Source organism: Phocoena phocoena, chromosome 4 (genome assembly GCF_963924675.1).
Source record: "Phocoena phocoena chromosome 4, mPhoPho1.1, whole genome shotgun sequence".
NCBI classification, from domain to species: Eukaryota; Metazoa; Chordata; class Mammalia; order Artiodactyla; family Phocoenidae; genus Phocoena; species Phocoena phocoena.
Window position 1 is genome coordinate 32,091,835 of NC_089222.1, and position 144,179 is coordinate 32,236,013.

Consider the following 144,179-nt stretch of genomic DNA (forward strand, 5'->3'; position numbering starts at 1 on the left):
ACAGAATATGCTACAGCTCACAGATTCAAGTGAAAAGAAAAACAGGCCCAGGAGATGACAGGAACCAGAGTAGTTTGGGGTCTAGAATGCTCCTCAGGGTTCTTCTACCAGAATTAACTGGCTTCAATAGTTTTTGTCTTGGGACATGGTCACAGCTCTGGCTGGGAAAGCTTTGCGAATCTTTTTTTTTTTTTTTGGCGGTACGCGGGCGTCTCACTCTTGCGGTCTCTCCCGTTGCGGAGCGCAGGCTCAGCGGCCGTGGCTCACGGGCCCAGCCGCTCCGCGGCATGTGGGATCTTCCCGGACCGGGGCACGAACTCGTGTCCCCTGCATCGGCACAACTACTGAGCCTGCGTGCTACAACCACTGCGCCACCAGGGAATCCCTGGGCATCTTAATTGACAGTCCCAACAAGATTGTGTGCAATGGGTTCCGGCCAGTCCTCCAAAGAGAAACTGAAGTGCCATTACCAGATGAGGGGGAGTCAATGCTGGGGAGCCTTCCTACAATATGCACCTTATTAATATTATGAAGAAGCCCCCACAAGGTAACTTGCTGCTCAAATTTTATACAGCGTTCTTTATTTCTTTCTTACTTTCGATCTTGAAATGGATACATTCGGTTCAAATATTTTTCCATACAGCCTATGTTCTCTAGATACTGTTTTTAAGTTCAATTCTAGATGATTATATTAATTTACTTTGTATCAAATGCTTTTAATTGAGGCATCAAAACTATTATGTGTTTACTACATATGGATGTTCTTTCATAATTTTATCTACCACGTGCACTTAAATTATCCCCAAATACATATGTTTACATTCTGTCTCTTTCTAGTACCATATTACTAGTTATCTCCATCATAAGTTTACTTGACTATCTGGTCAAAAGTTGAAATTTAACACATTGACAAATTATCTTCTTTTACCACTTGCCAAATTTTCCATTACCATTCACTGCAATCAAAGTTCAAGTAACTTCCATGTTCATAGTAATTTGCTGGGTTCTCTGGAGATTTGAAGACAGATAAGACCTGAGTCTATACCCTAAGAGACCTCAAGTCAAGTACACTAAACTTGGCTTCATAGTCCGGGGAAACTTAAATACATCGGTGCCCAGGCCTCATCCTAGACCAATTAAATCAGAAGAACACCTGAGCTAGAGACATGATTATTGCTTCTTCACTGTCTTAACTCAGGCTGTTATAATAAAATACCATAGACTGTGTGGCTTGAACAAGAGACATTTATTTTGCACAGGTCTGAGGGCTGGGCAGTGCAATATCAAGGTGCTGGCCAGCTTGGTTCTTGGTGAGGGCCCTCTTCCTGGCTAGAAGACGGCTGCCAATGCAGGGGACACAGGTTTGAGCCCTGGTCAGGGAAGATCCCACATGCTGCGGAGCAACTAAGCCCGTGAGCCACAACTACTGAGCCTGCGCTCTAGAGTCTGTGAGCCACAACTACTGAGCCCTCGTGCTACAACTACTGAAGCCCACGCACCTAGAGCCCGTGCTCTGCAACAAGAGAAGCCACTGCAGTGAGAAGCCTGTGCACCGCAACGAAGAGCAGCCTCCGCTGGCCGCAAGTAGGGAAAGCCTGAACGCAGCAACGAAGACCCAACGCAGTCAAAAATAAACAAATAAAATAAATTTATTTTAAAAAATAATAATACCAGCTCACATGTCACAGACTCATTGGTCCTACATGCAAATCCATTTAATGCCTGTCACCCCTGCCCCACTTCCAAGTATGTCTGGGAGGCTCCAGGGGATGTCTGATTTATATTCAGTAAATGATTCACTCTTATCAGGTGTTGCCACTGCCCCTAATTGCACCATACTTCTTTCTGATAACTGCTACATCTGCACTGCTGCATACCCCACCCTCTGCTGGCACCTGAGGTTGCTCCACTGGGCCCTGGGGTCTCTTTCAACATCTGGGCATATTTAGCATATCATAAGCCTGATATGCTAGAGCTTCATCATGCCATAGCTTGTGTCCCTGGATAAGATGGAGAATGTCTCTCTTCCCTTTACATTATATTCTTTTGGGGGAGAGTTGTTAAAAGTTGTGCTTCTGGGGTTCCAATGTTGTGCTGCATTTTTAGGCTTTTAGACTTGTCACTTTTTTTGAATTGAGTTGGGCTGGGATGGGGATACAATCTGAGCAACAGTCCTTATGCTGGATTTGGAATCATCTTTCCCCCAAAGACCTGTGCTCTGTCGCTGCCTGGGCTCTTGTTGTTTGGTTCCTTCTCATAAAATGCATTGTTTCCCAGAAGGATTCATTCCATGTCCCCCCACCCTAACCCACATACACATGTGTCTACCTGCCAGCCACACCACACATGTCTGAGCCCCAGCAGTGGAAACCTTCTAGGCTTAATGAGATTTTCCACTTGTCTACTTTTGCACATCTTATTGTTCCCAGTTGAAATATTTTCTTACCCTATAGTGATCTTCTTTAAGAAGTCGTTCCTCAAGAACCCAGCAAGTCTAGTTATTCCTTGTGCCCTGCCTTTGTGCTATGTCAAAGTGGTTTATAATGATTGTTCTGCATTAACTACTCCCTGTTGTATCTGAGTTCCTACCTTTAGACACTTCTTACTTCAATCACTATGCACACAGTTACATCAGTCTTCCTAAGACAGTGCTTTGATAATGCTGCCAATCTTCAATAGCTCCCATTTTCTATAGGAAAAAAATTTTAACTGCTCAGCCTGGCATTCAAGGACTTCCACGATCTGCCCCACCTACATTCCCAATCTGGTTTCCCATTCATCCCCTAGTGGAACCCCCCTCTAGCACAGCAGTCCTGCAACGACCCCTCTCCTGGCTTTTGCTTACGTTCTCTTTTCTTCTTCACTGTTTAAAATCTTAACCATCCATGACATGCACACATTCAAACATTATTTGCTCTGTGTCAGTCAGTAATTAATAAATAAAAACAATATAGGTAAAGCCCTTAATAGCACCTTGTATATAGTAGGCACTCGATAGATAGTAGCTGATATTATTTGTTCTCATTTTATTCTCATCGTTATTTCAAGAAGTCCATGGTCACCTGGACTACAAGGAAGAATGACAGTCCTTAACCTTGCCAGTCTCAGCTAAAAGCAGAAGAGTCTGACATAGTAATAACCGATTAGAGTGTTATATAATGACTAGGTAGGAGGTCAGTGCTGAGTGCCTCAGGGGCATAGTGCAGGAAGGGCTGAAGATAGACTTCACTGAACAAACAGTGAATTGGCCTTGAAGAGTAAGTAGAAAGGTTTATATTTTTCTTTATAAAAGTTTTGCACATTTCATTTTAGATTTATTCTAGGAAGTATTGGTAAAGGATACTTTTTTTTAAAATACATTTTTAAATCGTTGGTGAAAGATAATTATTGATTTTTGTAAAATGAGCTTATATCCAGCAACCTTGCTGTACTCAGAGTTTGTCAGTAGATGAGCATATACTGAGGCTCAAGGTCTAGTGGAAGTCTACTCGTCCACGATCTTGGACCTAGTTGGTTCTAACCAGTTTATGTCATGTCCTCGACAGCTATGTCATTCTTTTAAAGGTTGTGCCCTGCCCCCTTCCTATCTCACTAAGATATATAAGACTTGTTTTAGTCACTTTGAGTTGAAATCAAATATTGTGAAATGTTTTCAGACTTTCGCTGCATCCTTAAATTAGGAAACAATTTTTGATCATGTGCTTCATTCAAACTATTGGATATGAGAAACCATGGGCATACACATTTATTGAGAACTTCCTATTCAACTATTTCTTGAATTCATACCTGATGTATTTCATAACTGCAATACCTGGGCTAAATAATCCAAAATGATTGATGTTTATTCACTCTGAGGCTTTATTTAAAAAATATGACCAAATTTTCCATTGGCACTCCCAATACTCTTCCCAAATCATCCAAAGCCCAGATGCTATAATAATCTTCCTAACACCCTCTTACTGAGACTCCCCTTGATTCCCTGTAGTGTGTGTTCCCTTTGCTGTGATGAATAATACATGAAACTTTTTCAATTCCTGGTGTAATCTTGACCTTAAAGGCTTTGTTTGGTGGCATCTAAAAGACATATCAACCAATGGCAAAGGATTACTTTTTATTTTGGTCCTGATTTTGAAATGGAACTGTGGGGCCCCTGTGGGGCTCTCCTGGGGACAAATCCTTTCTGTGTCTCTGGTTTCTTGTTTGTAGCAAATAGGCTTCATTCAGACTCCTTGACCTTCCCTGAGTTCCAAAGGGCAGATTCAAACAGTTGCTAATCAGGGAAGGGACAGAAACAAGGGAGGAGCAGTCAAGAAACAATAGTGCAGCCCTGGTAATATACATAACAATATCTTTGAGTTCTTCTGCAGGAACTAAGGCCCCTACCCTGGTGGAGGATGGTAACTTCAAGCTGAGCACCTCACCACCAACCAACCAGAAGAAAGCTACACACCCTGCATCCCTCACGCCAAATTTTGCCTATAAAGACTTTTATAGGCAAAACCACCAGGGGTTTCGGGGTTTTAGAGCACAAGCCACCCATCCTCCTTGTATTGGCGCCTTTACAGTAAATGCTGCATTTTCCTTCACTACAGTCCGGTGTCAGTAAATTGGTTTACTGCCCACAGGTGAGCAGACCCAAGTGTGGTTCCGTAACAATTTGAACAAATTAACAATAAAAATAAATAAATATTCTTTAAGATAGGAGAAATTTGAACACTGGATATTTTGGTATTAAGCAATAATTTATTTTTCAAGGTGGGATAATGGTATTGTGGTCAGTTTTCTTCTCCCCAAAGAAAAGTTATGTTTTAGAGATACATGCTTAAAAATCCATAGATGAAGTGATATGTCTGGTATTTGCTTCCTTGGGGGAGAAGTGGTTAGAGCTGTACTATAGACAATTAAGATTGCCAAAATACCAGTAATTGTTAAAGGTCGTTAATGAGTTAGGTAATTATTCTGTTCTTGTATACGTCGAAGTTTTCCAAAGGTCTTTATAAAAAAGACTCCTTTAGGAGAGCGCAATATTCCAAGTTCAAAGAAAAGGTCATAGCATGCACCCAGAAAGAGTGAAGCATTCCGGTTTGGAAGGCGGGGGCTTTCTCTTTTATCTCCCACACCTGAATCAAGGCTGTTAAACAGGTGTTCCTAAGTGTCTCAGGGAGATAAAAGTCTGAACTACATGAAATTGTATGTAGAACCCAGGTGTGCCAGAAGCTTTAATTAGCAGGCTCCTCTACTATCCCATCAGCTGCTGTTTGTTCTCTACCTATCTCACTCCATCCCAAGAGTCTCCGCGCACATCCAAGATGGTGGGTCAGGACCGTGAAACAGGTCAGCTCTCCCTCCCAGAGCGCGCGCAGGGGCCGGGATACGCAGGCGCATTCCAGCTTCCCTCACGACCTTGGCGGATCGCGCCTGCGCGGTGGGGAGCAGCTCGCGGCTCCGGCTCTACCTTGGGCCGGCTGCAGTCTGAGTCTGAGGACGGCCGAAGTGGTTTGCTCGTTTAAGATGAGGTTTCTGCTACTTCTCCTGGTGGCGGCGTCAGCGGTGGTCCGGAGCGATGCCTCGGCCAACCTGGGTGGCGTGCCTGGCAAGAGATTAAAGATGCAGTACGCCACGGGGCCGCTGCTCAAGTTCCAGATTTGGTGAGTATGTGCGCCGGCGCCCCGCCGCCCCTTCGCTCGGCGCCTCTCACTATGCGAGGCCGCGGCTTTGCGGCCTAGAGAGCTGAACCTTCCCTGTCCCGGAAGAACGGTGCCAGCAGCCTTCCGCTGCCTACCTTCTCCGGGGCTCTTCCCGGGGATGGCCAGGCCGCCTTCTTTGCCTCCAGACACAACCGCTCACTTCTTTTTTGGTTCCTATAATGGAGGGCATGGGGAAGGAGGGCACGAGAAGGTTAAATACTGAAAGGCGAAGACGCGGGGACACTTGTCAGTACGGAGGGCGGGTCGGCGGCGTCACGCCATGGCCACCCGGCTGCCTGCGGAGGTGGGCATGAGTCGGCGCAGGGTCGGCGAAGGCGCTCCAGCGTTTGTTTCCCGATTAACTTCCTCTCGGCTTTCGCGGGGTACGCCAGGCGGCCTCGCTGCCCCGCTAGGCGAAGGTCACCTCGGGTCGTTGAAGGAGACCCGCGAGGGACAGACGCCTTTTTCTCCAGGATCCGCCGGGGTGACTGTTGGGTGAGAGCGTAGGGATTCTGACAGCTGATAAGCTTGGACGGGGAGGCTGAGTCTCCGTTTGCAATTTCTAAAGTGTTTTTGTAAAGGAGCACGTTGCTCTTCTGACAACCTTTCGCTCCCAGACAACTGCATCTTCTCCCCCACTCCCCTTACTCCCATGAGTTCTGCCTTTTAAATCTCTTGGGCATTCAGAGAAATAGAAAAAACAACCCTTTTCCCCCCACACCCGGCATTTTTCGACAATGTTCTGTAAGTGATTTTGTGGTTACCTAGTTAAATATTAGAAGCAGAGCAGTAATGCATGTGATAAGGTAAGTGGTGTTGGGGACGGTTTGAAAGGCTCAGATTAAAAACAAACAAAATTGTAAAGTTGTGGAAATTAGAATCCCGTATCTCAAAAGGTGACGTTATTTCAGAATAGGATGGTTGGATTAGTAAGTCTTCAGAGTCCTGATACTTTGGAACATTGGTGTTGCCCATAATGCATTTAAAATCAGGTTTTTCAAACTTCATGTATTAATATAAGTGTACTAAAGTTTAGATTTTCTACTTATCCAACTAGTTTTTTTGCTTTATCTTTAAAGACTAAGCAAATCTTTAATATTAAATCAATTTAAGTGCTGTTTAAAGAGAGTCAGAAAATAAGATGGTAAGTCTTTATTTTTGGAGTGAAAACTAAAAACCTTGCAACTTCCTTCTGATTAAAAAAAGCTCTCTGTAGTGTTTGCTATGTGCTTGGCATATATCATCATATCATCTTTCGTATATGATACTGTAAGGGGGAGTTATGGCTTGATTATTCTGACTTTTTTCTCCATATTTATTTTTTTCCATTAGAAAGTGGCAGTCATCTTACTAACTTATAAATATTGTTAAGGATTAAGTGTGATACTTTTGGATTTAAGTAGTTAAAAAAAAGACTGTATTTTCCAAGTTATGTAATTTTTCTATTTTGTATGTCTTGGTTTCACTTGGGCTTTTCCAAAATACTCTTCTTTTACAGTTGCTTGTATTGGAATACTTGTCACAATAATTTAACAAATGTACCTTATAAAGTTTTGAAAATGTGTAAACAAATGTAGGGGGAAGGGCATTTAGTCCTTCAAATTAAACTTTAAAAAAAGTCTAAGTACTTAAGTTAAACTTTTGATACTTAATTTTTGTTTCCTTTTTTTTCTTTAAGTAGAGAATTACAAAAGTCTGTTAAGTATTTTCTTTTGCAGTCAGCCTGAGCACATTACATACAAAAATCCTTCCCTTTTTTTTTTTAATCTGTAGATGGGAAATAACTATTAATATGCCCTATGCCATACCCATTACAGGTAAATTTAGCTTGTTTGTTACTTTTTCCCCCAGAGATTAATGTGTGTATAGGAAAGTGAATATTTGGTTTCTGATTTTGGTAGAGTTTCTTGGGCATTTATTTGCAAGTTTGTTTGGGAAAGGAGAGGAAGCGAAGACAATTGAGGGTAAATATGTGAAAATTCTTTTAATTCCATTTGAAATCGGAGTGCTATAAAATGCAACTTTTCATTAATTACCAATGTTAACAAAGGAGAAAACAATTTTTACCTTTCTTTCCATTGCTTTTGTCCCTTATTATTTTATATTTATTATGAGTACTCTTTCTTTAACTTTAGCTCAATATATCATCTGTTAATTGTGGCACTTTTTAATTGCTAATAGAAAAAAATAACCCAACACATAAATGGAGTTGAAGGGAGAGAGATCAAGCATGCAAAATAGCTTAAAACAAACTTTCCTATTTTGTGTTGATGTATTTTCTCAGTAAATCCTCGTTCAGTACCTGCTTGTGCCAAGGGCTAAAGGTACCTTGGTGAACAAGACAAATGTGGCTCCTCTGGAAGCCTACAGAGAAGCACAGACTTACTTTATGTACCTGAGTGTTTGGTTTATTACATCCGTTGATTGAGCAATTGAATTAGATAAGTTAGATGACATTGATTGCATATTTGGGGAAAAAATTTGTACTGCTTATTTGGACGTTTAAGTATTAAACATAAAAAAGGAAGTTCTCTAATCAGAGCTTAAAATAAAGTTCCCTCGTCACATTTTCCTTTCTTGTGATTTTTTTTGTGTAAATGTATTCTGACAGGTACTGTTTGGCATGTTTGTATGCATGCTTTTTTCCTCCCATACATGTGAATTAACGTGTCATCAGATTTACAGCATTTTATCAGTTGTTGGAGTTTCAAGAGATTACTATCTACAGCTGTTTATGGTTAACACTTATTTGAACATTTGACAGTTGATTTACTAAGAATAGTAGGTTAAAGTTAATATATCAAAACATAAGCAGAATACAGCAGAATTTTCCAGTTTTTGTTAATTTAAGAATCCGCTGCTATAATTTTAGGACAACCAACTTCTAAATGGAGTTTTAAGAGGTAAATGAAGCAACTACTAGAAGAACAGATTTTAATTGAAATTTATACCAACTTAGCGTTTGCTTTCATGGTATGGAGGCAAGAAAATAAAGGCCTAAGTCTGATTTGGGTGTTGATACTGATCAAGATTAGTAAAATGCTGAATTGAAGAAATCTGAGAAATGGGGAGTTATAGAGATCATGTTAGTTACTTAGACAACATTTGTATATTTAACAAATATTTGTGCACCGACTGTGTGAAGGTGCTTTGCTTGGTGCTGAGAATTCTGTTCAGTGCTCTCATAGATGTTAAAGGCAAGAGTAGAAGGCGGTCGTTAATCCATGGACAACACATTAAATTACAGTTGTGTTAATTGCTGTAGGAAAGTAATATGATATGAAAGAGACCTAGTCACAGGGTCAGGGAAGGTTTCCATGAGAAAATGAACTTTGAACTGAGGCTTGAAGGATAAAATGTGTTTAGAGAGCACTGTTGGGCAATGGAAATAGCACGTTCAGTGACCTTACAGTAGGAGAGAACATAATTTCTTTTTTTTTTGCTATTATATCAATTGTACTTTTTTTCCTGAATTTTATTTTTTTATACAGCAGGTTCTTATTAGTTATCCATTTTATACATATTAGTGTATACACGTCAATCCCAATCTCCCAATTCATCACACCACCACCCCCACCCCCTGGCCACTTTCCCCCGTTGGTGTCCATACGTTTGTTCTCTTCATCTGTGTTTCTATTTCTGCCCTGCACACTGGTTCACCTGTACTATTTTTCTGGGTTCCACATATATGCATTAATATACGATATTTGTTTTTCTCTTTCTAACTGACTTCACTCTGTATGACAGTCTCTAGATCCATCCATGTCTCTACAAATGACCCAATTTCATTCCCTTTTATGGCTGAGTAATATTCCATTGTATTTATGTACCACATCTTCTTTATTTATTCATCTGTCGATGGGCATTTAGGTTGCTTCCATGACCTGGCTATTGTAAATAGTGCTGCAGTGAACATTGGGGTGCATGTGTCTTTTTGAATTATGGTTTTCTCTGGGTATATGCCCAGTAGTGGGATTGCTGGGTCATATGGTAACTCTATTTTTAGTTTTTAAGGAACCTCCATACTGTTCTCCATAGTGGCTGTATCAATTTACATTCCCACCAACAGTGCAAGAGGGTTCCCTTTTCTCCACACCCTCTCCAGCATTTGTTGTTTGTAAATTTTCTGATGATGCCCATTCTAACTGGTGTGAGGTGATACCGCATTGTAGTTTTGATTTGCATTTCTTTAATAATTAGTGATGTTGAGCAGCTTTTCATGTGCTTCTTGGCCATCTGTATGTCTTCTTTGGAGACATGTCTATTTAGGTCTTCTGCCCATTTTTGGATTGGGTTGTTTGTTTTTTTAATATTGAACTGCATCAGCTGTTTATGTATTTTGGAGATTAATCCTTTGTCCGTTGATTTGTTTGCAAATATTTTCTCCCATTCTGAGGGTTGTCTTTTCGTCTTGTTTGTAGTTTCCTTTGCTTGGCAAAAGCTTTTGTTTCATTAGGTCCCATTTGTTTATTTTTGTTTTTATTTCCATTACTCTAGGAGGTGGATCAAAAAAGATCTTGCTGTGATTTATGTTGAAGGGTGTTCTTCCTAGGTTTTCCTCTAAGAGGTTTATAGTGTCCAGTCTTACATTTAGGTCTCTAATCCATTTTGAGTTTATTTTTGTGTGTGGTGTTAGGGAGTGTTCTAACTTCATTCTTTCACATGTAGCTGTCCAGTTTTCCCAGCACCAATTATTGAAGAGACTGTCTTTTCTCCACTGTATATCCTTACCTCCTTTGTCATAGATTAGTTGACCATGTGGGTTTATCTCTGGGCTTTCTATCCTGTTCCATTGATCTATATTTCTGTTTTTGTGCCAGTACCATATTGTCTTGATTACTGTACCTTTGTAGTATAGTCTGAAGTCAGGGAGCCCGATTCCTACAGCTCCGTTTTTTTCCCTCATGACTGCTTTGGCTATTCGGGGTCTTTTGTGTCTCCGTACAAATTTTAAGACTTTTTGTTCTAGTTCTGTAAAAAATGCCGTTGGTAATTTGATAGGGATTGCATTGAATCTGTAGGTTGCTTTGGGTAGTATAGTCATTTTCACAATATTGATTCTTCCAATCCAAGAAGGGAACATAATTTCTTGAGGCCAAGGCTGCTGACCTTAAAGACCAAAGAGAAGGTAGCACAGACCCTGGAAGGTCTGGATGGCTATGTTACAGAAAAACCAGTAAGTATCATTGTGGAAAAGACATTGCAAGGAACACAAAAATAGATGTGGGGAGACCAGTTTAGGGGACTCTTGGAGTTGCCCAGGCAAGAGACAATGGAGCTTGAAATAGAAGGGTGGTGGTAGGAGTAAAGGGACAGGTTTAAGAGATTTTTTTGCAGATAAATTTAGCAGTTCTTGGTGATTACATTATTTGAGGGGCCGGAGAGGTGGCATGCAATGAGAGGTGTCACAGGTGACTCCTGAGTTCTGGAGCGATGCTGTGCCATTCACTGTAGTGATAAAAAAAGAAGACAATTTTTATGGGTTTTTTTGCAGGGTGGTGGAGGGGACTGAAGGGGATGAATCCTGAATTTTAAAAAAATTTGCATAGGTTACAATGTTGTGTTAATTTCAAGTGTACAGCAAAGCGATTGTTATAGATATACTATATATATAAATATATATAGTATATATTTTTACTTACAGATATATGTAAGTATATATAGTATATATATATTTTTTCAGATTCGTTTCCATTATAGGTTATTACAAGATGTTAAGTGTAGTTTCCTGTGCTATATAGTAGGTCCCTATTGTTTACCTGTTTTATATATAGTAGTGTGTATATGTTAATCCTAAACTCTTAATTTATTCCCCCCACTCCTATCCTGTTTGGTAACCGTAAGTTTGTTTTGCTTTGTTGCTGAGTTTTTAAAACTAAAAACACAGTAGCCAGGGGAAAATCCTACAAAGAAATTTTCATCTCCCCAAAATAGTCACAGTAACTGAAACTAAAAATTTAAATAACAGTTATTATATTTTTCCAAACCTACAGTATGATAGGTTGTAAGATACACCATTATTCTGTATACCACTCAGAAGGAAAAAACTGTGGCCATTTAAACTGTGACACACTAATGGTTATAAGATAAATCTTGGTTTTTAAAAAGAGGCTAAATAGGAAGAATGTACTACTTAGAAACAGTGAAGTAAAGGAGTAATAAGAAGTTGATTCAGATTGTAGAGTAGTACAGAGTGCTCTAGAGAACAAATAAAATGGTGGCTGCTGCACCCGCCACTATGTTAGATTTTTAAAGTTACATAGAATTTAGTCACCAGTTTTGTTTGTTTTTTGCGGTACGCGGCCTCTCACTGTTGTGGCCTCTGCCGCTGCGGAGCACAGGCTCAGCGGCCATGGCTCACGGGCCCAGCCGCTCCACGGCATGGCATGTGGGATCTTCCCGGACCGGGACACGAACCTGTGTCCCCTGCATCGGCAGGCGGACTCTCAACCACTGCGCCACCAGGGAAGCCCTGTTTTTTTTTTTTTTTTTTTTACAATTTTAAGCAATAAACAGCTCAGGAGCTAACTGAATGCCGTGCACAAAATAGTTGTTTCTTCTTAATAATGAATGAAGTACCTTAGTTCAAAGCTTTTAGATGTAAGTAAAATATGAATGGTTTAAGGTTTTATCTTCTCTTACAGAAAATGGGAACATTGTTTCCTTACAGTTTGCCATTAAGGTAAGTGGTAGAGACCAAATTTAATATATTATTTGGAAATCTCATAAATAACCTCGTAGATTTTGAATGGTATAGGTACTGGGAAGGTGAGCATTTACTGGACTAGCAGTTTGGAGGCCTAGTTCTTAACTCGATCTGCCTTTTATCTTCTGAATGACTTCGGGGAAATATTTAATCTCTAGCTCTCAACTTGTTCATCTGTAAAATAAGGGTGTTGGTTGCATTCCAGTTACCTCTAATATTCTATTATTAGGTACTGTAAAGAAGCTTGAAGGAAAAAAGTAAAAGCATGCATATATGTTTCATTTCCATCTTTGTCACTTAAGAGTATAGTTGGAGTCCTCTGGTTCATTTGATTTTTGTCACCATCCCTGCTTTTCAAAAAGGAAAACCATGTTTTCACATACTTTATCTTGATTGGGGTGTAGCTTGGGAGTGATAAGGAAGAAATCTTGGTCACAGATTTTAGCACGAAGTGCTCATAATTAAGCCCTTGTTTTGTTTTGTTTGTTTTAATTTTTATTGGAGGATAGTTGATTTACAGTGTTGTGTTATCAAGCCCTTGTTTTTTTTTGTTTTTTTGTTTTATTTTTGTGGTACGCGGGTCTCCTGTTGCGGCTCCGGACGCGCAGGCTCAGCGGCCATGGGTCCCCATCCGCTCCGTGGCATGTGTGATCTTCCCGGACCAGGCACGGACGCAGGCGGACTCTCAACTACTGCACCACCAGGGAAGCCCAGGCCCTTGTTTTTAATGTCCCCTTTTTCATGCCACTTGTTTTCCTGTTTTGTCCAATTTTTAGGAAGATACGAATTTGTTTTTCACAGTAGCATTTGAAGACCAGTTGTCTGGTGGGAGAGACAGACATGTAAACAATATTAACAGTAAACCACTCTGTTCTGAGTGTTCTAAAAGAAGTCTTAAAAACCCAGAGAGAAGGATTACTTATTCAGGGAGAGTTGGAAGGCTTTGCAGAGGAGGAAATGAAATTTTGCAAGGGTATGGGGAACTCCACCAGGAGATACAGAGAATGAGCTTTACTAGCTAAAAGAAGAACACATGCAAATGAAGCCTGACTCAGCATAGAGGGAGAGGAGGAGACAGGAAATGAGGAGAGCTGGAGTCAGCTAATCAGTTAAAAAACACCTAGCACAGTGTACCTGCTACTGCCATTTATCAAGTGCTCATTATCGTAACTTATTATTTGTATTGTCTTTAATGTTGTAATAAGACCTGCAGTAAATAAACCTTTGAAAGCTTTACTTATTGACTTTCAGCTTAAAAAAGTGAAAATAGCTCTCTGGCTGTTGTTGCCGAAAGCTCAGCTTCTCTGTACACTGGTGCGGAATCGAATCTCGGAGACAAAGTTTTGGGTGAAGTAGAAAAGGATAGCTTTATTGCTTTGCCAGGCAAAGGGGAACACAGCGGGCTCCTGCCTTGAAAAGCTATGTGTCCCAACCCAGGAGGATTTGAGGAGTCTTACAGCAATAATTCAAGGGTGGGGTCGCGGACAAGGTTAGGGTGTGTGCAGGGTCTCTTAATCTTGATGAGCTTCTCTGGTCCCTTTAATCTTCCCTCAGGTGGTTTCTTGGCTGCTCCTCCCTTGATTAGCAACTGTTCATGGAGGCTGGAGTCTTGCCTATAAGAAATGGGGGACAAAAAGGCTTCCATGCCCTGGAGCCCCACAGGATCCTTCTCAGTTTCACTGTGAAAATAACATGTTAACTGTAAAAATAATTTTTAAAAAAGTATATGGAAGAAAGTGAAATATCCTTGTAATAACCTTTAATAACATTTTGAATAACCTCCTTCAAGCCGACTCTTCGCGCAGAAACATAATGCTATATAATTTTATATTAGTGAGATTATAGTTGTATGCTTTTTTTGAAATTTGCCTTCCCCTCATCACTTATCTTTTCATATCGGCAGATACTGTTCTGTATCAACAGGCACAGTACTCCCGAAGATGGGTATTCTTTAATTTATTTAAGCCACTGAATCTGTTTGTTTAATATTTATGTTTGTAAGGCCAACTGGCCCGAGGCAGGGGAACACAATCAGATTCACAGGTTGCATCAGACTGAATTCTCCGGACCACCCAGTTCCAGAAACTGCCCTGGAGACATTCCGGACCACCCAGTTCCAGGAACTGACCTGGGGACTTTGCACCCGGCCCAGCCTTCCCGCCTTTCGATGGGCGGGACTAACGGTCCCCCAGGATACCCGAAAAGACCACCAAATAAGGAATACCCTGCGCCCTCCCAGATTCACCACACCCCTTTCCCTTCTTCCCCTATAAAATCTTGCCCAACCCTCGCCCGGGTACGACTTCTCTGGCCCCTTTCTCTCGGACCAGTGAACCTCGCCCGGGAGCGCTCCCTAATAAAGCTCACTTGAAGCTTTCCTCTGTTTCGCGGTGCCGTTTGTTAAGATCCGACCTTACAATGTTGGTCCTAATTTTTCATAAAATTACTTTGTTAAGATGACTGTCCTCAGATATCATGTGTGCTTGTCCAATTATTTCCATAAACTAAATCCATAGAAGTAAAATATTATTACGTTAATGGGTATCACATTTAAAATTTTGACATAATTAAACTAGTTAATATTCCTACCAGAAGATCTTAAAGTGGGTTGGGTTTTTAAAATTCTTTAGTTTATTGCACTGTAATTAGAGAATGTGACATTTGCTGTTATGTTTTATTTCACGGACATACTGAGGCCTTAGGCTCAGGAGACAGCCTCTCAACTCTGAGGGACTATTCTGAAGAAGGGAGGAGCCAGAATATATAGGAGTTTAAAAAAAAAAACCTCCAGGTTATCGGAACATCAAAAGATTACTGTTAATTAAAGAAAACCAGACATCTCAAGTTAGTGAATTTAGTGCTTTTCTGTGTATGGGAAGATGCAAGAGTTTTCCCATCCTGAATCTCCTCAGGGTGCACAGCTGGGGGTGTCTGCAGTGGCTTGATGGTTGCAGCATCCTTTGTTTACTGATAGTTGGTGACATTCTTCATCCACCTACTTATTAGGCTTTCTTTGTGACCTAACATAGATGGTCAACTGTTGTAAATATTCTGTGGTCTCTCAAGCTGTTTTCTATAGGAAAAAACTGATGTATCTGTGGATTCCATTTATTGATGATACTATTCAGATTTTCTGTACTTTTTATTATTCATCTTCTAACACTGATTTAGTTTTCCACCCATCAATTTTCTTCTTCAGGGCCTTAAAATATTTTTTTAAATTCTGCTTTTGGTTTTGAGGTTTCTTACAGTCCTTCCTTACCTCTTTTATCCTTTTCTGCTTCTTGCAGAATATTTTTGGGTGTCGGTTCTTGTTTTGAATCTTTTGTTCGATGTTTTTGCTCTTTCAATTTGTGACACTTTTTCCATAGTCCCTCAGGTGTTTTGTTTTGTTTTTTCGTTCCTGTTTCTCAAGCAAGACAAGGGAAACAGCTTCGGATATTATCAATTGGTGAACTGTATCTTCTCCATTAGACTGTTACAGCTTACTCTCTCTTCTTCATTAGAATGTTGCCAGCATCAGAAAGGCATAGATTTTTGTCTGTTTTGCTTGCTGCCGTATATCTTTAGAGCCTAAAACAGTACCTGTCATCAGGCAATATTTATTGAAAAAGTGAGTACAATCTCGTGGGAGTACACTGTATTTGGTTCTGACATAACCTGTCTTCTCCCTCCTCACTTCCCTTTAAAAATTCTTAACTGGAGTATAGATCAGTGTTTTCTGATACTGTTCCTTTCAGGTGGATTTCTACTTGGTTGACCTCTGGTTTGGTAGCTTTTAGGCATAGAATGTGATACATGTAAAACGTCAGTTTTGAACATACTCTTCACTCAGTAACCTTCTCGACCTGGCCTCCATCTCTGCTGATGGGGCTAAACTTCCAGAATTCATTGTGTTATTGTCAGTCATCTTCCTGCTGCTCTTATTGGCCAACACACCCTTACTGCTTATTCTGTTGGTGGTTTTCTTTCTTAGATCCCTGGGTTTTTTAATCGAGTTTATTCTCATGTCTGAAGTCAGTCTACAACCAACAGGTAAAAGTATAAGACAAACAGGAAAGCAGTAAAGCAAACAAGAGACATATCCAGTTTTGCCATTGAATTAGCATAGAACACAATATATTTTTTTTATCAGTCTATCTAACAAATGATAAAAATACACCGAGCATGAATTTTATGGTGTGTGAATTATATCTCAATTTTAAAAAATGTATTGAAAAGAATAAAAGTGTTGTAGGAAGGGGGACCCCTTCCTGAGAGTGGGCTCTTGTCTAACACTTGGAAATGAATTGTCCGAGGAGACACACATGCTGACAAAGCAAGAGACTTTATTTGGAAGCGGCGCCTGGGCATAGAGCAGGAGGGTAAGGGAATCCAGGAGGACTGCTCTGCCACGTGACTCGCAGTCTCGGGTTTTATGGTAATGGGTTAGTTTCTGGGTTGTCTCTGGCCAGTCATTCAGACTCAGGGTCCTTCCTGGTGGCGCGTGCAACTGCTCAGCCAAGATGGATTCCAGCGAGGAGGATTCTGGGAGGTGGACATGTGGCATCTCCTCTCTCTTTTTTTTTTTTTTTGCGGTACGCGGGCCTCTCACTGCCGCGGCCTCTCCTGTTGCGGAGCACAGGCTCCGGATGCGCAGGCTCAGCGGCCATGGCTCACGGGCCCAGCCGCTCCGCGGCACGTGGGATCTTCCCGGTCCGGGGCACGAACCCGCGTCCCCTGCATCGGCAGGCGGACTCTCCACCACTGAGCCACCAGGGAAGCCCCTCCTCTCTCTTTTTGACCTTTCCCGAATTCTTCCCTTTGGTGGTGGCTTGTTAGTTCGTGTTCCTGACAAGGATCTCCTGTCATAAAATAACTCATGCACATTGTTACTGTCTTTGCCTGGCCAGGGCGGGCGGTTTCAGTCAGTGTTTCCTCTAACAGAAGCATCAAATTATGTATGAAATATTTTAAGATGAGACAAAAATTCCTGCAAAATGCGGGTAAGTCACCATTTACTGAATGCTTTTATCAAGTCACTTTTACTGAGTGGCTGCCATACCTTATAAATCTGTTGATGAGAAATGCTTTCCAGAGTAAAGAGATAAAATTCCTTCCCCACAAAGAGCTGAGGAACTTACACAATTTATAAATTCTTTTTTTTTTTTTTTTTTTTCTTCAGTACGTGGGCCTCTCCCGTTGTGGAGCACAGGCTCCGGACGCGCAGGCTCAGTGGCCATGGCTCACGGGCCCAGCCGCTCCGCGGCATGTGGGATCTTTCCGGACCGGGGCACGAACCCGTGTCCCCTGCATCGGCAGGCGGACTGTCAACCACTGCGCCATCAGGGAAGCCCACAATTTATAAATTCTTTGTGGAATAGTCTGCAGCAAAATTTTCCTGAAATGTTATGCCAAAGGTATAGGAAAACTAGAAACTAGTGATCTCAAGAATAAGACACAAAGAAGGAAGAGAATAAAAACAGATCATTAATTGAATTTTAGGTTTATCAAATCTTTGGAAAAAACTCTAAGGAAGCCTGAAATTTTTTTTTTTTTTTAATTTTGGCCGTACCACATGGTATGTGGAATCTTAGTTCCCTGACCAGGGATCGAACCGAGCTCCCTGCAGTGGTAACGCAGAGTCTTAACCACTGGAGCGGCAGGGAAGTCCCAGGAAGCCTGGAATCTTAGAAGCCATGTTAGGCATATTTTGTATTCGTATGCGTTTTTACTGTGGTGGCCACTGTGGTGCTCCTAGAGTGAGGCAGCTGGAAGGGAAATCACTTGATTTCATATAATACAGTTCTTAAACCTGATAAGCTCATACCTGTTTAGTGCTGTAAACGCTAGGGTCTGTGATACAGAGTGAAGTAAGTCAGAAGGAGAAAAACAAATATCGTATGCTAATGCATTTATATGAAACTTTAAAAAGCGGTACAGATGAACCTATTTGCAGGGCAGGAATAGAGACAGATGTAGAGAACAAATGTGTGGACAAGGGGGAGGGGGAGAATGAAGTGGGAGATTGGGATTGACATATATACACTACCATGTGTAAAACAGTGCCAACCTGCTGTATAAGCGCAGGGAGCTCAGCTTGGTGCTCTGTGATGACCTAGAGGGGTAGAATGGCAGGTGGGGTGGGGCAGGAGGGAGGTCCAAGAGGGAGGGGACATATGTATACATATAGCTGATTCACTTCCTTGTACAGCAGAAACTAACACAACATTGTAAAACAACTACACCGCAATTAACACAAAACAAAACAAAACAAAAGGCTGAGCAAGTTCTGATGTACATTTTGATCTTCATTCAAAGGACTTCATTCAAAGTCCTTTTTTTTTTATTGAAGTGTAGTATAGTTGATTTAGTGTTTCAGGTGTACAGCAAGGTGATTCAGTTAGTTTTTCAGATTCCTTTCCATTATAGGTTATTACAAGATATTGAATATAGTTCCCTGTGCTATACAGTAGGTCCTTGTCTTTTATCTATTTTATATATAGTAGTGGGTATTTGTTAATCCCAAGTTCCTAATTTATCCCTCCCCCACCCCTGCGGTAACCATAAGTTTGTTTTCTATGTCTGTGGGTCTATTTCTGTTTTGTACATAAGTTCATTTGTATCTTTTTTAGATTCCACATATAAGTGATATATGCTATTTGTCTTTGTCTGGCTCATTCACTTAGTATGATAATCTCTGGGTCCATCCATGTTGCTGCAAATGGAATTATTTCATTCTTTTTTATGGCTGAGTAATATTCCACTGTATATATGTACCACATCTTCTTTTTTTTTTGCGGTACGTGGGCCTCTCACTGCTGTGGCCTCTCCCGTTGCGGAGCACAGGCTCCGGACGCGCAGGCTCAGCGGCCATGGCTCACGGGCCCAGCCGCTCCGCGGCATGTGGGATCCTCCCGGACCGGGGCACGAACCCGCGTCCCCTGCATCGGCAGGCGGACTCCCAACCACTGCGCCACCAGGGAAGCCCCACATCTTCTTTATCCATTCATCTGTTGATGAACGTTTACGTTGCTTCCATGCCTTGGCTGTTGTAAATAGTGCTGCTGTGAACATTGTGTGAGCACTCTTGTTTGTAATTTTTTAAAAAAAGCATTTATAAGGTTAGTCTGTTCACTCCTGAATATCTTGTTTCTTGTATGGTTTATAGAGCCCCTTGTTCAGATTTCATTGCTTAAAACACTTAGAGCAGGTAATGCACCAGACAAATGTCTATTAGTGCTTCTACTAAACAGAGCAAGGAGAAGTAAAGATTACCTCTAAAAACCCAGTGTTCATTGCATTGGTCAATGCTGTTGACAATTAGAAAGCATCGTAAAAATACCTTCCTGATTTTCTGCATACACCATGGGAGAAATATTAGTTGACATTCTTAGAATGCAAGTAGAGAAACCAGTTTTGAACTGCTTTAAACAACATATTTGGAAATCTGTTTAAAACTACTAAAAGAATAGTATAGAATCCAAAGGCAGGAATGCATCAGTGCCTGAAGATGGCCTGAAATAGAAAACTGAAAGGTCTGAGAGGATTTCATACACTCTTGCTCTGGCTCACATCTGTATTCTTCTCAGTAAAATATATTTCGTTTTTCTTTTTCTCTTTGAAGATTGATTTATCTCCTCAGTCTTTTTTTTTACTATTTAAAAACTATTTATTTATTTATTTATGGCTGTGCTGGGTCTTCATTGCTGCACATGGGCTCTCTCTAGTTGCAGCACGCAGAGGGCTATCCTTCATTTAGGTTTGTGGGCTTCTCATTGCAGTGGCTTCTCCTGTGGCACCCGGGCTGTAGAGCACGTGGGCTCAGTAGTTGCGACTCGTGGGCTCAGTAGTTGTACATGGGCTTAGTTGCTCTGCGGCATGTAGGATCTTCCCGGCCCAGGGATAGAACCTGTGTCCCCTGCATTGGCAGGCGGGTTCTCCAGCACTGTGCCACCAGGGAAGTCCTCCTCAGTACTTTTGAAAGATTACCACTCTCCTCTACCCTACAACAGCTCTGATTAAATGTTTACCTGTCTGGAGATAGTTACTTTTTAAAATTCCAGTTCTTCATTTTTAGGGAGGAAACTCAAGCCTTCATGACAGGTTTACATTTCTGGAACATTAGATATTGGCAAGGGGTTGGGTGTTATTGTATAAACAGGATCCAATCCTATGTGTGGGTGGGAGGATAATTGGAGGGGAGGTTATTGTAAATAAAAGGGGAAGGTGAGTTCAAGAGATGCGAAAAATAGAAATCACAAGTATTTACTTCATAACAGTAAATATCTGAGATTTTGCCCCATTTTCCTTTAATTAGGAGATAGGAGAGGTTGGGGTTTGTGACAGACTCAAGTTGATATAAGTAGGCATTTGACTACAATTAGGGGCAGATATTAGTATAGAAAAGGAAAAGTGGGATGGTTGGCACCATGGATTAGGAGACTGAAACTTGATGGACTTAAAAAAGCACAGAATCTATTTGAAATAACATGGACAAATTGCTTAAATTTTCTTTCTGTTCATTACAGAAAGATGATCTAATTTGTATGCAAGTTCTTTCTTTTAGAAAATTAATCTTAGAAAAGTATTGTGTAAAATATTTTAAATTAAACAACTGCAAAAGTTGACTCCATATAGTAAGATATTTTTGTATTGCAAGAAGGAGATTTGCAAGGTGATTAGGACTTAAATTAAGATTTCTTTTCACAGTTTAATTTACTTAAGGGCCTTTGGTCCAGGGGCGGAAGAAATAGGCAGCAGCTACAACATATTTTTAGCATGTTTACATATTTATTCGTTGAAGGTATACTATGAGTTATATAGTTTTACTCACTGACCCAGAAAGAGTGAAAAGTTGAAAGAACTGGGTGTGGTGGTAGAGGTGGAATGATTACTGGCTCCTTACCATGTGTGCCTTTAATTTAACATTTTGCCCACCTTGATAAACAGTAGGTATGTTTTATTTTGGAAAACATCTGTCAGCAGTAGAGATGGCTATTTCAAAACAATTTGAACATTTGGGGAAAATTATTACATAGGGAAAAAGTTACTTGTTTTTTCTTCACAAGTCTCAAAGCAAATATAGGGAGGAAAGTTTACTAATGCATAAGTAAACTTGCCTAAAAATAGGTTGTGTCAGTCTTGTAAACTACTTCATTTTTCAGAAATAAGAAATGTACAGTTTGTTTTGAGGTATAACACATTAGTTTCAGGTGTACAATGTAGTGACTTGATATTTGTATATATTGCAAAACGATCACCATGATAAGTCCAGTTAACGTCCATCACCATACAGTTACATTAATTTTTTTCTTGTGATGAGAACTTTCAAGATCTGCTCTCCTAGCTACTTTCAAATATGAAATACAGTATTATTAATTACAGTCACCATGCTGTACATTATATATCCCCACGACTTTATCATTTTATAACTGGAAATTTGAAGAAAGTTAAAAGGTTTAAAGTCCTTTTTATTTTTATTTATTTATTTTTTTTGCGGTACGCGGGCCTCTCACTGTTGTGGCCTCTCCCGTTGCGGAGCACAGGCTCTGGACGCGCAGGCTCAGCGGCCATGGCTCACGGGCCCAGCCGCTCCGTGGCATGTGGGATCTTCCCGGACTGGGGCACGAACCCGTGTCCCCTGCATCGGCAGGCAGACTCTCAACCACTGCGCCACCAGGGAAGCCCCTAAAGTCCTTTTTATATTTCAAGATTATGGATTGATTCTGTTTGAAATTTGATACAAAGATTTGTGACTTAACTGAGGAGTTGAGACCTGAAGAATCAAGGATAGAGTTAGGCTTCTGAGCATAATAGCCAGAAAACTGGGTGACTAGGAGGACTCTGACCTAAAGTGTGGCCTGCATATAGACATACTTTCCTTTACGAAGGGTTGGAAGTCCCAGAGCAAATATGAGGACTGTTGGGGTCCACAGGCTTAGTTCACCCAGAGGGAGAATCTATATCTTCATCATGGAAGAACCTCAAGAGATATCTGCTATTTTATGGGTACTTGATTGTGGCTTTGTGGACACAGGGAAGGTTAGCTCTTACATTATCTAACTTTTATTGAGGTTTAATGGAAAGGGCCTAGGATCTCAAATCACAAAGTCTGTGTTCTGGTCTCAGCCCTGACTAAGGGCAGGGACCATATCTGAAGTCACTTGATCTCTCTGGGTTTCAATTTTTTCCCCTTCATCTATAAAAAAGGAAATTTCAACTCAAGGAAATTTCAACTCAAGTAAGTCTCCAGCTCTCAATTAATGCATTAAAAGTTATCTACTATCATTTTAGATCATCAACTCCATTGTAAACACCGATGCAAACTTAGGCATTGAAATCAGGTGGCATTTCTTGGTTTCAAGGTAGTTAGGCATATAAGTGCTTTACATTTTTTTTGGTAGTATCTTCAAAACAAAAGCAACATTAAAATTTTCTTATATAGAAAGCAGTTGTGAATCTGACAACAGTAATAATAAAATATTGGATAAGGTGAATGTTTAGGAAAGATAAGGTGTCTGGAGATTAAGTTCTTTTAAGTATTTAGTTAATAGAGACTTGTCTCCCTTTGCAAAAATTTCATACTTTTTAGGGACTTAATCTTGTGTGAAATTTTCATTCTAAATGTAAAAGAAGTATTACTTGTAAAGAAAGAGTGGTGAATTTCTCTCTTTTTTTTTGAAAAGTGAGTTTTCTTACATTGAGATCTACTAATATTTGGACTGGTTCTCCCTATCAGATATAAACTTGTTGCTGATCCCTTGAGTTGGTCGTGGTGGTGGTCGATATTTTTTTCCTTGATGATTGTGGTATTTTTTTCCTTGATGATCGTATCATTGACAAAGTTGGCATCTCGGGTTTCACCCTGCTATCTCTTACTGATTCTGCTCCCTCCTACCAAGTGGTACCTTCATTGCTTTATACTGTGTTTTTAATGATAGACATTGTAACAGGTATGAGATGATAATTCATTGTGGTTTTGATTCGCATTTCACTGTTGATTAGGGATGTTGAGCACCTTTTCATCTACCTGTTGGCCATTTGTATGTCATCTTTGTGAAAATGTCTATTCAGCTTTCCTTGCCCTTTTTTTTTTTTTTTTTTTTGGATGCACCCAACTTGCAGGACCTTAGTTCCCCAACTGGGGATTGAACCTAGGCCCCTGCAGTTGAAAGCACTGAGTCCTAACCATTGCACCGCCAGGGAATTCCCCCCTTTTCCCTTTTTTTTTTTTTTTTTTTTGCGGTACGCGGGCCTCTCACTGTTGTGGCCTCTCCCGTTGCAGAGCACAGGCTCTGGACGTGCAGGCTCAGCGGCCATGGCTCACGGGCCCAGCCGCTCCGTGGCCTGTGGGATCTTCCCGGACCAGGGCACGAACCCGTGTCCCCTGCATCGGCAGGCGGACTCTCAACCACTGCGCCACCAGGGAAGCCCCGCCCTTTCCCATTTTTTAATTAGGTTATTAATTTTTTGGCTATTGAGTTGTATGAGTTTCTTATATGTTTTAGATAGTAACCCCTTATCAGAGGTTATATTTGCAAGTATTTTCTCCCATTGTGTAGGTTGCCCTTCATTTCATTTTGTTGATGGTTTCCTTTGATGTGCAGAAGCTTTTTAGTTTGTCATAGTCCCACTTGTTTAGTTTTTGCTTTTGATGCCTTTGCTTTTGGTGTCAAGGCCAAAAAAAAATCATTGTCAGGACCAGTGTCAAGGAGCTTACTCCCTATGTTTTCTTCTAGGAGTTTTATGGTTTCAGGTCTTCTGTTCAACTGTTTAAACTGTTTTGGGTTGATTTTTGTGTGTGGTGTAAGATAGTGGTCCAGTTTCATTCTTTGCATGTCCACTTTTCCCAATACCATTTATTTATTTTTTTTTTTGTTTGTTTTTTTTTTTTTTGCGGTGCGCGGGCCTGTCACTGCTGTGGCCTCTCCCGTTGCGGGGCACAGGCTCCGGACGCGCAGGCTCAGCGGCCATGGCTCATGGGCCCAGCCGCTCCGCGGCATGTGGGATCTTCTCGGACCGGGGCACGAACCCGTGTCCCCTGCATCGGCAGGCGGACTCTCAACCACTGTGCCACCAGGGAAGCCCCCCAATACCATTTATTAAAGAGACTCTCCTTTTCCCATTGTATATTCTTGGCTTCTTTGTTAAAAATTAATTGACCATGTATGTGTGGGTTTATTTCTGGTTTCTGTCTAATTGATCTGTGTTTCTGTCTTTATGCAACTACCATACATACTGTTTTGATTACTGTAACTTTGTAATATAGTTTGAAATAAGGAAGCATGGTGCCTCCAGCTTTGTTCTTCTTTCTCAAGATTGCTTTGGCTCTTTGGGGTCTTTTCTGGTTTTATACACATTTTAGGTTGTTTGTTCTATTTCTGTGAATAATGTCATTGCAATTTTGATATGGATTGCATTGAATCTGTAAATTGCTTTGGGTAGTATAGACATTTTAAAAATATAAATTCTTCTGATTCACGAACATGAGATATGTTTTCATTTATTTGTGTCTTCAGTTTCTTTCATCAATGTCTTACTAAAGTTTTCAGTGTACTTTTTTCCCCCTGTATATTCATTCTGGTGGCATATCTCCCTTTTCTTGCTGGGGCAACAAATATATATCCGTAGCCTAGTTTTTCAGAGATTTTAATGAAGGTGATGGGATGCTGTTGACTTAATTTCTGGAGTAATGACATAGATTACTGTCATATTGCTGAAAAGTATCTTCCCAATCTTTGTTTTCCTTTGCAAAATAGAATCAAATCTTAGAGTCAGAAAGGATCTAAGAATTTTTTTTTTCTAAGAATTTTTCAAGTTTCTTTTATTGTGATTGAGCAGGCATGTTTGCCTAGTCAAGGGTAGAGTGGGAATAAGAAACAGGGTGTCATGTCTCGTGCCTTGGTATTTTTTTAAGCTTCCTGTGCCCAAATTTTGAAAGTCCCTATTTCAGATAAATAAGAGTTGTTTTCATTTCAGTGTTTATACAGTTGTTGATAACAACAACAACAGAAAAAAAGGCAAAATGATTTGAGAGCTCAGAATATGGTGGATTCTCTGAATAGGTATTTGTTCCTCTCCAATAGTAACCCAGATCTATAAAGTTTAATGTTCTAATAGAAGGATTTACTTGAAGGGAAGATAACTTAAATATGTGAAATCTATGAGAAAAGTTCATGTATCCAGCATCAATCATTATTAGTTTGTGACTGTTCTTGAGAAACATTTTTAATCTGGGTAATAATTTTTAGGCTTTGTATAACTACAAAATAAATCTAGTCATATTCTAAACGACCTAATTGGAAGCACTTTCATTTTTCTGCAGTGTTTCCTGAGGTTATAGGCGGGTGTTTGAGGAGTACATGCGGGTTATTAGCCAGCGGTACCCGGACATCCGCATTGAAGGAGAGAATTACCTCCCTCAACCAATATATAGGTAAGTAAATTTCTGTAGTTTATAAACGAGTTTTTTAAGTGAATTCTTTCACATTTGTAAATAAACTTTTGTGAATTGGTTCAATTAACTTTCCTTGGTTATTATAATTTCTTAGTTGGAAAACTGTTCTTAGAACAGTTTTATAAATGGCAAGTTTATTTGATCCAAATATGGAAGAATTTTTCTGTAACAAGGAATAGAGGAAGATCATTTCAGAGATGGCAACCCTTCTAAAGATGTGTTTTCTTATGTAATTTTTATTGTGGCCGTAGATCAAGAACTCCTACAATTTTTTTTTTTTTTTGCAGTATGTGGGCCTCTCACTGTTGTGGCCTCTCCCGTTGTGGAGCACAGGCTCCGGACGCGCAGGCTCAATGGCCATGGCTCACGGGCCCAGCCGCTCCGCGGCATGTGGGATCTTCCCAGACCGGGGCACGAACCCGTGTCCCCTGCATCGGCAGGCAGACTCTCAACCACTGCGCCACCAGGGAAGCCCAAGAACTCCTACATTTTTATAGAAAGTCAGTGGTACAAAATTCTGTACTGTCAAAATAGTATTTTTAAAGGCCAGTGCTCTATAGTTTTATAAATTAATTTTTGATTGATTCAAAAGATGTTAAACATTTTTGTTTTAAAACTGCACAATAAAATTTAGTTACTAGTTTTTTCCTAGTGTAATTGGCAATTTTTAGATTTGGTGTTTAGAAAATGTCTATACACATAGACTTGAGTTAAAGAAATTTTGAAGTAGATGAGAAATTGCAGCTTCTGATGAATTTCCTTCTTTTCTTTTAATAGACACATAGCATCTTTCCTGTCAGTCTTCAAGCTAGTGTTAATAGGCTTAATAATTGTTGGCAAGGATCCTTTTGCTTTCTTTGGCATGCAAGCGCCTAGCATCTGGCAGTGGGGCCAAGAAAACAAGGTATGTAATGTAATAGCTTTGGTAGCTGTAGGTTCTTAGTTGTCAGTGAGATATTTTAATGGATTCTTCTTCTTCTTTCTTTCTTTCTTTTTTTTTTTTTAAGTACTTTTTGCTATTTCAACTTAAACCACTTTTTATTTCTGGGCAAAGCACTTAACCTCCTTTAGCCTTAGTCTCCATATTTATACATTAAGAATGATTAGGTCTTACCTTTTTATTATTTGAAGGACAGAGAGGTGTTACTTTAGTAGAACCTGGGCACAAAATAATTTAATACCTGATTTTGATTTTGATTATATAAGTTGGGCCAAATCATACAGCAAAACATAATATATACATAATGTAGGCCTTTTATACCAACTAATATGGGTATTAATAGGTTTATTCATGTTAAAAATGGGATTTCCACCAATTTATTCTCATCAAAATTCTCTGTTTTTATTATTCGTTGACTTTTCTGTTCATGGGTAACCTAAAGCAGATTACCTGAAACAATCAATATAAATATACATAAGAATCTTGTGCTGTTTATTTTATTCTTTGGTAGGGTCTTGCTGCATCATATACTCCTTCCAGATCTCTCATCTGTTTTACTTAAAACCATCTTTTCTGGAGGGTGTACCTTTCTGCTGTGAGAAATGGGAATAATTTCTCTCTTGAATGAGATTACTTAGGTTTCCTTCTAATAAGTATTCTCTTTTGGAGTCCTCTGGTCTTATCCTTTAGTTCTAGGCTGAGACTACCTTTAGCCCACTCCGAACATAGCTGTACTTCTTTTTCTTAGGGAATCACTTATTTCCAGTCACAGGCAAGGCTTCTTAACATAAACATCCTCAGATGCTACCTCTAATTCAGATGTGTCTCTACTCTGTTATTAACAAAATATTGATTTACATAGGATTAAGAATTAGAAATGAAGTACTTACTGATAATGTTTTGTGCTATATTTGTTCATTTTGTTGATTCTAAATTGTCTTTAGTGCATTTTACTTCTTTAGGCTTATAACATTGTCAATCTACTGTGGAAGAGGATACTTGAAGGCTGTAGCTTTCGTGACACTTAACTTGTGTATTGTTCTCATGAAAGCAGACTTTGTGCCCAAATGCTAGGATAACTTCTGTGAAATCAAAGCCCACCTAGCTCAAGTGGGGTTAGGGGAAATCTCCTTCTCATCTGCTATAGGCATTTTGATTTATTTTTCTGAAACTGCTGGCTGTGAATTGACATCCTCACTACATCCTGCTTTTAGGTGATTTTGTTAAATTGAAACTTTTCTGTTCAACAGGAGCCTCTGATCTTTTAGGACAGTATAGATTTGCCTTCAAAAGGTGAATGAATGTAACTTAATATGCTAGTGCTTTCTAACCAACTTTTTTTTAGTTTGACTTAAAATGATTTGTTTGGAACATGGACAGGTTGTGTTGAAAACAGGGAGTTGCTGACTAGTTGCATCACTAGTCTCTTGTGAGTTCATACATTATATTATAAAAATTCTAAAATGAACCCTTCTTATGCTGGTACTCTTTTGTTTAACTTATTAAGGCTATTATGCGATTTCTAGAAATTTTGTCTTTACATTAGGAATAACGTAATTTCTTCAGAATGTATAGAGCTGTGAATTAATGTCGCAATTTTCTGTGTACACTATCTGAATATATGGAGTAGCAGTAATAATTTGTATAGAAACTTAAAGTAGATTTAAAAAGAGCAATTACCAAATAAAAATGAGACTATTTAAAAGCTTACTTAATTTGTGATGTTGTTTTGATTTGAAAATGAGTTTACCTATTGTACTTAATTGTATTTTCTTTTAGGTCTATGCATGTATGATGGTCTTTTTCTTGAGCAACATGATTGAGAACCAGTGTATGTCAACAGGTGCATTTGAGATAACTTTGAATGGTAGGTTCTGAATAGTTTGCATTCTGTGATAAATGTTAAATGATTTATAATAAGCATCAGGCTTTTCCATTTTTCATAATATGCTAAATTATCTCTTTACATGGTCCTCACCTACTCCCATGGCTTTAGAATAACATCTATATGATGACCCTTAAATGTATAGCTCTGGAGAGCTCTAGACCTCTCTTCTAGGTGTTACAGCCAGGAATCCTGAACATTACCTACTCCCAAACTGTTGATTACCTCAGCTTCCTGCAATTCTTTTATACTCCAGTTTGCTCCTTCCCTGACATTTCTCACTTACTTAAGGGCACCATTATCATTCTACCCAGGTGCCCATGTCAGAAACCTAGGATAACATCCTAGGTTTCTCCCTTACTCTCCATATCTAATGGATTACCAGTTTTTCTCAATTCTACTTTTTACAGTTTTCAAAAATCTTCTATTTATCTTCCTTGCTAACCACCCTAATCCAAGCCACAATTATCTTGCTATCCTCTAACATATTCTCTAAACCAGGGGTTGGCAAATATGGCCTATGAGCTAACAGTGGCTTTACAATTTTAAAATTTCTTTATATTTTATTTTATTCAAGTATAGTTTATTTATAATATCATGTAGGTTTCAGGTATACAGCACAGTGATTCAGATTCTTTTCAGGTTCTTTTCCCTTATAGGTTATTACATAATATTGAGTATAGTTCCCTGTGCTGTATATAGTAGGTCCTTGTTGGTTATTTATTTTATAGAAAGCAGTATGTATATGTTAATCTCAGCCTCCTAATTTATTCTTCTTCCCACCCCCCTTTCCCCTCTGGTAACCATAAGTTTGTTTTCTGTGTCTGTGAGTCTCTTTCTGTTTCGGAAATAAGTTCATTTGTGTCTTTATTTTTTAAGATTCCACATATAAGCGATATCATATGATATTTGTCTTTCTCTGTCTGGCTTACTTCACTTAGTACGATAATCTCTAGGTACATCCATCTTGCTTGGTGGCTCTTACTTTTTTTTTTGGCCAAGCCACGCAGCTTTCTTGATCTTAGTTCCCCGACCAGGGATTGAACCTGGGCTCCAGCAGTGAAAGCACCAAGTCCTAACCACTGGACCGCCAGGGAATTCCCTCTTATATTTTTTAATGGCTAAAAAAATTAAAAATACTTTGTGATGTGGAAATTATATGACATTCAGACTTCAGTATTCATACCTAGAGTTTTGAGTTTCATCATGGAAAAATTTGTGGAAATATATCTCCCTGGTTTTATAAGTACCTATATGGTATCCTTGATTTTGCCTCTTGGTATGTAAAGCCTAAAATATATACTATCTGGCTTCTTACAGAAAAATTTGCTGACACCTGCTCCAACACTTGAGTCATTTAAAAGAAAATTTTTTTAATGCACATTTCATCTTGTTGCTTCACTCACTCAAGTTTGTTAAATGGCCTTATTTTGTTCTCAAGATAAAGACCAGAACATTTAACATGGACAAAAGGCCCTGAATGATGTAGCCTAGGCATGGGCAAACCATAGCCCTGTGGACCATGTCCTCTGCTACCTGCTTGGTAAATAAAGTTTTATTGGAACACATCCGTGCCCATTCAGTTATCTGCTTTCAGGCTACAATGAATGTTAAGTAGCTAGGACAGACTATACATCTTCTTGAGCTGAAAATGCTTACTTTATAGTTTCTTGATCCCTGATCTAATCCCTGCCAACCTTTCCAGCCTCCCTTGTACCACTCTTCTATATTTCAGCTTTCACGTTTAATAATATCTCCCAATTTTAATAATCTCTCTCTTTTAATGATAGTAAGTACAAAGGCTCCTTCCCAGCCTCTCATATATCCCTCTTATAGCATCTTCTAGTTTTGATTTTTAGTATACAAATGTGATTTTGTAGCTATTTATATAGTTCTTTTTATATTTCCCCTACTAGAATGTAAACTCCATGAAAGCAAGAAGCTGAATTCTATCTCCAGCTGTGTGCTTAGACAATACATGTTTATAGAATGAATGTCTATTATAGAATCATCTTTAATGTGGAAGGGGTGGTACCATTTATTTTTATAGATGTACCTGTGTGGTCTAAGCTGGAATCTGGTCACCTTCCATCCATGCAACAGCTTGTTCAAATTCTTGACAATGAAATGAAGCTCAATGTGCATATGGATTCAATCCCACACCATCGATCATAGCCCCACCTATCAGCACTGAAAACTCTTCTGTAAGTAGTTTAAAAATACAGTAACTATGTATAGGTATCAGTTAATTGTCATGAATCAGCAAGATATTTCATATACTAGCATAATAGATATAGATATATATAATAATAGATATTGCATATATTGTCAGTTGAGTTTCCAACTTAAGGTTTAACAGATGGTTGTCTTCTTCATTAAAATTTATAAATGACCAAGAGAGTTTGGATCTGCTAAAATAAAGTAAGGTTGTACTATTAATTTTATGTTTAAGGCTTAGTAATTGGGCCTGTAACATCTTTTTTTTGACTTGTGAACTTCTAATGGCCACAATTCATATACTGTACATATATTGTACATATATACCCGCCCCATACCTTCAAATAACTAGTTCCTAAAACTATGCAAATTCTTTTCACATGCTCAAGATAGAAAATTTATAAGCAAATGTGGGTGAACATAGAGAGGTGAAAGTTAGTTAATTTTGTTTAACAGAGATGTTCTCAGTTCTTTTCTGATCAATGAGTGGATTTTACAAGAGTGAATTTTGAAACAAAATATTTTTTCTGTGTGTCTTTCAGACATTAAGGGAGTTTTGCAAGAGCAGCGTGACTGACATTATGAAGGCCTGTACTGAAGACAGCAAGCTGTTAGTACAGACCAGATGCTTTCTTGGCAGGCTCGTTGTACCTCTTGGAAAACCTCAATGCAAGGCAGTTTTTCAGTGCTGGCACATTTTGGAATTCTGCACATTCGTGGAGTGCAATAATACTGTATAGTTTTTTTTTTCTTCCCCAAGTCCGCTCGGTTAATAGTTTTTTAAAAAAATGCAGACATTACTACTTGCACTTCTTTTTTCTCGGTCATATTTGAAAAAGTAGAAAATTGAGTTGCAATTTGATTTTTTTTTCAAAGATGTCTGTTAAGTCTGTTGTGATTTTATATGAATTTTCCTTTTTTATAGTTTAAAATTGATCCTTTTGGGACTAGAGCTGTAGTTCCCAAATACTTTATAAGAGTTTATCAGACATCTCTAATTTGGTCATGTCCAATTTATATAGTTTTCAAAATACTGTGGATTGTGAACAGCACATTATATAAGATTATGGGGGGAAATCCTATATCCAGAGTACTCTACCAATTTGTGTATGTGTGTGTGTGCGTGTGTGATTACCAGAGAACTACTAAAAGACCAACCACTTTTTAAATCCTGTTAATGTAGTTCAAGTGTCCTGCCTTGACCAATTTAATGAGTTGATTAACTGGGCCTTTATACTTAACTCAATAAAAAACTAAGCAGATGTAAGTTAAATAAAAAGCTTGAGTTTATTGCCCAGCGTACCTATTAACATTATATTTAACAGTTGTCTGCAAAGTTTTGTTTTTGACTCACAGAGAATTTCCTATGGGACACACTTTAGATTCACACACAAATAATAGGTCATTTACCATTTTTAGGATAATTGAAACTTGCCTCACTAAAGAAAGGTTAGTTGAAGCTCTTTACGACATTAATATTAGGTAAATGGAGATCACTTGTCTAATAATTTAACTTGTCTAACATCATATCAGAATTTTATTATATTTGAGGGACAAAATTGAAAGGTTTTTTATTCAGTGAATTTAACATCTTTCCAGAGTTCTAAAAGGTAGTTTTTTTTTTTAAAGCTTAAATTGATAAAGACTATAAGAGTAATTTAGCAGAAATAGGACCATAATATAGAAAAATAGTCATATAGCAACAGTCATAACATACTTCATCTTCCCTGTAGGAATAAAAGTGGTAGGTCTAGATTTGTTAGTGGAAGTAAAGGGATTTATGGAAAAGTAATGAGATAATTCAATATTGAGTCCACCAAACACTTAGCACAATCTTATACTTCATTTGTCAGTGAATATTTGTTGAAATGCATGTCTGGTAATTATCATGATTGTGACAGCCTCAAGGTGGAACATACTGTAGTCTCTAGCTGAAAAGAAGTTAGCCTAATAATTCACTGCAGAAAATTGATTAAATGCCTTATCCTTTTAATTAAGGCTGCAGAACTGTTAACCTAAGATGGTACAGTAGCAAGAGTCTATACAATTTAAGCTAGAGGTTACTTAGAGATTGTTATTCAGGTGTAATAACATTTTGTTATCTTTGACTAGGGCTTAAAACTTTGTTAACTTGATTTGTACCAGCCCAAACTTCCTTCTGCAAGTTGAACACACTGCTGAGTGTGTGTAGGGTCTTTCTTCAGTGACAGACATTTCACCAGTGACAGTTAACCTTTTGACATTTAGACCTTCCAAACTTGTCTTGGATATTCCCATGTATCTGACAGGCCAACCATGAAGAATTTAAGATTTAATTCTAATTTTTTCCATGTTTGCCTTGGGTGAATAACTTATCCTTTGGAGAATAGCTTTAAGTGGCTAGGTCATTGATAAAACTCAACTGTTTTGTTCACACCCATTTCAATATTATTTTATGTTTGGCCATATTTAAATCTAAGATTTAATGTAGTCTAGTGAAAAAAATAGTGGGAAGTGTGAATGTAAAAAAGAAAAACATGAAAAAACGGAAAGTTAGAAAGCTATTTAGAATGTGGCTTTATTATATTCCTAACATTTCAAAATTTATTACATAGTTGCTTACAAATTGGTGTGGTTGTGTAGTTTATAAATGTTTATGTACTCTGTTAATTGCAAGACCATAGAACATGACAGCAGGTTGGCTACTGTTATTGGGGTTTTTACCATAGTTGCTATTGTGGAAGAGATTACATGTTAGATTAATTTAAAAATGTTGGCAAAACATGGCTTTATACCTCAGCATCAAAATGTGCAAGACACATATGCTTTCAGAATATAAATGCGTTATTAACTTAACGGCACTAAGATCAATGGCGGCAGTTGATCACCCTTTACCACTATCAGAACGTAACAGGATGCTAATGATGATTCTTACTTTGAATGTCATTAGCTGGGGACCTTGATTGGCTGGCATTTTATTGTCATGATTTTAACTAATTTAGATGAAAAAGAAATAGCCTACAGAATTTTAAAGCATGATTTAATACTTCATACTAAGACTTTAAAAAATCTTTTTTGAGAGAAACAGGAATTGTAGAGTCTGGGGGCTTTAAAGCATTGTGAAAATAAACTTTTATTAAGCTGATATGAAAGGAACCCCTCCTTTCTGGAACTGAATCTGTGCTAGAGCACTTTATATGATAACTGTATTTAGGAAATTTTATGTTGTAAAAATTGTTGTCATCAAGTAATGTTTTCTAATGGTTTCTTAACCCAACCAGTGCTACACCCCCCCTCCCCCTCCCAGTCTGGCACTCCCAGTATTACCACTCTGGGACCTTAAACTACTTCTTGAGCCTTATGGTCCAGTTTCGTGTGCTTCATTGTTACCTAAAATTTCAACAGTTCTGTGGTGTGTTCTGTGCTGGGGTGGAGCAAAGAGGAGCAGTTTACATTATTGATCTTCTTTACCCCCAACCTCCAGAATCCCTGAGAAAAGTCATACTAGCATCCCAAAATCTGGATAGAAATAAGATGAGGACTTCTCTTGACTGATATAGACAGTTTAACAATCTCAGAAGAGAAAGCAAAAGTTCAGGTATTTTTCTTAAATCCAGCTGAGCCTTTTCCCTCACAGTCCCAGGCTCCTTTTCCTTAGGCTTAAAAAAGCAAATAGAAGCAGACCCAGATCTGAACTATATCTTGAAGAAAAATTGAAATTGGCCTCATGTACAGTGGGAAGAGTGTTAAGTCACCCATTCTTTGTCAAGCCTTGTAGAATGTCTTCTGTTGCCTTTGTTAAGCATGAGCAAAATAAAAAGAAACAACATGATATCTAGGCAAACGTGTAACAGTAGTGGTTTTAAAAGTTTGGTGTGCCTAAGAATCATTAGGATAAATTACTGGATCCCATCCCTAGAGATTCTGATTCATTTGGTCTGAGAGGGGTCCATATAATTTGCACTTTAGCTCAGCTTCCAGATAATGCTGATGCTGTCAGTTTGAGGTCCACACTGAGGAGCACTGCACCATCACAGGTCAGAGTGCAAAAGACCCAGGACACTCTGGAAGGAAACACAGGTCGTGGAACAGAAGAAAATTTTGCATATTTGCTTCACATTTATGGAATGACTTAAAAACAAGAAATTCAGTAAAATGAGAACCCAAAAGAAGAAACAGAATGAGATGAGAGGGAGATTGTTTACAAGAAAACAAATTGAGGACTTAATTGTCCCAATTAATCTGTTGTATCAGTGCAACATATTTGTTATCCTTTGTTGGGTTAGTATGTTAAAACTTTTGGAGTGGGTATTTTAAAAGGAAATGTTAAATCTTTGAGTATAAAATAACTGATTTGAATTGCCAGGTTTTCTCAAAGTGGGCAACATGCCTGCATTAATCTTTATAATGACAACTGATCTTGATTTTCACGTCAAACAAATTATTTAAATTTTTACTGTTCTCAGTAGGGAAAATGCATACTTTTAGTTTTATTTTAGTAACCATAATAGAATTCTTTATATCACTGGGGAAATCCAATCTGAACTTAATTAAGCCCCCCAAAAGTAAAGGATTTACTTTCACTTAACTGAAAAATCCAAGGTACAGTTGGCCTCATTCCTCCATGAGCCTCCACCATAATTGGGGAGAGGATTGTGGGGGGCTGGGGAGGATGGGAGATGAATGAGAACATTGATAAAGTCCTAGAAAGCACTTTGGTGTAACTTGGGGTTACGTTCGTATCTTTGGATTCTGTTTCTCACTTGATATCAATGAATAATTTTTTGTCATGTTAGTTCTTCCTTTTCTCTAATTATTGACTTTACTCCCTCCACCCAACCTCCTTCCTATTCAGGATCATAACTGTTTAAGACAAGTTTATGGCTTTGTGGTTATAAGCTGCTGAGACCAAGTGCTTAGCTCTCTGGGAATTATCAGGAGCCAGCACTGGGTCGCTTGGCTGGGTTAGTAAAGTGTTAGAACCTGGCAGACAGGTTGCTACCAGTACTCCCTGGGGCCACGGCTATACTCATGACTTTGTGTACTAGCAACTTTTAATAGAAAAAACAATTACTGTTCTTGTTTATTCTTGAGTTGCTAAGAGCAGGTCTGTTTGCAGGGAAGTGTACTGATGACATTTCCTTCTAAATATATATTTTTTAATGTATTAGAAAATGCGGTTGCATTTCATCTTTTAATAGTCCATAGGCTCTCATGATGAGACTATTTTAAAGGTATTAAAGTATATAATGTATTTAAACAATAGGTAAAGTTAATCAGTGTGATTCTGCTAGTAAAATTCTATATTATTCAGAGCCATGGAAATTTGGTGTTACAAAAGATTTTGAGATTTTCAGAATTCTAAAGAAAAGACTAGGAGTTAAGTATCTTGCCCTGATTTCTATAGCTTGTGGCAATGCTAAAATGAAAGGAAAACAAAACCCTGTACTGTTGGTGGGGCTTGGGGAAGGAGTAAAAAAGCAAAGGGAGCTTCATCAGAAATTACTCCTGGTGGGAAGAGAAGAGACCAGTAACAAAGCAAACTTAAAAATTTAATCTCTGTTTCACTTCACAACTGTTTATTTACTTTTACTTTAGCTATGGTGTGGAATTTTTCACTTCAACTAAACTGAAAATAAAAGGCAACACAGTGCAGGGTACCCCAGAAGAAGAGAAGGCAAGTTCCACTAAAGTAGGGCTTCTCAACGTTTTTGCTGAAACACAGGTCTGCCTGGGACTACGGCTTGATGTGATCCTTTGCAAAATACAATTTTGCCAAATACTTATTTTAAAATTCATGCAAGAAATTCGCTCCAAATTGTTCATGTTGCTTTTAACATAAAAATTTTGTTTTATTGTTTTAATAACTCCCTAAATCTTCAAGCAAAATTCATATTCCAGGAAACCGTTTCTCCTGAGACTGTGTAATCCCTGCTCCATTGCTTATTTTTCTTGGTGTTGGTGTGTGAGTGTGTGTGTTTGTACACACCATCTTAGGAAACATGGAGTAATCTACATTATAGTCATTTTCTTTAAATGTACATAAAGTTTATATATAATCTGCACTAAAGCTTTGCACTTAGGACTTATTACAATAACTGAAGAGGATGTGTTCCAGGAAATTTGTATCCAGAAGATGCATGTGGGAAGATAATGTGAGAAGCATAACTGTGAGTTTTAAAGTGTTAAATAGAGTTACAATACCAAAAAACTAAATACTGTCTAGAGTAAAGTAATGACAGACATGCTGATAACATAAGCCTCTGGAAGTCCTGAGGCAGGCTAAAATGGTGGTTTTATAAATGTTGCCTCTGAATGAGTGGATGGATGGATGAATGAATGGATTTGGTTAAGGCAGTGGTTTGCAGCTGGGGGTTTTACCCTCTAGTGGACACTGGTGATGAGACTTTTTTTAAGCCTCTGTTTTATTTACTTTATTATTATTTTTTAAACATCTTTATTGGCGTATAATTGCTTTACAATGGTGGGTTAGTTTCTGCTGTATAACAAAGTGATTCAGCTATACGTATACATACATCCCCATATCCCCTCCCTCTTGTGTCTCCCCTCCCACCTTCCCTATCCCACCCTTCTAGGTGGTCGCAAAGCACCGAGCTGATCACCCTGTGCTATGCAGCTGCTTCCCACTAGCTAGCTGTTTTACATTTGGTAGTGTATATATGTCAGTGTTACTCTGTCACTTCGTCCCGGTTTACCCTTCTTACTCCCCGTGTCCTCAAGCCCATTCTCTACGTGGTGATGAGACATTTTTGACTGTTACTCTTGGGAGCGTAGGGTGTGTTGCTCCTGGCATGTAGCTGGTAGAGCCAGAGATCTTGTGAAACATCCCACAGTGTCCAAGACAGCTTGCTACAACAAAGGGTAATCTGGTCCAAAATGTTAGTAGGGCAGCTGTTGAGAACTCTCGGTTAGGAGAGTTGGAGGAGGGTGGTGGGAAAGGAGAAGAAAGAGACTGAGAGACAGAGACCAGTGGACCAACACATCATGCAGAGAGGGTCCTGGAATGGAGACTGGGAACCATACATAGCCTTTAGCTGGGACCTGGAGGGGAAGGAGGGTGGAAAAACTGATCAGCCTCCAGAGGCGGGGGAGAGGGCGGCTCTTTTCTAGCCAGGCTTGAAAGGATTTGCTATTAAGGAGGCCTGATGTGGTTTCAAAGGGTCTCCTTTGCCCCCCCTGAGTAGTTTTTCCATATTTAAATTTCAAATTACTTCAACAGAGGAAGGCTTTCATTCCAGTAATGAAATAAAAAGCTAAATTGAAGGTGACATATTTTTATGGGAAAGAACCGTCAAATGTAACAGGCCAACAAAGAGAAATGGCTCTTATTAAATCCTGTTTTTGATTAGGGAAAGGAGAGAAGAACTTTGAGGGCTTGAGGTTGGTAGTGGGTCAGAGCAGAGCACAGAAGGATACATAAAGAAGAGACTTCACAGTGTTTCCTAGGGAAGTTCCTATTTTCTTGGAACTTGTGTGGGAAAGTGAAGCTACATGATCAGAAGCAACTTTGAAATAAATAACTTAAAAAAAGTGGCATTGGTGTAGGAATATTTTTTCCCCTTGAGACATTTGTATTAATGAGTTGGATGGTAAAAGAAGATTAACATTCCAGACTGGTAGAGTCCAGCAGTGGCTTCCAACGATTAAAATAACCTATGTTTAAATTCTCCAGGCTTCCACCTATCCTTAGGCTGACTGAGGGGGGAAAAATAGCTTTGGAGTCTGTACCGAGGGACAGGCAGATCCACAACTTGAAAGTCAGTCGTGTTCTTGGAATATTCCAACTTCAGAATAATGTTTCCATTTAGCTTCTTACAAGCATGTTTATATATATATATATATATATATATATATATATATTTATTTATGGCTGCATTGGGTCTTCGTTGCTGTGTGTGGGCTTTCTCCAGTTGTGGTGAGTGGGGGCTACTCTTCCTTGCGATGCGTGGGCTTCTCATTGCAGTGGCTTCTCGTGGCAGAGCACAGGCTCAGGGGTGCGGGCTTCAGTAGTTGTGGCACATGGGCTCCAGCAGTTGTGTCTCTCGGGCTCTAGAGTGCAGGCTCAGTTGTTGCGGTGCACGGGCTTAGTTGCTCTGCGGCATGTGGGATCTTCCCGGACCGGGGCTCGAACCCGTGTGCCCTGCATTGGCAGGTGATTCTTAACCACTGCGCCACCAGGGAAGCCCTGCATGTTTTGAGGGGTTTCTTTGTGCCAGGTAATGTGGAGGATAACAGTCGTGAAGACGTCTAATACAGTTGCTGCATTCAAGCTTATAGTTTAGTTAAACACAGCACAACATAATAAGACCTCGTAAAAGAAGCCTAACAAAGCGGGCTACAGAAGCAGAGGGTGGGGCAGTGGCTCTAAGCCCTTAAATATAGAATTTTTGGTATATGGGGGAGGGGGGTTGGGAAGGCACAGAGGAACAAAGAGCATTTTAGAGATGGAAAAGAGCACAGAGGCACAGGGTCTTTGTGATAATTCCTATAAGGGAAGGACCATCGAGGAGAAGTGTCTGGGAGGGAGTGGGTGAAAGAGGGGTGGGTGATGTGGTGGGAAATAGGCTGGAAAGGTAGGTTGGGGAAAGATGATTGAGGGCACTGAGAGCTGAGGAATTGGGCTGCATTCTATGGATGATAGCCAAGGAAGGTTTTTGTGCAGATGAGTAGTAGGATCAGATCTGGGTTTTGAGGTGATTTGGCTGTAGAGAGGATATGGAGGGCTGGAGTGGAGGGGAGGCAGAGGCTGTAACAAAAATATTATTCTGGCATCCTCGCGCGCGCACACACACACACTGATTTATTCAATTAAAAATCTCGCGCGCGCACACACACACACTGATTCATTCAATTAAAAATCAGTGTCAGCTTCTGTGGTCATGGTCCCTTTATATTCAGGAGTTTTCTTTTACTTTAAGGTTTGGGTTCATGATAAAATTTACATTCCCTTAGAATTACCCTCCTTAAATCTAAAGTCTCATGTTTACAATTTACCTTTTAACCCTTGGGTACCATTTAAATATCTCTTTGTATCTATTTTCTGCTTGTTGACTAAGGAGCCTCCCTTTTTGTCCTGAGAGCATGAAATTCACTGTAATTAAAGTGTCTAGTGGATTAGTGTGATTATTGTGGGGTTTTTTTAAACATCTTTATTGGAGTATAATTGCTTTACAATGGTGTGTTCCTTTTGGTTTTATTTTACTTTATTTTTTTTTAACATCTTTATTGGGGTATAATTGCTTTACAATGGTGTGTTAGTTTCTGCTTTATAACAAAGTGAATCAGTTATGCATACACATATGTTCCCATATCACTTCCCTCTTGCGTCTCCCTCCCTCCCACCCTCCCTATCCCACCCCTCTAGATGGTCACAAACCACCTAGCTGATCTCCCTGTGCTATGTGGCTGCTTCCCACTAGCTATCTGTTTTACGTTCGGTAGTGTATATATGTCCATGCCACTCTCTCACTTTGTCACAGCTTACCCTACCCCCCCCCCCCATATCCTCAAGTCCATGCTCTAGTAGCTCTGTCTTTATTCCCGTATTAGCCCTAGGTCCTTCATGACCTTTTTTTTCTTTTTATTCTTAGATTCCATATATATGTGTTAGCATACGGTATTTGTTTTTCTCCTTCTGACTTACTTCACTCTGTATGACAGACTCTAGGTCTATCCACCTCACTACAAATAAATCAATTTCGTTTCTTTTTATGGCTGAGTAATATTCCATTGTATATATGTGCCACATCTTCTTTATCCATTCATCTGTTGATGGACACTTAGGTTGCTTCTATGTCCTGGCTATTGTAAATAGAGCTGCAGTGAACATTTTGGTACATGATTCTTTTTTTTTTTTTTTTTTTTTTTTTTTTTTTTTTTTTTTACGGTAAGCAGGCCTCTCACTGTTGTGGCCTCTCCCGTTGCGGAGCACAGGCTCCGGACGCGCAGGCTCAGCGGCCATAGCTCATGGGCACAGCCGCTCCGCGGCATGTGGGATCTTCCCGGACGGGGGCACGAACCCGTGGCCCCTGCATCGGCAGGCGGACTCTCAACCACTGCGCCACCAGGGAAGCCCGACATGACTCTTTTTGAATTATGGTTTTCTCTGGGTATATGCCCAGTAGTGGGATTGCTGGGTCGTATGTTAGTTCTATTTGTAGTTTTTTAAGGAACCTCCATACTGTTCTCCATAGTGGCTGTATCAATTTATATTCCCACCAACAGTGCAAGAGTGTTCCCTTTTCCCCACACCCTCTCCAGCATTTATTGTTTGTAGATTTTTTGATGATGGCCATTCTGACTGGTGTGAGATGATATCTCATTGTACTTTTGATTTGCATTTTTCTAATGATTAATGATGTTGAGCATTCGTTCATGTGTTTCTTGGCAATCTGTTTATCTTCTTTGGAAAAACGTCTCTCTAGGTCTTCTGTCCATTTTTGGATTGGGTTGTTTGTTTTTTTGTTATTGAGCTGCTTGTAAAGTTTGGAGATTAATCCTTTGTCAGTTGCTTCATTTGCAAATATTTTCTCCCATTCTGAGGGTTGTCTTTTGGTCTTGTTTATGGTTTCCTTTGCTGTGCAAAAGCTTTGAAGTTTCATTAGGTCCCATTTCTTTATTTTTGGCTTTATTTCCATTTCCCTAGGAGGAGGGTCAAAAAGGATCTTGCTGTGATTTATGTCATAGAGTGTTCTGCCTATGTTTTCCTCTAAGAGTTTTATAGTGTCTGGCCTTACATTTAGGTCTTTAATCCATTTTGAATTTCTTTTTCTGTATGGTGTTAGGGGGTGTTCTAATTTCATACTTTTACATGTACCTGTCTAGTTTTCCCAGCACCACTTATTGAAGAGGCTGTCTTTTCTCCATTGTATATTCTTGCCTCCTTTATGAAAGATAAGGTGACCATATGTGTGTGGGTTTATCTCTGAGCTTTCTGTCCTGTTCCATTGATCTATATTTCTGTTTTTGTGCCAGTACCATACTGTCTTGATTACTGTAGCTTTGTAGTATAGTCTGAAGTCAGGGAGCCTGATTCCTCCAGCTCCATTTTTTTGTTCTCAAGATTGCTTTGGCTGTTTGGGGTCTTTTGTGTTTCCATACAAATTGTGAAATTTTTGGTTCTAGTTCTGTGGAAAATGCCAGTGGTAGTTTGATAGGGATTGCATTGAATCTGTAGATTGCTTTGGGTAGTAGAGTCATTTTCACAATGTTGATTCTTCCAATCCAAGAACATGATATATCTCTCCATCTATTTGTATCATCTTTAATTTCTTTCATCAGTGTCTTATAATTTTCTGCATACAGGTCTTTTGTCTCCTTAGGTAGGTTTATTCATAGATATTTTATTCTTTTTGTTGCAGTGGTAAATGGGAGTGTTTTCTTAATTTCACTTTAAGATTTTTCATCATCAGTATATAAGAATGCCAGAGATTTCTGTGCATTAATTTTATATCCTTTACCAAATTCATTGATTAGCTCTAGTAGTTTTCTGGTAGCATTTTTAGGATTCTCTATGTGTAGTATCATGTCATCTGCAAACAGTGACAGCTTTTGTTCTTTTCTGATTTGGGTTCCTTTTTTTTCTTTTTCTTCCCTGATTGCTGTGGCTAGAACTTCCAAAACTATGTTGAATAAGAGTGGTGAGGGTGGGCAACCTTGTCTTGTTCCTGATCTTAGTAGAAATGGTTTCAGTTTTTCACCATTGAGGACGATGTTGGCTGTGGGTTTGTCATATGTGGCCATTATTATGTTGATGAAAGTTCCCTCTGTGCCTACTTTCTGCAGGGTTTTTATCATAAATGGGTGGTGAATTTTGTCAAGCTTTCTCTGCATCTATTGAGATGATCATACGGTTTTTCTCCTTCAATTTGTTAATATGGTGTATCATGTTGATTGATTTGCGTATATTGAAGAATCCTTGCATTCCTGGAATAAACCCCACTTGATCATGGTGTATGACCCGTTTAATGTGCTGCTGGATTCTGTTTGCTAGTATTTTGTTGAGGAGTTTTGCATCTATGTTCATCATAGCTGGCCTGTAGTTTTCTTTCTTTGTGACATCTTTGTCTGGTTTTGGTATCAGGGTGATGGTGGCCTTGTAGAATGAGTTTGGGAGTGTTCCTCCCTCTGCTGTATTTTGGAAGAGTTTGAGAATGATAGGTGTTAGCTCTTCTCTAAATGTTTGATAGAATTCGCCTGTGAAGCCATCTGGTCCTGGGCTTTTGTTTGTTGGAAGATTTTTAATCACAGTTTCAATTTCAGTGCTTGTGATTGGTCTGTTCATATTTTCTATTTTTTCCTGGTTCAGTCTCAGCAGGTTGTGCATTTCTAAGAATTTGTCCATTTCTTCCAGGTTGTCCATTTTATTGCCATAGAGTTGCTTGTAGTAATCTCTCATGATCTTTTGTATTTCTGCAGTGTCAGTTGTTACTTCTCCTTTTTCATTTCTAATTCTGTTGATTTGAGTCTTCCTTTTTTTCTTGATGACTTTGGCTAATGGTTTATCAATTTTGTTTATCTTCTCAAAGAACCAGCTTTTAGTTTTATTGATCTTTGCTATTGTTTCCTTTTCATTTATTTCTGATCTGATCTTTATGATTTCTTTCCCTCTGCTAAATTTGGGGTTTTTTTGTTCTTTCTCTAATTGCTTTAGGTGCAAGGTTAAGTTGTTTATTTGAGATGTTTCCTGTTTCTTAAGGTAGGATTGTATTGCTATAAACCTCTGTCTTAGAACTGCTTTTGCTGCATCCCATAGGTTTCGGGTCATCGTGTCTCCATTGTCATTTGTTTCTAGGTATTTTTTGATTTCTTCTTTGATTTCTTCAGTGATCACTTCGTTACTAAGTAGTGTATTGTTTAGCCTCCATGTGTTTGTATTTCTCACAGATCTTTTTCTGTAATTGATATCTAGTCTCATAGTGTTGTGGTCGGAAAAGATACTTCATACGATTTCAGTTTTCTTAAATTTACCAAGTCTAGATTTGTGACCCAAGATATGGTCTATCCTGGAGAGTGTTCCATGAGCACTTGAGAAAAATGTGTATTCTGTTGTTTTTGGATGGAATGTCCTATAAATATCAATTAAGTCTATCTTGTTTAATGTATCATTTAAAGCTTGTGTTTCCTTATTGATTTTCATTTTAGATGATATGTCCATGGGTGAAAGTGGGGTGTTAAAGTCCCCTACTATGATTGTGTTACTGTCGATTTCCCCTTTTATGGCTGTTAGTATTTGCCTTATGTATTGAGGTGCTCCTATGTTGGATGCATAAATATTTACAATTGTTATATCTTCTTCTTGGATAAATCCTTTGATCATTATGCAGTGTCCTTCTTTGTCTCTTGTAATAGTCTTTATTTTAAAGTCTATTTTGTCTGATATGAGAATTGCTACTCCAGCTTTCTTTTGATGTCCATTTGCATGGAATATCTTTTTCCGTCCCCTCACTTTCAGTCTGTATGTGCCCCTAGGTCTGACATGGGTCTCTTGTAGACAGCATATATACGGGTCTTGTTTTTTTTTTTTGTTTTTTTGTGTTTTTTTTTGCGATACGCGGGCCTCTCACTGTTCTGGCCTCTCCCGTTGAGGAGCACAGGCTCCGGAGGCGCCGGCTCACTGGCCATGGCTCACGGGCCCAGCCGCCCCACGGCATGTTGGGATCTTCCCAGACTGGAGCACGAACCCGTGTCCCCTGCATTGGCAGGCGGACTCTCAACCACTGGGTCACCAGGGAAGCCCCAGGTCTTGTTTTTGTATCCATTCAGCCAGTCTGTGTCTTTTGGTAGGAGCATTTAATCCATTTACATTTAAGGTAGTAATCGATATGTATGTTCCTTTTACCATTTTCTTAATTGTTTTGGGTTTGTTATTGTAGGTCTTTTCCTTCTCTTGTATTTCTTGCCTAGAGAAGTTCCTCTAGCATTTGTTGTAAAGCTGGTTTGGTGGTGCTGAACTCTCTCAGCTTTTGCTTGTCTGTAAAGGTTTATATTTCTCCATCAAATCTGAATGAGATCTTTGCTGGGTAGAGTAATCTTCGTGGTAGATTTTTCTCCTTCATCGCTTTAAATATGTCCTGCCACTCCCTTCTGGCTTGCAGAGTTTCTGCTGGAAAATCAGCTGTTAACCTTATGGGGATTCCCTTGTGTGTTATTTGTTGTTTTTCCCTTGCTGCTTTTAATATGTTTTCTTTGTATTTAATTTTTGATAGTTTGATTAATACATGTCTTGGCATGTTTCTCCTTGGATTTATCCTGTATGGGACTCCCTGTGCTTCCTGGACTTGATTAACTATTTCCTTTCCCATATTAGGGAAGTTTCAACTATAATCTTTTCAAATATTTTCTCAGTCCCTTTCTTTTTCTTTTCTTCTTCTGGGACCCCTATAATTCGAATGTTGGTGCATTTAATGTTGTCCCAGAGGTCTCTGAGACTGTCCTCAGTTCTTTTCATTCTTTCTTCTTTATTCTGCTCTGCAGTAGTTATTTCCACTATTTTATCTTCCAGGTCACTTATCCGTTCTTTTGCCTCAGTTATTCTGCTATTGATCCCTTCTAGAGTATTTTTAATTTCATTTATTGTGTTGTTCATCATTGTTTGTTTCCTCTTTAGTTCTTCTAGGTCCTTGTTAAATGTTTCTTGCATTTTGTCTATGCTATTTCCAAGATTTTGGATCATCTTTACTATCATTATTCTGAATTCTTTTTCAGGTAGACTGCCTGTTTCCTCTTCATTTGTTAGGTCTGGTGGGTTTTTATCTTGCTCCTTCATCTGCTGTGTGTTTTTCTGTCTTTTCATTTTGCTTATCTTAGTGTGTTTGGTGTCTCCTTTTTGCAGGCTGCAGGTTCGTAGTTCCCATTGTTTTTGGTGTCTGTCCCCAGTGGCTAAGGTTGGCTCGGTGGGTTGTGTAGGTTTCCTGGTGGAGGGGACTAGTGCCTGTGTTGTGGATGAGGCTGGATCTTGTCTTTCTGGTGGGCAGGTCCATGACTGGTGGTGTGTTTTGGGGTGTCTGTAGCCTTGTTATGATTTTAGGCAGCCTCTCTGCTAATGGATGGGGCTGTGTTCCTGTCTTGCTAGTTCTTTGGCATAGGGTGTCCAGCACTGTAGCTTGGTGGTCGTTGAGTGAAGCTGGGTCTTGGCGTTGAGATGGAGATCTCTGGGAGGTTTTTGCCGTTTGATATTACGTGGAGCTCGGAGGTCTCTTGTGGACCAGTGTCCTGAAATTGGCTTTCCCACCTCAGAGGCATAGCAGTGATTCCTGGCTGGAGCACCAAGAGCCTGTCCTCCACACGGCTCAGAATAAAAGGGAGATAAAATAGGAAAAGAAAGAACGAGGGTAAAATAAAATTAAGTAAGATAAAATAAAATAATTACAATAAAAAGAAATAATTATTAAGAAAAAAAATTTTTTTAAGTAAAAGAAAAAAAACCCGGAGGGTTAGAACCCTAGGACAAATGGTGAAAGCAAAGCTATACAGACAAAATCTCATGGAGAAGCATACACATACACACTCACAAAAAGAGGAAAAGGGGAAAAAATAATATATCTTGCTCCCAACGTCCACCTCCTCAATTTGGGATGATTCATTGTCTGTTCAGGTATTCTGCAGATGGAGGTACATCAAGTTGATTGTGGAGATTTAATCCACTGCTCCTGAGGCTGCTGGGAGAAATTTCCCTTTCTCTTCTTTGTTCTCACAGCTCCCAGGGGCTCAGCTTTGGATTTGGCCCCGCCTCTGCGTGTAGGTAGCCTGAGGGCGTCTGTTCGTCGCTCAGACAGGACGGGGTTAAAGGAGCCGCTGATTTGGTGGCTCTGGCTCACTCACACCGGCGGGGAGGGAGGGGTACGGAGTGCGGGGCGAGCCTGCGGCGAGAGAGGCCAGCATGACGTTGCACCAGCTTGAGGCGCGCCGTTTGTTCTCCCGGAGAAGTTGTCCCTAGGTCACGGGACCCTGGCAGTGATGGGCTGCACCAGGCTCCCGGGAGCAGAGGTGTGGATAGTGAGCTGTGCTCGCACACAGGCTTCTTGGTGGTGGCAGCAGCAGCCTTATCGTCTCATGCCCATCTCTGGGGGAAGAGTCTCAAACTCTCTTCTGAATGAGGAGCTCTGGGGCTGGAACCCAGTCATCTATGTTTTCACATGTCCTCCTGGGGTTTCTGATGCACACTAGACAAAGTTTGAGAACCAGTGATCTGCTAGTGTTGCAGGGCCTCCTGAAGAGGCAGGGGTTGGCTGTGCCTCACAGTGAGGACAAGGACACTGGTAGCAGTTCTGGGAAGTACTCCTTGGCACGAGCCCTCCCGGAGTCTGCCGTTAGCCGCACCAAGGAGCCTGTAGCGTCCAGTGCTGGGTCGCCTCAGGCCAAACAACCCTATTGTGTTTTTTTGAGAATCCATCTTTGCCCTTTGTGATCCAGTCCAGGACATAATCTTGGCTTCAGTCTCCAGGGGAAGTACTCTGTATGTCCTGTGAGTATTGATTTCAGGAAGGACACAGGTAGATATTTCTGTAGGGGATTAATTTTTCTTACTGTAAGGAAAGCTGTATGATGGATATTAAACTGATTATTTTCTTGGACTGAATGAGAACTCCATGTTACTACAAATATGAGTAGGACCTAAAAGTCTTGTCTTGCTGAAATCTTGGTTAGCCTATACTGAGCTGCCAGATATATATAGGATCCCCACTCCCTCAGCAGTCATGATGGCATAATACACTTGTTTTTCTCTGGAGAATAGTGGGCACTGACTGAAGATTTCTCAAGGGTCACTCATGATGGGGTTGTACCTCTCCATCTTGAAATTTCTGAAAATCATTGAGTTAAAAGATAAACATGTTGCAAGGGCATTCGTGCTTCTGGCCATGATGGAGTAACTGAGACCTAACTAACCTTCCTGAATAGATAACTAGAAGTAGATGACATTTGTGAAACAGCTACTTTCAGAAATTGGACACCAGGCAGTGCAGGACTCTGATCCCCAAGAGAAAGGAAAATAGCAATGAACCAACAACCACCACTTTCAGGCTTTCGCTTGGGAGGCTATCTTAGCTCAGGCTGCCATAACCAAATCCCACAGACTGGGTGGCTTGAGCAACAGGAATTTATGTTCTCACAGTTCTGGAGACGAGAAAGAAATAAACAAGGTGCTATCAGGGTTGGTGTCTGGTGAGGCTTGTAGGTAGCTGTCTTCTCACTATGTCCTCAAGACATAGTGGAGAGAGAGATCTGTTGTCTATTATAAGGACACCAAGCCTATAGGATTGGGGCTCTACGTTTATGAGTTTGTTTAACTTTACCTCTCTGAAAGCCCTATCTCTGATGTATAGTCACAGTGAGCGTTAGGGCTTCAACATATGAATTTTGGGGGAAGACAATTCAGTTCATAACAAAGGCACTTTCCAGGCTAAGATGCAGAGAAGGGGGATCCCCATCAAAGCACAGTCCTGTTACTAAGTTGAGGCAGATTGGAATTCATGGAGGGGGCTAGAATTTGTAGGGCAGACAGCCATAGAAGAAGGAGCTATGCAAAGAAACGGCCACAAGGGCTTCCCTGGTGGCGCAGTGGTTGAGAGTCCGCCTGCCGATGCAGGGGACACGGGTTCGTGCCCCGGTCTGGGAAGATCCCACATGCTGCGGAGCGGCTGGGCCCGTGAGCCATGGCTGCTGAGCCTGCGCGTCTGGAGCCTGTGCTCCGCAATGGGGGAGGCCACAGCAGTGAGAGGCCCGCGTACCACCAAAAAAAAAAAAAAAAAAAAAGAAACGGCCACAAAAGTCTGCATAGGAGTTTCATTGAGTGTATTGCTGAAACTTCATAAGGCTGGGCAAAGAATGGGGAGTTGGCAAGCTGAACAATTACCTGAGCTCAAAAAGGCTGGGAAACATTCATGTTCTGAGCTGCTAGAATGGAGAGTTGTACATTTAGGGCATTCAGTAGAGACCTCAGAAGGGTCACATCTTGGCAGTAGGGCTAAACTGCCCAGAGTAAAGATTATCTTAAACTCACACTCATGAATTTAATAACAAGCCTTGAAAGGTTCAGCATGATCCAAAAGTAACCAAGCTGCCTCACTGAACAGTCTTACACCTTTTGAAGGAATTCACAAAATTCATCACTCCCCAATGCAGAATTTGCGGTGTTAATCCATTAAAAATTTACTGTACATAGAGAGAAGCTGGAAAATGTGAACCATAGTCAGCAGAAAAACCAATAAATAGAAAGCACCCAGAAATGACTAACGATAAGATTAGCAAAGATTTTAAAATAGGTTTTATACATATGCTCAGATATTTAAAGAGAAACATGAATACAATGATAAGAGGAATTGGAGATACAGAAATGGAACCAAATGGAACTTCTAGCAATGAAACCATACAATATCTTATATGAATAATTCCCTGGAGGGGCTTAAAAGAAGATTAGACACTGATGAAAAAGATCAACGAACTTGAAGACATAGCAAAAGAAAGTAAACTGAAGAAAGAGAAAAATCCAAAGTGGCTACACCAGTTTACATTCTCACCAACAGTGTTCCAATTTATCTACATCTTCACCAACACTTGTTATTTTATCTGACTTTTTGATTATAGCCATCCTAGTGTCTGAAGTGGTATTTCATTGTGGTTTTATCTGAAATTTTGATAACTAATGATGTTGAGCATATTTTCATGTGCTTATTGGCCATTGTATATCTTACTTGAAGAAATGTCTATTCACATCTTTTGCCCATTTTTAATTGGGTTGTTACTCATTAAGTTATAAGAGTTGTTTATATATTCTGCATGCTAGACTTCTATCAGATATATGATTTGCAGGTTTTCTTTTTTTCGTGGGTTGTCTTTTTTACTTAACGGTGTCCTTCGAAGCACAAAAATTTTTAATATTGGTGAAGTTCAATTTATCTTTTTTTGTTGTTACTTTTGCTTTTGGCATCATATCTGAAAAATCATTGCCTACTTCAAGGTCATCAAGATTTATGCCTATTTCTTTTTGTAAGAGTTCTATAGTTTTAGTTCTTACAGTTGGTTCTTTGATCCATTTTGCATTATTTTTGTATAGGGTTTAAGGACGGTTCCAAGTTCAGTTTTTGCATGTGGAATACGTTTGCTGAAAAGCCTATTGTTCCTCATTGAATTGTGTTGTCACCTTGTCAAAATCCATTGATCATTCTCAATTCTATTCCATTGTCTAGCCTTATACCATTAGGGCACTATCTTGATTACTGTAGCTTTATAGTATGTTTTGAAATAGGGTTTGAGGAGTCTTCCAACTTTGTTCTTCCTTTTCAAGATCATTTGGGCTATTCTGGGTCCCTTGGCATTTCCATATGAGCTTTAGGATCAACTTGTCAGTTTCTGCAAAGAAACTAGCAAGGATTCTGATAGAGATTGTTAATCTGTAGATTATGTTAAATCAGTTTGAAGAGTATTGTCATCTTAACAATATCAAGTCTTCTGATCTGAGAATGTGGGTGTCATTCCATTTATTTAGGTCTTTAACTTTTTTCAACGTTTTTGTAGTTTTCAGTGTACAGGTCTTGAATTCTTTTGTTAAAATTGTACCCAGATATTTTATTGATGGTATCATAAATGGAATTGTTTTCTTAATTTCATTCTTAGAATGTTCATTGCCAGTGTGTAGAAATACAATTTATTTTTGTACATTAATCCTGTATTCTGTAGCTTTGCTGAACTCGTTTATTGGTTCTAATATTTGCGTGTGTGTGTGGATTACTTAGGGTTTTCTATGTATAAAATCATTCCATCTGCAAATAGAGATAGTTTTACTTCTTTTCTTTCAGATCTGGATGCCTTTTATTTCTTTCTCTTGTCCTGATGAGAACCTCTTGTACAGTGATTAGCAGGAGTGGCCAGAGCAGACATCTTGCATGTTCTTGATTTTGGTGGAAAGCATCCAGTCTTTCACCATTAAGTATGATGTTACTTAAAGCTGTGAAGTTTTCATAGATGTCCTTTATCAGGGTGAGGAAGTTACCTGCTTTTTCTGCATTTATTTAATCATGTCTTTCCCTCCCCCCTTATTCTACACTATTGTCTATTATATTAATTGATTTCCAGATGTTAAACCAACCTCATATTCCTGGGATAAATTTCATGTGGCCATGGTGTGGTGTATAATCTTATTTATATGTTACTAGATTTGGTTTGCTAGTATTTATTGAGAGTTTTTGCATCAATATTCATAAGCAATATAGATCTTTAGTTTCTTTTCTTGTGCTATCTTTGATTTGGTATCACGGTAATACTGGCCTCATAGAATGTGTTGGGAGGTGTCTGCTCCTCTTCTGTTTTTCAGAACAATTTGTGAAGAATTTATATCATTTCTGGATGTTTGGTAAAATTCACTAGTGAAGCCATCTGGGCCTCAGGTTTTCTTTGTGGAAATTTAAAAATTACTAATTTTATATCTTATAGGCCAAGTCATATTTTCCATTTCTTCTTATATCAGTTTCAGTATTTTGTGTATTCCTGGGAATTTGTGCATTTCATTTATCTATTTTGTTAGTATAGTCCATAGTATTTGCTTATAATCCTTTTCATATCTGTAAGTTTCGTGTCTCCTCTTTTGTTCCTGTTTTAGATAATTTGAGTCTTTTCTCTTTTTTCCCTTGGCCGGTCTAAAGGCTTGTCAATTTTGTTGATATTTTCAAGGAAACAACTTTTGGTTTATTGATTTTTTTTTCTGTTGTTTTTCTATCTGCTGAAAACCAATAATAAAGAGAAAAACCTTATAAAGCAGCAGGAGGAAAACAAGACACATTGCTTATAGAGGAAGAGGAAGAGGAAGCCCTCCATACAGAAGATAAGGACACTACACTTAAAATGGATGCATTGAATTTCTTGTAAAAATTTGGTTTTAAAAAAAAAAAAAAGCACGTTTCCTTTGAGTCTGAATACTGTCAGTTTGATCTCTGCATGAGACAGTATGCTTTACAGGGAAGAACCCTTTCCCTGTCCCCGAATTCCCAGACAATACCATGTCCCAGAGTTCTTCATGGTGGAGGTGATGGTTTTTCCTTCCAGTACAAAAGGAAAAAACAACAATAAAAAAGCAGGCCCTGCTGAGTGTAGGCAGGAGTCTGCGCTGATTATGATGCTTTTAGGGAATTTTTTTCTCCCTTCTTTTAACCCTAATCCAGTCATTATCAGCCTCAGCTGCACTGTAGAATCAGCTGGGGAGCTTTAAAAAACTACTGGAGCCCATCTCCATCCTAGACCAACTTAAATTTAGAATCAGATGGTGGAGCCAGCCACCTGAGGTGTGTGTATGTCTGTGTGTGTATAAATATAAAATATAGGTATATATAAATATAAAATATGTGTATATATAAATAATATATGTATATTTTATATGTATGTATATATATGTATGTTGTGGTTTTTCCACTTACGTGAAAATTTTTAAATATATACTGAAATGGTGAGAATAGTGATCTTTAAACTGGGGATATGAGGACACCCAGGGGTGAAGGATTCCCCAGGGGATCAGCTTTAGCTGAATATCCAGGGTAGAATTGACACCCCAAATATGCTTTGTCCAGTTTCCCCACCATATGAGGTGCAAAATGGAGATGGTTCTTGGTCACGAAACAGATACTATTACACATAAACGCACAAACACTGTTGGGAGGAAAAATTTTCTTTTGTCACCTTAGGTCCTAGTGGTTGGGGCCTGTGTATTAATTGACAGCCGCCAGTTTGAAGATCACTGTCAAGGGGTTTGCAATTCTTTGCTTTAAATCAAATTTTAAAAGGGTGAGTCATAAATTTCCACTAAAATTTTACTTTCAATTAAAATTTGTCATGTTTTGATCAATTATGTGCTACTAGTAATGGTAATGTTAACTCAATCAAAATGATTTTTTGAGCACTTACAGCCTTAAGATCATAAGAAGTGAAGTTAAAAATTTTTTTTTAAGTTTAAAATTTTTTAAAATAAAATAAAATACTTTTGTAGTCAAATACTTTTGTAGTCAAGAAGTATGAGCAGATGATCAGTAGTAGATCTTCAAACATAAAAATATATCACAGTCCAATAGACTTCTTTGAAGGAAGTAGGGTGAAAGTGTAAGTTCAAAAAGAAAAAAAAAAGAATGATGTTAAGAAGAGTTAGTTCAGGGACTTCCCTGGTGGTGCAGTGGTTAAGAATTCGCCTGCCAGTGCAGGGGACACGGGTTTGAGCCCTGGTCCAGGAAGATTCCACATGCTGCGGAGCAACTAAGCCCAAGCGCCACAACTACTGAGCCTGCGCTCTAGAGCCCCCCGAGCCACAACTACCGAGCCCACGTGCCACAACTACTGAAGCCCATGCGCCTAGAGCCTGTGCTGTGCAACAAGAGAGGCCACCTCAGTGAGAAGCCCGTGCATCGCAATGAAGAGTAGCCTCTGCTTGCCGCAACTAGAGAAAGCCTACGCACAGCAACGAAGACCCAATGCAGCCAAAAATAAAATAAAAAATTTTTTAAAATCACATATTTTTAATGGATAATGATGGGTATCATATTGCTATGGTATTTAGATTCCACTGGGTTCATTTCAGAAAGTAATGTTTTATTTCAAAATGTTAAGATTTATAATACATTGGAAATTAGATTCTTTGCAATTGCTTAAACTTGTGATGAATCATTATAGATGTCAACTGAAAAATGTACAAGGGAGAACATGCATTAAAAATTTTTTTTTAAGGGCTTGAGAAGGGAAAAGTGAAGATCACTGCTCTAGATGGATTGCTTCGTTTCCTTCTGGAGGGCCAAGGACCATTCACTAGAAGGTAATTTATTTTAAACCTTTTCTTTGTAGTTTAATGAAGCAGAAGTTGATTCATACTTCACAACTTCATCTGTATTAGGACTGATAACTAATAAACTCTGCAAAAAAAAAGTGTGCTTATGGAAATTATGTGGATGTGTTTTGTATGTGCACGGCATTTTCTATCCATTCTCTGTCCGTGAAAGACAAATATGTCTGTATAGTACAAAGTTACTTTTGCTGTTGTCAGTACTTATCAATATAGCTTATGTCATAGCAATAATTAAATCATTCACTGTGATATCAGCCTCCAGTTCCTGTTAATTTTTAGTCTATGTGACCTATGTCTATAATCTATTTTTTAAAATTAATTTTATTTATTATCAGACCTCTCGGCAGTGAAAGCGTGGAGTTGCAACCACTGGACCTCCAGGGAATTCCCTGGTATGACCTTTATTAGCAGGAATAGCTAACAATGAAACTCACTTTGGTGTATATTGCTCACACACTATTAGAACTGCACAGAGGCCCATACACTGGATGTGCTCTTACGTCTCAGTTCTCCAAGGCTTTGCTGATATGCTTTGCTGCCAGCTTTACCTGAAGCAGAAAGTTTTCATTTCTTATCAGTTACATTGAAGTGCATATATGTATCTTCTCAAAGATGATCATTTTATCTGTTCAAAATGGTACACATAAAATGTAAAATATGCATGAACAAAATAAAAAAGTGAAAATCCTGAGATCAGGAATAAATGGAGACAAGGATTTGTAGTCCTACTTTAAGCTTTAAGTATATCAATAATTCTTTTGAAATTTACATCTGGAAAAACCTACACATTTAGAGTGTTTTCTTCTCCCTCAATTTATGCAATATTACTATATGACAACTTTATGGCTAGAAGAGTTTAATTTTTTTTCTTTTATTGAAATATAGTTGATTTACAATATTGTGTTAATTGCAGGTGTATTGTGTTAGTTTTCAGGTGTATGGCTAGAAGAGTTTAATTTTTATTTCATTGAAGTATAGTTGATTTACAATATTGTGTTAAGTTTCAGGTACAAAGTGATTCGGTTATACATATCTATATATTTAAGTGTATACTTTTTAAAAATTCTTTTCCATTATAGGTTATTACAAGATACTGAATATAGTTCCTTGTGCTATACAGTAAATCCTTGTTTATTTTTTATATGGTAGTGTGTTTCTGTTAATCCCTCCATCCCCTTTCCCTTTGGTAATCATAAGTTTATTTTCTATGTCTGTGAGTTTGTTTCTGTTTTGTAAATAAGTTCATTTGTACTATTTTTTAGATTCCACATATAAGTGATACCATATGACATTTGTCTTTCTCTGTCTGACTTACTTTACTTAATATGATAATCTCTAGGTCCATACACATTGCTGCAAATGGCATTATTTCATTCTTTTTTATGGATGAGTAATATTCTATTGTATATATGTACCACATCCTCTATCCATTCACCTGTTGATGGACATTTAGGTTGCTTGCATGTCTTGGGCTATTGTAAATAGTGCTGCTGTGAACACTGAGGTGCATTTATCTTTTCAAGTTAGAGTTTTCGTCTTTTAGTTTCATTGGTAGCTATTCCATGCAGATACATGCCCAGGAGTGGGATTGTTGGATCATATGTAACTCTATTTTTAGTTTTTTAAAGAACTTCCATACTGTCCTCCATAGTGGCTACACCAATTTGCATTCCCACCAACAGTGTAAGAGGGTTCCCTTTTCGCCACACCCTCTTCAGCAGCATTTATTATTTGTGGACTTACTATTTGTGACCCGTGTGAGGTGACACCTCGTTGTAGTTTTGATTTGCATTTCTCTAATGATTAATGATGTTGAGCATTCTTTCATGTGTTTGTTGGCAATGTATATCTTCTTTGGAGAAATGTCTCTTTAGGTCTTCTGCCCATTTTTTGATTGGGTTGTTTGTTTTTTTGATATTGAACTGCATGAGCTGTTTGTATATTTTGGAAATTAAGCACTTGTTAGGCACATCATTTGCAAATATTTTCTCCCAGTCAGTAGGTTGTCTTTTTGTTTTGTTTATGGTTTCCTAGACGAGATTAATTTTTTTGAAGAGGTTTTTATTGTGAAAAATGAGAAAAAAAAAACACCGCATGAATTAACAGAATAGATTATTCAAAACCAAGATTACCTGAAACAGAGAATTGGAAAAATGGACAGTGATAAATAAAATCTGTGGCATATCCCAAATGCACTTTTGGTATACATAGATGCTCAAAATAAAATTTATCATTATTGTTATTTTTAACAACTCAGTCCCTTCAGTAAATACAGTTGCCTTGAAATATGACCGTAAAAGATAGCTAGAAGTAGATATAAACATTTTCATTTTTAATACATTTTAAAGAAGCAGCATAAATTGCTTTATTACACATAAATTATTTTAAATAATTAAATAACATTTTATTATTAAACATGAAGCAAAATTGTTGAAAGATGTTGTCTCATTATCCTGCCAATCTCCAGTTAATCAAGGCCTTATTCAGTATCCACTAGGGCTCAGCACACCCAAAAATAGTGTTTAATGATGTACAAAAACAGATCCAGTTAAGGCTTTGTTGTGATTGTTACATGTTACACTGTTATATGCTATTTTTCAGAGCTATGTTGAAACATACTAGCTCAATTAATATTTCTGTCTCACTTTATAGAAAATAAAATTTCACTTATCAGTGAAAAGGAAGAGGCAAAAGGCAAAAATAAGAAAGAGAAAGAGACATTTAGCATTGATCAAGACGTAAGCCTCGGAACCTCTTTTTCAGAAAGCAGTGGAGATTAGCAAGAATGGAAATGAAAAAATAAGAAAATTGAATTCTCAGTGTTGACACAGTTCCTAAAAAGTAAGATAATTAAAAGCAGCTTTTAAAAAAAAATTTATTTTATTTTTGGCTGCACTGGGTCTTCATTGCTGTGCACGGGCTTTCTCTGGTTGGGGCGAGCGTGGGCCACTCTTCACCATGGTGCACGGGCCTCTCATTGCGGTGGCCTCTCCTGTTGTGGAGCATGGGCTGCAGGCGCACAGGCTTCAATAGTTCTGGCACGTGGGCTTAGTTGCTCCGCGGCAGGTGGGATCCTCCCGGACCAGGGCTCCAACCCGTGTCCCCTGCATTGGCAGGCGGACTCCCAACCACTGCACCACCAGGGAAGCCCAAAGGCAGCTTAAAAAAATTTTTTTTTCTATTTTAATTTTTAAATTTTGGTTGCACCTGATCTTAGTTGCAGCAGGTGGGCTCCTTAGTTGTGGCTCTCTGGCTCCTTTAGTTGGTGGCACGTGCTCCTTAGTTGCGGCCTGTGGGCCCCTTAGTTGTGGCCTGCATGTGGAATCTAGTTCCTGACCAGGGATCGAACCCGTGTCCCCTGCATTGGAAGGCAGATTCTTAACCCTGTGCCACTAGACAAGTCCCCTAAAGGCAGCTTTAAAAAAATTTTTTTTTAAATTGAAGTATAGTTGATTCACAATGTTGTGTTAGTTTCTGGTGTATAGCAAAGTGAATCGATTATACATACATATTTTCTTTTTCATATTTTCCATTATGGTTTATTACAGGATATTGAATATAGTTCCCTGTGCTATACAGTGGGGCCCTGTTGTTTATCTGTTTTGTACATAGTAGTTTGTATCTACTAATTCCAAACTCCTAATTCATCCCTCCCCCACCCGCTTCCCCCTTTGGTAACTGTAAATTTGTTAAAGGCAGCTTTAAACAAAAGTGGTGAATGGATTAATACCAAGACCAGCCCCTAGTCTCCCAGTAGCTCACCTGCTTCGTGCTGCCCAGCACTCAGCCCTCCCTGGGACACAGCATCCTTCCACTCTTCCTGTCCCTTCCTTCTCCTCCCCATGCTTCCTCAGCGGGCTTTTAGTAGGAAAACAGTATGATTTAGTACCTCACGCTAACTGATCAATCACCGGTGGATAGGCTTAATCTCTCTTGCTACACCTTAGCACCAAATGCGTTATTCACTATAAGGAATGGCCCCTCCAACCACATTCCTCCCTCTCCCAAAGAACAGGGAACTGAGAAGTCAGAGAAGTTCAGGAGAGGGCAGGGTTGGGCGGTCCAGTCTTTAGGGTTCTCCACATCCGATTCTCAACTCTGCTTTCTGCTCTGAAGCATCTTCATCACTGAGCAGAGGATGCTGTGCTGGGCCATCATTGCAGATCCAGCAACATCTCTCCTCCCTCCCCTCAGAAGGGGAGATACATACTTTTCCATAACCCTTTGCCGGCGGGAACCATTATGTTTCCCCAGCGGGAGGCAGCTGCCTGAGGTGCGGGAGGCGGGAGAGGAGCAGCAGCCGTCCTTCACCTCTGGCAGGAGGGTGGACTTGGGGAGGGGCTAGCTGTTAGTCTTGCACCGGCCGGGATGTGAGGCTGCAGCTCTTCCTTGGTGCTGTTGGCTTCTTGGCTTCCTGAGATTCCCTCATTTCCCCAGCGACCTAAGGGCAGTTCCTTGACCTTCACTTTCCCAGCCTTTAGGAAGGGGAAGGTTGTGGAAGCACCTGCTCCCTCCCTGCTTTCGGTTTTCCTGATGGAACTCTGGCTGATAGGGGCACTTTGGCTGACTTGCTTGTTCTCTGCTGTTCTCAGAGTGAGTTGTTAGTTTTCCCACCAAGAATGCAAACCAGTGATGACTCTGGATGTGCTCTAAATTTGTAATAAAGCACATTCCTTGGTATTTCCTAGTCGTTTTATACACTTTTTGAAATCTCCGACACCCCCTCCCGGAGAAACTCAAGAAAACAAAGGAAAGCACCATCACTGTCGTTAAATCTTTTCATTTATCAAAGCTGCTATTGTTGTTATTGTATCTTGCTTCATACCAGAGTTGTGACAAAGGGCAATTAGTTTTAGAGAAAGTGAAGAAAGGTAGGAAGGTTGCTTTAATTTTTCCCAAACCTGGCTGGAGGGGAAATTCACACATCCTTCCAGTTTATGAAACAGGCGTCGGATCTTTATTAAACTGGCCAGCAGAAGAAGGTCGTCCCCGTTCAGGTGTCGGAGTGCTGGAATCTCTTCAGGGTTTGGTAGCTTTTCAGGAAAGAGAGAAGGGAAGCTCAGAGTCCAGGGTGGAAATGGTGACTGCTGAAGCAGGAGGTGGGAGGAGGCGAGAGGCGACGCTAATCTGGGGCTGGATTCCCTCTTGAGTCTAATTATCTATAAATAGGGGCAGTGGTGTTAATTCTAGTCCGAACAGGAATGAGTTGAGATGCTCTGGAGATTTGAGAGACTACAGCAGGCCAGACCACATAGAAATCGGATACTTTCTTTCAAATGCTTACAATGTATTCAAGTCATTTACCGGCATCTGCTGGGGGAAGCACAGAGATGCTGCAGGCACCCCGTCCCTGGGACACGCCCAGTGCGGAGAGCGTGGTGGGTGCGGGCCTAGAGGCTGGGAAGGCCCTGAACTGGGCTTTCCAGAAGGAGCCGGGATGACTAAGGCACCTTTCCTTCTAAAGCGCGCCCCAATATCCAGGAGGCCCTTCCACACGACCCTCCTTGCCCTCCACCCTCCCCACTTCCTTACGGCCTTGAGTGATTCAGGCTGATGCTGTCTCCTCGCAGCTGCGGGAAGGTCGTCTGTTAGGGCAGCCTCGCCTGAGGTGTTTCCCAGCTGCGGCTTCTGAGGCAGCGCAGGAGGGCTGCATAGCCTCGGCGGGGTGGGGCGGGGCGGGGCTAAATGCAAGCCCACCTATTACCTCCTGCAAAGCTGAGTGACCTCTTACCTGCCAGAGACGTGAGAACTCGCAGCATCTTCCTGCATTTTTATCCCTCCCCTCTTTGGAAGGGAGGAAGGAGGGAGGGAGGGGGGAAGGAGGATGAGATGCCTGAGTAATGAGGATGGATCTCCATTTTTAGTTTTCCTTCAATCCCAAATCCCATAAAATGGCAGAAAACATTTTCAGAGAGTAAATCAATAGGAAATAGGAAAATTTTTTTTATCAGCAGGAATAATCTTAAGGAATTCCTGAAAATCAAGAAGCAGCTGGGACCACATCCGTAGAGAGATAAATGACCAGATGGAACCACTAATCCCAAACACATTCTGAGGTCAAAGTCAACAGCAATGGGAGGAGGAGAGGCCTTGAGGTAAATATTGCCATGGTGCCCTGGCCTCCCCTTTGTGTTGAGCCGCGGTGCCCACAGGCTGAGGCTGGAAGCCTGGCGCTGGAGCTCGCCTTCCACCCCTCAGCAGCACATGCCACTCCTCCACAGTTAGCAGAAGGACACTTCGGTAAGGAGAACATGCAGGAAAACAGGGCTTCTCAATGAGAGGCACCAGATTTACCTGTCAGAGATGCTAATATTCAGGGAAACAGACCTTAGAATATATATGTGTGTGTGTGTGTGTGTGTGTGTGTGTGTCTGTGTGTGTGTATACAGTTAATATTTTCTGAGGGATTTGGGAGAATTGTCAAGGAAAATAACTAGAGGATTTGGAACTTAGTTCTATGCATATAGAAAAAAAGATACGTTAATTTTAGAATAACCATTAAAATATAACGTATTAAAAGATCAAGTCTGTTAGGTTGAGGAGAGCAACAAAAGTTAGATGTGTTTGCAGGGACACATCTAACTCAAAACTACATAAAAAGGTTGCAAATCAAAGGATGAAAAAAAGATGTATGAAGCCGGTGCAAACTAAAAGAAAGCAGGTGTAGCAATTTAACATCATATGAAGTAGCATTTAAGGCAAAGACCATTAAGAGGGAAACTGGGAATAATACATATTGATGACATTAAAATTTTTTGTCAAAATAGAAACAAAAACCCTCAGTGATATGCTGAGTCATGTAATGGGTACAGCTGAAAGGCAAATAAGTGAGGTGGCCCAGGGGTGAAAAGTATAACTCACCATGAAGACAGTCGACACCTTTAATTTCCTAACCATAGAGCTTCAAGACAGATAAAGCAAAACCTGATAGAAATTGTAGGAAAAATGTACCAATTCAGTCATATTGGGAGACATTCGTACATCTCTCAGAAATAAATGAACCATAATAAAAAGAAAAGGATATAGAGAGAAGTGTAAATAGAACATTTAGACATACACAGTTTTGTGCTAGTAAACCTTTTGGGGGGGTCAAATATACATGGAACAGTCATAAGTTATGTCATCAGCCACCAAGAAAGTATCAGTACATTTTAAACAGCAGGGAAAAAATGCAAGCCATATTCCTTGACCATTTAGAAGTTAATAAGAAAAAGATAGCAAATTTAAGAACTCTATTTGAAAATTCAATAACTACTGAGTTGAGGAAATCAGAATACAAATCATATACCCTTTAGAGGTGAAAGAAAATGGGAGCCCTACATATAAGAACCTGTGGCATATATATATGCCCAAAGGGGCACTCAGAGTGCCAGGGTAGGGGTGGGGGTCCTGCGAGTTTACACGGGGTGGTCAGGAAAGGACTCCGAGAGCAGAAACCTGAGGGAAGTGCAGCAGCTATGTGCTAAATGGGGGAGGAATATTTTAAGTTGAGTGAATAGCGAGTGCAAAAGCCCTGTGGCAGTGACATGCCTGGTATTGTCTAGCAACAGCAAAAAGGCCAGGGTGGCTGAAACTGAGTGGGTAGGAAAAGAGGACTACAGAGGGAATGTTAATAGAAGGAAGTCCAGATCACATACAGTATTTCAGTTACAGGATCTTGGCTTTTACTCTGAGTAAGGTTAGAAGTCTCCAGTTTTCACCAGACTTTGGTTTTCAAAATATCACCTCCACTATCGTGGCAGAATTGACTTTGGGAAGACCGGAAGCAGGGAGATTTAGGAGGAGGCTACTGTAATAATTTAAACAAGAGATGGATTAGGTACGTGAGGCAGATAAGGGTGGTAGTCTTGAAGGATGCCAGGAGTGTTAAGAGTCTGGAGATATGTTGGCGGTAGAGTTTATAGGACTTGCAGATGAAAGATGTGGGGTTGTGAAACAGAGAGGAGAGGAGGGTAGCAACCCCGAAGTTTTGGGTCTGAGCAACTGAAAGCAGTTGCCATTTCCTAAGATGGAGAAGACCCAAGGTAGAGCACGCTTTCAAATGTCATTTTGCTCTGTGAAGTTTCTAATGCCCTTTAGACACCAGATGGAGATGGAGGGTTGGAATCAGATCTGCAAGTTTAGAGTTCCTGGGAGATCCACGTGGAGATAAATGGAGGGGTCATCAACAAGCAGATGGTATTTCAGGACAGAAAACTGATGAGATCACCTAGGGAGTGAGTATAGCTAGAGAAAAGATGAGCCCGACGACAAGCCCTGGAGCCCCTCAATATTTAGAAAAAGGCGGGGGTGAAGAAAATAGGCAAAGAAAAATGAGAAGGAGTAGCCCTTGAGGTAGAAGTAAAATCAAGAGAGAGTAGGTCCTGGAAGCAAGGGAGGAAATTCTTCTAGGAGGAGGAAGTGAGCAGCTGTGCCCAATGCCACTGAGAAGGCATTAGATTCAACATAAATTAACTATAGTACATATGAAATATTACGTAGCAAGAGAATAGACAAATATGCTTGGATATGTAGACATGAAAGGATCTTTAACACATGTTAAATGGAAAACAAAAACAAAGAGAACAAGCCTAATAATACAATCAGTGTAGTCTGATCCAATTTTTATTTTAAAAAGATGTATGTGAATAATTTATAAGTACATAGAAAAGAGAAGTACACACCAAATTTTCAGTGGTGATTACCTTTGGGAAGAGAATTAGAAGAGAAGAAAGGATGAAGGGGGTATCTCATTTTTTTACTCTCTATATTTCTATATTATTTGAATCTTGAAATATGAGAATGTATCCACATATCACTTTTGGAATTTTAAAAAATTGAAAGGGTGTTCATGAGGATGATGAGAAAAGCAATCATTTTTAACATCAAATTCTTTCTTTTGCACCAACTCTCTTTTCTGATTAAAATTCATTTCGAAGGAGGGAAGTGAGGAGAAAGAGAGCATTTTTGACATTTTTGGTAAAAATGCATATTTACCACGAATGTAATGAACCAAAAAAAGACTGTCTTGTAAATTTCTAACCAAGGAAGAAGCTTGTTTGCAGCCTGACAGCTGACTGCAGTAGCTCGACTGACTGGAAGTAGCTCAAATAATGCTTAGCACATTGTAGACCCTTGCTCCATGTTGGCTGAATCTGAAGTCTCCTTTTTGTTTGGTGTTTATGAAATATCCCTGCCTGTGTGGAATCCTGTAGTCATATTTCCACTCGATTAAACGTATAGACTTTTTAGATGCTGAAGATATCTTTGAAGTTTGGAACAATCTCTTCCTTGAATAATTGATGAAACAAGGTCCTCAGAGTTTAGGGGACTTATTCAAAGTCACATACTATATATGCTCTATATGTGACATAGATCTCTATTTATATCTTTCTCTACATGCCTATATATATTTCAGCTTTACTGAGGTATAACTGACAAACTCTACATCTCTACTGAGCTATCATTTGCTAAGTACTTAGTCAGTTCCAAGCACCATGCTAAGTACTTTGCATTCTCATTGAATCTTCACAGCAATCTGTAAGAGAGGAATCATTATCCCCATTTTGTAGAGGAGGGGACTGAAGTTCAAGTTCAGCCACTTAGCTAAGTGGCAGAGCTGAGGTTTGAAACTACGTCTCTGTAACCCGAAGTCTGTGTTCTTAACCGTTGTGCAGCATTTCTGGTCACTGAGAGTGTACTCTGGGCCATGCCCCGGGCAGGATAAAGGAATCAGTAAGACAGATTCTGTCCTGCAGGAGCTTACCATCCAGTAGGAAAGACAGCCATGAAGGCAAGTAAGGCACATGGTTCAGCAAGTGCAGGGACAGAGGTGAGTACATGGACAACCCAGAGAAGGACATTTTCGACCCTGATTGGACAAAGGGCTAGGAGCTCTGGGAGGTGTTTCCAAGGAGATGGGGCTTGTGCTGGGTCTTGAACATGGTCAGAACCCAGGTCTCCTGACTCAGCCAGGCGCTTTCTGCTAGAGCACAGAGAAAAGCAAACCCAATACAAAGTCTCAAAACCAAACCCCCGAAGCCGCACTACCTCAGTCAGAGAGTAAACACTCAGTAAATATTATTTGGAATCAAGTCTGAACTAAAAGGAATTTCTGAGGAAGAAATAACAGTAAGGTTGTCTCAATTCCATATGAAACTTTCACTATATGTTTTTTCATTGAACTCCAAAATTCACAGTAGTGCACAGTGGATTACACACAAGTATAATCTATCAGTAATAACACTAACAAACATTGCTTTACTCATTATTCTAAATGCTTTCAACTGTTTATAAAAATGTACCTACCTTCACTTTGGTTCCGACACTGATTCTTGCCTGTTGGCCCATTGCTAGAAAAGTGATTGAAATCTTGTCTTGTTCTAAGATGCGGATTCCAACATAACGGTTCAAAGCCAGAAAGACAGGTTTAAATGAAACGAAGGGTGAGGACGTGACGGAACTTGACCAATTCCAAGCCCTTACTCTGTTGCCAGCTTGATCTGAACATTGACCGCCCAAGATATTGATGTATACCCTGGGCAGAAAGGAAATTAAAAATAAACAGTTACATTATAATTCAACCTTGAATTAGCCTGCTCACTTGCTAACCAAAGGGAATAGCAGTTTATACTAGCCAATAGCATATGAATAGTGGAAAACCTCAGGTAATCTTAGGAGCAATAATACTGTGACCGGATTCTATACTAATTTGAAGTACTGGGTATGGTATAAGATGTAGTAATAAACCAAAATGGGTCCAAAGGCTGGAACCGGGATGGTAAAGGGATCTGGAAAATGATGTGCTGGGGAGGATGAAGAGGGAGCACAGAAGGTTTAGTCTGGATAAGAAGAAATACAGGAGAGCAGGCTCTACATGGAAGAGGGGAGAAGACTCGTACTTAGATTTTCCCTGTGTCAAAATGAAGATCAGTGAGTGTAAGTTCTGGGAAAGGCCAAATTGGCCTGAGTACAGAGACCTGTTTCCTAACAGTGCCCAGCAACTGGGGCCAGGAGTCCTTCTAGGAGGTCTCTCATCAGGGCCAGTGTGGGCAGGAGAGGCTCAGGGATCATCTCTGAGATCACTGTGGTTTAGAAGAGTTTGGTAATGGAGCAGAAGGGGGAACTGAGGCCAGCCGGCCCTCCCCAATCTCTTAGAGTTGTTAATGCCACATTTTACCACATTACCTACAGAGGTAGCCCTGCACAATCTGAGATCTAGTGGCACTAGTGACTGCCATCCTACTCTATGAGCTCCTTTGCATACCCTCTCACTTTCTTCCATCTGGGGTCACCATCTCTTTCTCGAGGAGAGAGGATAGGTAGAGTTCTGGGTACTTAGCTGGCTTAATTTGATAATAAATTATTTTTTTTAAACCAGATGAATTGGCCAGGAGGGCTCCCTAGAGTAAGATAACTCACATTGTATTTTCCCAGCTTTGATGAGTGGCAGTAATCTGATAACAAAAGTACAACTGAGAAATTGAGGTGATTATCTTTGTATCTGGGAGGAGGGAGATTTAGTTTTATCTTGGTACGTGGGTGAAAACATTTGGCTAAAATTATCTAGATAAATTGTTTATTTAATAAACTTTCTTTGAGTCTATGCCATGTACAGATAAATGTTATGTAGTGGCAAAGGTGCAGGGTGTGCCTTCAAGGGACTTCAGTCCCGCAGGGGAGGTGGGCTTGCTACACAAGAAGCAGCGAGAGGGGCTATGAGAGTGTCAAGGAGTCATGTCAGTGGGCCCGGGAGTTCAGTCGGTGGCTGGGAGGTCTTTACTGGTAAAGGGAGAAATCCTAGAAGCCAGTGAATATCTGGTGACAGTTGATATAGTGCCCCACCCGATGTGATGCAGAGCTGCTACTGAACCCTGAAGGATAAGCAGAAAGTCTCCAATAGACTTGGAGGTTTGGATTGACTACTGCTTTGAACTAAAAGTACAAATATCTCCCTGTGTCCTAACTTTCTCAAGTACTGGCAGAGTGTTCAAATTTCTGTCAATTATTGGCAGAGTGTCTCAAGATAAGATTGTTATACCTGTAAATAAGTTAAAGGGAGAGAATATCTCTTTCTGAAAAGCTTCAAAAGATTAAATTGTATTTGAAGTTAGAACCCAAATTTTACTTTCTCAGACTAAATGAAATAATATGAAATCACAGAGTGTGTAAGTTAGTAGATCGAAGGCATTAGGACCTTCATTTCTCTAGAGATTTTGTTTGTATATTATTGTTGGTTGTGGCTATGGGAAGCCTACTTGTTAGGGATATGTCTCAAACAGTAACAACACAGTATGGCAGCTGTCCATTGCGAATTATTTCCATAGATGAAGCCAGGATAACATTATCAGGGCATAGCATCTAGAGAGACTGCCTGGGTTCATAGCTCAGATCCCTAGGATGGCCATACAATTTATTTAGAGATGTTTTTCTAATATTAAAATTGTATATTTTCTTTCTGTTTATAGAAAAAAATATGATGAGCTTTGTTTTATGTAGTTGCCTGGGATTTTTCCACTAAGCAGCATATGGAATGACATAAATCAAAAATTTATCTGAGTTGAACATTACTATCTAAAGACCACTAATATAAATAAATCTTCTTAAAGCTATTTTTGTCCTTCTAGTTATAAGATGAATAAGATCTGGGGATCTAATGTATAGCATAGTGATTATAGTTAACACTGTATTATAAACTTGAAAGTTGCTAAGAGAGTATATCTTAAATGTTCTCAACACAAAAAAGAAATGGTAATTATGTGACATGTTGCCTGTGTTAGCTAATGCTATAGAGGTAATCATTTTGCACCATATAAGTGTATCAAATCGACACGCAGTACACTTTTAACTTACACAGTATATGTCAATTATATCTCAATAAAGTTGAAAAAATAAAAGGAAAAATAAAATTTCACAAAACCTGAGAAACAAAATGACAGCAGGAGGAACATAGAAGCCTACCAGACATTTCCATTGGGATGATAGCAGGAACTTCGACCCGAAGAATCTAGCACTGCCAGGATTGCAGGGTTAGTGGGCATGTCTTCTTGGACTATGCAGGTGAAGCCATTTATCTTATTGGGCACTTGGATGATGGCTAGGTTTCCAGATGGGTAGCTGAGATCAGATAAGGTCATTTGAGTTATGCTAATGGTCTTTATACTGGGAATAAATTCAATTTATAAGAGAGCCCTTTGAAACTATAAAGCATTCTGAAAATGGGAGGGTTATTACAAAATAATTTCATGCTTTTTATGTGGATCAAAATATATTTATGAGACACAAAAATCCTCAACAAAAATACCAGCAAAGGAATCTAGCAACATATTAAAAGGATTATGTACCACGACAAAGTGGAGTTTATCCCAGGAATGCAAGGTTGGTTTACCATCTAAAAATAAATTAATGAAACATACTATATTGATAGAATAAAGAGCAAAAAACAGATGATCATCTCAATAGATGAAGAAAAAGCATCTGACAAAATCCAATACCTTTCATGATAAATGATTCAATGAACTAGGAATAGAAGGGAGCCTCCTCAACCTGACAGAGAATGTCTAACAAAACCCCAGAGCTAACATCATACTTAATGATTAAAGACTAGGTGTTTTCCCCCTAAGATCAGGAACTAAACAAAAATGTTCACTCTTTCCACTGCTGTTCAACCTCACACTGGAGGTTCCAGTCAGGAAAATTTTGTGAAAGAAAAAGAAATGAAGACATTCAGATTGGAAATGGAAGAAGTAAAACTATCTCTATTTGCAGATAACATGTTCTTGTATATAGAAAATCCTAAGGAATCCACAAAATAATGTTAGAACTAACAAAAGAGTTCAGTAGGGTTGTAGGCTAAAAGATCAATATATAAAAATAAGTTGTATTTCTATACACTAGCAGTGAACATTTTGAAAATGAAATTAAAATAATTCCACTTACAATAGCATCAAAAAGTATAAAATATACTGAGGATAATTCACTAACTGTTAATATTCAGTCCTATCTCAGCTGATCGGAAGTCCAGAGGTGAATTAAACACAAAATTGATTCTGAATCATTTTGAAAATCAGCCATAGCCTTCAAAGGAGTGAAAACGAATTAAAGCCAGGGCAGGAAATGATAACGAATGATACAAGCTGGGGAAGTTATTTAAAATTTTTTGATATAATTAAAACAAAAAACCTACACTCTTTCTCAAAGGGCCTAGGGAACTAAAACTTCATTACACTTCCTATGCCATGAAAGCCGTTTTTCTGGTTTCTTAGTGGGGTTTGACTAAACATTTAGGCAACTATGACTAAAAATGACTTTCTCCTACAAAATGAGGCCCTTAGTTCACCAAAAGGTCCTTCTCATTTCATAGTTTCGTTTTACTTTCCTTGAGATATTAAATGGCCTTTGCGTCAAAATAGCAAATGGTCTGATCATCAGGCAGAATTCAATTGATCAATAACTTGAACACTCAATAACTGAGTGTTCCATAAAATGGATATTGAATTTTTGTATTAAAAAATAACATGCTGCTCATGGATGTGTAAACTGGTACACATTTTCTGGGGGGCAAAATCTATTAAACCTTTAAAATGTCCATAATTTCTTACCCAGAATTTCTATCCCTAGGTATTTAATTCAAGGAAGTAAGTGATAAGTGTGCAGCGAGGTATGCACAAAGCTGTTCATGTAGCTGTTGTATAAAACAGCCAAAAATTGTAAAAACACCTTTGATTAGTGATAGGGGATAGATGAAAGGAATTACAGTACATCACTGTGATGGAATGCCATGTGCTTATAAAGATGGTGTTGTATCTCTATATTTATTGCATATTATATACTCATAACATTTATGAGTATTTATTGTATAATATTTATTGTATAATATTATGTAAAGGGTGCAAGTTACAAAATATAAATAGTTGAAGAATTAATTTTTAAAGAATTATATAATTACTCATAGGAAAAAAGTAAGGCAAGATGTATAAAAAGATGTTAACAGCTTTGCTCTGGATGGTAGAATTTGGTAATAACTATTTTTTCTTCATATTTTTCAATCTATTTTTTCTTTTCCTTTTTGTGAAGAAATAAAGCTAACGAAAATAAGTTGTTGAAAGAAAGGATACAATATTTGTGTTGTCCCGTCTGGAAATGAAGTCAGAAACTTGCTCCCATGTTTGTAGTGCTTTTCAAAGAGCTCATTTGTCATGATCTATACACCGTAGAAAACAAAAGCACAGTTACATGATGACAACAGACATCCCTTGCTTGCTAGACACTCACACAAACCATTTCTTAACTTAAATTTTTGATCCTGAATCAGCAACAGGGAACAATCCTTAGGAATCATTACAGATTGTCCCTAACCCCTGCAGATAACCTGATTAAACCTTTCTGGCAGGAATCTGACATTACTTATCTGTTTGAAGAGTGTTTTTTGTTTTTTTGTCTTTTTTAAAAACTTAAAAACAATTTTTATTCAATAGAACAAGATAGAAGAGAGTGCTCAGGCTTCAGTCAGATTTAAGTAATCGTCATCATCATAACAGCAAACACTTAAAAAGAACTTATATGGTAGGTATTTTTTTTAATTGAAGTATAGTTGATGTGCAAGGTTATATAAGTTTCAGGCGAACAACATAGTGAGTCACAATTTTTAAAGGTTATACTTCATTTATAGTTATTATAAACTATTGGCTATATTCTCTGTGCTGTACAATATATCCTTGTAGCTTATCTATCTTATACATAGCAGTTTGTACCTCTTAAACCCCTACCCCTATCTTGCCCCTCCCCACTTCCCTCTCCCCACTAGAAAATAGTAGTTTGTTCTCCATGTCTGTGGGTCTGTTTTCTTTTTTGTTATATTCATTAGTTTGTTTTCTTTTAGATTCTACATATAAATGATATAATGCAGTATTTGTCTTTCTCCGACTTATTTCACTTAGCCAAATACCCTCCATCCATGTTGTTGCAAATGGCAAAATTTCATTCTTTTTTATGGCTGAGTAGTATTCCCATATATATATGTGTGTATGTGTGTTATATATGTATGTGTGTATATATATATATATATATATATACACACACACACACACACACCCCACATCTTCTTTATCTATCTGTTGATGGACACTTAGGTTGCTTCCATATCTTGGCTACTGTAAAAAATGCTGCTATGAACATTGGAGTGCATGTATCTTTTCGAATTAGTGTTTTCATTTTTTTTCAGTTATACACCCAAGAGTGGAATTGCTGGGTCATACAGTAGTTCTATTTTTAGTTTTTTAGGAACCTTCATACTGTTTTCTACAGTGGCTACACCAATGTACATTCCCACTAACGGTGCACAAGGGTTCCCTTTTCTCCACATCCTTGTCAACATTTGTTATTTGTGTTCTTTTGGATGACAGCCATTCTGACAGGTGTGAGGTGATATCTCATTGTGGTTTTAATTTGCATTTCCCTGATGATTAATGATGTTGGCCATCTGTATGTCTTCTTTAAAGGAATGCCTATTCAGGTCTTATGCCAATTTTTCAATCAGGTTTATTTTTTATTTATCTACTTTTACTTTATATGCATATTGTTATAAAAACAAAAGAAGATTAAAAAAAAAAAAACCCAGCCCTAGCACAGTGGAGATATTCTGTGTCCTGGTTGTAGTGGTGATTACATAACTGTCAAAATTAATGGAGCTGTACATATAAGAAGGTGAGTTTTACAATAAATTATACTTCAATAAACTGACTTTACACTCCAGTGTAAGCTGCAGCATCTGGTGTCTTTTCAGGGTTGCTCTTGAAGTTCATTTGAGAAAAACACTAGTGGAATATGGGAAGATGAAGAAAGAAATACAAAGAGATATTCCTTGTTGTACCTCTAAGCTTAACTATTTTACTTTCTATGTAATACTCAATAGGGGAATGAATTTGTAGCCAACAATGTTTTATTTTTTAATTTTTTATAGACATGTCTTTTTAAAAAAATTAACTTATTTTGGCTGCATTGGGTCTTCATTGCTGCGGGCGGGCTTTCTCTAGTTGCGGCGAGCGGGGGTTACTCTTCGTTGCAGTGCGTGGGCTTCTCACTGCAGTGACTTCTCTTGTTGCAGAGCACGGGCTCTAGGCACGTGGGCTTCAGTAGTTGTGGCTTGCGGACTCTAGAGCGCAGGTTTAGTAGTTGTGGCACACAGGCTTAGTTGCTCCGTGGCATGTGGGATCTTCCCGGACCAGGGCTCGAACCCGTGTCCCCTGCATTGGCAGGCGGATTCTTAACCAGTGTGCCACCAGGGAAGCCCCCAACAATGTTTTAAAATGAACTAAAGCTTCAGTTGAATTCTGTTTCTTCCTAATCTTGAATTGTAATAAAATGCATACAAGAATTCCTAGGGCTAAACAATGAAACAATCTAAATTTTCATGTAAATGTTGCCATTTATTTTGAAAGATAATACACTTTTCACTTTTATGAAATATAAAATACATTCAGATAAGCACTAAAATATGCTATTTTGTTAATGCGTAATTATAATGTGAACACCCATGTTATCACCATGTGGGTCAAGATATAGAACAATGCCGATACTCTGGAAGTTCCCTCTGTGCTACCCCAAAGTCAGTGTTCTGTAATCTCTAAACAATATAGTTTAATTTTTCCCATTTTGAATTTTACATAAATGGAATCGAACATTATGAATTTTTAATACTTTGTTTCTTTTAGTCAACATTATGTTTGTAAGATTCATACACGTCCCAGTGTGTAGCTGTTGTCCAATTACTTCCATTTGTGTGTAGGATTGTATTGTATGACTTCATCATTATTTACTTATCCATTCTATTGTTAATGGATATCTCGGTTGTTCCCAGTTTTTGGCTTATAAACAATGATACTCTGAACCGTCTTTTGCATGTATGCTGGTACCCAGTTACTCTCAGATCTTATACCCAGAGGTAGAATTGCTGAACCCCAAGATATGCCTGTCTCCCACTTTACAAGGTACTGACAAAATGATTTTCAAGTTGTACCAATTTGCATTCACACTAGAGGCAAATAATAGGGACTGTTACTCTATATCCTTTCCAACACTCAATAGTATCAGACTTCACAATTTTTTTTTTTGCCAATATTATACGTATGTACTGATCTCTAATTGTGGTTTCAATTTTCCTCTCCCAGGAAATTACTAATGAGGTTGAACACCTTTTCATATGTTTATTGATTATTTGAATTTTCTCCTTGGAGAAGTGGTCAAGTTTTTTAAGTTCATTTTTCTATTAGGTAGACTTTTTTTTCATGTGGATTTATAGAAGTTCTTTATACATTTAGGATAAAAGCCCTTTGTATATCATATGTGCTGCAAAATATCTCCCTTCTTGGCTTGTCTTCCAAATTTTAATTTTTTTAAATATTTTATTTATTTATTTGGTTGTACCAGGTCTTAGTTGCAGCCGGTGGGCTCCTTAGTTCTGGCTCACCTGCTCCTTAGTTGCAGCTCACTGGCTGCTTAGTTGTGGCATGCAAACTCTTAGTTGTGGTGTGCATGTGGGATCTAGTTCCCTGACCTGGGATCGAATCCGGGCCCCGTGCATTGGAAGCGCAGAGTCTTAACCACTGCACCACCAGGGAAGTCCCCCAAATTTTAAGTTTAATTTATCAACTACTTTATGGATATTGCTTTTTTAAAATTGGTTAGTAAATCTTTCCCTAACCTTAAGTAATAAAGCTAGTCTCCTATTAAAAAAAAAAATCATTGTAGTTTTGCATTTCACATTTAGGTCTTTAATCCACTGGAACTGATTTTTATATGATGTGAGGTATGATTCCAATTTCATTAAAAAATATGGATATCCAATTGTCCCAGCAGTATGTATTGGAAAGATTTTCCTTTCTCCATTACTGTGCAGTGCCACTGCTGGCATAGATCAGAAGTCGGTGTGTGCATAAATCCGATTCTGAACTATTCTGTATCATAGATTTATTTGTTTATCCTGCCCCAACACTACACTGTCTTAATTACTATATTTTGTAATAGATTTCAGTATCTGATAGAGCGTGTTCCCCTCCCTCCCAGGCTTCTTCTTCAAGAAAGTCTTGGCTCTTCTAAGTTCTTTATATTTCCATGTAAATCTTAGCATCAACTTGTCAAGACCTTCCTTCCCCCTGCACACGCAAATATACAACCTTGTTAGAATTTGAATTACAGTTGCATTGGATCTATAGATCAATTTGGGAAGAATGTCATATTTTAAATACTCTTCCAATCCATGAATATTAGGTCAAATTTGTTAAATGGGTTGTTCAAATATTCTATCTTATTACTGCTTTTTTTTCTTTTTGGTCTAATAGTCCTCTCAATTATTGAGAGAAGCAGGCTAAAGTATCCCGTTATGATTATGGATTAAAATTTTTTCCCTTTTACTTCCTTGAAATTTTGCTTTATTTTTTTTGAGGCTATGTTAATAGGGGAAACATATTTTGTAACATTATACCTTCCTGGTGGATTAAAACTTCTGTCACTGTGAAGTGGTCCTCTATCTCACTGATGTTCTTTAATATTTTCATGATACATCATTTTTGTTTATTTATATTTAATCTTTTTGTATCCTTTTATTTTATTTTTTATTTATTTTATTTTACTTTTGGCTGTGTTGGGTCTTTGTTGCTGCTCACAGGCTTTCTCTAGTTGCAGCGAGCGGGGGCTACTCTTTGTTGCGGTGCGTGGGCTTCTCATTGCGGCGGCTTCTTTTGTGGAGCACGGGCTTTAGGCGCACAGGCTTCAGTAGTTGCAGCACACGGGCTCAGTAGTTGTGCCTTGTGGGCTCTAGAGCGCAGGCTCAGTAATTGTGGTGCATGGGCTTAGTTGCTCCACGGCATGTGGGATCTTCCCAGACCAGGGATCAAACCCGTGTTCCCTGTGCTGGCAGGTGGATTCTCAACCACTGCGCCACCAGGGAAGCCCCTATCCTTATATTTTAGATATAGTCTCTTGTAATCAGTATATGGTTGGAATTTTTCCTTAAAAAAGTTGTCTGACACTCTTCGTTTATTAACTGAAGCATTTACTCTATTTACATATAACTACTGACATTCCTTGACGTGTTCTATTTGTCCTCTGTTATGTGTTTTTCTTTTCCCTTATCCTTTCTTATCTTTTGGGGGGCACTTAAAGTGAATTATTCTAATTTTTTTGCTCTGCCTCTGATAGCTTGGAAGTTATACTCTCTACTTGTTATTTTTCTGGCTACCCCAGAAATTTCAGCAAGCAAACTTAATTTATCAAAGTCTGAGTTTAAACTATGTTTGCCTTTCTCCCAAACCAAGGACTTTTATAACACTATAATTGCATTTAGCTTTCTTGCCAAATCATGTACTATTTTTTCAAGTATTTTTACTCTATACTGTTTCTTGAAAGTCCTTGAGCCATTATTATTATTATTGTTTTATCAGTCAACTTTTAGTTTTATACATATATCCCATGAACGCTTTTCTTTGCTCTTCATCTTTCTTGAATCTCATACTATCCAACTACACAAAGAACATTCTTTAGAATTCCTTTTAGTCAGAGGCTACTAGTGACAAACTCTGTTTTGCCAGACCATGTCTTTTGGGGGCATATTTTAATGAAAGATATTTTAACTGGGTATAGGCTTCTAGACTGACTGTTATTTTCTTTCAGCACACAGAAGACATTATACTGGCTTCCATTGTTGCTGTTGGGAGGTTATCTGATTTCTAACTGTTCTCTTTTAAATGTAAACAGACTTCTTTTTCTCTGCTGATCTTTAGATTTTCTTTTTGTCTTTGTGCAGTTTCACTATACTGTGTCTAGGATTTATTTTTATTTTACTTTATTTTATTTTTTTAATTCATCCTGCTTGGGATTCTTAAATCTGTGAATAGGTCTCTTTTATCAGTTTTGGAAAATTATCATCCATTCTCTCTTCAGATACTGCCTCTGCCTGATTATCTTTTTCCTCTCCTTCTGGGATTCTGAACAAATACATTTTAGACCCTTCATTCTATTTTCATATTATACACACTTTTCTGTATTCCTTACCTTTTTTTGCCCCCATGTAAATTTTGGGGTAAATTTTGATAGTTTTCTTTTAACCTTTCTTTCAGGTCATTAGTTCTTTCTTTAGTTGGGTCTAACCTGCATTTAACTCTCATCTTTTAAGTTTTTATATTTTTTTGTATAGTTTTTGTATTTTTCATTTCTAAAGTTCATTTTTTTCTTTTCAATTGTATGTCCCTTTATAGTTTTCTGTTCCCTCCATATATCTTCAAGCTGATCTTTTGTTTTCATAAACATAGTTAGATTACTTCAGTTTTCGAAGTCTTTGTAGATCTTCTCTTATTGATACTAATCCTCTGAGTTTTCAGTTGTGGTGTTGAGTTTCCTTGTGTTCTTAATTATTTTTCACTGTGTGCTGGTAATTGAACTTGAAAGATAATTTGTAGGAGTGATTTCAGGGCTAGATAAGCAACCTTCCTTCAGACAGGATTTGGATTTGATTCTGTCAGAACCTCAGTTCACTGCCATGCCTTAAATTCTATGTCACCCAGGAGAAACAAAACTGTTCTCAGGAGTTTAATTTCTAGGGATCTATTCTGGGGAACTATATTTAGTATAGTGTAAATTTATACACAAAGATATTGAAAGCAATGGTTAAACTATATGAAAAGGCACATAGATATTAAAATGATGTTAATGTAAGCTATGTAATATCATGGAAAAATTGTTGATAATTAAGTTAAAAGGATAAAAATTACATGTGTAATATAATTACAAGTGTTTTAACAGAAACTTATGCTTAAAAACTCTAGAACAGTGCTGTCTAATAGAACTTGTAGTGACCATAAAAATTTTCTATATCTGCCCTGCAATATGGTTGCCTTTAGTCACACACAGCTATTTAACACTTGAAATGTGGCTAGCATGACTGAAGAATTACATTTTATTTACTTATTTAATTTAAATTATTTTAAATAAGTTATTTAATTATTTTAAATTTGGATATCCATGTGGAGTATTTGTTACCATATTGGGCAGTGCAGATCTAGATAATATTGAAATATTAATAATGATTTGGGGGATGTGGGTGAGACTTCTGATGATTTTCTCCCATTCTTTTTAGTTTTCTAAAGGGTTCCAAATGTTCCTCACTATACACTGATCACATTTTAAAGTAAAAAGGCTTTAACCAAAATACCCCCTCATAAAACATATGTAAAGCATTGTTATAAAGTCTAGTATAAGTTAAAAGGCCAAGTCCATACCAATTCTTTTTGACAAATAGTTAAATGTGTCATGTAGCCACGCTGCCATATTCATCATGACAGCTTTTATAATTTTAGGTAAAACTGATTTTTAAAGAGTAGCAAATAAAAAAAATTACAAGCTAATTACCTTTCCACATGCTATCCTAGAATCACAACAAACAATGGATATATTTCTTTTGTCTAGTTGATAATCAGTTAGTTCTTCCTTAGCTGACTCTACTTCTGGAATATCCATGGGAAGTTGATAAGAAATTGTTTTAAATTGCTTTGCATCTAATGGGAAAAGAATCACATGAAATACATATATGATGTTTAAAACTTTCCAAAACCTCTCTTCTAAAATGAAATTGCAAATTCTGTTACGGATGCATTGATTCATTGGACATATTTTTAATGGAAGAAAAATGAGGACCTCCTTCTTTTGTTTAAAAAAATGAGAAATTCTCATTTGGTTGAAAGAAAAATAATGATGATTTTCATTACGTGGAATTTTCTGGCCTTAGGTTTAGTAGAAAACAGTTGAATACCAAGGGATTTTATACTAGGGGTTTCGTTGAAAAAAAAAATCTTCTCTAAGTATCTTTTCAATGGCTCTGAGTCATAGAGGAGGAGCCTGAGGCTCAGAAATATTAAATAATTTATCCCCAGTTGGGCAGCCTATGAGGAGAAAAGCAAGGACATAAATCCAGAACTTCTGATTCTAAAATCGGTGCCCCTTCAGTCGTACCAGTACTACAGCTATACTGGCCAGCTGACCGATGGGGCCTGCCTATAAGAAAGGAATCTGATTTATTTTTGACAGATTTTCCGTATCCTAGCTTGAAACAAAATGGAATGTGTGTTTGATAAAATGGGAGACAATGAACTCAAAAGCTCTTTCTAGCTATCTGTAAAGTGCTCTATAGATGTTGCCAATTTATTTCAATCAATAACAACAGTGAGCTGAAGACTAAAAACTTCAAAAGCCAGATGACGGAAAAGCGGGATTTTCTGAGCCATTTTGACTGATGTATTGACCAAAATGAAAAATTTTAATGTTATTTTTAGAATACGTCAATTTTTGCTCTTGGTCAAACATATGAGCTTTCTGATCTATAACATCAGTGTTAAGGAACTTACCTTCTTCAGAGGAAGTAGTCTGTTCTTTTGTTAATATTGTATAGTGTTTGGCCATTCGTCGCTCCTGTCTTCTACAAAATCAAAAAATATGATGCATAAGTCTGAAATACGTTGGAAGTTTAAAACAGTATACTATAAATGTTTACTGTTTAAACGCTATTCCTTGTTATTTTTATCTGTTATTACTTGTGAATCAAGTCATTTAATCAGTGTGCGTGTGTTTCTACTATATTTAGTGGATAGATTTCTCCAATATAGGGATTCTGAATTGCCCTGAGAATTTGAGATTGGCAAATTTCTACTCTAAGTCAGTGAGTTCACTGAGTTTCTGAAATCTTCTGACACTTACAGTGTCCACCAGGAATTGCAATAGGTTTGCTTTGTCCAATTTTTGTTTCTTCACTGGGAATGCATCTTCAAAATTATCTATTTTGAGAAAATGAGGTTCATTTTACAAAAAACTCTCTAACTAAGTGGGCCTATCTGAGTTTCAATATCAAAGGCTCACTGTTACCTCCGCAAAGCTTTTTCCTTTGCTTCGAGTCTGTCGACTTCACTGCCGTGGGCGGCATGAGGGTCAATACAGATTAATTCAGCTTTAGAGCTCTGGATGTTTTGTTTTCCCTCATAGATGTAGTCAATCAGGTTTTGGAAATAACTACAACAGGAGGTCTGAAAAACAGAGTTCACTTTCATCTCATCAGTCCTAGATGATAATTACAGGAGGGAAAAAACCCCAAAAAAATGGTAATGGGGTTTTGGATAACAATCTATCATAACAGTTTTTTGGTAACAGTTTTATTGAGATATAATTCACATATCGTACAATTCACCCATTTAAAGTATACAAGTCAATGGTTTTTAGTGTTGGGTTGGCCAAAACATTCGCTCAGGTTTTTCCATAACATTGTAGGAAAAACCCGAATGAACTTTTTGGCCAACCCAATATAGTCACAGAATTTTGCAACCATCACAACAATCAATTTTAGAAACTGAAACCTGTACCCATTCATATAAATGGAATCATACAACATGTGGTACTTTGTGACTTGCTTCTTTCACTTAGCATAATATTTTCATTTATGTCGTAGCACGTATAAGTACTTCATTTCTTGTTATGGCTGCATAATATTTCATTGTATGGATACCCCACATTTATTTACCCTTTCATCAGTTGATAAATGTCTGGGTTATTTTCACTTTTTGGCTGTTATGAATCACGCTGCTGTGAACATTTGTATACACCTTTCTGGGTGGACATATGTTGTTAATTTTCTTGGGTATATACTTAGGAACGGAATTGTTTGTCGGGTTATATGGTATCTGTAAGTTTAACTTTTTGAAGGATTGCCCGACTGTTTTCCAAAGTGGCTGCATCGTTTTCTATTCCCCTTCAGCAGTGTATGAGGGTTCCAGTGTCTCTACATCCTTGTTATTATCTGTCTTTTGGGTTATAGCCATCCTAGTGGGTGTGAAATTGTATCCCATTGTGGTTATGATATGCATTGCCCTGACGGCTAACACATCACTCTCTTAAGAATGGCAATGCAGGGAATCCTCTGGCAGTGCAGTGGTTAGGATTCTGGGCTTTCACTGCCAGGGTCCCAGGTTCGATCCCCGGTGAGCGAACTACGATCCCACAAGCCACGCAGTGCAGCCAAAAAAATAAAAGAAAAAAGAAAAAGAAAAAGAAAGGCAATGCATTGGAAAGATGCAGAAGAAAATACTACTCATGCTTAAATTAGTGTCTATAAGTAACACTATTTCCTCCGTGAACCTGCTTTAGAACTTACATGTTCTACTAGTTCAGAACTATTGTAGTCACAGGAAAGATCCACATTGGAGAGAAATGTTCTTAGATCGCTCCCACAGAATTCACACGTGGGTGATACCTCCTCCTCTTCTCTCTTCAGAGAGGAGAAAAAAAAAATGAAGACATGCCCACAAGGAGGCCCAGAGCCTCTGAGAGCAGGCGGAGCCAGAGCCCTGGACAGGGCCAGCGAATGTCCAGTCAGACAACAGGGTTGATGAGGGATGTACAAACCTGCTTGAGAACTCCTGTCAGACAACATGAGGGCTCCCAGTGATGGTTAGTAGGGAACTTTCAGGAGTCTGAGATCCTATATCAGAAGGCACCAAGCCAGCAGGATCTGTATATTCCAGAAATGAGACATCATTTCTATTCAAGGGCTCTTAAGGGCTGGGGAGGCTGAAGTGGTGTTTTGGAGCCCTCTGTCTGGTGCAGTTCGTTGGGGTGTAGCTGAGCCCATCAGGAGCTCTGTGGGTCCTTGGGATGCCTCCTCAGTGTAAGAAGAAAGTTGCAGAAATGATTTTACTGTTGACATCAGTGTCCCTTGTCGAGCAGGGGGATGTACAGTGTGTGACTAGATGTGGGACACAAAGGATAACGCATATTTGATTTTGTGTAAATGGTCTAAGGTGTTTAAATACCATAAACTCTTTCAAGAAGAGTGTCAGCTAAGGGCTTCCCTGGTGGCACAGTGGTTGAGAGTCCGCCTGCTGATGCAGGGGACACGGGTTCGTGCCCCGGTCCGGGAAGATCCCACGTGCCGCGGAGCGGCTGGGCCCGTGAGCCATGGCCGCTGAGCCTGCGCGTCCGGAGCCTGTGCTCCGCAACGGGAGAGGCCACAGCAGTGAGAGGCCCGCATACTGCAAAGATAAATAAATAAATAAAAATTTAAAAAGAAGTGTCAGCTAAGAAAAAGTCTTGACATTACTATGTAGGCCACTGTTTAGAATGCTCAACTTTCTAAAATAAATTAGAGTCCTTTCTGAAGGGAGGCCCCAGTTGGGGCACCACATTCTCCTGTCTGTGCTGTGAAGGTAATCCAGGAGGGGAGGGGAGGCTAGGGAACACAAGAGGAGGCTGGGAGTTACGGGCGCAGGTGACTCAGTGAGGGGTGGATGCACTATGGCCCTCTTAGTGATCTGAGGTCATGGCTGTGACTACAGAGGCTCCTGGCAGGTGAGCAGCCAAGCCTCGGCACAGGCCTCCAGGAAAAGACCCAGATCATGACTTGCATGTCGTGAAACCACCAGGGCACCTGTAGTTACCATGGAAACCATTCTCCGAGCCTGGCAAAATGACCGCCATGGGGCCAAAGGGTGACTGAGATGGCCGGTGCAGCCAGGGACCCTAGAGTACAGTCCAGTATAATTAGGCCATGGAAAGTACCCGATAATAAGTACTGCACATCGCTGAAAGCAGAAAACTCAGGGAGGAAAGCCTTGTAAGAGAGAGATGGTGATGACGGATCCAGGACAGCTACCAAATGATGGAATGGGCAGGAAGAGCTTGGCAACGCCAGGCCAGCTACAGACTGTGCCACCAGCATCTCGGTAGTGAACTCCTCTGCCCATGGCCCCTTCACCCCTTCACCTGGGGGCGAAGTAAGTAAAGATGCTTCAAAAGACATGAGTGGGGTTGGAATTTCTACCTCAAGAGGGTGTGGCTGAAGAGGAGAGCTGGCCAACCAGCTGCTGCTGCCCCTGAACTAGACCAGTGTCCAGGCCCATCTCAGAAGACCTGAAAGTTTGGCCCAGGGATGCAGGGGGAGCCAGCCCTGTCCAGGGGCCGGTGTAGGGACAGCTCTGTGGAAGGAAGTCCCCAAGGCCTTCCTCATGTTCAGGCGCATCTCTGGGTGTCAGGGGAAGAGAGCTCAAGAAACTTCCTGGATACAAGCCTTTGTGCTTCAGAAAAAGGAAGGTGCTACGTATGAAGAAAGAATTTCAGCCTGAAGAGTCTATAAGGTGACCATAAAATTTAGAAACCTGGGCAAATATAAACAGTAAATGTTGACTCACATTAGGTTACGTGACGTATTTAATGTATCACCAGGCATTAGAATCGCATAGTTCAACATGCTGCGCAAAATGACAATGAACACCAACCACGTTGGTGCATCCACACGGCATTCCCGTCGACTCCTGCACACACATCTGTGCCGTCCTGCCTCACATGATTGGTGTCTCTTATTTCAGTGAATAAGCCTGTACCTTTAGTGTACCCCAAAAGAAGTAATCAAGGAGGTTCCAGTCTGGGGAGTGCATGGCCATGCCGTGCAAGTTTGGAAACAATCATACCACCGGTCAGTCCCTTACCTCTGTGGCAAAGCAGGGTGGTTTGTATCCTGTTGGAATTACTAAGGTGACCTCTCCCTTGCCCATTGAATGCAGACATTAATTGGTCACTTAATGTGATCAAATACAGCTGACGTTCACCTGTGCTGCCAGGCCTTATGACCACTGTTATAGGTTGAGTTGTGCTCCCCCAAAGGCTCTGTTGAATTTCTAACCCCTGGTACGTGTGAATGTGGCCTGACTTAGAAACGGGGTCTCTGCAGATGTAATCAAGTTAAGATGAGGTCATTAGGGTGGGCGCTAATCCAATATGACTGGTGTCCTTGGAGAAGAGGGACATTTGGACAGAGACACACACAGCGTGCTGGGACAACCAAGGCAGAGATTGGAGTGATGCAGCCGCAAGCCAAGGAATGCCAAGGATTGACGGCCACCACCAGAAGCTCAGAAGAGGCAAGGAGGGACTCTCCCCTCCAGGTTAGACTTGCTGACACCTTGATTTTGGACTTCCAGCCTTCAGAACTGTGAAACAATACTTTTCTGTCGCTGTAAGCCACCTAGTTTCTGGTATTCGAATACAGCCACCCTAAGTGCTATTCCAAGTAAATGAGCTCCTTGCCTTTTGTTGGTAGAAGGATTCACTGTCTTTTGTGCAGATCACCATGTGGCTTTTTATACCACTTATTACAGTAAAAGCAAAAAGAAATATAAATGAAAATTACCTTGAACTTAATGCCTAAATTGGAACTCTCTTGTTTGAATGTGAGAATAGATGGTGGCCCGATGCTGGGTAGTGTTCTCAGAGGGGGCTCAAAAAGTGTTATGAAGTCTTCCTTAAACTAAATTTTAAAAAGAGGGAGAAAGAAAAAAATTGAAGATTGAATAAGTGATTTTTACCATGAGTTCAGTGTACTAGTTGGACTGATAAACATTTCTTACCTCCAGCTCACATAAAATATTTAGTTCTGGCTCTTCTGGGTTAATTACCCATTTTGCTGAAGACAAAAAGACAGATTTAGAAGGAATGTTTGAAAACTTTGTGCAGTGTATTCCATTTTCTCTAGTTTGAAGATCCTAGCCCATGACACACACTCACTCACATACACACACACACGCACACACGTGCTGTCTAAATGCCCTGAAACCCTACCTTCACCACCTTCTTGCATATACTTTTAGGGGAGCTCTTTTGTAAAGGGGTTGGACACCATCCAAGTTAAGGCTGGTTCCCTAAGGGCAGTTTGCCTTTGCCAGCAGAGGGGATGATGCCAAACATCCAGTTACCTCTTAATTTAGAAGGTAGATTTTCAGGTTCATCTTCCTTCTTTACAGAGGGCACTTCCTTCTCTGTAAAAAGAGTGTACATTTGTCATCAATCCTGACAAAGGATGAAAGGAGTCTAATAGAAAAGAAAATATGCCTCTTGGAAAAATAAGTGCCCTTTTTGTGTTTTATTTTTAATTTTTTTCCCAAATAACATTTTGTCAACAGTAAGTAACAAACAGAGAAGACTCACCACTAATGAATCACATTAAAAAATGCTTCCTTGCTTCTTTTTAGTCTTAGAATGTTACACGAATGCATATTTTATTTGATTATAATCATGGTTTGCAGACCCTTTTGTGTTCTGCCTTTTAAAATTACTGTTCTGTCTAATTTATGACTGTTATTCTGCAGAAGATTTTTCAGGGAGAAGAGTGCTGGCGTGGGGTGAGAGGGCGGTTCCGAGTTCAAGACAGTGAACTAAACCACCAGAATAATTCCCTCTGCAGATTCCAGGGCAGTACTGGAAATGGGGACGACAGCCATCTATCAACACATGAGCCTCTTGGAGTAAATATCTGGAAAGGTAAGCAGACAGGACTGGGATTATGAAAAACCAATCAGAACAACCTACAATGAGACAGAGGTGAAGGGAGAGGGCAGACCCATTTTCCCTGTGTAGCCGGGACTGGTGCTGGAGAAAGAGATGGGCTTCAGAAAATGACATGCTTCATATGTTGAGTACCTGAACAATTAAAAAATACGTTTTGGGCATTTTGCCCAACAGGAATACCAGCACAGGTATTAAAAAACAAACAAACGAATGAACAAGACTTTCATTAAGGCATTATTTGTCGTAGGGAAGAGGTCAAAACACAAAACCAAACCAAACCAAACAACCCTGCAACATCTAACAATCAGATGTATTACATAAGTCACAGTAACTGTAGGTATATAAGGCAATACTACATAGTCATTTCAAGGAATTAGATCAATATTTCCTGACATGGAAAGATGTCCCTGATACACTGCTAAGTAAAAAAAATTAGAGATAAAACTGCTGTTATTCACAGGAAATGTAATTGTCTAGTGGACTTTTAACTGATAAAATATTAGAATAAGAAAGTTCAGCAAGGGAATCAGATACAAGATTAATGCATTGAAATCAATAGTTTTCCTATACATTGACAATAACCAATTAGAAAATATAATAGGAAAAAAAAGATTCCAATTATTACATCAATAAAAGACAACTGTAAAACACCTAGGAATAAACTAATAAGAGGTGCCTATCAGTTCTCTATTAAAAAAACCTACAAAAAAAGATATGAAAAAATTGAAAAGGTACATTAGGTTCCTGCTGTTAAAGTAATCAAACAAGGAAGCCATTAGATGAGGGGGCTCTAATGCCTTGGTAGCCAATCGTAAGCAGAGTGAAACCTAAGCCAGAGTCAGTTCCTCAAGGTTAATGCCTCAAGGTTAAGAACAGCTCATAGCAAACAGCCAACCGGGCTTTCCCAAATACAGTTAAGTCCTCTACACACGAACCTTCGAACTGCGAACTTTCAAAGATATGAACGTGCGTTCCCACGTCCAATCACATAAATTAGTTCACGTGTCTGGCGTACATTGTCACGTGCATGCATCCTCTACAAGTGGTTGTGCTTTTGTGTACTTTACTGTACAGTACTGTTGGCTGTGCAACACGAGGAGCTGACTAATGAAGACCTGATGGAATTGGAGGCCCAGAGAAAGGACGAAGAGAGACAAGAGGAAGGAGAAGTAACTGAAGAACCGAAGAGATTCACGACGCAGGAGATGGCAAGGGGATTTTCTTTATTTGAGGAGGCGCTGTTAGCTTTTGAGGCATAGGATGGTACACGAAGGTTGCGGCAGCCGTTCAGAATGCAATCCAGTGCTACCATGTCATCTATGACAAGAAAAAAAGAGCTACTACCCAGACATCGCTGGATCCTTTTTTCAAGAGGGTAGATAGAACTGAATCTGGCAAGGAACCAGAACCTGTGCCATCCATGTCTGGCATGAGTGAAATTGCAGCTTGCTTTCCGTCTCCTATCGCTGACGACCCTTCAGCTCTACCATCTCCCACCCCTTCGCCCTCTTCCAGTCAGTAACTCTTCTTGCCTGTTCACTCGACGCCAGCCCCTGGATGCCAGCTGTTGTGCTGTACCACTGTACTTTTCAAGGTGCTGTACTGTGAGATTAGACATGGTTTCTTTATTTTTTTGTTTGTTTTTCATGTATTATTTGTGTGAAAAGTATTATAAACCTATTACAGTACAGTACTATATAGCCGATTGTGCTAGTTGGGTACCTAGGCTAACTTCGTTGGACTTCGAACAAATTGGACTTACGAACACGCTGTCGGAATGGAACTCGTCCGTATGTAGGTGACCTACTGTAATGCAACCTCGAGCAATAGCTATAGTCAAATGATTTCCTTGCTTTGCTCCCACGACTTCTCTATAAAAACCTCTCCTTAGCTCTTGTCTGTGGACATAACCACTTCTGCTTTGGCGCTGCCTGTTTCCAATCCACATCTGCTCAAATAAACTCTTAAAAATTGGAAAATGCCTCAACTTATCTTTGAACGCTGCAGAGCAAGACCAAAGAATCAACTTGTCAAACTCCACTGAAAAACTTCATCACAATTACATTGAATATATAGATTAATTTGGGAATAATTAACGTATTTTTAATATTAGGTTTAATATTATATTAATATTTAATATTAATTATACATCTAATTTTTAATTTTAAAAGTTATTTATTTATTTATTTATTTTTGGCTGTGTTGGGTCATCGTTTCTGTGTGAGGGCTTTCTCTAGTTGCGGCGAGCGGGGGCCACTCTCCATCGCGGTACGCGGGCCTCTCACTATCGCCACCTCTCTTGTTGCGGAGCACAGGCTCCAGACGCGCAGGCTCAGTAGTTGTGGCTCACGGGCCTAGTTGCTCCGTGGCATGTGGGATCTTCCCAGACCAGGGCTCGAACCCGTGTCCCCTGCGTTGGCAGGCAGATTCTCAACCACTGTGCCACCAGGGAAGCCCAAACTTTTAATTTTTATGTTAGATTGTGTCACTCCTCTGTGCAGACCCTCCAGTGACTTCCCACTTCATTCTCATTGAGTAAGATTTGGTCCTCATTGTCTCTCTGATTTTATCCCGTAGGGCTCACCTCCTTACTTACCCCACTGCAGCCAAGCTGGCTGCCTCCTTGTTCTAGAAGGAAGCACTTGTTCTTCCCTGTGCCTGGAACACTCTTCCCCCAGAGATCATTATCACTCTCTCTCCTCCTTGAGGTCTTTACTCAAATATTTCAGCTTCTCAGTGACGATTTCCCTCAGCATCCTGGGTAAGCTTGTACCCATCTACCCAACATTTCCCATCCCTCTCCCTGCTTTATTTTCCTCCTTAGCATTTACATTATGTAAGATATTGTGCATTTACTTACTTTGTGTATCATTTATCTCATTATTACTTCCACCTCCCACACTTTAATAGAAGACCATTGAGACAGGGGGTTTGTCTGCTTTATTCATTGCTGTTACCTTAGAACAGGAAACTGACCTATGACAGGTGCTTGGTGTGTGCTCAATCAACATCTCATGAATAAGTGATATAACATAAAACAATAAAATTGAAAGGAAAGGCTGTTCATAACGATCACTTCTGAGGAATATACTGGGATAAATTAAAAACTTAATGTTTACATTATATTTTTCTTAATGGTTTGATGTTTTAAAAACGGCACGCATGTTACTTCTATAATAAAAAATAAAGATGTGTTTCAAAATATGATGGCAGATTATTTCTTGATGTGAACACAGGTGCTACCATTTATTAAAGGCTCAGTGCCAAGGAGTTTAAATGTTGAGTTTCATTTTGATCGTCGTAACAGTCCTGTTACAGAAGGATTATTAAGGCCAACAGAGAAAGAAACAGAGTCAATGAGGTTAAGTGACTTGCCCAGTTGTCATGGTGTTAGTTTGTTTGGGGGCTGGGATTCAATCCTAGCTCTCCTGGCCATCTACACCAGTGCCCTTTCCAGTGTACAATCCCATGTCCCAGCAAAAGCTAAAAAACCAAACTACTCACTCGGCTGCTGCATACCTGACAGTTCTTGAAGCCAACTTTCTTCTGTTTGTACTGATGTTGAAATTCTTGGATACAGGTTGTGATAGACAGCCCTGAAATTTAGACAAAATGTTAGTTTTCAGTATACCTATAGAGTTGTTAGCAGTTCTTCTAAATCTAGTACATTTAACAATCAAATAACAGATGTTCTCAGAAGATCCTGGTTTCTTTTTCCTTTGAAATCTTTTCTTCCGTTCTTATGTCTTCAGTAAAGTCAGGCACAGTGTGCTTGCATCATATCTGTTCTTTGCAAAGCACTCCTCTCTCAATCCTGGAGGCTCCCAATACCGTATTATTTCTCTCACGGAGTAAATTACTACCCCTCTATCTGTGCTGTGTGTTGGTGGTGGTGGCGGCGATGATGGTATGTGTGTTTAAACATTTACTTGAATTTAAATTAGAACGCGTTGTTCATTTTAAAATAGCTTTAAAATAATCCAAGCTCTTTTTAAAGGGCTGAAGTTAAATGCGTTGTAATTAAGCAATCTGTATTCTTTCCACAAGTAGTTTAACCAGTTAGTTACATGATAGGAAGCAGGAATTTATTGACTTTTAAAGTAAACAATACCTATTGCTTTTCAAGTTCCTTTGCCTCTTTGAATTTCAATTTTTTTTGCCATAGTTTGCTGGCTCTTCTAAAATTATCAAACAAAATTTCCCAAATAATTTAGTCAACTTTCGGATTGTCACTTTTTCACCTTTCTCAGTTCTCTTATGTCTCCACCTTCCTTTTTTGGTGCTTTGTTCCTTGAAACATTGTGTGTTGAGAACTCCTCTGCAGAAGCCACCTGAACAAGTGTCTGGGGGAGTCCTGATTGTCTAAGTTCCCATGGAAAAAAGTTATGGGACCAAGAGTAAAGGAACATTGACGAGCAATCCCTAGACAACATTTTACATTTCAGTGTTTTCCCAATACAGTAGTTAACAAAATCAATACATAACTCATCTAGGTCTCTGCCTCCCTTGAACCAACATGAAAGATTGTTTCTGAAATTCTGTGTAAAGATGGCAGACATTGGAGCATAAGAACAAAATTAACGTTTCCTGAGAACTTACTGTGTTGTAGTAGATACATAGTAGTTGCTTTACTTACATTACTTCATTTATCTTTACAAAAACCAATCAAGGTAGGAATTAGTATACCCTGTCCTTTTTTAAAAAATTTTTTATTGGAGTATAGTTGATCTACAATGTTGTGTTAGTTTCAGGTGTACAACAAAGTCAATCAGTTATATATATACATATTTCCACTTTTTTTTTTTTAGATTCTTTCCCCATATTGGCCATTACAGAGTATTGAGTAGAGTCCCCTGTGCTATACAGCAGGTAGTATTCCTTTTCTATAGGCAAGGAAATCGAGGCTCTGTGGGGCCCTCGCAAAATCAAACATGGCCGAGGCAGATGGGGCCCAGACCTATTTGGCTCCAAAACCTGTGTTTCTCCAGATTCATCTGCCTCCTAAAGTTTGCCCCAGAATAGTAATAGGGCAATTAAAAGTAGAAATGGAGCCAGTATTGGTTGCATTTCTGTTTCCTTTAAGGACAGATTTCCTTAAAAACACAATCTCACCAAATTCACCAGAGAATGCTTTGAAGTACAGAAGAAGCATCTTCTTAGGAAGATTTATGAGGAGAAATTAAGAATTTGATTTAGGAAAGATAAGTTCCCATATGATAGAAAGTCCAGGTCAAGATGGCACCTGAACACGCAGTTCTCCCCTTCCTTCCAAGATCTTATTGAACTAACAAACACTTCAAACCCACAAACAAGCAATAGCCCTGGAAAACAAGCAAGAGCAGTGTCATCAGTAGACAAGTAATATTGAAGAAGTCCTCGAAAGAAAATACATGGCCTCAGGTTGATGGAAAACTAGAGCAGAGACCGCCACAGCTCAAGATAAGAGACATAAGTAAAGTTCTTCCAAAGGGAACTCCTGAGAAGCTCCTAGCCCAGACTCGACCAAATGCACAGGGGAGGGGGCTGGAGATGGTCATCAGGGTAGTTCAAGGAGTGAACGTGGAACAGCTGGCCAGTCAGACCCCTTCCTCTCCTCTTACACAGGGCAGTTGGCAGCAGTTGTGTTCATTTCCAGATGAAGCCCAAAGAACTGGTTTCTAAAAAGCCTGCCTGGGGAAGTTTTAGGTCTGAAAGAGAAGGACAGCGCAAGATGAGTTACTCAGGACCTACCCAACAGGCTTGGGTGAAAGAGGAGGAAGGGAGAGTCCCATGAAAGAAATACATGAGGAACTCCAGCCACACAGTAAAGTGTCCTTATCATAACTAGTAATAGTGGGCTTACCCACCTTGCCTGCTCCCTGCCGACACCCCACAGGAAGCTGGCTGTGACTGCCCTACCCACCCACGCAGGACTCACAGTCAACATTCCCCTGCCAGCCCAGTCAGGAAACAGAACTACTTGGCTGCAGGACTCCTATCCTAGTTTCAGCTACCTATCAGTCATTCATTGATAAATACAATTGGATAACCAAGGATTACCAGTCACTTAAGGACAATCCATAGCATGGAATAGAAGGACCAAGAAAAACAAACGGAACAAGTGATCTTGAAAGAAAAAAGAAGAAATACAAAGAACAAAGGAGAACTTTAGTATTTTATAACAGTACCCTCAAAGAGATTTAAACACACACACACACACACACACACACACACACACACACCTCTTCAGAGAGTAAGAATCGGTTCTTGGAAATTATATGGATCCCCCAATAAAAAATTCTGTACAAAGGCTACATCGTAGCATGTAAACACCAAGAATCTTGAAGATATCCAAGAAGTCCAACAGCCAGCTAATAGCAGTTCCAAAGGAAAGAATAGAGAAAATGAAGGGGAGGAAATAAATATTAGAAGGGTTTGAAAATCAGACTGATCAGCAATACTAGATACTAGAAGGCAATGAAGCAATGTCTTCGGAGCTCTGAGGGGAAATGGTTTTAAACCTATTCTTTTATTCCAGGTTATATTATTAATAAAGTATGAGGGCAAAAGGAAGAAATTTCAAGACAGGCGAGAACTCAGAAATTTGACTGTGCATGAGATCAATATGAAATAATTACCTGGGGAGTTTCTCCAGCAAAAAGAAAAGGAATAAAAGAAAGAAAACAATATGGAAAACAAGAAAGTATGGCCGTTGAGCCCAACTCAGAAAAATTGAAGACAACTAAAAACAACTGAGAGTTGAGAAGTTCTTCAGACATAGGATTTCATTTTCTTGTGCATGAATGCAGCCACATCATTGGGTTCTTAGCAGGAAATTGTGAGTACTGGTTATTGGTCTTCAATTTTTAGAATCAACTTGTACCCAAAGCACTAAGAGCTAATTATAATTACAAAATATGCAAACACTATAAAACTTGGTAAAGTAATATGACTTTATAGGACTATATATTATATATTTTAATAAAGTCTGTTACATAATTTGTTAATTGGGAGAGGAAAGGGTGAGAGGAGAGAGAGAAGGAAGTAGAAGTGCATTAAGGTATTAATTTCTCAAAATAGAGTTAATAGTTACTAAAATTGATAAATCAAGAAGTAGAGGTTTAAAATACTTTAAAGTCCTGAAGGTTAGAAAATATAAAAATAATCTAACTACTGAAAATGGAGAGAAGGGAAGTAGTGTGTTACGTTCCTCAGCTTTCATGGTGGGAAGTCAGTACTTATGTCAAAAATTAATAAATCAAGGAATGAAAATATGCTATTTAAATTATACTGGAAACAAAACAAACTGTTAACAATATGTTAACTCCGGTGAGTGGAAGTGGGAGCAGAGAAGGGTACAGAAATTTTAAAATTTATAGCTTTGTCTACTTTAATGTTTTAACCATGTACATATATTATCTTTTATTAAAATGTTGACTTGGATAAATAAAAACATATTAGTGGGGCAGAACAGTTCTCTTTCTGCTTAAAAATGGAAATTTGCTTATAAAAGCAAAACTTAGGTGAACAATAATGTGAGATTGTGGACCCATGTTTGGTGTGAGGTTTCAGGGAAGACTGATGAAGATGTTCCAGATGTGTTTCTCTGGTGTCTTCCTATTATAGTTAGAAGTGCTTGGAGGCTAATAGCAATAACAACAAGAAAAAGAAACCGTACTTTCCACTCTCCACCACAGGTGTCCCTGATCACTCCTAAATTTAGCCAATAGAGACTTATGTCCTAAAGCCTCATAGCACTTACTGTTGTGCACATGACATTTATGATTTCATGCTATATTAGTAAGTAGACATGTCATCTCTACAGGTAGATAATAAGCCGGTGATGGGCAGGGACCCTATCTATCTCCTCCAATAGTGTAGATTAAAAAACACCTTTTTGAATAAATTGGTTGTAAATGCCCTGGATGATTTTACTCTACTTCCTGACATGTTTATTCCAAAAGTAAACATCATCAGCTTCAAAAAATAATAATATAGAACACTGAAAACAATTTCTTACCTATCTAAATTCGTTTCAGACACGTCTTTTTTAAATGTCTGAAGTATTTTAGGAAAACCTGTTGAATGAAACATTAAACAATTTAGCCATTCCCTTTAAATCAGTGGCTCTCAAAAGGACAATTTTGCCCCCCAGGAAACATTTAGCAACGTTTAAAGACATTTTTGATTGTCACAAAGCCCGGTAGGGGCTAACTGGCATGGTCAGAAGTGGAGACCAGGGATGCTGCTAAACATCCTGTAGTCCATCCAACTGCCCTCAACCCACGCGGCCCCAACAAAGAATGATCCTGACCAAAATGTCAATGCTGGGAGATGGACAAATCTACTGTAAGTAACTGCTGTGCCTCTCTTTTTAAGGAAGTGGCTGGAGTGGTTTCAGTCCAGGAAGTTAAGCACAAAAGTGAATTATTTTTGGCTGGGCTGTTTCAGTAGCAGAGCGCCCTTAAAGCACTACTTCTTCTTCAGGAGTGGGGCGCGCGCGCGCGCGCGTGTGTGTGTGTGTGTGTGTGTGCGCGCGCGCGCGCTCGTGTTTGAGGGGGGCGGCGGGGGGAGAGAATGAATGTAAGAGGACGCGGTCACTGAATGCACGAAGTGTTATAAAATGAGCACTCCGTACAGCACTGCCTGTTTCCAGTTTGACGAGGCTCAACTGTGGACCATCACAACCGCTCAGCCAAGACTTCAGTGTCTTGAGGGACTGAGATAAGGGTGTGTGTGAAGTCTTGTGTGTATTTGGAAACAGACTGCCGGGTAGACGGAGGCTCTAGAGGAGTTGGACCTGCTCTCCGCTAGGGACAGGGAAGCCTTCGAGGAACGGGTTGGGCGGGCCGGGGAGCGGTACTTTTTGGGGAGGAGGTGCTGGAGGGTGCACTTTCGCTGGCCACCGGCATCTGGCTCCACTTCAGGCTCGGCGTTCGGCTGAGCGTCGGCGTCGGGCTCAGGCTGGGGCTGACTACGCTGGCTAAGCGGGGACGAAAGGCTTTCCATTCTTCCTCAGTGCCATCTCCGAAGGCCAAAAGCTTCCATAAGGACTCCTCGCTGAACCCCGCATCCTGGTCCGCCGCCGCCGCGTCCTCCTCGTATTCCTCCTCGGGCTTTTTGAAGCTGTGATGCGAGTGCATGTTGGCCGCGGCGGGCGGGAAGCGGGATCGCGGCCAGCGCAGGGGACACCGGCGGGTCCAGGCCTGGGGCGCGCGAGGCCTCCTGTGCGTCCGTCTCCCTGGGCAACGGCCGGCCGCGCGGCCCCCGAGTCTGGAGATTAAAGTCGCAGGACCCTTCAGGCCGGAGGACTGGCGCTGCGGGGGGAGGGGCGGAGAGGCACGGAGCGACCATGGGGGGAACTAGGACCACTGAAAGCTCCTTTCGCGCCTGCTCTCCGGAGTCTCGGAGAACCCTAGCGGCTTGCCGTGAACTGATCTTCCTTTCCAATCTCTCTCAGCTCCTTTGGAGCCAGTCTTTCGAAAATTTTTTTTTTTTTTTTTTTTTGCGGTACGCGGGCATCTCACCGCTGTGGCCTCTCCCGTTGCGGAGCACAGGCTCCGGACGCGCAGGCTCAGCGGCCATGGCTCACGGGCCCAGCCGCTCCACGGCATGTAGGATCTTCCCGGACCCGGGCACGAACCTGCGTCCCCTGCATCGGCAGGCGGACTCCCAACCACTGCGCCACCAGGGAAGCCCTTTCAAAATTTTTTAAAATATGGAGGTATGGTCGACTTACAATATTATATTAGTTTCTAGCGTACAACATAATGATTTCAATATTTTTGTAGACCATACTCCATTTAATTTTATTATAAAATATTGGGGAGCCAGTCTTTTTTTTTTTGGACTGGGGAGGGGGCGTGGCTGCTAGCTATGGGCACCCGTAAGGCCTCTTGGTAGTGCTGATGCCGGCGTTTGGATGCTTGCTGGAGCTTACAATAAAACTTTATTTACAAAAGCTGGCACTGGTCCTTGGTCGTAGTTTGCTGGCTTGGTTTTTTAAAACACTGCCTTAAATGTTGTTTATCTTGATTAGTGAGATTTTTGATGCCACTTACATTTTGCGACCGAGGTGAGTGCCTTGCTCTAGTCCAGGGCCTGATTGATGCTTGTTTCATTCATCCATCCAGGAGGTGGAAAAAGCTTGAGGCATCTGGCCACAAAGGCATCTCCTGCGTCTTTCTGGGGCTTTGTTTTCAGCTCATTGTACTTGTTACCCCCGGAGCCAGAAACCAGCTCGGGTTTGGCTGCTCATTGCTCAAAAGTCCATGGTCAAGAAGCAAGGGTAGGTGGAAAAAGAAAGGGGCTTTGTTCAGGAAGCTGGCAACCTGGGGAGGTGGCGAACTAGTGTCCCCCAAACCATCCCCCAATGGCCAGATCAGAGTGCAAGAGCCTTTAAAGGAAAGCTCCAAGGATGTGCAGGCGGGGGCTATGTGCAGAGCAGCACAGTCAGCTCTGACCGTCATCTTGAAACTGGTCATGCGGTGGTCTGGTCAGCGTCATCTTGCTTGTTTTAAGCACAGTAAATCTTCAGCTCCAGGATCGGTGTGTTGCCATTTTCTTGAGGCCAGTCCCTGGAATGGTGCTAGCCATAGGTTCAGTACTGCTCAGAACGGAGCAGCTTATATTATGACTACAGTCTGGTCATCATGCAGTTAGCTTTTCCCCTCTTTTGGTGGTTATAGTATATGCAAAACAACTCAGGAATGTGTCTCAGATATTGTTATCTGTGTCCTTCAGGGAGAACTAAAGATTCTGTGACTGCTCTTTGGCTGAGTTCCTGTTTATTTATTTATTTATTTTTGGCTGCGTTGGGTCTTCGTTGCTGCGCGCGGGCTTTCTCTAGTTGTGGCGAGCGGGGGCTACTCTTCGTTGCGGTGCACGGGCTTCTCATTGTGGTGGCTTCTCTTGTTGAGGAGCACAGGCTCTAGGCATGCGGGCTTCAGTAGTTGCGGCATGCGGGCTTCAGTAATTGCAGCATGCGGGCTCAGTAGCTGTGGCATTCAGGCCCTAGAGCGCCGGCTCAGTAGTTGTGGCGCACGGGCTTAGTTGCTCCATGGCTTGTGGGATCTTCCCAGACCAGGGATCGAATCTGTGTACCCTGCATTGGCAGGCAGATTCTTAACCACTGCACCACCAGGGAAGTCCCGATTTCCTGTTTAAACTGTTACTAGTCCTCCAGGTCTAATTCCTATTTTTGTCACTACATGTCTACATCCTTTCAATCATTAATTCTTGAACCAGGCTTTTGTGACTCAGGGGAGGCTCCTAGGAGACTAAAGCCTTCTTCTACAAACAAGAAACAGGGGACACGGAAGAACTTTTGTACCTGGGAGGGTCCCGCAGCATCCTGCTTAGCTTCATACTTGCTAAAATTTGTGTAAGATATTTGTATACACACAAAAAAAGTATACAGAATAATATAATGGACATCTGTTTACCTACTACTCAGACTGGAAGCTATGACTTCACCGTCCAGTTCAGCTTCTTTTGAAAAGCCTGTTAAGACTGAGAAGGGTTCCTGGTGGGAGGGATTCTGTTCTTGCTGTTTGACTTCAGCTCTAAGTAAAGGATGCCAACTGAGATTCTGTGTGGCTGAGGACATCTGGATGTTGTGAAGAGGGTCTGGATTGGTCCTTACATTAAGTGACCAGGGTTAGGTCTAGAAGTCCCCTTGTATAATCTCTGCTAAATAACCCTTCATTGTCCAGCCTCAGTTTCCCTGGGAGTAAATTGGGAATAATAATACTTACCCCCTAAGATGTATGTGGAGACGATTACAGGGCTTTCAAGGAAGCAGAAAGTGAAAAGTTAAGTGTCGAGAATCACTAAGCAATATTTTATGATTATCAGATCGAACTAATATTTATTGAGTACTCTGAGCCAGCTGTCTGCTGAGTGCTGGGCCATGAGTGAGTAGGAGAAGTGTGTCCTGCCCTCACTACCTGCCAGCAGTACCTGAGCATGGGACAAGGGTCCGGCAAGCTCTCAGGCACTGGGGCAGAACACGGCAGGTGAGAGGCACAAAATTGCCGTGCACTTCAGGGAGTCAGCGAGAAAACACACAGAATATTGTTGGAAGAGGAGCTCTTGCAGGCTATTGGAGCCGTCAACACAGATGAGAGGACATTTGAGCTGCTTTGGAAGGAAGGGGAAAACGAGAGGAGAGTGAAACCCGTCCAAAAGTATTCCAGCTCTCCCAGGGTAGGAAAGGGGGCCAGCGCAGGGAAGTATGGGTGGAGATGTCAAGGTACAATTAAGATAAATGGATTGAAAAATTACCCAACCCTTTTCTGGGCAATAAAAGCATTTTGATGCTGGAAGGGATCCTAAAAGTCATGCAACTCAGCTGGCCACTTCTACTTAAGGGAAGTGGCTTGTTTGAGGAGAGGCAAGTTTGTTTGTTTCCAGAGCCCTCAGCAGAATGGGAATCAGGATGTGGGCTGGGAGAAAGCAAGGGTACAAGTGTTTATTTTCATGGCGGCCACAACCTGCTCAAAGCCACCTTCCTCCTTGCAGTCTCTGATTCCTCTCCTGGAACTCAACTGTGGTCTTCCCAGAGGACTCTGTCACTGCATCCAAGCACCTAGCAGGTGGTGTTACTGAGAAGGACAACAGTGACATGATTAAGGACATGGATTGGAGGAGCAAGACGACATGGGTTTAAATCCTGGCCTCCAAACTGACTAGCTGCACTCCCTGGCTAAGACACCTGACTTCTCAATGCCTCAGTCTCCACATCTGCAAAATGAAAATAATATTTTAATCTTCCTGACAAGCGCATGAAGTGGGCACTAGTATTCTTTGAAACTGGTTTATAGGCTGCTCACGAGGGTTCAATGAGTTGATATGCATAATAAGTTAGAACAGCTCCTGGCACACTGTACATATTGCATTATCTATTCACATTTTAGGGTGTTCATTGCCTGGCAATGAGAATGAAATTAAAGTTTGTGGCCAGAGGCAGCCATGTGGAGGCCCCTTTCAAAGCTTGTCATGGATCCAAAAAATAAGTGAGAAGGTTAAGAAGAGAGAGATTTAAATAGGCATAGATGATAAATACCCAAGTGTATTTATAGGCTGAGAAGGAAGCGGCAGATTGATTGGAAATTCCTTGCCAAATCGGATTCTCCTCCACTCGTTAGCTCCCTACTGTCTGGAATTTTTTAGCAAATGAGTAACTGAATAAATGATGGCTGACCCTATAGGAATGTTACATGTGGGAAGAGCGTAGAGGTGCAACATCTGTGAGCAGGGAGATATGCACAGGTTTGCTCTTTACTCTATTTTCTGGATTATAGTTTTTATTTTCATCCTTACATTCCAGTAAGTGCTGACAATCCACCAGGCCTTGGACATCCGAGAGTAGCTGGCCATGGGGTTAAACATCTTGCTTTATTTGCTAGTGCAGCTTTAATGAGGAGGGTAAGGTGTACAGCCTGTTGGTTCAGGAGAGGCCCTCTGAGGGTGTCTCAGGAGTCTCGGTTGTGTTTCTATGTTCACCTTGTCCCATCAATGATGGTATCAGTGAACAGGGCAGCCAGGGTTTGGTTGGGGGCTGACTTAATAAGCTGTGGCCCTATTTCTCCAGTGATGTCTCATTAAACTCTTACCCACTCCTGTGTTCAGGTCCTACTGATGTCTTTGCAGTCCTTGAATCCACCGTGTGCCTCTCCCCTCAGGGCTTGCAGCATGTGTTCCTACTCCTGTGTGCTCTTCCCCTTGCCTCACCTGGCTAACACCTACTGTCTTTCAGGGTTTCCAGGAGGTGCCCCCCTCCCCCATCGCCCCTGATGCTTCTCCCTTCAGAGATTGCACAGATCACAGGCATTTCTGCTTGTGTATTTGTCTATTTGCACTTACTAGTTTCTAAGTCCCACCAGGGCAGGAAATGTATCTATTTTGTCCTCCACTGTGTTCAGAGGGCCTAGTAGATACTTAATAAAAGTAGATGGATCACATAAAAGTAAATGGGTTTTAGGTATAATTTAAAATAACCCCTAACCTCACAGGTGAACAACTCTGACTCAAAGATACTTGATGGTTTATCTTAGCCCAAAACTAGTTAGTGGCTGCATGGGAACTAAAACTCAAGTCACCTGGTTCCCAGGACAATGCTATTTTCACAAAACCAGAAACACTTCATGTCTGTCCTTGGCACTTTTATGATCAACCTGGGGCAATTTTTAAAAATGCAATCTTTTAGTTAAAATACACATGCAGTCTACAGTCGTAGAGAGCAAACGTATGGATACCAAGGGGGTAAGGGGGGAGGTGGGACGAATTGGGATATTGGGATTGACATATAAACACTATTGATACTATGTATAAAATAGATAACTAATGAGAACCTACTGTATAGCACAGGGATCTCTACGCAATGTTCTGGGTTGACCTAAATGGGAAGGAAATCCAAAAAAGAGGGGATATATGTATACATATAGCTGTTTCACTTTGCTGTACTGTAGAAACTAACAAAACCTTGTAAAGCAACTATACTTCAATAAAAATGTAAAAAAAATAAAATTATGGAAAGAAAAAATAAAATAAAATACACATGCAGAAAAGTGTATAAATTATAAGTGTACAGCTTGACAAATTTCATGAAGTAAACACATTAGGACAAGTTTTAGTGACTAAACATTAACTAAAATATGTATAATTAATATAAGCCTCTCCATAAACTTGGTGTGAAAGTGGTCACACTCACTGTCTTTTCCAAGTTAATCACTTAAGCCCTTACCTGCCTGGCTGGCACAATCTCAACCACGCAGGCTGCTGCCCTGAGTTTTCCAGAGAGGATAAGCCACATCCTGGTTGCTGAGTGCCCCTCGCTTGGGTTCACAAACTTACAGCTCTTATCCCATTCGGTTCCCATCATAGCTGCCCCGGGCCAGTACCCACCCCTCTCAGTACCCACCCCTCTCAGACCCAGAACCACTGTCTGCCTTCTCTCCCAGGCTCTGCCCTTGAGGGAGGAGTTTTCCCTTAAACACTCAGAGCACGAAGAATCTGAAAAGGAGGTGTGCCTTTCCCCTAGACACTGAACTTCTTGCCCTTCTGACCGGGTGAAATAGCATCTCAGAGAGACATCCCTAGGAATTCCCAGCTGCCCTACATATGCACTTAGGGTGTCTGGTTTTGAATAGGTGGCTACAAATTCCTTCCCTCCCCTCCTCTGTAATGTAGCTGTAACTTTGCGGCTTCTCCCCTCAACAGGTGGAGTCCATTTCTCCACTCTTTGAAGTTGGTTCTGGTCACGTGATTTGCTGTGGCCAATGGAGCGTTAGCACACGTGACGTAAGCAGAAGTACAAAAGCACTCCTGCCTTGGGAGGCTTGCCTGTTTCTGTTGCTGGGAACCCCGAAGTCTCCATATGCTGAAGCCTGGGCTAGGCTGCTGGGGCCCGGCCCAGCTATTGCAGCTGTGGGCCCTGCCTCCACCAGTCAGCCGGCCAGCCAGCTGCCTGTGAATGGGCATTCCAGCCTACCCACCAGCTGACCACAGGGAAGAACCAGCTGGCCTAGGTCAGGACTGCACAGCTGAACTCCAGAACTGTAAACGAAGTAAAATGGTGAGTGTCCTGGTTTGTTTTTAAAGTCATTACGTTTGGGGATGGTTTGTTATATGGCGATAGATGACGGAGTTAAAAGTGATTTTCTCTTCTAGCCTAGAGAGTTCAGTAGCTGAAACTTCTCTAAAGAAAGGAACAAACACACGTGTGATGCCCCTCAGGTACGGCAGGCAGCACCCTAGATACAGATGGAGATAAACACACACGCATACACATACATGCAGGAGAGGGCTGGCTTTTTGTTTTATTGTTAAAAACAAATTCCTCTAAGAAGCAGGAATGAATGGGGTGGGGTGGGAGAGTGAAGAAGTCCTTTAACTTCAGCTCTATGTATACCTGTATATAGATATTTTGCAACACATGTGTATTTACAGTATTGCCCGAGTTATTCTGAAAAGTAAGTACATCCCCATAAGCACGCTGAGGAGCTTTCATGATGTCCCCAACTTGTGGCCTGGAGGACTAAAGTCCCCTTCCCTCTCAGCCATAGCCCTGTGGGGTTGCCTTTCCCTCAGGAGGTGAGAGGAAACATGCCCAAACATGGCTCAGTATGGGAGGACTCGCAGCAGCTGGGAAGCTCTCTGCTCCCCTTTCACCTGCTGTGGGCACTGGTGGAAGCCTGGGTGAGCGGTGGGTGTGAACAGCAGAGAGAAGTTGGGGAGAAGGGGATGGAGGAGGAAGTAGAAATGTGTTCTGCTGTTTCCAGATGCAAAGAAATAACCTCAGGTCTTTGAGGGCAGTGCCTAGGGCCTTGTTCTGGTCTGTCCCATCATTGCATTTGCTGACCCAGAAGCTCCTTCCAAATCTCACTGGATGGCGCAGTAGAAAAGTTGTGGGACCTTAGGTTTCGAATGCAGAACAGAAAAGTTGCAAACAGACAGTGTCTGGGCTTCTGGAGACAAAAGAAAAAGCAGGGGTTTGTATAGGAAAAGAACATGGCTTGAGCAGAGAGGAAAATCTGATAGCTGAAGTTTTATACTAGGGATGAGTTTGATATGGAAACATTATGAAATTTCACGTTTCCCTTGGTTTAATTTCACGATCTGTCTGCTCTCCATCTGGTACTTGTGGTTATAAAGCCTTCTGGTGGACAGTGAGATTTCTTCTCTCTACTCCTTCCTTGTGGAGAGCCCATTTCATGGGATTTCCATGAGGAGGATCTCTCAAAACCTCTCGCCATAATCGGGGGTTGGCACATGGTTTCCTAATTCTAGAATTTCGACTGGGAAATTATATGGAATATAGAACATACATTAAAAAATCTTCTCTGTCCTTCATATTTTAATATTTTTGAATTGAAATTTTCAGACTTGTCTTTTGTCTCTGCAGTACGCGGGCCTCTCACTGTTGTGGCCTCTCCCGTTGCGGAGCACAGGCTCCGGACGCGCAGGCTCAGCAGCCATGGCTCACAGGCCCAGCTGCTCCGCAGCATGTGGGATCTTTCCAGACCGGGACACAAACCCGTGTCCCCTGTATCGGCAGGCGGACTCTCAACAACTGCGCCACCAGGGAAGCCCGTCTTTCGTCTCCTTTAACATTGTAGGCATAGTTATGTTTGCACCTATGTCTGAGAGCTCCCATATCCAGAATCCTACATTTGCTGTAGGAAGGAACCTAGAAGAGCTCGTAATGCAGGATCACCTTAATCCAATTTCAGTGATTGCCATGATTTAATGCTAGATTGCATCCCTACAAGGGTTAATCTATTTCCACTTCAACCTGTGCTTAGAATGCAGCCTTCAGTGTCCCAGTCTCAAGTGTGGGGTTACCTGCACTCTCTCCCAGACTTGGTGGGCTTAGACTCTTTTTTTTTTTTTTTTTTTTATTCCCTTAGCCCATTTAAGGCTGTCAAAAATCTTGCTTGGCCTCTCAGTTGCCTCATCTAGAATTGGCAAGTACCCAGGAAAGTAGCAAGTCCAAATGCATCTCTGGATTTCCCCCTTCTCCATTTTCTTAGTTTATTTTACCTGCCTTGCTAGCTCTTCAATGCCTGTAAGTAGATTTTTAAAATTAATTGTACCTGGCTTTCGTAGAGGTCCTCAGTGGGCAAGTTGGTCCAAATTACCTAGCCCATCAGTAGTGGAAGTAGAAGTCCTTTATGTAAAGTGGCAACTTGTTTTGGATGGGAACATATATAAAAGGTGGGTTTATGGGGACAAATGCATGAAATCTCAGCCTTAGGAAAGGAAATAGGATTATAACTCTAGGAAGGAAGCTCTGCCCTCTAAAGAAAGTACAGGCTAGGTTATGACAAAGAGAAATACAGTAGTTCAAACAATGTCACATTGCATTTATTTCTCTCTCACATAATACTTCAGAAGAAGGTAGGTTAGGTTCTTGAGGCAGCTCTGATCGAGGAGTATCTAAGGACCCAGGTTATGTCTGTCCTGTTGCTGCCCCAAAGCAATGTCGTCTTCATCATCGTAGCCAAATATCATATTAGCATTCCAGTTGGGGAGGAGGGGAAAAAGAAGAGGAAGGCAACCAGGTTTGCTTGTTTTTTAAAGATAATCTGGAGGTCACATGCATCACTTTCATTCATATACTCTTGGTCCAAACTAATTATTTGCAGAGCCATATCTAGAGTCAAGAGAGGATTAGATATGTAGTTTCCCGCTTGTATTAGTAGGAGAGAGAAGAGTGGAATGGATCCTGAACAATTCATAGTCTCTGTCGTGGGTCCTGGATAAGAGAGGAAGAATGACATCTCATACCCAGGATGGGCTAATGGGACAAGGAGGAGAGACACCAGTATGACTTCACACAAAAATAAGGGCACCTCGGCTTCCCTGGTGGCGCAGTGGTTGAGGGTCCGCCTACCGATGCAGAGGACACAGGTTCGTCCCCGGTCCGGGAAGATCCCACATGCTGCGGAGCGGCTGGGCTCGTGAGCCATGGCCGCTGAGCCTGTGCGTCCGAAGCCTGTGCTCCTGACACGGGAGAGGCCATGACAGTGAGAGGCCCGCGTACCACAAAAAATTTAAAAAAGTAAAAAAAATTAAGGGCACTTGATGTCTCTGTGTGTTAGGGAGGATGAATTCGAGTGGCAGTTGTCAGATTTGAGCATGCATCAGAATTGTCTAAAAGGCTTGTTAAAATATAGGTTGCTTGTTAGTGCCTCCCCAGAGTTTTGATTCTGTGAGTCTGGGGTAGATCTGCGAATTTTCATTTCTAACAATTATCTGATGTTGATGGTTCTGGTCCAGGGATCAAACTTTGAGAACACCGCATCTTGGGCAGGACTAGCTTAGACCGGCTTTGTTTCTGAGAGTTGACAAAAAGGGGTGTGTATAACAGTAATAATATAGTTGAGCACTACGTTTTCAGTTGTAAAGTTCTGGAATCCTTCACCATGGTATTATGGACGGGATTATTCAGTCTAGACTAGGTAAACTCCTTAACATAGACGAGCATAACCATTTTACTTTTGACTTCCTAATCCCCAGTTTCTCTCTCCCTGCTAATTCCAATAGAATATCCTGGAAAGCCACTTAGAGCTCTTCACTTGAACCATCTCTGATAAGCAGATTTCACTGTGTGTTAACTTCACTAAGATACATGCAGCGTATTATTTTTGCAGCTTTTTATTTATATTTCAATGAGAATTTTATGAATATAGGTCTTGGTTCTTTGGGACAAAATGAAACATGATATATTTATTTTTTATTGGAATAAAGTTGCTTTACAATGTTGTGTTAGCTTCTGCTGTATAACGAAGTCAATCAGCTATATGTATACCTGTATCCCCTCCCTCTTGGACCTCCCTCCCATCCCCCCCTCCATCCCACCCACCTAGGTCGTCACAGAGTGATTTATTTAGTTGCTTCCTCCTCTTTAAAAAAAATTAGGAAAGATTCTATTTACTAACTGAGGGACCTGAGTTTCTGTATACTATTTATAGAATGGAATTGAGGGAATTCCCTGGCAGTCCAGTGGTTAGGACTCAGCGCTTTCACTGCCGGGGCCCAGGCCCAATCCCTGGCAGCGTGGCCAAAAAAAAAAAAAAAAAATGGAATTGGAAACAAGGACAGATGAATTTGAAAACAATTGTTTCCTGAGGAAATTACCAAAGACTGGATGGAATGGATGGAATCTATTTACCGGCTTCATTTTTTATTATTGATTTCCACCACTTGGCTGAGCTTTGGGTGGTTTTATTTCAAATTCCAAATGGCATTTAGCAGGCAGGTGGGGAAAAGAGAGAAGGGTGATTTTTAACCCTGCAGTATGGCAGTTGACCCTGAGCGGGACATTAGGGGGCACAACTGGGAAAATGGGAAGGATCCCAAGTATGAAGAGAATAAGAAAGAAGTGTGGGAAGCAAGGCCAGGGAGGAGGCCACCATTCAGGTCAACTCCCAAGCAGCACGCAGCTCACCCAGGGCAGTTCTCACTTTCGCAAATCTAATATGGTGGAAACAAGCTGGAGGTACCGTTTGAAAGAAAATTTGGTAAAGATCCTTATGTTAGTTTCAGAGCTAGATTACTGCAGTCATTTTGTCAGAAATCCAGGCAAAAACCCGGCATGGAGAGAAAAAGTCAAGAGACCCATGCAGGAGGTCAGGTAGGACTATGGTCACCACCCAACAGCGTCTCTGAAACATTCAGGCATTTAGATGTCATGCGGAGAAGTAACTGTCAACCCACTAGTTTTCTGGGCGAGCACGTTGTAGAGAAGGTCAGAACAGTTTCTTGGCAGTTAGATGCTGTTTCAAACACTGCCTGGGCTGACCAAGTGACTCTCCCTGGGGCTGAGGTTTTTTGGATACCCAGGCTGAATCAGGAAGGTGCTTTCTTTAAAGCTACCTATTCAAATGTCTTAACTAAATGGAAGACCTCAAATCCTGAAAAGACTCAAGAGTCTTTTCCTCTGAAAAGCGGTGCCTCTTTTTTTTTTTTTTTTTTTTTTTTAAGCGGTGCCTCTTAAACGCCTTTCTTAGAGTCTGGGGTTATTGCCTTTGTAGGAACAATGCAAAAACCTGTTGCTGCTTTGCATCTCAGAATGTATGTACTTACTTCACTAACCTGATAAAGGAACTTGAACTTGAAAGATAGCTGTGGGAAGTATTAAGAAGTATTTTTTCCAAATATATATGTCCTTTATAGAATGTTCTTTTAAAAATTATTATTAAAGTACATATTCGTGACCTCCCCAGGAAACGCCCCTTTTGTCCAGCCCTCCCCTACTTCCAGTCACTACTCACCCCCAAGGGGAATCCCTGTCTTGATATCTAACAGTATTGATTAGTTTTGTCCTTTATATAAGTAGAATCACATAACATACACTCTTTTGTATCTGGCTTCTTTCATTTGTATCACTGTGTGTAGTTGTGGATTGTATATTCTCATTGCTGTAAGTATTCATTGTCTGCATATACCAGTTTGTTTACTGATTATTCTGTGGATGGATTTTGAGGTAGCTTCCAATTTGAGGCTATTATGAGTCACGCTGCTGTGAACTTTCTAGTTTATGACTTTTGGTAAGCACACGTTCACATTCTGTTGGTACTTTTTTTAAAATTAACTTTTATTGGCGTATAGTTGATTTACAATGTTGTGTTAGTTTCTGCTGTACAGCAAAGTGAATCAGTTATACATATATCCACTCTTATTTATTTTTTAAATTTTAAAAAATAGTTATTATTTATTTATTTTGGCTGTGCTGGTTCTTAGTTGTGGCAGACTTCTTAGTTGTGGCATGTGGACTCTTAGTTGCGGCACGCATGCGGGATCTAGTTCCCCGACCAGGGGTCGAACCCGGGCCCCCTGCATTGGCAATGTGGAGTATTATCCACTGGACCAGCAGGGAAGTCCACCACTCTTTTTATGATTCTATTCACATATAGGTCATTACAGAGTATTGAGTAGAGTTCCCTGTGCTATACAGCAGGTTTCTTATTAGTTATCTATTTTATATATAGTAATGTGTATATGTCAATCCCAATCTCCCAATTTATCCTTCCCCCTTCCCTTGGCAATTTATTTATTTATTTTAAAAAATATTTATTTATTTGGCTGCACCGTGTCTTAGTTGCGGCACGCAGGATCTTCATTGCCACGTGTGGGATCTTCATTGCGGCAGGTGGGATCTAGTTCCCTGAGCAGGGATCGAACCCGGACCCACTGCATTGGGAGAGCAGAGTCTTAGCCATTGGACCACCAGGGACGTCCCAGGCACTTTATTTTAATTGTAGAAATAGTTTACCATCGCCAACATCCTCTTTGAGTCAGGAATTATATGGTAGGTGCTGTGAAGAATTAAAAGGGAGCAAATGGGTGTCTCTAATGGCAAAGCTCAGGTGAGGGGTGAAAAGAGTCAATGTGGCTTTGGAATCCTGCATTGGCAAAGTAACTCAATCCAAACCTCAGCTCTTCCTGTATATGCTTTTATTTAACACTCCCAATGGAAGTTCCATTTTCTCTCCATTTTACAGATGAGAAAACTGAGGCATAAAGAGGCCAAATACCCTGATCCAAGCCACACAGGCAGCAAATGGAGAAGCCAGAATTGAACCCAATTGGTCTAGCTCTAGAAGCCAGACCACTTGGGCTGTCACTCAGCTTTGTTGCCTTTCTGTATCTTCATCTTCCCATCTCTACCAGTAGGATGGATTCTTCTCGTTCACACTTAAATATGCCTCATCTTACCATCTTAAATTCAACTCTCCCTTGACCTCACATCTCCTTCCAGCTACTCCCCCTCTTCTGCTCTTTACCTCCATAGTTCTTGAAGGATTTGCCTACTTGCATCATCTCTGTTTCCTCACCTCCCACACACCCCTCACCTCACTCCAGCCTGGCTTCAGCCCCTACTGCCCAGCCATGTTAGATCTTGCTGAGGTCAGCAATGACCTCTGTAGCTAAATTCAATGCATGTCATGTTATACACCTTGGTGGTTTCCAATATTGTTGATCACTATCTCCTTGAAACTGTCTTATCTCTTGACTTGAATAACTTTCCCATTTCTCATCCTACCGGTTTACTCTCTCCACAGCCTCCCTCTTCTGCTGGCAAATCCTCTTCCTGTGTGACCTTTAAATATTGCAGTAATACATGGGCTCCCTCATCCCTGGGCTCCCTTCTCTTCTAATTCTATACCTTTACCCTTAAAAAGCTCATCTTGGGCTTCCCTGGTAGCATAGTGGTTAAGAATCTGCCTGCCAATGCAGGGGACATGGGTTCGAGCCCTGGTCTGGGAAGATCCCACAGGCCACGGAGCACCTAAGCCTGCAAGCTGCAACTACTGAGCCCGAGTGTCACAACTACTGAAGCTCGGACATCTAGAGCCCGTGCTCCGCAACAAGAGAAGCCACCGCAATGAGAAGCCCGTGCACCGCAATGAAGAGTAGCCCTGCTCGTCGCAACTAGAGAAAGCCCGTGGGCAGCAAAGAAGACCCAATGCAGCCAATAAATAAATAAGTAAATAAATTTATAAAAAAAAAAAAGCTCATCTCCACTGAAGGCCACATTTACCATCAACACCCTGAGTATCCCACATGGGTACCTCTAGCTGGCTCTTTCCTCTGAGTTCTAAACTTTATCATATCAGACTGCCTACTCACCTCTCCACCTGGTGTTTCCTGGGCACCTAACTTTAGCTTCTCAGCAATGAACTCATGATCTTTCTCATCCCCAACCTGCTCCCTCCCTGGGGTTTCCATGATCAAGTCTATGGCTCCATCTTCTATCCAACTGCAGAGTCATCCTTGACTGTTCCACTTCCTAGCCCCCCAATATAATTATTCACCAAGTTTCTTTAACATTTCTCCTAATTATCTCTCACGTCTCTCTACTGTTTCCAGCCCTAGACTTAAGTTACCTTTCTCTCTGGCCTGGAATAGTCAAAATTGCTTCCTGAAAGGTCTGTTTACAGCCCCTCTTTGCATTCTTCAAATTTCAGCCAGAGCCATCATTGGAAATCCTATCCTATCCAGTTCTAGCACCTGCTCCCCAACTTAAAACCCTTTAAAAAAAATGACTTCTTGGGCTTCCCTGGTGCCGCAGTGGTTGAGAGTCCACCTGCCGATGCAGGGGACACGGGTTCGTGCCCTGGTCCGCAAGGATCCCACATGCCGCGGAGCGACTGGGCCCGTGAGCCATGGCCGCTGAGCCTGCGCGTCCGGAGCCTGTGCTCCGCAACGGGAGAGGCCACAGCAGTGAGAGGCCCGCGTACCGCAAAAAAAACAAACAAACAAAAAATGACTTCTTGTTGTTCTTGTTGTTCAGGTTGAAACCCTGAACACTAGTCGTAGTGCTTTGCGTGACCTGGCTTGCTTTGCCAGCCTCTCCTCACCTCAGAGTCTGCACCCAGTCTTCACACTGAGACACACAGTAATCAAATTGGCAAAAATTAAAGACAAAGAAAAATTATTGAAAGCAGCGAGGGAAAAACGGCAAATAACATGCAAGGGAACTCCTGTAAGGTTAACAGCTGATTTCTCGGAGGACACTACAAGCCAGAAGGGAGTGGCATGACATATTTAAAGTGATGAAGGGGAAGAGCCCGACGAAGTCAGGACCCTCTGTTATATGTCTCACAGCATCCGTTACCTCTCTTTCACAGAGATTTTCATGACTGTAATGATTTCATTATGTAAATAGTTGCTTAGTCGGTCTCCCCTGATAGACTATTAAACTCCAGGAGGACAGAAACTGCCCCTGTGTGGCTGTCCGCCCCATTCCCAGCACCCAGAGCAGTCTCTTCCCTCTAACAGGGACTCAAATAAAAGAATAAATGAATGACTTGCCATCTTCAGAATTTTCAACTCCATCTCCTCTGATTATTCCTTACTCGTATTTTATCTGGGGTGTTTAGACTGTTAATAAAAGTAAAACTAGATTAATTTGGCCTTTGTGGCTACTGTATTACTAGTATCAGAAAAAGTGATTTTATACACTCAGCATCATTAGCCATCAGAGACACGCAAAACAAAACCACAGTGAGACACTACTTCACATTCACTAAGCTGACGATAGTAAAAAAAAGACATGTGTTAGGCTTCCCTGGTGGCGCAGTGGTTGAGAGTCCGCCTGCCGATGCAGGGGACACGGCTTTGTGCCCCGGTCCGGGAAGATCCCACATGCCGCGGAGCGGCTGGGCCCGTGAGCCATGGCTGCTGAGCCTGCGCGTCCGGAGCCTGTGCTCCGCAACCGGAGAGGCCACAGCAGTGAGAGGCCCGCATACCGCTAAAAAAAAAAAAAAAGACGTGTTGGGAAGAATATGCAGAAATCGAACTCTCAGATGCACTTACGGGAATGAAAAACGGTGCGGCCACTTTGGAAAACAGTCTGGCAGTTCCTTGATATGTTAAACGCGGAGTCACCGTATGACCCAGAAATTCCACTCCTAGGTATATGCCCAAGAGAAATGAAAACATATGTTCACATAAAAACTTGTACATGAATGTTCATATCAACATTATTCATAATATATTTTTGACTTCATAATAGTCAAAAAGTGGAAACAGGGGCTTCCCTGGTGGCACAGTGGTTGAGAGTCCACCTGCCGATGCAGGGGACACAGGTTCGTGCCCCGGTCCGGGAAGATCCCACATGCCACGGAGCGGCTGGGCCCGTGAACCATGGCCACTGAGCCTGCGCGTCCGGAGCCTGTGCCCCGCAATGGGAGAGGCCACAACAGTGAGAGGCCCGCGTACCGAAAAAAAAAAAAAAAAAGTGGAAACAACCTAAGTGTTCATAAACTGATAAATGGGTAACTAAAATGTGGCATATCTATACAATGGAATATTATTCAGCAATATAAAGAAACACAGTAATTACACATGCTACAACATGGATGAACCTTGAAAACATTATGCCCAGTGAAAGAAGCCAGTCACAGAGGACCGTGTGTTGTGTGATTCCATCTTTATGAAATGTAGCATAGGCTAAATAGACAAATGTATAGAGATCGTTAGTAGATCAGTGGTCGTCTAGGGTCAGTGGGGTTTGGGGAAATGGGGAGTGACTGCCTGTGCGTATGTGGTTTCTTTAAGGAGTGATGGAAATGATCTAAAATTAATTATGGTGTTGCACGTCTCTGTGAACTTACGAAAAGCCATTGAATTGTACCCTTTAAGTGGGAGAATTATATGGGATGTGAATTATATCTCAATAAAGCTGCTAAAAGACAAAAAGATGGTTTACTTTTGAGGGTGAACTGAAAGCACACCACCCAGACATTAGTAACAATTAAACAACAGTATGGAGCGCTGACCATGCCTTCTGCATGTGGTTTTTCACTCCAGTGTCCTTGCTCTGTATATCATGTGCCCCTTCGCTTTGTTTTGACGGGACATCTTATGTCCGTCCCCTCCCTTGAATTCAAGACACTGCACGAGCTCAGAGCGACAACTTGTTCTCGCCCTTAGGATTATTATGAGGACTAAATGGGTTAATATATGCAATGCACTTAGCATTGTGCCTCGCACATGGGAAGTGTACAATAAATATTATTTGTTATTATTATCCCAACCAAAAACTAGCAAATTTTATGTGGTTACGGAAAATATAGAGCCATGGCTTATGTTTTGCAATTGAAGTGGCGGTTATTTGAATGCTTTTGACGGTCCTATCACACGTCCGATACACTTATTTTTTCCTTCTGGGAAGTTGAGGGACCCAGACCTACCTCCACCCTATCCTCACCCTTTCCTCACCCTGTTACAACAGGGTGCAATAATGTGGATGAACACTAGGGGGAGACATGCAATTGCAGTTAAAAATCACACTTGAAACTCAGACCATAAAAAGACCTAAGCTGTCTAGTGTCAAAGGAAAGTGAAATGTCTTCCTTTAATATAGTATCTTATGGTATTCTTCTATAGGAGGAAAAGGTTATTATTATTATATCAGAGGGGTGTTGCTTCCGGAAGGATGGCTGCAGCATTACTCAGATTCTACCTATGTGTGCCTGCATAAAGAGGGTGTACAACCATTTCCTCACATGCTACATGCCCTGTGTATCAGTTCTCTTGAGGACAGTTAGCTTCTCTTGTGAGTTGGTCCTGCTTGTGGGAAGTGTTTGAGAGCCCACATTACTATAGTGCTGCCTTTCAAAGCACTTTAACGTAATATCTGGTCTCTGGGAGGCCCAGTTGTGCTTCAAATCCTAGACTTCCCTGAGATTGCTGATGAGTTTCTGTTGAGGTGTATGTGTCCCCACTTGAGATGAGTCCTGCAAGGGCAGGGACCAAAGCCCCTCTTCATCTTTGTGTCCTCAGAAGTTTGCAGTGCTTGGCATATTCCACTGAAGCTGGATAAGTGTCTACTGGACCAAACTGCTCCATGAGCTGAAGCTCGAAAAAGAGGGAAATTAGGACCACCTTGTGCATGAGCAATGGGACTCCCTCCAGTGAAGTTTCTTTAATTATTTTTTCTATGCTATAAAAGCAGTTCATGCTCGGACTTCCCTGGATGTCCAGTGGTTAAGACTCCGAACTTCCAATGCAGGGGTTGTGGGTTTGATCCCTTGTCGAGGAACTAGGGTCCCACATGCCACGTGGTACGGCCACAAAACAAAACAAAACAAAACAAAAAGCAGTTCATGCTCGTAAGGAAAAAGCAAGCGAAAAGAACACAAATTACTCATAATCGCATCTACCCAAACCCTGGGATACCACAGATTCCTTTTACCTTGCGTCAAAGCATAAAATATAAGTATGTGTATGTGTGTGTGTGTGTGTGTGTGTGTATACATATATATAGTGTTTAATTTACGGCAGCATGGAACATAGTATTCCATTACATGATGGTATTATCTTTGTTTAACTAATCCCATCCCCCTTTGAGAATTCAGGTTATTTCTAAATTTTTGGTCTTTTAAAGAGCAGCCTAGTGAATAACCTTGCAGCAAAATCTTATCCCACATTTTTTGTTAGTTCCTTAGGATAAATTCCCAGAAGCAGAATTGCTGGGTGATGGGTAATTTACATTGTCACCAACAGTGACAGTGCCCTTGATCAGATGAAAAGTTTTAATTAAACGTCACACAGAACTCTATAATCTTGTCTCAGTAGTGCCATCACCACTCAAAACATTTAGTGAACTCTGTGTTTGGTGATCCAGGCTATGACTCACACAAGAAAATAAATCTTAATCCCTCATCTTGCCTTTGATCTTGGACTACTCAGGAAAATCTAATTTACCACAAAAAGACAAAGAAAGCAACCCTGGAGGATATTCACATAAATGTGCCACCAGAGTCAGGAGGTAAGATAAAGAAATGCTTCCTACAGTGGAGCAGGGAACACATCAGAGCATGTGTTAGGGGGCCCCAGAGGGCAGCTTTCAGTGTGTGTATCCTGATAGAATTATTTAAAAAGCCATGTCATCGCACCTCATGCACTCTCCAGGTGCAACTCTCTTGATGCTTTTCCAATTTGAAGGTTTTTTTTTTCACCTATCATTTTTGTAAGTTGCTTTTTTTTTTTTTTTTTGACATTTGGATGGAATTGGCTGGTTCCCCATCATCTGAAGACCCCTTCTGGGTTGCAACAAGGAAGGCTCTCTTAACTGGTTTCTTCCTTAAAGGTTCCCAAGCTTCTCTTTCTTTAGATCTGAAAGATATGCCTAAATAAAGAACTGAACGTTTCAAAATGTATTTATAGGGATTTCTTCATGGACGGGTAGAGAGAGACGGCAGCACCCAACTGGGGCTTAGTGTTTCTATATGGAGGGGATTAGGTGTGGCTCTTGATTGATGGCAGTAGGGTAGAGGACCTGCACTGGTTTTTACTATGATTATATGTTTATTTGGTGAGGTCTTGGTGAAGAGCTGTTATTTTATGGAGGAAGGGGGCTGAAACTAACTCAAGCCACCCATTGGTGCGGCCACGTTATTGCCGTATCGCAAAGAAATCCTCACTGGCTCTTGGTAGCCTACCAAATAAAACTGTAATGCTTGGGCTGATGTTCAAGGCCGTCTACAACGTAACCTTCACCCTATTTCTCCAGCCTTAACATCCCCTACTCCTTGTACAGACCTGTGTGGATGCTCCACATCTTTTGGCCCAGCTCCTTTCTCTCGCTGCTGCTGTGGCAGCCAGCTTGTGGCCCGACAGCTCTCACCTGAGCTGTACAGAGACTCTTTCATTTTCTGCCTGACATCTCCCTGACTCTGCAGTGTGGACACGCTGGTCACCTGGTTGCCTTCTGGATGTGCGAGGGACTGACCCTGCTGTGGGGCAGCCTCCGATGACCGGGGGATGGGAACTGGAGGGTGAGGACCACCCCCCTCCTGCCCCATCTGTCAGCTGGGCGGTTCCGAGGTCCCTTCACACAGCTCCTCAGAAGTGCCCATGGCACTGTGCCCCAGACGCCCACAGTGGTGAGCAGCTGCTAGCCCACCCTCCACCCGCGTGCTGGCCTTCCCTCCTTGCTTGTTCCTCTCTCCCCGCACCTCACCCCTGTTCCCTGGGATCATTTCCCCAAACACATGGCACCGAAGCCTCTTCTCGTTCTCTGCTTGCTGGGGGAGGGGGGCGGACAACAGTTCCCGTCCTTTTTTCTGATCATGTTCTTTGGTCTTGTCTCTTCATTTCTTTAATACTCACGCAGGGAACGTCTAGAATGTTCCTTGTCTGGGGAAGGGCCCCAAATAGAAAAGGGAATCAGACCCAGGCCTTGCTCTTGAGGCAATAGGACATCTGATATAGTTTGGGGTATCTGGGGAGGTTTTCTCCAGAATGCCTTTTAAAGGATGAGTGGGAATGAGTTTGCTGGGACACAGTGGAGGAAGACTTTCTGGGCGGAGGGAATGGTTTGGGCGGAGATGGCAGGTGGTGAACACGGTATGTTTGGGGAACTGGAAGCTGAGCGAGACTGGAGTGGGGGGCACCCAAGGAGTGTGCCCCGAGGGATCTGCCATGCCCCACGAGGGCAGAGAGGGCCCTGCGTGGCTCCTTACCTGTCCCCGGCCTGGTTCTGTCCTTCTGTTCTAGGAGGTCCCACCCTGGCTGTGGCTGCTGACCAGGGGTGGGGCGCCTGCAGGGGTGGCCTTGGCATGGCCCTGAGCCTGAGCCTCTGCGGGGGTCCCCGGGAAGCTGAGTATCCCCTCACCCAGGCCATCCTGCCCCTGTGTCCTGCCCCGGGGAGAGGCTCTGGAATAGCTGGGAGGCCGGGGAGGGACCGTCCTTCACCCACAACAAGAACACCCTGGAGCAGGCTGTGTGATCTCCTGCTTGTGTGTGGCTCTGTTTTCTTTGCCATGAAACAATCCTGCCCTGGGGCTGTGGAGGTCTTTCCCCTGAGCCCGTCCCGCTGTGGTAAACATGCAGCTCCTGACTCAGGGACGGGCTGGTGACTCAGGGCTCACTGGTGGCTTCCCCATCAATCAGACCCGTTTTGGGGGACTTTAAAGGACACACAGGGAAGGCAGCAGACAGAAGCAATGAGGACGAGAAAAGGTGAGCAGAGAGAAGCAGGGCTGCTGGTGGCAGGACGAGTGGAGAGATCGTGCCTGAGTCCCGATTATGTGGCCATATCAGGAGCTGTGAGGGGCCTGGAGGGTCTTTTTGTTTTGGAACTACACCCCAGACTCCAGAAACTTTGTAGAGCTGGACCTGTGCTCCCTGGAGCAAAAATAGACACACCCACTTCCCTGGTCCCTTACACGTCCTAACACAGAGTGGTGTCAGGCGCTGCCCTGCCTGGGTCTGAATGTTGCCCCATTGCTTACTACTGTGTGAAGTTGGGCAAGTCATTGACCTCTCTGTGCCTCAGTTTCCGCCTCTGTAAACAGGGCTAATACTGGTGTCTGCCTCAGAGGGCTGTTGTGAGGACTGGGTGAGTGAATGCATATAATATGCAGAGAAGAGGCGGGCACGTGTGAAGCGCTCTGTAACCAGGTGGCAGCCCGGGTCTGGGGGGGACACTCAGCTGGGTAACTGAGGTGGGTGTAAGAGATCATTTACACAGGTGTGGTTCAGAGGCGGGGACGCTGACAGAATGGTACCTGCAGGAAGCCGGTTCCATTCCTGGGCCTGATGGGGCGAGGGGAAGGGGCAGTCACGAGCCAGCTGGTAGTCTCAGGTGAGGGTGGCAGGACAGCAACTGTGGGCTCTGGCCAGGAGTGCCGCTGGGTCAGCCCGCCCTGCAGGGCAGGAGTGGAGGGGATATATACCCCCGAGCCCCTCTCCTCGCCTGCTCTGATCTCCTGCCCCTGCCCCGCAAAGGCCAATCCAACTGGGGGACAAAGGGCAAGGCATTTAGGAGGATGCAAAACCCAGAGGGCGGCCTGCCAGGGCCCAGGGCAGTTGCGGAAGGGTGGGGAGTGGAAGGGCAGCCCTTGGCGTCTGTCCAGCACCAGTGCCGGCTAGGGTGGCTGTGACTGTTGTGACAATGAATGCCTGTCACTTGAAGACTTGACAAATCTTCATTCCTTGCAAGGAGAGCCACAGGGCACACAGCGTGCTGCGCTGTGACAGCTGGTCTCCTTCACTCGCTGGGCAACCGTTGGTGCAGGGAGGACAGAGGCCACTCCTGCTTTCTATCCTGCGCCCGGGAGAAGCATCAGGCCTTTTTATTTACAACGCGAGCTGTTTGATGCACCCTGAAGCTGTACTTAGGGATGAAGACTCTCACAACCAATGCCACACTGTATTTATCTATTGAAGCTTATTTTACCAACTCAAAAACCTTTGAGGCCGCCCCCCACCCCGGAAGTTTAAAAAAAGATAAAAGAGCAAAACTCATATATGAACTGTGCTGGTGGGTTTTTCTTCCACCGCTCTCAGGGCAGCTGGCCTGCTACAGGAAGCAGCTGAAACTCCAGGGACAGGAGCAAAAAAAGCAACTTTAGGCTAGGAATGCTGAGTCATGGAGAGTAGGTGCTGGCTGCTGTGGGGAGGTGATTACAGAAGGAAGAATGCTGCCTGTGTGTGAATGTTTACATTTGACACATATTGAGGGGGGGTGGGGGGGGTGGAGGAGGGCGGGGGTGAGTTGAAGGTGGTGCCTGCTTAAGGCGGTGCCTGCTTTGGATCAGGGAGGAGGCCAGGCCCTGACCAGGCTCCTCCCTGGAGCCCATCTTTACTCAGCTGGGTTGTGCCAGCCCCTGGGCTTCCCTGAGCTGACTGACTGTCACAACATCCCTGTGGAGTAGGTGTTGCCCCCGTTGGCCAGATGAGGGCAAAGCCATCGGTCACTAGGGATGTCTGTATTTAAGCCCAGGTGTACACCTCCAGAGGCTGGGTTCTCTGTCATTCAGGCCGAATTTTTGCCCTTTCTGTGTGTTACCTGTATTATCATTTACTTAATATTTTTTTGAAAATGACCTTTTTTTGGTACGGTAAGCAATTTTGTTTGAAAAGGAAGCTGGATCACTACCGTGAACGGAGAGCTAGACTCACCTACCTTAAATAAGGTGACCGGGCATCCGCAGTGGTGCAGTGGTTAAGAATCCACCTGCCAATGCAGGGGACACGACTTCGAGCCCTGGTCCGGGAAGATCCCACATGCCGCGGAGCAACTGGGCCCGTGTGCCACAGCTACTGAGCCTGCGCTCTAGAGCCCGCGCGCCACAACTGCTGAAGCCCGCGCGCCTAGAGCCCATGCTCCGCAGTAAGAGAAGCCACCGCGATGAGAAGCCCGCGCGCCAAAAATAAATAAATAAAACAAATAAATTTATAAATAAAGAAATAAAAATAAGGTGACCATCCATATAAATACAAAGGAATTCCTGGTTTCCAGCCTGGCTGACTCTGAATTCTAGAGCAGAATGATTTTGAATTAACTCCATCCCTTTCTGAGGGTTGGCTGAGCAGCCTCTCTCCCCTCTGTCTGGTCCCTAAGATCTGTAAAAACGGATTCGAAATTGGATAGTGTGGGATTTCCCTGGTGATGCAGTGGTTAAGACTCCACCTGCCAGCGCAGGGGACATGGGTTCGATTCCTGGTCCAGGAAGATCCCACATGCCGCAGAACAACTAAGCCCGTAGCCACAATTACTGGGCCTGTGCTCTAGAGCCCGCGAGCCACAACTACTGAAGCCCACGTACCTAGAGCCCGTGCTCCGCAACAAGAGAAGCCACCGTGTTGAGAAGCCCGTGCACCGCAGCGAAGAGTAGCCCCCGCTCGCCACAACTAGAGAAAGCCCATGCGCAGCAACGAAGACCCGACGCAGCCAAAAAAAAAGAAATTGGATTGTGTGCTAGTAGCCAGTAAATGTTTAATAACCGACTTTCCAAAAATGAATGTATTATGCACACATAGTATAAATCTTACTGATGTCAAAGGCCTGTATAGCACACAATTTACAAATGAAAAAAACCCACAGAACTCTCTACTGTAAATTCTGTATAGCCGTTTGATTCCTTCAGAATGCTTTCATTGCTTTTTGCTGAACTCTTCCATCTGTGGCCAACCTGTGGTTGGAATTGACAAATGAGTGTGTTAAGACATGGATGTTGGTTGATATCGTCAAGGTTAAAGTGAAGCAACAAAGACATTTGTCAGAATTTCACTTAGTCCGTTCATTGTCATCAATGATATGAGTGACTTCTTTGCTGAAATGGGTAAGAGTTTTTGAATCCTGGGAAAATATTGCCTCACTTTTTTGGTTCTATTTGCAATGGAATGGATTCCCAAATGTGACAAACTTTTAAGTGAAAGCTGCACTATTAACACCTTTTTCTTCACTTTCTTATGTCTAGATAATAAGACAATAAATCAAGCCCCAATTTGTAGCATTTGCCGATTTCTGTGGTGTAACTACTCCTACCATGGCCCGTTTCAAATTACCAATGTGACACCACTGAGCGTGATGCAGATTTGGGAATAGAAGGGCAGAGCTCACCTTTTATAGTATTTCCACTGTACAGATACAAAAGACATAAATAACCGTAACAGCCTAGATAGTAGTTAGATGTAGCAAAATAATTTGGAAGTTGCCAGTATTTAATACTTTTGTTTTTAATATAATTTATTTAATTATAAATTTCTATAACTTAATTTTTAATAAGAGCTGTGTTTATCAACTGAATCTCCAGATTCCTCAAAAATTCTGTCACCACTGGTGTGTGTCAGCTCCAGTACACCAGTGATCGCAGCCTTATCTTGAAACTGGGCATACTGTATGTGCATGAAGCTTGGAGCCAGGGGCCAGAATAATTTCTGCTGTTTTCAGATGTACACACTCCACTATGCCCTACCTCAACAGAATAACGGAGTTTGTCTCTCCCCTTACTTCTCCAACTTCGAATCCTCTACTTTCCTTCTCACTGACGCTGCTCCCTAGATATTCCTCAGATGCACCAGGCATGTCCACCTCAGGGCCTCGGCACTTGCTATTTTCCCTGCCTAGAATGTTCTTCCTCCAGCTATCTGCGTGGTCCACTCCCTTCCCTCCTTCAGATCTTTGCTCAAATGTCCCCTTCTCAGTGAGGTTCTCCCTGCCCACCTTGCTTATAACTGCGACCCCTCCTCTCTATTCCCCTGCTGACCATCCCTCTTCCTGGCTTCATTTTTCTCCCTAGCATCAGTTACTTTCAATGTATTACACTGTATAAGATCCTCCTATTTTGTTTATGGCCCATCCACAAGAATGTAAGCAACTCTTTTAATATGTTTTATGGGATCCTCTGTGTATAGAACAGTGCCTAGCACAGGGTATGTGGTCAGTACATATTTGTTGAGTAAATAAATGATTGAATAGTAGAAGCCCAATAAATGTATTGAATAAACAGATGAATGAATGAATGAATGTTGCCTCAAGTTCTGGAGGCATCAGATTATCAGGAAGTGATTTTAAAACTATATATATACCAGCTTTATTGAGATATAATTCATATTCCATACACTTCACCCACTTGATGTAAACAGTTCAATGGTTTTTGATGTATTCAGAGTTTTGAGATCATCACTGATATCAATTTTAGAACATTTATATCACTCCAGAAAGAACCTCATGCCCATTAGCGGTCACTGTCCGTTGCCTCTGAATCCCCCCAGCCCTAATCAAATGTTAATTTATTTCTGTGTCTGTAGATTTGCCTATTCTCTCTCTCTATATATCTATGGAATTGTATAATATGTGACCTTTTATATCTGGCTTCTTTCACTTAGCATAGTGTTTTCAGGGTTCATCTATGTTATGGCTTGTGTTAGTACTTTATTTCTTTACATTGATGAATAATAGTCCACTATGTGGATATACCAAATTTTATTTATCCATTCATCAGTTGATGTATGTTTAGGTTTGTTCCATTTCTTCACTCTAATGGCTAATGCTACTATGAACATTCATGTACAAGTTTTTGTGTGGATATGTTTTCATTTCTCTTGGATATATACCTAGGAATAGAATTGCTGGCTCATGTGATACTCTATGTTTATTTTGGAGAACTGCCCATCATCAGTGTGTGAGATTTCCAACTTCTTCACATCCTCATCAATACTTGTTAGTATCTGTCATTTTTATTATAGCCGTCTTAGGAGGTGTGAAATGATTTGTGAATTTGGTTTGCATTCCTTTCTTTTTTTTAATTGAAATATAGTTGATTTACAATTTTGTGTTAGTTTCAGATGTACAGCAAAGTGATTCAGTTTTATATATATATATATATATATATATATATATATACACATCTATATTTCCAGATTCTTTCCTATTATAGTTTGTTATAAGATATTGAAAATAGTTCCCTGTGCTATACAGTAAATCCTTGCTGTTTATCTATTTTATATATAGTAGTGTATATCTTTAATCCTATACTCCTAATTTAACCCTTCCTCCCTTCCCCCTTTGGTAACCGTAAGTTTGTTTTCTATGTCTGTGAGTCTGTTTCTGTTTTGTAAATAAATTCATTTGTATTATTTTTTAGACTCTAAAAAATAATATAAGATATTATTTTGATATTTTGATATTATTTTGATATTATGATATATATAAAAGATATATCATTTATATCTATAAATGATATATAATATTTGTCTTTCTCTGACTTACTTCACTTAGTTTGATATTCTCTAGGTCCGTCCACATTGATGCATATGGCAATATTTCTTTTTATTATGCCTGAGTAATATTCCATTATATATATATACATATATATGTGTATATATATATGATGGACACTTAGGTTGCGTCTGTGTCTTGGCTGTTATAAATAGTGCTGGTTTACATTTCTTTGATGTCTAATGATGCTGAGCATCTTTTCACGTGCTTATAGGCTATGTGTCTATCTTCTTTGGAGAAATGACTTTGTCAATTTTTAAATTTGGGTTGTCTTTTTGAGTTGTAAGAATTCCTTATATATTTTGAATACTAGACGCTTATTAGATATATGATTTACAAAAACTTGTGGGCTGTCTTTCACTCTCTTCTTGATGGTGTTCTTTGAAGCACAAATGTTTTAACTTTAAAAAATTTTTTAAAAATTATTATTTTGGCTGCGTCGGGTCTTTGTTGTGGCATGCGGGATCTTTTGTTGTTGTTGTTGCCTCATGTGGGCTCTTTGTTGAGGTGCGTGGGCTTCTCTCCAGTTGTGGCATCAGGTTTTCTCTCGCTAGTTGTGGCGCGTGGGCTTAGTTGCCCTGTGGCATGTGGGATCTTAGTTCCCTGACTAGGGGTCAAACCCGTGTCCCCTGCATTGGAAGGCGGACTGTTCACCACTGGACCACCAGGGAAGTCCCACAAATGTTTTACATTTTGATGGTGTCCAGTTTACCTCAGTTTTCTTTTGTGACTTGTGCTTTTGCTGTCATAGCTAAGAAACAGTCACCTAACCCAAGGTTATAAGGATTTACACCTAGGTTTTCTTCTAAGAATTTTATAATTTTCACTCTTACATTTAGGTCTTTGATCCATCTTAAGTTAACTTTAATGCATGGTGTGAGGTAGGGATCCAACTTAATTATTTTGCACGTACATATCCAACGGTCCCAGTACCATTCGTTGAAAAAGCTATTTTCCCCCATTGAATTGTTTTGGCACCCCTGTCTAAAACAAGGGGAGATTTCAAATAAGATTTTTGTGGTTAGATTTGCTTCTTTGTGATTTACTTTGGTGGAAGCATTGAGAAGTCTAGTTAAAGTCTATTTAGGTATAAGGCAGGAAATCCTTTCAAACTGGTTCAAGAATAAAGGGAATGCTCCTAATGCCTAGACTGTGATTTTTTCAAAATGTTTTAGCTTTTTTTTGGGAAATTGAGGTATAATTACATATAACATTATATTAGTTTTAGGTATATAAAGTAATGTTTTGATATTGCAAAATGATCACTGCAATAGTTCTATTTGACATTCGTCACCATAGTTATAAAAATTGTTTTTCTTTTGATGAGAAGTTTTAAGATTTACTCTCTTAGTAACTTTCAAATATGTAATACAGTATTATTAACTATAGTCACTGTGCTGTAGATTACTTCCCATGACTTATTTATTTTGTGACTTTTGACCCCCTTCACACATTTTGCCCATCCCCAACCCCTGCATCTGGGAACCACAAATCTGTTCTCTGTATCTTTGAGCTTAGTTTTTGTATTTTTGTTTTCTTTTTTAGATTCCACATCATAAGTGAGATCATATAGTATTTGTCTTTCTCTGTCTGACTTATTTTACTTAGCATAATGCCCTCTAGGTCTATCCACGTTTTCACAAATGGCAAAATTTTACTCTTCTTCATGGCTGAATAATATTCCATTGTATATATATACCACATCTTCTTTATCCATTCATCCATCGATGGACATCTAGGTTATTTCTATGTTTTGGCTATTGTAAATAATACTGCAGTAAACATTAGACTGTAATCTTGAATTATTATTTTCCACTAAAAGAAACCAAGTTTCCTTGGAGACATAGTTGATTCTAGGTTGAGGACAGGAAACTCCTGGAACGTCAAAGATTACCATCTATGGTCATATCAAAAGGACCCAGAAACCAAGCTGCATAAGCATTCATAGGGCAAGATAGAATGATATGATTATCAGTAAGGATAATAACTACAATGGACTGAAATACATTAAAAAATGTTTAAATCCATGATTCATAATGATGTTTTAAAAAACTATTTCTTCACTGTTTACTTTTGGAGGATGCTAAGAAATCACCTCATTATTTTGTAAATTGATGAAGGAAAATAATCAAGCATTTATCTTTCCTTTCCCTTGTAAAGTGTACCTTAGGGTAACCAAATAGTTGAAAAGAGGGAAGTTTCTTACTATAGAAGTTTTCCAGTCAATAAAGAAGGAATAATAGATTTGGATTATCCTTCTGTACTTCCCTAATAAATGAATACGGGCCATCAATGACTGATAACATCACCTAAATAGAGAGAGAAATGGGGAGGGAGAGAGGGAGAGGGAGAGAGAAGGAGGGAGACAGGCTATTTTGTCCTTCCTGTTATGGAAGTACACAATACCTCCACCACCTATGAAGCAGGCTTGTTAAAAAATAGAAAAGAAATCAAATGTGAATCTCATCAAGCCTCTTGTCCTAACTAGTCATTGAAAGGAAATACAGGGGGCAGAGGAATATGTTAAATGATATTCTGGGGATGTAATGAAACTATAGGAAACTCTGTTGTAGGAAACCTGGGTTCTTTTATTTTTTATTTAACATCTTTATTGGAGTATAATTGCTTTACAATGTGTTAGCTTCTGCTGTGTAACAAGGTGAATCAGCTATATGCATACATATATCCCCATATCCCCTCCCTCTTGCATCTCCCTCCCCACCTCCCTATCCCACCCCTCTAGGTGGTCACAAAGCACCAAGCTGATCTCCCTATGCTATGCGGCTGCTTCCCACTAGCTATCTATTTTACATTTGTGTAAAACACACAAATGTGTGTGTGTATATGTCAATGCTACTCTCTTACTTTATCCCATCTTACCCTTCCCCCTCCCCGTGTCCTCAAGTCCATTCTCTACATCTGCATCTTTACTCCTATCCTGCCCCTAGGTTCATCAGAACCATTTTTTTTTTTAGATTCCATATATATGTGTAAGCATACGGTATTTGTTTTTCTCTTTCTGACTTACTTCACTCTGTATGACAGACTCTAGGTCCATCCACCTCACTACAAATAACTCAATTTCGTTTCTTTTCATGTCTGAGTAATATTCCATTGTATATATGTGCCACATCTTCTTTATCCATTCATCTGCCGATGGACACTTAGATTGCTTCCATGTCCTGGCTATTGTAAATAGAGCTGCAGTGAACATCGTGGTACATGACTCTTTTTGAATTATGGTTTTCTCAGGGTATATGCCCAGTAGTGGGATTGCTGGGTCGTATGGTAGTTCTATTTTTAGTTTTCTAAGGAACCTCCATACTGTTCTCCACAGTGGCTGTATCAATTTACATTCCCACCAACAGTGCAAGAGGGTTCCCTTTTCTCCACACCCTCTCCAGCATTTATTGTTTGTAGATTTTTTAATGATGGCCGTTCTGACCGGTGTGAGGAGATACCTCATTGTAGTTTTGATTTGCATTTCTCTAATGATTAGTGATGTTGAGCATCCCTTCATGTGTTTGTTGGCCATCTGTATATCTTCTTTGGAGAAATGTGTATTTAGGTCTTCTGCCCATTTTTGGATTGGGTTGTTTGTTTCTTTGTTATTGAGCTGCATGAGCTGCTTGTATATTTTGGAGATTAATCCTTTGTCAGTTGTTTCATTTGCAAATATTTTCTCCCATTCTGAGGGTTGTCTTTTGTTTATGGACACCTGGGTTCTTGAATAAATAATTTCATGGAAAGAAAAGAGATGGAAGGAGAATCTATAGATTAAAAGAGATGTAACCTTTCATCAGTAGCAATGTAAGGATCTTACATGGATCCCAATTCAAACAAAGGATCCCAATTCAGAGTATACATCAATCAGAGAAATATAAACATTAATTGGGCATTTGATTATATTAAGGACTTATTACTACTTTTTATAGGTGTGATATCAGTATTGTCATATAGTTTAAAGCCATTGTCATATACTTTAAAGTCCTAATCTTTAGCTATTCTATACTGAAATATACATAGAGAGGTGAAATGACATAATGCCTGGGATTTGATTTGAAAAATACACATGTGGATGTAGGTGAGGGTATAGATGAAGCAATATTGACCAAGAGTTGATAATTGTTGAAGTTGGTGATGGGTCATTATTCACCCTTCCTTCTTTTGAAAATTACGTAATAAAAGGTTTTGAAAATAACCTGCCTCCCTCCACATCTCAGGGCCTCTTGCTCCCACATTTGTGCTTTCCTTGCTGGTGCCTGTTCCCTCAACCTGGTGGAGCCCTGACTGGGATCCCAGGACCATGTGGTTCCAGGGCCCATCATTGACTGCCTTCCATTCTATCAAGAGAATCTAGCTGATTGAGCTCAGCCAGTGAACGGCCTGCCTTGGATTGGGTCATGTCAGCTGTGGCCCCTTTTGTTAGTTTGTGTGTGTGTGAGTTATTGGGGATTCGAATGGAGATTTCCAGGAACTATGGGCCAGGAAATTCTCTAGAAGGAGTAGGTTTAACTGTGGGTTGGCCATGAAACTTAGCAAGTATGGGGATGTACTGGAGAAAGGAGAGACTAGAATTAGGAGACCAGACAGGATACTGTTGAATTCAACAAATATTCACTGGGCACCTTCTACGTGTGTGGCCTTGGGTTAGGTGCTGGGGATGTAGGGAGAAATGAAATGTAAGAGATGGAAAACCGTGCAAAGGGGATGGTGAGGTGGGCAAGGCTGGATCCAGGCACTGAGTTGATTGGGCCTGGTCAGGGAGAGACTGCCCCTTTCTCCTTTCACATCCTCCCGATAGCCTTCAGCCCTGCAAAGTCCTGTCCAATTCTCAAGGCCCATTGCACACACTACCTCCTCCCCAAGAAGCATTTTCTGATCCCCCTTTGAACTCCATAGCAATTCGTATGTCCTTCTTACCTTAATTTGCATTGTAATGATATAGTTTATGTAGTTGTAGTTGCGTTTTTTTTTTTTTTTGCGGTACGCGGACCTCTCACTGTTGTGGCCTCTCCCGTTGCGGAGCACAGGCTCCGGACGCGCAGGCTCTGCGGCCATGGCTCACAGGTGTAGTTGCATATTTTGTGTTATTGTAATTTGCCTCTTCGTCTTTTGCTTTCACATTTCTGCTAGACTGCAGAGTCCGTATCTTAGCCTCATCTGCAGGCTGGCCAGGCTGTGGGAAGGGCTAGAGTCCTGGGTTTGAATCTCATTTTCACCACTTGCAAGCCTGTGACTTTGAGCAAGTTACTTAGCCTCTCTGAGCATCTCTTTATTTGTTAATGAGAATGATAATACTCACCTAAAAATGTTTTGTGAGGATTAAATTCTATCAAGGATGTAAAAGCACAGGACCGAGCACAGAGCAATTTATGGATGTGTATTGAATGAGGAGAAATAAGTTAGGCCTCGAAGGGTGAGAGGCATTAGCATAGCTGGAAAGATGAGAAAGGTAAGGGAAAGAAAAGTGCATATCTAGTGGCTCGCCCTCCCTCCAGGCCCTCGGGACAGGTGAGAGGGTGGGTTGGCTAGGTGGAGGGACAGCCAGCTGCCCCACCGTGGACGGGACAGCTCTTCCTGTTGTCGGCAGAAGACATGCCCTTGTCTGGTATGATGGAAACTCTGCCTTCTGAGCTGCATTGTGTTCCTTCCTTGACATCACTGTCCCAGGACCCAAGTCGCCAGTAACTAGAGCAGGACGTAGGGCTTGGCTCTCAGGAAGAGGCCGTCGCACAGTCTCCTCAGCAGCGTTCCACTGCCGACCCCTCTGTTCCACCTGAACCCAGTATTCTCCTGGGGGGTTTGTGACACCGCATTCTCTAGGATTTCCCCTCACTTGGACAGCCACTCCTAGAAGTCTCATTTCCGCGCTCTGGTTCCTCGCGTCACCTCTTATGAGGTTGGCAGTCCTGGGATAGGGGCCTGAGTCTGTCTCTCTTTTCCCTCCATATTATCCCCCAGGTCTTCTCACCCTGCCCTGCAGCTCAGATACCCTAGAGATGGGGATGGCTCCAAATGGTACCTCCAGCCTGGCCTCCCTCACAACTCCAGATTCGGATAAACTGTCTGCTTGCGGCCTTCAGCCGTGCGCTCTTTCTGGATTTCTCCCCTGAACTGGCTCTTTCCTCCATCTCTTTCATCTCAATAAATGGAACTTCCCTAGCTACTCAGGGTAAAAACCTAGAAGTGACCACCTTGGCTCTTCCTGTTTTCTTATTCCTATAATCGCCTTCCCACCTCGTCTCTGCATCCAGTCCTTTAGCAACTCCTGTCAACTCTACCTTTAAAACATGGCCCCCCATGTGCCCACTTCCCTTTAGCTCTCCCATCCTTGTCCAAGCCAAAATCACGTTGCCCCTGGACTAATGCAGTAGCTTCCTAAATGCTTCCGTTCCCGCCCACTACACTCACGTTTCTTTGCTAAGTAGCTAGAGCTAGTTTTAAAAATCTAAATCCTTCTTAAAATTCTCCAGTGGCTTCCTCTTGCACCTGGAAAGAAATCCAACCCCTAGCTTTGGCCTCATGGGGCAAGAATCTAGCTCCCCACTGACCTCCCCTCAAACCCCCTCCCAGCATCCACCTTGCTCGGCCTCGCTGGCTGGTTCTACCTCAGGCCGTCTGCACCTGCCGTTCTCTTCTTGCTGTGATGCTTCCCTCCAGGTGGTTTTGCGTTCATTTGCATTCCTTGGCCATTTGATCTAAAGCAGCCGTTTGGCCATATTTAGCACACTACCCCATTCCTGTTCTCCACCGAATCCTTCTTACATTTTCTTGTTTGGTTTCTCATCTGTTGCTCGTCTCCACCCCCACCCCCCCCCCCCCACCCCCCCGCCCCTGCCGTTTCACGTACATTCCATGACAACAGGCGCCATGCTGGTTTTGTGCACTGCTTTGACCTCAAGACCCAGCATGGGGCCCAGCACACCCTAGGTGCTGTCAGGTTTGGAATTTGATTCTAGCCCGCTTACAAGCTAGCAAGTTAGCCTTTTACTCTTCCATGGGTGCTGGCGGGAGACCTGAGACACCAAGGTCGGAAGCAAAGGACTTCATTCCTCCCAGGACAGCAAGCAGAATGTTTGCACCAGGTTTTCCTTGCCCTCTGTTCTCAAGGGGGAGACACGACCTGGGCCAGATGGAGAGGACATGCGCAGTGAGCTGTGCTCTAGGTGAAGGACACGGAGCTTGGGAAATTCATGACTTCGATAGTCGGCAGTATGCAAGCCTGTTCTTTGTCCCAAGGGAAACATGACCTCATCTCTCAAGGTTTCTTGCTGATGACACAACCCTGAGAAATGGGCCAAGTAAAGAGCAGTCAGTCCTTGTATCCTTGGCACACACAGCTAGGTGTATAGGTGCGTGAGTCCCATGGAAGAATGTGGTAAACATTTGTTGAATGAATGAGTGAAAGAAACCTAGCCTAGTGACTAGGTACCAGGAGTTGATGCCTGCAGATGGGCTCACCTGAAGTCAGTACCTGCCTGGATCCCTACCTCTCACTTACTCTGAAAAGTGAGAGGCAGGGATCCTTCTACCACTGCTCTTCTCAGCCCTCACCACGCCTCACTCCTACCCACATTCACTTTGGCTGACTGTTTGCTGAGACTGGTAGTGTCTTCTGCTACTGCCTGAGCCAGATACGACCTTTTGCTTGCTGGATGGCGATTCCCCCTAGTGTCTGTGGCTGGCTCTCTCCCGAGGATCTCCCCATCCCACTGCCACATCACAGTGCTGTGTTTTTTGTTTGTTTTGTTTTTTTTGCGGTACGCGGGCCTCTCACTGTTGTGGCCTCTCCCGTTGCGGAGCACAGGCTCAGCGGCCATGGCTCACGGGCCCAGCCGCTCCGTGTCATGTGGGATCTTCCCGGACTGGGGCACAAACCCATGTCCCCTGCATCGGCAGGCGGACTCTCAACCACTGCGCCACCAGGGAAGCCCCGCACTGCTGTTAAATGTCGCAAGGTTGGCCCTATCCCAACACGTGGCACGAGGCATGTTAACAGTGGTGCCATCATGGCATTCTCTGGTACCTACTGGGCGTGTAAGAGCAGGGGTGGCTACTGTAGCTCTCTTGCTTCTCACCCTAGAAAGTCCTCTGTGAAATGGCATTACATTGTCCTTTCCCATGATCCAGCGTCCAGACTTACGGATTCAGAAATCTCAAATTTCTAAATTTTGGAACTTGGAACCCAGGCAGTTTCCTGACTTGACATAATTTAGTGATGCTGATTGACCAACAGAGCTCTCAGAGAATGAAGAAATATTTGAAAACCAATTAATTTAATTAGCAGATCGCCTGTCAGATAGTTGGAATATTGACAGTAGTCTACCCAGAACGTTCTTACCCCGTAAGCAAACTACATGGGAAGTTAAATTCTATTCAGAAAGTGGTCTGGCAGGCACAGAATTAGACCCCAAGCTACAAGGAGCTGGCCAGGTGACAGGGAGGGTTAATGGCATCCTGCTCTGAAAGCCTGATGTATCTGTCTTCATATTAGAAACATTCCTGCCAGCCTGAGCCTTATCGTTCTTATTATGAGCCAATTGTTGCCTCTTGGACTCTCCTTTTTATATATTTCTAGGGTTGACAATCCTCCCTTTTTCATCAACACATTCTTTTTCTTTCTCTGGATTTTACTTCCAATTACTTTCTGTTCTTTTACTATGTAACTAATATGTGAATCCATTTTGTTGTAAAAGATCCAAGCAACACATACATCTCTAGAGACAAAACACATGAAAGTTCTCTGTCATGTCCCTGTGCCACCCCGCTCTCCTGTCCCACTTTAAATGGGACATCATGGAAGTAAATGACCTGGAATATGGAAAGAATCAGACAAGAAGACCTCAATATGCATCAGTGACTATTTCTGGGAGAGGAGTTTGTTAGTGATTTTTATTTTTTCTTTACATTTTCTTAAAATAATAACTCGTATATTACTTCTCTAAGAAGAAAACAGTTTTCTTAAGAAAAAGAGAAAAAGAGCATAGCCTTTGGAATTCCACAGACATGGGTGTGAAGGCTGGCTCTAGTCCTTTCTCTCTCTGGCTGTGCACACACTAGTTTACCTCCTTGAGCCTCAGTTTCCTCATTTCCTCATCTGTAAAGAACAGGTGTAAGACCCCCTCCCTCCCTTATGGGGTTGTTATGAATAAAGTATGTGAAACACCTGATACATGGTTGTCACTCACTAAATCAATTTCCTCCCAAGGAGAAGAAAATACGTGTTGCCCTGAAATCCCTTTGCAGACCATTTCTAATTTTACATGTGAAAGGTTTCAGAGCCACAAAATTATGCAGATACTGTGTATGCATGTGTGTAGGTGTGTGCAGGAAGAAAAGGAAGGAAATATAAAACTGTTAAAGGATTCATAACTATGCGAGTGTACTTAATACCACTGAATTGTGCACTTCAAAACGGTTGGAATGGTAATTTTATGTTAACTAATTGTACCACACCAAAAAACGTTTAAAAAAAAAAACCGCTAAAAGAAGATTGAGAACACCTCTTTTCTTTCTCACACCCTTTGAGCCCTGGACTTTCTCAGGTGAAGATGCAAAGCCACGTTTTGTGTTTTCTTGTAGAGTTTCAGTCAAAGGGGCTATTTCTTCCTGTGTTAATTCAACCGTTCCAGTAAATATAGATCAACATGCAGTATGAAAAATGTTTTTTTTGTTTGTATATTTTTAAAAAACCCTCAGTGATTATATATCTTTGACCACTGGTACAAGCTGGTTCTCCAGTCAGGGTAGCAAGCTGGGGCAGGAAGGGACAGAGTGGGACTAGATGCAGGGGCTGGGGTGGGGGATGGGGACAGTGGAGGCATGTGGAAAAGGAGACCGCCTTTGACTTCCTTTCCTGTGGACCTCACTTTCAACCACTTCTTCTGCATCTTTTCATCATCGCTTGCTTAATGAAAGTTTGGCTCCACACCTGGAGAATATGCCGGGGGAAGGAATTGCAATGTTTCAGCTCTTAACTCCTCAGACAGCTGTCTGCTGCTGCCTGGGTTGATCTGACTCGGGTGGTCAGAGTAGCTGCCTGTCATCAGGGTCTTACTACGCACAAGCGCAAACGTTCCGTCCTTTGCGCTGTGCCTGTATTTCTCACAGGAACCCTCTGAGGTGGGCATTATTATTTGCATTTTATAAATGTGGAAACTGAGATCCAGGGAGGCTAGTGTTTTGCCTGAAGCCTCACTGGTATTAAGTGGCAGAATCAGGATCCAAACCTTGCTCTGTTTAAGCTCTCAAGTCCACGCTCTTTTCATCACGCTTGGTAGGTCACTTCACTTGTTTTAATTGTAATGTAAAAACAAGGGGAAAAGAAAAGAAAAGAAGGCAGTGGAGTGGAGCTAGATTGGTGTTTCCCAACTCTGGCTGCCTATTGGACTCTTCTGGGAAGCGTGAAAAAGAGCTCAGAATCCCTGCCCTACTGCCAGGGATTCCAACTCAGGTCCTGGTATGCTTTAAATTCCCCGTGTGATTCTAAAGGGCAAGTAGGTTGAGAACTCCTGGTCTACACCAGTGATTCTCAAACTTGAACTGCATCCAGTCCACTTGGGTTTGCGTTAAAATGCAGATTCTGGGGCTTCCCCGGTGGCGCAGTGGTTGAGAGTCCGCCTGCTCGATGCAGGGGACACGGGTCCGAGAAGATCCCACATGCCGCAGAGCGGCTGGGCCTGTGAGCCATGGCCGCTGAGCCTGCGCGTCCGGAGCCTGTGCTCTGCAACGGGAGAGGCCACAACAGTGAGAGGCCCGCGTACCGCAAAAAAACCAACCAAACAAACAAACAAAAAATGCAGATTCTGATCCAGCAGGCCTTGGTGTGGGCTGATATGCTACATTTCTAAGCAGCTCCCAGGTGATACTGATGCTGCTGGTACATGGACCACTCTTTGAATAGTGAGGGTATTAATGATCCTAGGTTTCTGTCCCCTTCTAATATGCTGTGACAGTGGAGAAAGCAGTTCTAAAGCACAGGTGTTCTGTATCCACCAAGCTTCCTGCACCTCTATATCCTGTCATCCTTACCTGTTACAAATGAGCAGTATTTCTCTTGGTGGTCAAAATGTGTGAAAGCCGAACACCAACACTGATGGACGATGGGACGTAATGAAGGGGCGTGGAGACTATGCATGGGTTTATATCCCAGTTCTCTTGTTTACCAGCTGTGTGAGTTCAGGCAAGTTACTTAATCTCTCTGAGTCTTAATTTCCTCAACTCCAAATTCAGGATAATAAACCCTTATTGCATTGGGATATGGGGAGGATCAAATGGGTTAATATAGACAAAGCACTTTGTACCAATAGGTGCCCATCAAATGGCAATGCTGTTATCTTGGTGGACTTTCCAAGTTGATCTAATCTTGTGATAGAGCTCCCTGCAAGTCAGAGGAAGCTTGATCTGTGTCCTCTGCACAAAGCAGAGTCTGCCTTTGATCTGAATGTCAGGTGACACGATGACATGACATCTCAAGGCACAGGACCTTCGGGCCAGCGTCCTTGCCTAGAGAACGACAGAGCAGAGAAACCTTTTGTTTCCTTCCTTCTCTGGACTGTTAAGATTACTGTTCCCTGCCTACCTGTGGAAATTCCCTGGTGATTTTTGGTATAAAAACAGAGAACGTCAGCTCTTAACGTATTGGTTCAATGCTGCACTCAGACTAATCGTTAGTGGTAGTTTATTCAATCAGTATTAATTGGTTGCCCAGGTGCCAGGGATACAAGGACAAACAAAAACCTCACAATCTCTTTCACCCTGGAGTTTGTCGAGGGGGTGCGGGCAGCTGTTGAACAAGTAAAATGTACAGTTGCCATTGTGGAAAGTGCTATGAAAGGAAAGAACAAGGCTTCCTGAAAGAAAATACTGAAGAGCTTGTAGCGCCGTCAGTTTTCACTTAAAAAAAGCCTTGTGATTTCCTATGTGTAGACTGGGTTGAAGCAGGGCAAGAGGGAGGACAGGCAGTTAGGAGCTCTGACAGTAGTCCAAGCCCAGATGGTGGTGGCAATGGAGTGGGGAGAATTTGGTGGAATCAAGACTGGGGGCGAATTCCCTTCATTTGTCTTAATTATCATAAAATGTCAGCTTGTAGTTTGAATAGTTTTATAATTTTCCCCCTTTTATTCAATACAGAAGACACCATGTCATCACCACAGGAAATTCTAACTAGTTGTGTGGTTTTTAGGCTAGTGGTTTCCCCTCTGTATGTCTCCATCCATCCATCCATCCATCCATCCATCCATTCATTCTCTAAAATAGTGGTAGAGGTAGCAGGTGTTCATATCAACAGGGTCTAATGTTCTTTCTTGCCCTGTCATTTGGGGACTCCAAGACAAATTAATACTGAGTACGAGATTTCCTATTCTTTAAGAACTCTTGACTCCCTTTCTTCTGGGCCAGCACAGGTCAGTGAAATATAATCATACTTCAAGTACAGGATGCGTGAGTCAGGAAAGGTCAAGGCCGCAGTCCCCTCAAGCCAGAACTACAAAGCAAAATTGATTTCAATGCCCAGGCACCATCCCCGGCTCTGAACCGTGGGAACTGAGAGGCAGCTGGAGTGTGACTCACCTACTAACTCTGAATGACACACGCTGGGTCACAATTATCCCTGAACCACCTTGTTCAGAGCCCGCTGGAATGACTTACACACCTTAAATTTAAATAGCTCAGTTGTCTCACGAAATTAGTATCAGAGTAAAAACATTTAGAAGATAGAACTTCAAATGGTGCAGGTTAGGACATTCGGGACCAGAGAGGTCAACTCATGGACCTAAGGTCACACAGCTGGCTATCTGGCCAGCCCCAAGAGCCTGAAGTTAGGGACAAGGAGACCTTCTTGGGGATGGTTTTGTATGGGAGTTGCAGGATTCTGCTGCTAAGACAGAGATACTCAGCCATTTGTTTGAATCTGAGAGTGGAGTTTCAGGTTCTACTCACGTGCATTCCACCATGGTTGATGCCTCCATGGCCTCTTCTCTGAAGTTTCCCATGATTTGCACTGGACGGTTTGCTGTGAGGACTCCGTCCTCTTAATCCTCTAAATCCTAAGGATCTAGGGAAACCAAGGCCAGTTCCGCCTTGCAGAAAAGCTGGGAACCCCTGATCTCAAGGTTGGTTAGCTTAAAACAATTACAAAAAAATAGAGAAGAATGTAAATACTAATGTAACATACACCGGGTTCCTGCAACCCAGAATTAATAACTATTAACATTTCCTTCAAGGTATTTTGAGAATCTTTTTTTTCTTTAGAATGGCTGAGGCATGTAAGATACCGGCTGAATCTACCATCTTGCTTAATCAGCCAGATTTCTATCAAATTAGAATATAGAACTAAGACGGAAAAGAGAAAGACATTTTTTTTTAATATGGTACATAAGTGTACCATGTGATGAGTTTTGACAAATGCCTATCACTGTGTTTTAAATTGCATTTTGCAATTGGAACTACAAAAAAAGAGATTTTAATTTACATAATCTTTTTTGCTGTTTTCACTTCCACTTAATACAGGGAATAACCTGGGGATTTTTGTTTGTTTTATGGCAGAAAATGCTTACGTTAAAAAAAAAAAGTCAGAGAGTAAAAGTTAAGTTTACAGATTTCCAGTGACAGATTAAAGAGAGCTAGAAAACTATGGAAAGTGAAAGTTCCGTTTTGTTGCCTACAACTGTATTTTCATTTGTTAAGTTCTGGAAACGTGTTTGAATGGGGAGTCCAGGAAGTCTGAATTCTACAATCTGCGCTGCCACTAATGCGCTGTATGACTGCTGGCCCCATCCCTTTACCTCTTGAGGCTGATAATCTAACATTTTATGCTTTCGGAATAGTTTGATTCCACTGTCTGCTCCATTACAGTCTTTGATTATAGTTTTACCCTTTGGTACCTCATTGACCAATTGGTCCTGATTTCCTCCATCACGTATAACAAGAAGAGTGAGCTATGGACACCACAGGATGACGACAAGCTAGGCTAGTTTATGTACAAAACACATTGCCTGGGTGTCATATGTGCACTAGACTGCCATCTCTGGACCAGCTCTGCCCCCCGAGGGTCAAAGTCCACCTGCTCCTGGATTCTAGTTTCACCTCCAGGCATCCCTCTATGTACTGGCTTGAAATGTGACTTTCTTGGTGACAAGGATTGTGGTTTTCATTCATTTACTAAACATGTGAGAAGCACGTTCTTTTATTCATGGCACTGGTTTTCACCTTTATATGAAGAATAGCCTTGGAGACAAGTTGCTTTAGCAATTCCTTAACTGCCAAAACTCTTTTCCTGGCTAAAAACTCAGTCTCATCTAAAAAACAAAACAACTCTAAAGCCATCATTCCCACCTGGTGCTTCTCTAATGCCATCGGGCCACCAAGGTAAGCGGTCAATCCTCACCAGGCATTCAGGGCTAATATTGTGAATTCCTCTGAGGGTTTAGGGTTGGGACGTAGGGACTGGGTCACCCTGGCTTCGAACCCAGTACTCTGGACATCAGCTCTAGCCAAGCCTCTTCCTTCTGATCCTGTAAAGCAGGAGAAATACTCTCCTTCCACAGGCTCTGGCACTGTCAGGCAGAAAGAACCGCTCCAAGGAGGAGACCTGCCGCACCAATGACACTCTGTGGTTCAGAGAAGTGAGTTTGGACCCCAGTGGTGGCACCAATCCGTGCCATGATCTTGGACGAATGACGGTTTCTTCACGTGGCAACAGTGAGAGCTCCAAGCCCAGGGCAGGGGTGAAGCTTCACGGCACCTGCACCTAGTAGGTACCCAATAAATATGCATTATTCCACTCAGAAGATGAAGCGGGATATTCATTTTTGAAAAATATTTATTAAAAAACTAAAGTGAACGTGGCAAAAACAAACCCAACACATTCCTTTAAACAGCAAGCAGATGACACTGGTTATAAAGCGTTTCCAACTCTACTCATCTAGTCTTTCCCACCATCTAAGTCGAGGAGGGCCACTGAAGGAAGCCACGTGTAAACAGGTCTTCTGTACTGGTGACGAGCAAAAACTACGTGAGAGCCATCAAAAGCCATCTGACTTGCTTTCCTAGGCAATCCACCCCAAACACGAGACAGTGACCAGATCTCAGGACTGTGTTCATGGGGGTCTGTAGTTCTAGTTTTAATTTTGTGGTGGGGGGTGTGTGTGGATGAAATAGTAGAAAGACAAACAGTATCAGCAGAGGGCAATCTTAAAGCACCTTTAAAATCTGGACCCTTTCCCACAATTTAACCCATTAATTCTCAAACTTTACTGTTGGAAAGAATCCCCTGATGAGATTGTTAAATTCGCAGGCTCCCCAGACTGCATGTTTCAGGTGAGCCCTCCAGGTGATTCTATGCACATTGGTTAGCCATCTGGTTTGAGAAACACTGTTTAAATTGCATTGAAACGATTCACACCCCCTTAAACACAAGATAAAAGTAAACTTAAGGAATCTGCTGACAGTCACTGTGCTTTTGTCAGCTTGCAGGGACCAATGCAGGGAGGCAGGCAGGAAAGAGCCTCCGATTCCTAACATACGGGTCTAGAGGAGCCCGAACAACCTGTCAGGTGCTGTTCAGGAAGTAAATGAAATTGAATAATAAAGTTGATTTTAGGTCACAGAGCGGCCTCCAAATGACTAACAGGCCAACCTCCTCCATCCCAGTTTAATGAACTTTCTTGAGCCGATGCCAGATGGGAAGCTGCCGTTCACACAGAACACGGGGTAACTGTGGGTCTTGACTTGTGAAGACACAGTGAATAAAACATCTATAAAAACCTTTATTAACCATAGAGCACTACATCCAAATCATTTCAGTACATCACGGACAACACGTAGAAATAGTCACATTGATTCCAAGGTTCCCATTATCTGCGAAAAGATGTGCTATGGCTGTGTCGAACACCAGGCAGTCGCTGTTCATGATGGCCGAGGACACGCCGTCGTGGATGGACCGGGGCGTGGCCTCCCAGGTCAGTCTCCTCCGGTTCCCGTTCAATTCCAGTCTGTAGGCGAAGTTCTCAGCCTGCTTGCGGGTGCCGATGAGCAGAACGATGGCGAAGAACTGCTGGTGGCCCTCGTACTTCTCTTGTTTCTCCAGCACCAGCATGAAGTGATGGCCAAAACACGACTGCATCATCACCCAGTCCACAGCCCCCGGCAGGTTAATGTCTGTGGCCAGGAAGACGATGTCTTCTCCCTGAAGGGTGGTGATGCTCTTGTGGGCGTGCATGAGATGGGACATCACGGCTTCCAGGGACCCCTGCCACTTGCAGGAAGCACCGGGACAAGGGCAAGAGTAGGGGCGGTATTCACAGATGTCTTCGTGCTCCGGCTTCTCCGTGTGGTGTAGGGTCAGGGAACAGCCCGTGGTGGCGTACTGCGGGGACAGAAAGAGTCAGAGTGAGACATCGGGCCTCCTCAACCTCTATGGGGCCAAACCTCCAAGAGCCTTCACCCGCTCAGGTTTCCAAGACTTAAACTGCATTCTTATTTCAACTACTTTTGCTCACGAGGAGTTAAACCTCGAAGACTTCAGAGTCTCAGTGCCTATTCATCCTCAGTACTGCCGTGCATAAAATCAGGGGCACATCCCGAACCAGGAATGAACTGCATTCCTGCCCCTGTTCCAACACTTAAAAACATGAGAACTCAAGTGCTCTTACTATAAATGTCTCAAACGAAATTGTGAAGCCAGCCCTAGAAAATCTGGCCTTTTCCTTATTTTCTGTGAATTTAAAGAATTTTTAAAAAGAATTTAGAATTGCTTAGGGGTAGGATAAGGAATATATGTTATCTCCAGACTAGTTTTCCCCTACAGACAATTTTGCAGAGAGTATAATTCCCCTCCATTGTCCCTGTCCACTTCTTCCTGGCTCAAATTGTGACCGGCAGGCAGCCTGTGGGAAGGCTGCCCTGTGGTTCCCTGCGCTTGCTGCTGGAGTGACCAGCCCAGGGCAGAAGAGAGCCCGCTGGACTTTCCCCAGACCCCTTCCTCAAGTCCACGTGCACTGCACATCTCTTCATGACCCGGTGGGTCAGGTCCTCGTGACAGGCCCGGTAAGAAGGGGAACTAAAGTGGGTCCTGGAGTGGCCGCTCGTCCTAGATGAGTTTTCTGACAGCCTCTCCCTCCAACGCTGCCTTAATAGGGTGGGAACAAAACCTTTTTCTCCCTGCACTCAGGATGACATTCCTGATGGATAAATCACATCCATCACGAGACAAGACCACGCCAAAAGGAATTAGATTTCTATACCCAACCTTCATAAGAATGACCATGTTAATTCCCAGATACCGGATGGAGAATCAGCTCACAAGTAGACACTTGCCCAGAGTACTACGCTGTTGTTTTGTCAAGGATGAGGAAACCTGAATGGACTTTTCAGGGGAAACCAGAAGTTAGCTTCATCCCCCTCGAGCCCAGGGTGGCAGGTATGCCATCTGGGTTCCCCCACTTGGATTCCCCTGCCCCCTGTTGAGACATGAAGACACCAGATGAGTGAAGGGCCACGTCATTTTTCTTCTTTTTTTTTTTTGGCCATGCCAGGCAGCTTGCAGGATCTTAGTTCCCCAACCAGGGACTGAACCCAGGACCACATCAGTGAAAGAGCCAAGTCCTAGCCACTGGACGGCCAGGTTAGTGCCCCATGTCATTTTTCTAAGATGCTATGTCCAATGCTAAAAACACAAAACCAAACCCCACAGCTGTTTTTGCTTCTCCCTACCCTGCTTTAGGGAATAAACCCCTTATAAACTGTAAATAGGTCACATTCTCACCTTTACAGCCGAATTCATCACTAGCAATAAGCAGACACTGAGCATCTTCTCCTTACAAGACCCTAAGCTATAGTCACTGAGTGGATACAGAGCAGAGAAGGCAGCTACCACCCTTAGGGAGATGAGTCTCCCCTAATACGGAAGAAGAGGGTGGCTTAAAGAGAGAGATGCAGCTCCTTCCTCCTCTGTACCTAAAGTGAATTATAACGGTCTTCAGTAGAAATTGGCAGAAGTAGTTGACCGGTTACTTACTTTGCCCGTAGGAATTGTGTGTTCATCTTTTAAAACCACAGACTAGGGCTTCCCTGGTGGCGCAGTGGTTGAGAGTCCGCCTGCTGATGCAGGGGACGCGGGTTCGTGCCCCGGTCCGGGAAGATCCCACATGCCGCGGAGCGGCTGGGCCCGTGAGCCATGGCCGCTGAGGCTGCGCGTCCAGAGCCTGTGCTCCGCAACGGGAGAGGCCACAACAGTGAGAGGCCCGTGTACCGCAAAAAACAAAACAAAACCAAAAACCACAGACTAATTTTAAAAGCACAGGTATAAGAAACTTAATCAGGAGAAACAAATTTATTTATCCATATATATTTATAGTTTGTGTTCCTAATAGTGTAAGGCCCTAAAAGACACACCTCTATTAACTGTGTTTTAAATCTAGGGTGAGGCTCGGAATACAGAGCCTTCTGATGGTTTTCTGTGAGTGATGGGTGAGGCACTTCTGCCGGGTGTTTAAAAACACACATCCACACAATAAAAATAGCAAGAATTGGCCCAGAGCCTGGCAGATTCCCTGGCTGAAACAAGCCCTCAATATTTGGTTCTGAAGACCTTTCAGCATTGGCTGTTTACCACAGCTGCCTAGGAATAATTCCAGGAATGAGATGAACTCTGGCACAGAGTGTACAGCAAAGTACCACCTGCCCCTCTTCCCCAGCCCAAAGCCCCAAACCACTCCAGGTTCACGAAGTCAAACGTACAACAAATATCTATCACCTAGCAATCATTTTAGAACTTTTCCTTGCGTCACTCAAGTAGGAATATTTATATTCTGAATTATTGGTTTGCCTTACAAGTCACACACTCTTCCTTCGACCCAAATACAGAGAACAGGGGACCTCCCCAGATTACACGAATAGACCAGGCGTTACTTAGCATCTGTGTGGACAGTGACCTTATGAGAAAAGATCTTGCTACGGCCTCTATTAACTTAAATAAATACAATTTTAAAGTGTTAATGTGCTTACTCTGCTTTTCGTAAACAAGCTGAACGTTAATGCCGATCTACTCCTTCTCTTTTCCATCATGGGTGAGGGTGTGTCTTCATGACCACTGGCACCACTGTTAGGACGACTAGATTAGAGGTGATCTCTCAAAAGGAAAGATCTAAACTTTCAACGTGTGTGCACTCACACACACACGTACATACTTGTGCCACACTTCATACTTGTGACAGTCTCGCCATTGTTCTGGAATGACGTTCTTGTCACCTGCATTAGGGGCACTCCTCCAGGGATCAGAGGGCAGGCTTCAGGGTCTGTGAATTCCCCGAGACTGTCTATAAAATGGTCTAGGTGCCACTGAGGAGCAAACCCAAACGGCACTGGTCCCTGGGCTTGTGTTTTCTCGACAAGCTCCAAGGATTTCTAAGGGCTGCCAACCTCTGTGGCGCAGATCCCGCCCCCTGTGGTGTTTGCTGTCAGAGGGGCCACATCATGCAACAATAAACAGCTCAAATACATCAGAAAAGCAGGTAACTATGCAAAGGAAGACGGGGTGGGGGGCGGTGATAGGTGATTTCAAAGTGGGGAGAGGCTGAGGAAGAGGGCGGATGGGAAGCCTCACTGTGGATGAAGCGGACTGTGGATGGTGCAGGTCCATCCAGTTCTAGCAGAGGGTTAGTGGAGCAAACAGTGGGGATAAAACCTAAATGAGGAGGAGGGCCCAGGCTCCGTCAGGGACATCACTGACAGTTTAGTTTATTTTCCGGGTTTCTCTACAGCAGCACTATTGACAAAGAGCAGATACGTCTGGGTTTGGGGGGCTGTGCACTGGAGGATGTTTAGCAGCATCCCTGGCCTCTGCCCACTAGATGCCAGAGCATCTCCCCACCCACCACGTTCTGACAACCAGAAATGTCACCAGGCCTGGCCAAACGTCTCCTGGGCGGCAGTATCACCCCAGTTGAGAGCCACTGATCTTCAATGAGTGACAGAGCCCGGCGGGGCAGCCACGCTCGCAGCCGCGAGGAGGGGCCACACCAGGACGCGGGTGGGGCTGGTCACCGGCCCAGCCGGCGGGCGCTACCCAGGGCAGCTCAGGAACGCCAGCTCTGACGCACCACTAGACCTTGATGGCTTGTGCAGCGTGGAGGGAGCCTGGGGCGCTGGTTCCACCCGTTTCACAGACTGACTGACTCATCCTGGCCACGTCGGCACTGGTGGCCACACCAGGGTCAGAGCCCTGTGTTTCCGGGTCCTCTGCTGCTCTTTTTCGGCACACGACAGCTTAGGAGTCAGACAGTCTAAGAACCACTCTTGAGAAAAAGACAATTTCCATCTGCCTTGATGCCCCGTACCCTCCACGGAACACACACACAACACCCAGCGTCCACAGATACACTGCTTCTGGAAGCAGGTTCGAATACGAACTTCTTCCTTGGGTGGCAAGGAGAAAAAACAGCCCTGAAAGCAGCCCACCCTAAGGAATGAGGTGGCGGTACCTCACAAACAAGTAACCAGTAATTAGGCCCTCCCAGCCTTCCCTGGCCTCTGGCAAGAAAGTCCTGAGGCTTCCCTTCTCTCAGTCTGGCTGGGGCCTGCCCACCCAAGGGGAGGGTTCAAAGGATGCCCGCTTTCCTTGAGACGCCCGCTTCTTCACTGCACACACTTGTTCCTGAGATAAAGCACCTGGGCTGCTTCGCAGAGGGCTGTCCGCAGCCTGGGACACATCCACGGTTATAAATGAGATTTCTCCACCGGCAAGTATCTGCTCGTCTCTTCCGGGGCTGAGTGGGATGTGCTTTAAGTGAACCTCTTTAACGGGAGGTTAGGGGAGACACGGACACACACAGGAGCCCAAAGCTAAAGAAGAATGTGTGTGGCATGGGGGAGACGGCCCAGCAGAGTGAGAAACAAAGCGATGTTGAAATAACATTTCTGACTTCTCTTTTAGAAACTCTGCACGTTCCGATGGCTCAAGAGTCTTGTGCAAACACGTTCTGCCATGAAAAGGGCAACATGTGACCCGGTGCCTCATTCTGATGTCTTTGCAGAGAGCAGTAAATAGTGCCAATTGTTTTCTGGACGTGGGGTTAGAAGGTTGTTTTACTTAGGCTGGAATTTAGACAAGGTTTTTTTCCCTTTTTGGCATACAGACACCTTGACACCCAAATACACACGACGAGGTGTGTCAGAAACGTAGTCAAACACTAGACACCTGTTATTTACCTAAGAAACGCAGGTATATTATATTTATGGAATGGGTATATAAACAGAATTCTTAGCTTGCATGCCAGTTAAGGTCATGGATCCTGTAAGTCTTCTCACCTATTTAATCAAATCTGAGTCCATGCGATTCAAGAACGATTTGCTGGACTCCCACAGTCAACAGTCTGTGACCCTGGAGGCGCCGTGCACAGAAGCAGGTCCCTCCTGGGGACTGTGAGGTAACCGCCTCGCCTCCCCTGCTTACCTCCTAGGAAACGGTGAAATGTATTCGCAAAGTGTCTGCCAGCGCCTCAAACGAGAATGGCTCAAGAGAAACAAAGTACAACATATATTGTGCTGCTGATGCTTATAAACTTTTGAATTAAATCCAAGAAACGACCTTGTCTTGGAGTAAGCGTAAGCAAAAGCAAAGTGCACTTTCTTTCCATCTAAATAAGCCGTCGTCATCACAGAATGCACACTGACAGCCAAATGCAATGTCTGACCCTGGACTGGGAAACCAAAATTGCTACAAAGGGCATTGCTGGGGCAACCACTGAAATTTGAATATGGACTATAGATTAGATAAGAATATCCACTGCATATCACATTATCACCTTATTTACATAAACTATTTGTGCCAGGGGTGGTGGTGGGGTGTTTATAGCTTTTCTGAAACCTCACATAGATGGGGAGACACGATGCTTTTGTCGTTTTGATGGCTATATGTCCCTCTTGCTTAAAATGTGTTTACAACCACTGGTGGAGTGGGTGTGATTAGAACTCAAGTACCCAGTGTCCTGTGTAAACTTGGATTGAGCCTACCTACCTACCAAGTCACCTCTGAGTGGGTCCATAAAGCTACCTACTACTCAGCCCTTAGCTGTTATTACCAGTGGAGAATTTCAGACGTGGGTAACAGGAGAAAGTGACATCTCTTCTTTATTATAATAATCATACTCACCCTGCATCTGTCTTGTCTAGCATCCTTCCTCTAAGGACTTCATCGGATTTTCACTTAACTCAAACGGTATATTCCTCACCTCTGCTATGAGGTAGTGCAAAGACATAACTATCTACCCATAGTGCAGTAACAGTTTCACAGAGAAGACAGTGTCACTCAGTACTTGAGCTGTCAAACAGCGGTGAGGCGAAGAAAATACATTTAACTTTATAAAACTTTCTTCCGGAGAAGGCAATGCTAATTCACATCTTAGGCTCAAAAATTCCTCCTTTTTGCCTACGAAAAAGTCAACGAGCCTCATGGGGCAGAGTTTTCTTACTCAAGGTGACTTGATGGAAGAGTCTGGCATCTTATTATTGCAGTCATCTGAGAACATCCTCTCTTGGGGAGGGGTGTGTGTGCGTTTGGCCTTACAAAGACTCCTTGGGCTGGCAGGGGGTTCTTTTTAATCTTGGAAATGTTAAACAAAAGTTGACTTTTGACCAAATATACCTCTCATCTGACCATAGCTCGAGCTAGCAGGCAACCTCACAGTGGCTTGGAGAACCAGTTTCGTAAGGTCCCTTCAGAGTCTCTGTTCAAGCAAACAAAAGCACCGTAAAGGAGGAGCTGGAGTGAGAGGCGTTATGGGCCTTGTCCAGACTTTCTCAGTACACCCTTCCCGCCAAGCTCCCACCTGCATGATCACGTTCACTGCCCTGCCCACCCTTCAAACGGCGCCACGATCCCTCTGGACGTTTTTCTCAGTGAATGCAACTGAATTCACAAGAAGGCTGAAGTGGCAGGGTTGCCAGATGTAGCAAATAAAGATACACGCAGCTCAGTACGTTACAGACAATATTTGGGTTATACTTATATCAAAAAATTATTTGAAACTCAAATTTAACTGGGCATTCTGTATGCCCAGTTAAATAAAAGGCCCCTTCTGGTACCACTACTGCCATCCCTCCAAAAGCCACTACGTGAGGCTGGGATCCCTGTTCCTCAGCTGGTGGAGTTGGTAGCAGAAAGGGCAGGAGGTTATGTGTAATTATAAGGCACATTCTGGAGTTTCTGCTCCCCAAACAAACAAACTTTGGGCAGATCTCTTAGGGGGCATGCTAACCGTGTCCTACTTCCTTTACAAAGTAATTAGGAGGATAACATGAGATAATGCACCTGGCTCGGACCAGGTAAACAACATTTTCTACAAGCACTGGCCTTCCATACAGCCCCATCAGGATCTTCCATCCCTTCCTTCTCTGTGGGCATGCTGCTACTCATCCTTTTTATTTTAATTTTTAAAAACATTTTAATTTATTTTTGGCTGCGTTGGGTCTTCGTTGCTGCGCGCGGGCTTTCTCTAGTTGCGGTGAGCGGGGGCTACTCTTCGTTGCGGTACTCAGGCTTCTCATTGCGGCGGCTTCTCTTGTTGCACAGCACTGGCTCTAGGTGCACGGGCTTCAGTAGTTGTGGCACATGGGCTCAGTAGTTGTGGCGCACAGGCTTAGTTGTTCCCCGGCATGTGGGATCTTCCCGGACCAGGGCTCGAACCCATGTCCCCTGCATTGGCAGGCAGATTCTTAACCACTGCGCCAGCAGGGAAGTCCTGCTCATCCTTTTTAATGCAGCTCCAACACCACCACTGAGGGAGGCCTCCAGACTCCTTTGCTCCTACTACTTCAGAAGGGCTCTGTTGGCACATCTATCTCCAGAGTTAGACTCAGAGTTTCAGAAGGATGGGGTGGGAGGGGTGGGGCGATGGCTGGCTAGGCAGATGGTTTGTAGGAAGAGAGGGCTTGGGGCTGCAGGGGATTCCAAGGCAGGGGTGGGTCTGATGAAAAGTCAGTGGGTCATCAGGAGGGGCCAACTCTCGCCTGATGTTACATGAGGGAGAAAAAGCAGGCAGCAGCATTAAAAAAAGCAAAAGGATAACACCCATTGCTGGTGACGCTGGAGAGAAGTGGGCACTTGATTGTAAATGATTCTACATGAGAAGGCAATTTGGCTGTATGAGCAATAGCTTCTGATTTCTGCACCTACCCTTTGGCCCTATCATTCAACATCTAGGAATTTATCATTAGGAAATAATTATTTTCTTATGCACAGGGCTTCAGTTATAGCAGTACTTTTCTTTCTTTTCTTTTTTAAACACAGTAAGAAAACAGAATGATTTAAATGACCACAAACGGGAGTTTGATTAAATAACTGATACATTCATATCAACATTACATTCCATAACATTCCAGAGTTATGGAACTGCAATGCTATGCAGCCATTAAACAGGATCTTAAGGAATATTTATCAGTGTGGAAAAGCAGTCACAATGTGTTAGATGAAAAACCAGGTTATGAAATAGTATGTGGATTTCCCACCTGACTTGTTTTTCGTTGTTTGTATATTTTGATGTAGCGGTAAGTTTGCAAGGACCTATGCAAAAATGGTGCAGTGGCTATTCTAGGTGGTGGGGATTACGGAAAATAATATCAAATTGAAATCTCCCATATGTCCTACATTAAAAATAATGATCATGGGCTTCCCTGGTGGCGCAGTGGTTGAGAGTCCGCCTGCCGATGCAGGGGACGCGGGTTCGTGCCCCGGTCTGGGAAGATCCCACGTGCCGCGGAGCGGCTGGGCCATGGCCATGGCCGCTGAGCCTGTGCGTCCGGAGCCTGTGCTCCGCAACGGGAGAGGCCACAACAGTGAGAGGCCCGCATACCGCAAAAAAAAAAAAAAAAAAAAAACCCCAAAAAACCAACCAGAGTAAGAGGTAGCCTGGGGAAGAAGGAGTGAGCCAAAGACACTACCTTTATTGATTGAAAGTTATAAAACAGGGCCCAGGTCCACACATTTAACACAGGTTACCTTCCATCCATCTCGACACTGTCTGTGGCTGAAAACTGGGAAGGGGATAACCTTTTACTCACAGACACTGTACAGTGTAAAATTCATTACAATAAAGTCTTTACCCAACTGGAAATGAGAATGACAGCTTCCCAATTTTTAAGAAACGAATGGAGAAAGATGCACACGTGGGGCAAAGTTGATGAAATTCTGCTAGGGTATTTTCTGTATCTCTCACAAGCATCAGAAAGTACACTCAGGTTTAATATAAAAACACATTTGCGGACTTCCCTGGTGGTTGAGAGTCTGCCTGCCAGTGCAGGGGACACGGGTTCGAGCCCTGGTCTGGGAGGATCCCACATGCCGCGGAGCAACTGGGCCCGTGAGCCACAACTACTGAGCCTGCGCGTCTGGAGCCTGTGCTCCGCAACAAGAGAGGCCGCGACAGTGAGAGGTGCACCGCGATGAAGAGTGGCCCCCGCTCGCCACAACTAGAGAAAGCCCTCGCACAGAAACGAAGACCCAACACAGCCAAAAATAAATTTATTTTTTTTTTAAAAAGTAAAATAAAATAATTTTTTTAAAAATTTAAAAAGAACCCCAAAAAACCACATTTGCTCAGGAAGCCTTTCTGTGTGACTCACCAGCAACACACA

At 41.6% G+C, this 144,179-nt stretch overlaps 3 protein-coding genes across 3 annotated transcripts in view; 1 reads left to right on the top strand and 2 right to left on the bottom strand.

The window, feature by feature from the left end:
- Positions 1–5,420: 5,420 nt before the first annotated feature.
- On the top strand, positions 5,421–32,146 carry SELENOT (selenoprotein T). Its single transcript, XM_065876411.1, has 6 exons — positions 5,421–5,648; positions 25,700–25,810; positions 26,609–26,735; positions 28,551–28,638; positions 30,707–30,860; positions 31,416–32,146. Exons 1-5 carry the CDS (start codon positions 5,512–5,514, stop codon positions 30,829–30,831), a joined length of 588 nt encoding a protein of 195 aa, XP_065732483.1. The 5' UTR covers positions 5,421–5,511; the 3' UTR covers positions 30,832–30,860; positions 31,416–32,146.
- Positions 32,147–58,458: 26,312 nt separating this feature from the next.
- ERICH6 (glutamate rich 6) lies at positions 58,459–92,160 on the bottom strand. The gene is made up of 14 exons (XM_065875804.1): positions 91,881–92,160; positions 91,038–91,095; positions 86,543–86,634; positions 82,447–82,509; positions 82,102–82,157; positions 81,885–82,001; positions 78,855–78,968; positions 77,576–77,733; positions 77,062–77,132; positions 76,070–76,215; positions 68,785–68,870; positions 66,629–66,784; positions 63,977–64,205; positions 58,459–58,722 (listed from the first exon to the last, which is right to left on the bottom strand). Exons 1-14 carry the CDS (start codon positions 92,158–92,160, stop codon positions 58,459–58,461), a joined length of 1,890 nt encoding a protein of 629 aa, XP_065731876.1.
- Positions 92,161–134,297: 42,137 nt separating this feature from the next.
- The window catches only part of SIAH2 (siah E3 ubiquitin protein ligase 2), a 16,282-nt gene continuing 6,400 nt past the window's right edge, over positions 134,298–144,179 (bottom strand). Inside the window, exon 2 of the mRNA XM_065876513.1 lies at positions 134,298–134,916. Coding sequence (XP_065732585.1) covers positions 134,359–134,916 — 558 coding nt within the window. The 3' untranslated portion in view covers positions 134,298–134,358. The remainder of the gene's footprint in view (positions 134,917–144,179) is intronic.

Excerpts from the sequence above, each read along its gene's own strand:
- ERICH6 (XM_065875804.1), bottom strand. The coding sequence starts at position 92,160 with ATGCACTCGCATCACAGCTTCAAAAAGCCCGAGGAGGAATACGAGGAG. Across the intron at positions 82,002-82,101 it reads ATATTTTATGTGAGCTGGAG|TTTAAGGAAGACTTCATAAC; the intron begins GTAAGAAATGTT and ends TTTAAAATTTAG. Across the intron at positions 64,206-66,628 it reads CATCCCAATGGAAATGTCTG|GGTATACATCAATATCTTGG; the intron begins GTAGGCTTCTAT and ends CTTTCTGCCCAG.